Raw genomic sequence first — 102,035 nt, forward strand, 5'->3', positions numbered from 1 at the left:
TGGAAATTGAAGATGAATAGATCTTGTGTTTGTTTCTTTCTTTTAAATTCCATGATCATGACTTTATCCTTTATTCTTAACACAATGCAGGGAAAAATGAAGGTTTTTAACTCATGGAGTGAGATAATCTGTATTTTAAAGTATATCTATGACTTTATAAAACCTCCAGCAGAGTAGACACTAAACTAAAACTTTCAGACATTCTCTCCTTAGGCAGTTTCTTTCAATATCCCCATTTTGCAGATGGGAAGACTGAGGCTCAGAGATTAGGCATTTGGGCAACCAGCAAGCATCCAGCTAAGGGATACCTAGTCCAAAGTCAATTCCCCAAGGCCAACACTATGATGCCTCTCTGTATATTGCCCAGGAAGGGCATTTTGCATCAGAAATATGTATTTCCTAATACTATTTAGCTGATTATTTGTTTGTTTTGTTGGTCATGAGACTTGAACTCTAGGCCTGAGCACTGTCTGAGCTTTTTCCCGCTCAAAGCTAGTAATCTACCACTTTGAGCCACAGTGCCACTTCTAATTTCCTCGTGGTTAATTGGTGATAAGAGCCTCATGGACTTTCCTGCTCCAGCTAGTTTTGAACTGCAATCCTCAGATCTCAGGGTCCTAAGTAGCTAGGATTACAGGTATCAGCTTCTGTGATAATAATTGTGAGGTAATAAACTTTAATCGAGTTGAGTCCCCCCACAAAAGTGATTTATCAAAGGAAATAACATACACACTGTGGCGAATGGACAAATAAGTTGTGTTATCTATTACCTAAGTTTATAATATTTATCAGATCCTTTCAAGCAATTTTGCAGCATTACTATGTTCAATGCCCAGTGGCTCTGGAAAAGGAAAGAGAATGAAGAACATGTTTTAATCACTTGGCCAGATTTCCAGATGGAAACCCCAAAGCAATGAGTTTGAAAAAATTTCTCAGTAAGTCTGTAGCAGAACACATAAGAGCTTACAGATTCTTGATTTGTAAGTCCATGGTTAAAATAACAAACCATCTCCCTAGAGGCATTAATGAAGAGGGAAAGTGGCACTTTCTTTCCTATAAAAAGAAATATGCAGTCTTGCAAAACTCCTTTTTAAAAGTAAAATGTTCAAGTCATAGCATATAATTGTCAAAACATTCCTGTGGCTCATTTGTTAGAATGTGATGATGTTACTAAGGTAGAGATGTGTTGGGGACTGACTGTGGGGTCAGTGACCGTGACTGTGGGGTCAGTGACCTTGGACCCGCACAATTGAGTACACAAGGAAGTAAGCTCTTATCATGATTTTGGGCTGTGTCAATAGCTTCTCATTTAACCTGTTTGGGACTTGATAGCTTCTCATTCAACCTATTTCAGACTTGATACTGTTTGTACGAATGTAGCCCCTGGCAGTTCCCTAGTTTAAAGATGTGTATTTAAGATTGAGAACTGGAAATAAACTGGGCGACGGTCTTGGGCTACAGGCTTCTTAAGCTGTGGCTCCTGATTTGGGCTGTAGCCCTCCTGAACCCCATCTGTTTGTCTCTCTTCTATTTTTTCCTAGTCCTTGCCCCCTATTTCAGGAATCCCAATCTGCGAACCCTGGTTTGCTGCCGGTTGGCCCCGGCAGAGATGTGGACTTGGAGCCTTCTGTCTTTTCTGGATTCTTCCTGTGTTTCTTGCTACACTATAAGCAACTCTTGGGCAGGGCTGTGAATGGCGACTCTGTGATTCTCCAACGCCCATAAGAGATGCCCATATAGTGTTTCTAGAGACAGCGCTGCTGCTTGGAAAGGGACAGTATTGTAGGCTGAATCAGCAATAAGTATTAGTCATTTTGGACTATCATGGTAAAAATAAAAGTTTGCAATTCAAAGTTAAAAAAAGTAAAATGTAAATGGTCATTGTAGAAAATAGCAAAAGTTCAAAGAAATGAAATCCACCAATAAGCTTATCTCCCATAGATGTCCATGCCCCAGTGTTGGTCTATATATTTCCTTCCTGGAGTTTATGTGGTTTCCTTCTATACAGAATGATAGCCCTTTTAATTCTACTCTTCTCTGACTGCATGGATCCAAAAGATGGGACCGAAGGCCAATTGTGGGTCAGCACTCGGCCTAACTTCATGGCGTCAGAGGATCCTGTTTTCCTCTTCTGAGAAGTCATAATCAACTGAAGAGACAATGAACAGACCCTGAACATAAGGGGTGAAGATGATAGCCACACCAATGCACTGGCTGTCCACATTTGGAAGAAGAAAGTGAGTAGAGAGACGCTGAATGGTGGAGGTAAGCTGAGATCTGAGGTTACAGACAGAGGGAGAAATGCATGCTGGGAATGAGCTAGAGAAGATGGAATTAAAACAGCCTGGGCAAAGGCTTCAGGACAGTAAGCTCGGGGTCCTGAGGGTAATGGCTTGGGTTGGAGATGAGAAGATGTGAACTGAGGCCCTCACATCACAGGCTCCTCAGGCAGCCCCATTCTCTGCTCTGCCCTATTGCCATTTCCTTTCCCCAAAACCAATGCAAGAAAAGAGTAACTCACTTAGTGACTCACCAAGGTGAATACAAGTGAAGGAGAGAATGTGGAACTTTTAAGTAGGTAGGGATAGATAACGGCAGACATAGCCCAGGGCAGATTACATGTGGCCCTCCATGGCACTTCTTGTTCACATAATGCCTTGAGCTCCTGCTCAAAATGATACCTCTTCTTCCTATAATGCCCTGAGTTCCCACTCAAAATCCTAGTAGTTGAGGCAGTGCCTTGTGCATGATCGGTTATGACCAATCAGATTTAACTTCCCGTGCCCAGTGGCAGAGACCAAGAGGGAACCAAGCCTGCTGGGAGCCGAGTAAATCATCGGTATTGTGAATAACTTTCTGCTAAGAGGCAAGGCAACGGGCAAGGGGCAAGAGACAAGGCAAGGAGTGAGACTTGTTTACCATTAGTTATTGCTTTATTACTCTCTGCTGAGACCTACAGTGAGGGTAAACATGTGGACCTCCCTATCCTGCCCACCTTTATGCTGATAGGCTCGGGCACCCAATATTTAGCTGGAGGGACTTCCTCAAGGGGGAGGATTAGAGATTCTTGCCTTGACGAACCTCCCTGACGTCCTCCAGGGAAGGAGGGCTAGGTGCGAATGGTCAGTGGGCCCTGTCCTCTCCCAGCTGATCCTGGAGGGGGCTTGCTTTCCCTATCCCTCCTGATGGTCGAGAGGGACCAGGGACAAAAGACCCCAACAAAGCCCATATATGGGCCTTCACTGACTAATTGTATCCAGGAGTAAGAGGGGAATGAAGCATAAAGTCTACTTCTTAAAGGATCTTAATAGATTTTCCACTCCAGGACACCTGTCTACAGAAAGTCTACTCTGCTTTTGTGTGCCAGTACTAAGGCTTAAACTCAGGGCTAAGCATTGTCCCTTTACCTTTTTGCTCAAGGATAGCACTCTACCATCTGAGCCACAGCCCCTCTTCCAGATTTTTGGTGGTTAATGGGAAATTAGTATCTTCCAGATTTTCTTCCCCTGGCTGGCTTCAAACCTCAATCCTCAGATCACAGCTTCCTGAGTAATTAGGATTACAGGCATGAACCACTTGGCACCTGCTATAGTTGACTTTTGCTGTCAATAAACTTGCTATTTGACTCCATTTTTGTGCCTTTAGGTAAGAAAACAAGTTTATCCACCTGGAGAGTCCTCAGATGATGTCCAGAAAGTGGCAAGTCCATACACCATGTTGGAGGAAGGACCACAGAGGATATGATGGTACAGAATAATGGCATAAAGCCACACCAGGCATATGCTGCCCATATGCCAAAGCCCTAATGCTGCCACTTCAACATCCCTGAAAATGAAATAATCTTGTGGGTGGGAGGCAGTGAGGTAGCTGGGATAACTTAGAATCCCAGAATGGATCCTGACAGCCCAGCTCTGGGTGGCCTTGTGCAGTGATTTGATCATTTTGTGCTCAATGTGAATAATGATACCGGCCTCAGACTTCTGAGGTGAAGATTAAATAAGACAAAAACAAAATACAGAAGGCCTCACATGCTACCTGGCGTTAAGTCCTGGGAAAAATAGACCAAGGAAGAAATGCATTCACATCAGAAAATCAAAGCCAAGAGGGTCCCTGAGGTTCGAGTAAACTAACCAGCAGAATGTGATGTTAATGGGGCGTGAAGGCCCAGGCCACATTAAAAGGTCTCCTCTTACATGACTCCAGGTTTGCATTGGGATGTCACCACTTGATTAATGTCACTACACCATGCATAGCATCTGATGTTAAGACCCTGGGCTAAGACAGCAGAGCCAATTTCACTAAGAAGGACAGAAAGCTTCTAAAGGAGACAGTATACCAGAAGAAATGGGGCAGAGAAGGCAAAAAAAAAAAAAAAAAGTTCCGAAGATTCAGGAAATCCCTCAGTAGAGAACACATACTGACTGCCAGGGAGCCAGAAGTTAAGAACTCACCTTGACAGGAGCCAAATGCCTGGGGTAGCTCCTACAGAGTGTTTGGCTGACTGGAAGACAATCACATAGACAATAATAGCAGGTAAATTATGAATCAAGATACTTATCAAGTCCAATTGAGAATCTATTGATAACAAGACTCTTAGATTCCTATAAGATATTTCCCCACTCTCTCTGGTTTCATTCAGGCTCATATTACCTCAGGCTAGCGCAGGGGTACCTTAATTTTCTAAATATACAACTCATCAAATACCTGGTGACTCATCAAATAAAATCTAGATATATATTTTTTTCTTTATCCTGACAGCCAAAGCCCTGTAAAACAGGTGCTCCATCTTTACACAGCTCCTTTCCTGCCAGGATTCTTCCCCACAGCCGATCCTCAGCCAAGAAGCGCAAACACCCCTACATTTCCATTTTCATATCCCTTTGCTGGGGTTTCCTTGACACTCTCATGCACCCACTGTACTGTTTGCTAGAGCTACCACAGCGCATGGGTCATTTCTCCTCTCACGATTCTGGAGGCCACAAGTCTGAAAGAAAGGAGCAGAGTTGCCTCTTTCTGGATCCTCTGGAAAATATAGTCTAAGCTACACCCCAGGTTCAGGTGGCTATCGCCACTATTAGTGATCCTTGGTTTGGGGCTGACAATCTCTGCCTCTGCTTCAAGTGGCCATCTCTTTATTTTTTTATTTATTCATTTATTTATTTAGTTAGTTATTTAGTTAGTTAGTTATTTTGCCTGTCCTGGGCTTGAGCTCAGGGCCTGAGCACTGTCCTTGGGCTTTCCCAAGGCTAGAGCTCTACCACTTGAGCCTCAGCACCATTTCCAGCTTTTTTCTATGTATGTGGTACCGAGGAATCGACCCAGGTCTTCATGCACACTAGGCAAGCACTCTACCACTAAGCCAAACTCCCGGCCCTATCTCTTTATTTTATACTGTTGCAAATCTGCCTTTCTTATATAAAGCCAGCCAGGACTGGATTTAGGGCCTGTCCTAAAGTTCAGGACTTACAAGAAGCACAGCTGGAGATTTCCACCCAGTGCCCTTCTGACTAAGCACCGTGTAACTAAAGCAGAATTCCTTTTGGTTTAGAGCATCATTTACCGATTTGTCATCATGACAATTATACTTGCTTATCCACACTGGACTTCTTAGCCCTGGCAAGCTTCTGTAAAGGGAAGAGAGGGGCAGGGGAGGGGCAGGCAAAAGAGTGACTCAGTGGCCGCAGGGATCCTGGGCTTTGCTCAGGAGCTAGGTAGGTGTGCTGACTCACAGCAGCTCGCCCTACACTTACTCCTTCCCACCTCTGCACCCCATTAGAGAATGCCACGTAGCTGTCACACTCCAAAATTTATTTAGAGGGTAATAGCCCAGGTCTTTAGATAAGTTATCCCAAACTCAACATTTGCACCAGTCTTATAGAAGAAAGGAAGGCAGGGCTCGGGGCTCCAGCCTGCAGGTTCTAGGCTGGATATCAGGAAGAGTGGCGTAATATACTCTGTAACGGAGTTCTCAAAGAGCCAAGACAATTCAGCTTTTCCTTGGCAGGCTCTAAGTTGTCATCATGTTCCATCTCTTCAAAACCTTGCAGCTCCTTTCCACCTCTTGTGGAGCCCAAGAGGGCTGAGGTGTTCTCCACAGCAAGGGTCAGGGCAACTGCTGACATCTTGTCCTGGCACCAGGTGCCCTTATCTGCAAGGCACAACAGCAGCTCCCGCTGCTCCTTCCTCTTCTCGCTCTTCTCTTGGGCCAGCTGCTGACGGGCTCATCTTCCTCTGGATACAGCTCTCCCAGGGCTAACATCTGTTCTTTACAGAATGCAGTGGACTCTGCTGTTGGCTGCAGCAATGTGGGAGGTCATCCAGTTGATTCTAGCAGTCCACCTTGTTTGGCAGGTCATGGATAAAGCAGATGTTCAGCTTCTTAAACGCTTGTGTGTCTAGACATGCCATGGCTCCAGCTCTTGGGAACAAGGGCCTGATGCTCCAGCTTTATCTGGCACTGGGCTGCCAGGTTAGCCAGGCAACTGAGCAAGCCTGCTTGCTGCTCCTGCTGCTGCCATCTGCGCTTCATTTTCTTTGATTCAGCAATGGATAATGCTTGAAGGTAAAAAAAAATCGCACATGGTTTGTGAGTTGACCATGCCCCCTGAGACAGTCACATCAGAGAGAATTGCTTCCTCTCCCTTTTCTTCTTTGTTCACTCCTTCACCTTTGCCTAGGGAAAGTCACAAAACTCAGCTGGACCTACGGCTGCTCATTCTGATGTCTGGTTGCTTCTGCACTTCAGAGTGTCCTGCAAATTTTGATCTTCTGGTCCCCCCTCCCCCCCGAACACACACAACTTGCTCTGACCCTGCTCCCACTTCAGCTGCTCCAGCAGCCGGGTCTGCCTCTGCAGCTACTGCTGCAGGACCTCCTTCTCTGAGGTCAGCTGCTCACTGCAGGCTACGCGCTCTTCACATGTGGCCAGGGACTAGTCATGCAGCTCCTGAAGATTCTGAGCCATTTGGCTCTTTAACTTGGTCTTCTCTTTCCATTCTCCTAACTTCTCTTGCTGTGAGCCAGCTTCTCTTGTAGATGTGTCTTCACCTGCTGCTCTGTGTGCACGACGCTGTAAACTCCTCCTTCTCACCACTCACACTATGGAAGCCATTCTGCAGCCAAGCCAGGGGACCTTTCTGCTCTCAGTTCAGCGTGAGTGTGCGTCTCACGGTCTCATGCTCCCTCTCCATTGCCGTTCCTTGGCATGCTGAGCCCATTCCTCAGCCTTCTTCTCTAGTTTCCACCACTGCTCCTGCTGCTCCAGGTCCTGGAGAACAGGAGAAATGTTCCTCCAGGTTCTTGAGTTCCTTCTGCATCTGCTAGGCCTGAGCCTGCTGCTGCTGTTCAGTGTGTGATGGCCCTGCAGGAGGCTATGTGAGGCAGCTGTCCAACAACGCCCTCACATCTTGCTCTTTCTCTTCTCTCAGTTGCTCATCTACTCCAAGAGCTGCTGGGCCTTCCACCTGGAGCTCTCTCTATCTTCAGATCCTCTGCAAAGTCGTCTCTCTCAAACTTTAATTCAGTCACCGACCTTTTCATGCTGTTAGTTGTCTTCTGCCTGCTCCTCTAGTGCTCGTTGACATTCTGAATTTTGATCTTCAGGTAGGCCATGTCAGGAGCACGTTCAGCCTCTCTTGAAGCTCAATGTTATCATCACTTCTGGCCTTTTCCTGAAGCTGCAGCTTCATGTTATTCAGGGCTTGAATGAGCTCTAGGTTGTTCTTGTCGGTCTCATTCTGCAGGCCATGGACTACGGACAATGTCATCTCCCCATGTCTGTGACCCACTGCCGCGAAGCCTGCAGGCAGCTGGCAAGACCTTCGGGCTCTGCTTCTCTTTCACTGGCCACCTGCTGCACGTTTGCCAGGGCAGATTGTAAATCGAATTTTGCTAACATCAACATCTGTATTGATAGCTCAAGGAGCTCCAGCTCTGTTTTCAGGCTTCCTGCACACAGAGCCCCTTTTTGAGCTCATTTTGTTCCCTCAGTTGACCCTGTAGGTCTTTCTTTTTCTGCTTCAGATTTTTGATCTCACTGCAGAGCTGCTGGTTTCATGCTCTGCTGGAGTCCAGGGAAAACACCAGGTGTTCAAGCACCTTTCCAGGTCCTGGGTGTTATTAGGACATGACACCCTTGACCTTGGCAGCTCCAAGGGCAAACCTTGGTACAGTGACCAATGGAGGGAGAGGCTTAGGGTCAGCATGGTCTTTGGTCTCACCCTCAGGTGAGTTATGGTCCTCAACAGTGTTTGTCTTGAGGTTACCTCCCCAAAAAGGGGTGCTAGACCACCAGGACAATTCCTCTGCAAGTAGTCTTGCAGTATTTTCTTTCCTATAGCTAATTATCTTTCTCATCTTGTTTGCTCAGACTTACCACACTGGGAATAGGAAGATGCAGGGGCCAAATTCCCAGACTCTCTGAAACCATCTCTACTCTTAAAAAGCACCACAAACTATGTCTACTTCCTACTGTCTCTCCAAAATCACCTGGATTCTTCATCACGGTGCAACACCCCCACCTCCCTCAACTGTTGGCAGTGGGAATACTAGAATGTAGGTGTGGTTTCAGTTCTGGTATCTTATTGGTTGGAGAGAAAGATAACAAAGTAGGAGGTGTGGCCCACGCAGTGTGGGTGGGGTCAAGATGAGAGCTTCTCCTGAAGTCCCTGGCCCATCCAGTCCCACCCACATGGGGCTTAGTTAAGAACCAGCTCTAGCTGGTACTGGAGACGCTCATGATCCTGACTTTCTTCACACAATTGGAGTCACTGAGTGAGTAGTCACTCTCAGGCTACTGTCCTTTCCATTGTCTGGAGGATCTGGTCCCATGCCTCTGCCTCCTTCTCCAGTATCCACAGCTGCTTCTGGGGCCCCAGGTTATACTGCAGTCTCATGATTGCGGTTGGGCAGACTCAGACCCCAGAATTCAGGTGGAGAATGCAAGGACACTGCATCACTTCACAATCCCTTTTCCATTTCACAACTCAGCCTTCATATTTTCTTCCATATATCATAATATAACCCCACTACTGCGCTAGATGGCTGGTTCACTCTGAAGTCTTCTAGTAGATTTTTACGTAGAATTGAGGGCTGCTTCTGGGCGCCAGTGGCTCACACCTGTAATTATAGCTACTCAGGAGGCTGAGATCTGAGGCTAAGATCTCAAAACCAGCCTGAGCCAGAAAGCCCATTAGATGCTATTTCTAATCAGCCAGCAAAAAAGCCAGAAGTGGAGGTGTGATAAAATGCCACCCCTGAGCATCTAAGGTGCCAAGGCCCCGAGTTAAAGCCCCAGGATTCGCACTAAATAAACAAATACAGATGTGTTTCAAGTTCCTAGAGAATGTTTATTCAACTTCTTAGAGAATGTTTATTCAAACTAAAATTTTAACTATTGATTCTTGCAGGGAAAAGCCTGTGTTAAGAGTCTCATTCTCAACTTCTTTATAATTATACAGCATGCAAGTTTATGCATGTACAACGAATTTTTTTCCCACAGTGCTGAGAATCAAATCCAGAATGTCTCTGGGTCACTGTTCTACATTAAACAACACCTTAGGCTCCTAATGAGTGATTTTTCAGTGAGGTATGCACAAAATACAAACAGGATCTGAAATCATTTCCCATATATTCCCAAACAATCACAAAACCCAATCTGCCAGGGCAAGCAATTCTTGTCTGGGATCAGACAAGAGTGGAAGTGTCAGAAGTGGTAAAACAACTTTCTCCTACCCAGAATCCATGCTGGGTGATCTGCTTCTCTCTTCATGTAACAACTGCCAAACTCCTATGCTTATAAATAGCACTTCTCAGTTACAAGACACTTCTAAAAATTATGTATTCTTTGTTGTAGGAACTCTGGTGGCTTCCTCAAAAACAGAAAATTGAACTTGGGAAATTTTAATACTTGCCTTTAAGTTTACATGAAGTTAAAATACAGCAAGACTTCTTAGCAGCTGGGATGTAGTAACACTTGTCCTGTCTATTGGTGCTTGAAGCTCTGGCAGTATTAGGAGATGATCTGGATGCCATTATGACTCAGGATTTTCAAAAGACTGAGAGGTGTGTGCGGGGCGGGAGGGGAGGTGGGGAGGAGAATGTGAAGACTGAGCCTAGGCTCCCTCCCAGATGCTGGCATCTTTGTGCACCCCCATGTCTACCAGAAAGAGGAAGAATGAATTACTGGGAGTTGTTTTGATTTCAAGGACAAGAATTCATTGACTTTTAATCTGGAGAAAACCTCCGGTGTGCACTGCTCAAAACCACCTCGGTATTCTTGTGTTATAAAATCCCTGTCTAGAAATTGATGGCTCAGTACAGACATTAATCGCAACCAGGTCGAAGGCCAGTAAGAAAAAGAGAAGTCTGCAACGAGCAAAATTGAATCCAGATTTTTTAAATGCCCACCTCCTCCCCACTCCTCCCCCGTCTGCAGCATGGCCTGATGAAGATTGTTCCTTTTCAGTTATTTCCTAGGCACCAAGGTTTTTGCTTACATTAACATCCGTATTGGTGATGGGAGTCTTGACTGTGTCACAAGGGCTTTCAATTAAGCTCCTTTCAATTGGCTAATGCACAAATATATTTGTATTGACAGATACCGTAACTAATCCTATGTGTTTCTGGAAATACCTTTTGGACTTTCACCATGAAGAAATATACATCGTTAAAAAAAAGAAAAGCAGGGGCCGGGAGTTTGGCCTAGTGGTTAAAGTGCTTGCCTAGCACGCGTGAAGACCCGGGTTCGATTCCTCGGTACCACATACATAGAAAAAAGCCGGAAGTGGTGCTGAGGCTCAAGTGGTAGAGCACTGTCCAAGGACAGTGCTCAGGCCCTGAGCTCAAGCCCAGGACTGGCAAAAAAAAAAAAAAAGCAAAAAGGGGACCAAGATATGAGAAAGGGTATCAATGTATGTGAGGTAATGCACCGTCTGTCTGGTGACTATAATGTAACCCTTCTATTAATTACAATAAATATATATAAAAAATGAAAATCAAAAAAGTAAGCAAACAAACAAAAAAAAACCATTTAAGGTATGCAAGCACCTCTTCCCATCCTGGACCCAAGAACTGCTCCTGTATTCCATTGATGGACAGGAAAGAGCGCCCCCTGGTGGAAAAGTCCTCTCACCTAAAGAGCTCTCTCTCCATTTTTCTTTTTTTGTGGTTCTTTGTTTTATTTTTGATACCTAATTGTGTGGCTTTATTATGTACAATATAATGCTGATCTATGTATATGTTGTATTATGATCAAGTAAGGGTAATGGGCATATTTCTGTCCTCAAACATTTATTATTTCCTCCTGACAAAATAGTCAAAATCCTCTCTTCTAGGATTTTAAATAGAGGATACATTATTGTTAAATACAATGACTCTGCAGTGCCATGGAATAGTAGTTATGGCTCCCATCTGACTGTAACTTTGTACCCAATGCAGAGCCATTACCACCTTCAGAGCGGTGTTGGCACTTGAGAGGCTGAGGTCCAGGGCCCAGGACAGCCAGCCTTTTACAGCTTGAGAGCTAGGAGAAACCTCTTGGCCCCAAAATGTTTTTTTAAATTCTCAAGCAGAAATTGGTAAATTAGATTAACTGTCTACAAAGCTGATCGTCACAAGCAATCAATGCTTTATTTTATTCAAAACCATTTGATGTGAGATATGACTCATGTTATTTTCTATCATGAAGAAAGGCTTTTCTTATAAGCTAAAAGCCCATTTTCCATAGATCCAACCTCTCTGAAAGACCCATAGACATGCTACATCTGAGTCAACATTATTCACTTAAATTTGTTCATCACAATAAAAGAAAGAAAAATAAGTTACGAATACTTCACATATACATAAGTGTATGGCAAAAGTTCACAATTCACTCGTTTCATATTTACAATATTATTTTAATAAGGAATGAATAGAATATTTCTGGATGTGTTTTTATTGTTTTCCTTTTCTTCCTTCTGCCAAAGTATAAAGTATTATAAATTATTGATCAACACATGTAACAGGTAGGGGTGGGAGTGGGGGGAGGGAAATGGGGACCAAGACAGGTGGAAGGGAATCAATGTATGTGAATTAATGCACCTTCTATCTGGCAAATATCATGTAACCCTTCTATTAATTACAATAAAAAATATATGGAAAAAAGAAAAAAAAAACATGTAACAGGCACATTCTGATTCTTGTTTTCATTTTTGTTTGTTTGGTTCCAGTACTAAGGCTTAAACACAGGGCCTCGGCACCATCTTTTAGCTTTTTCCATTCAAGGCTAGGGCTCCACCACTGGAGCTACACCTCCATCTCTGGCTTTAAAAAACAAAAAAATTAAGAGTCTAAGGAAGTTTTCCTGCTTGAGTTGTCTTTGATCTGCAACCCTCAGGTATGAGCCCCCTGAGTAGCTTGGATTAATAGTGCAAAACACTGGTGCTCAGTTCATAGTCCAAGGATGAAATGGCACACTTGCCCTTGAATGAGGAACTGTGCATCGCATGTCCCAGAAGCAGATATTCTGAATAGAAGCCCCATGACCTAGGACAAGTCTTTTAATCTCTCTGAAGCTCAGCACATTCAGCCATTCAGCAAGCATATTTACTTGGGGGTGTAGCTTAGTGGAAGAATGCTTGTCTAACTGGCATAGGGACTCTAGATTCAGTCTTCAACGCTGGGGATGGAAGGAGGGAGGGAAAGTTACCTCCTAGGCTTGTCATGACAATTAAATGAAGTACTGTGTGAGAAGCACTTACCATAGTGCTTGGGACACAGTTAAAAAAAAAAAAAGCTAGCCATTGGCTATTGTTCAACCAAACCACTTAACTTTGATTACCCAGAAAAGCACAAGGTCTTTGGATCAACACTCACAAACAGAAAACACCCACAAAGAAACTTTTTGTTTGGAAAGAATTTCAAGCTTACAGTTATAAAGCTAGAAATGGTAGAAGGAGCACATGTGCCAAGCTTTTACTCAGATTTACTCATGGTTAACATTTATTCCTTTGCTTGGTTGTTTGTACCATAGATCACTGCAAATCCGTCTCTATCTATTCTTTTTCTGTTGCTGACCAACAAATTACCCCACATTTAGCAGCTTAAGGCACCACCAGTGGGTAAGCTCATGGTTGTTTAGACCCAAAGTCTGGGATAGGGTCACCAAGCTCATAGATCAGGGCTAAAAGCTAAGACTGACCTTTCTAATTGCATGAAAAATGTTCAATATCTTTAGCCATCAGATTGGGGACAGGCAATTCAAAATGACATTGAGGTTTCATCTCACCCAGTCAGAAGGCTCAAACATCAATAAAACAACAGTAAATACTGGGGAGTGTGGAGCAGAGGTGGAGCATATATACTGTTGGCAGGAATATAAATTAGTGCAGCTACTATGGAAATCAGCACACAGTGGGCCCTCCCCTACACCCCACACCCCTCCCCAGTCCCACCAAAATAACTAAAACTAGAGCTACCATATGATCCAACAAGCATAACGCTCCAGGACACATATCCAAAGGAGCCAAAAGAAGTATACATGGGTGCTGGGAATTTAGCTTAGTGGTAGAGCACATGCCTAGCATGCATAAAGCCCTGGGTTCCATTCCTCAGTACCACATAAACAAAGCTGGAAATGGTAATGTGGCTCAGATGGTAGAGGGCTAGCCTTGAACAACAGAAGCTCAAGGACAAAGCCCAGGCCCTGAGTTCAAGCCGAAGGACTGGCAAAAAAAAAAAAAAAAAGAGTATGCTTGGCTGGGAGTTTGGCCTAGTGGTAGAGTGCTTGCCTAGCATGCATGAAGACCCGGGTTCGATTCCTCGGTACCACACATACATAGAAAAAAAGCCAGGAGTGGTGGTGAGGCTCAAGTGGTAGAGCTCTAGCCTTGAGAAAGTCCAAGGATAGTGCTCAGGCTCTGAGTTCAAGCCCAGGACTGGCAAAAAAAAAATATGGATGGCTAGAGGCATGATTCCATTGGTAGACTAAGTGCCTAGCAAGTTTCAGGCTAAGAGATCAAAATCCCAGTGACTCCAGGTGCCAGAAGTTTACACCTGTAACATTAACATTAGCTACTTGGAAATACAAATTGGAAAAATTGAGAATGCTGACAGAGACAGAGAGACAGAAACAGAGACAATGGCTCTTTTTCAGTGGAAAATAACAGGCATGGCAGTACATTGCTACCAGTTTGCTTCAGCACCCTGGGAAAGTGTAAATAGAAGAATTGTGATCTAGGCAAATCTCCAAATCAGAGACAGGAGCAAAAAGGAATGGAGGAATGGCTTAAGCAGTGAAGCACCTTTCCAGCAAAAGCCTTTAGTTCAATTCCAACACCACCAACAGTTCTGATGAAACAAAAAGCAGCATACATTAGAGATGCCTACATAGCTGCATTTATTGTGGCACTATTTATGACAGGCAAGTTCGGAATCATTCTTGGTGTCCATTGAAGAGTAAATGGAAAAACAAAATATCCAATGGAGTATTATTCAGCCATAAAGAAGAATAAAATCATGCCATGTGCAGGGAAATGAACAAAACTAGAGCAAACTAAACCACATTTTCTTTATATGTGGAGTCCAGAAAAAGAGATTGATACAAGAGGGCTGGAGGTCAGCCTAGTAGTAGAGTACTTGCCTAGCATGTACAAAACCCCAGCCAGGTTCAATTCCTCAGTACCACATACATAGAAAAAGCCAGAAGTGATGCTGTGGCTCAAGTGGTAGAGCTCTAGCCTTGAGAAAATCCAAGGACAGGGCTCAGGCCCTGAGCTCTAGACAGAGAGAGAAGCAGGGGAGAGGAAGTGGGGAAGAGGGAGGGAGGGAAGGAGGGGGAGGGAGAGGGAGGGAGAGAGAGAGAGAGAGGGAGAGAGAGAGGGGGGGGAGAGGGAGAGGGAGAGGGAGGGAGAGAGAGAGGGGGGGGAAGACATTACAAAGAAGAGAAAGAAGAGCGGAGAAAAGGGTATAAGTGTGAGAATGTAGGCTAAATATGATCAGAGTATAACTTTTCATGTTTGAAAATGTCACAATAAAGCCCAGTAATTTGTATAATTTCCATGAGCTAAACAACTTCAGCAACATAAAAAATGCCCACAGATGGGCCAGGAGAGTGGCCTAGTGGTAGAGTGCTTGCCTAGTGTACACGAAGCCGTGGGCTCAATTCTTTGGTACCACATACACAAGAACAGCTGGCGGTGGTGCTGTGGTTCAAGTGGTAGAGTGCTAGCCTTGAGAAAGCTCAAGAATGTACCCAAGCTCTGAGTTTAAGCCCTATGACTGGCAAAACAAAAAAACAAATGCCCACAGATTAGTCTTTCTGAACACTCTAACAAACCTTATTTCCTTGCTAGCAGTCCCGGTGGTTCACTCCCAGAACCTAGAGGTTGCCCACATGCCCTACCAACTACCAAAGCCAGCCGTGAAACACCTTTCTCATGACAAATCGTCCTGCTTGAAATCTCCCTCCCAAAAGGCAATTCCCAGGGCTCCGAAGATTAGGTCAGGCTTCACCGGGATAATCTCTTCCTAACAACAACTGGGCCTTAATTACATCTGCAAAAAAATCACAGAAGCTCCTACATTAGTGTTAAAATCGCTGGGAGAAGATGCGTGCATAGCAGGACAGGGGATCTGTGGGCTCTCTCAGCGCCGTGCCTACCAGGCGGTGTGGCTGCCACAGGAAAATACTACATGCAGTGATTTAGAACAAAGGAAGCTTCTTCACTCACAGCTCTGGAGGCCGGATGCACAGAATCCAGATGCCAGCAGGGCTGAGCTCTCCTGAGGGCTCCCTCCGTAACGTCCCCCGTTGAGCACTCCATGTTCTCTAGTTCTGTGTATGCACAATCTCATTCATCGCCTCTTGGATGTCCAAGCCTTCTTTTCTTACAACACCAATCATGATGGGTTAGGGCTCTGATCTATGATTTCACTTCATGGCAGTCTAATAGCATCATTAAGATCCAATTGTTATTAAGCTACTAGGCACAGACGGTGCTATATCTTTTATTCACAGGATATCTTACCCTGTCTTAATAAATTGCATATCATTATATAAAATTCTAGCTTTATCAAAATATTTTTTATTCTTTTAGGAGGGAGTAGAGCAATACTGAGTTTGAACTCAGGACCTGGTGTTTTCAGCACACTTTACTACTTGAGCCATGCCCCTTTTGCTTTGGTTGTTTTTCACATAAGCTCCCCTCTTCCTCTTCCTCCTCCTCCTCCTCCCCCCTCCCTTCTCCTTCTCTTCCTCGTCCTCCTCTTCCCTCTTCTGCCTAGCCAGCCTGGACTTTAATCTTCCTATTTATGGTTTTGAATAGCTGGGAAGACAGGCCACTAACTTGCCCTGATATTTATTGGTTGAGATGAGGTCTCACATACTTTCTTGCTCGGATTGCTTTGAACCACTATCCTCCCAGTTCCTGCTTTCTAACGACCTCAGATCACAGGTGGGAGTTACAGCTTGAAGCTCCTTTCTTCTTGATTAGAAATGGGATTTCTGTGGTGATTTGATTCTTAGAGCCTGTCTCTCTACTATAGCATTTCTCCCATGTTTCCTTCTGAGGGAAATTTCACCCACCAAGTGTTACTGAGTGGACGGGCATGCAAAGACGAACAACCAGCATTTCTGCTCTTAGAAACAACAGTCAAGTAGGCAAGATAAATCTTATATGTTTGTCTCCATTCACATTCTGAAATCTCTTACACATAAAGTGTCATTTATATTTATAACACCACCAAGTTTTTACAAAAGCTGAGCCCCTGAAAGTTGGAAGAAACCCTCTCTGACAGTGTGGGTCTGGTTACCTTCTTGAGTGGCCCAAACTATAAACGTGGAGCAACCCAGTTCTTTCTGGCTGTGGCTTTAGGTAAATTTTCTATGATTAGTGAAAAACCATCTCAGGTTTGAAGGTGGAAAATAATAACATAACAAGACTACCCTGTAGGTGGTTGATGGCTCACACCTGTAATCCTAGCTATCTCGTCTGCTGAGATCTGAGGATCTAAGTGAGACCCTCGTCTGGGCAGGAAAGCGTGTGAAATGCTTACCTCCAATTAACCAACAACAACGAAAAAGTGGATCGATGGGTCCACGTGGAACAGTGAGTGTCAGCCTTGAGCAAGAAGGTGGCTAGTCCCTGAGCGGTCAGGGGCCACACACGCGCACACACACAGAGACACACAGACACACACACACACACAGAGACACACACAGAGACACACAGAGACACACACACACACACAGAGACACACACAGAGACACACAGACACACACACAGACACACACACACACAGAGACACACAGACACACACACCTCCCCTGATGAGTTCAGCGCCTCAAACTCCACAGCTTTCCTAGGAAGAAGAAAAAGAATCCTTGGTTTTGTTCTTTCTCACTGTCCAGGGCCCTCACTTTATGCCACTGGCGAGCACTGGAGAGAGCGCGCGCGCTGCGGGCCCAGGTCGGCCCAGGTCGGCGCAGGTGACCGCCCTGAGCGGGGCTGAGCTCCGGAGCCCAGGTGGGGCCCGGACGCCGCCCCTCCCTCCCACCGCCGGCACCGCTGATAAACCGGCCCCGGGCTGGCCAGTGGGCTCCGTCCCCAGGCCCCCGCAGCCGGACCTCGGCCCATGGAGGCGGAGGCGTACCTCGAGTTCTACCTGGACCGCTGCACTGCCCAGGTGAGCGGGAGCGGCTCCCGACGGCTCCCGGCGTCCCAGGCCGGTGGCCCCGAGGCTGGGGCGCAAGGCCCACCGGCTCGGCTCCCTTCCGGGGTGGGGTGGCTAATGCAGCCCCCCGGTGATTAGAGGGCTTCCAGGGGGACTCTCCAAGCTGCCGGCCCGACCTGGCAGCAGTGGAGCGCAGCCGGGCCCCTCGGGCGAGACCCACCTCCTGCCCGGGCGGTGCTCCAAGACCGGCGCAGAGCTGTCCCCGCTCTGGAGCCGCCTCTGGAGCCGCCTCTGGAGACCCTGGTTCGGGCTCGCTGCTTTGGGAGCCTGGGGGGACTGGTTTCCCGTTCCAAGCAGCCCTGCTACGTGAAGGGCTGCCGGCCTCTCTGGACCAAGCCGGGCCGGAGCAGGCCACCTGGAAGGGCGGGGCTGGGCGTCCCCAGGGATGTGGGGGGTCGTTCCTGCTGGCCACTCCGGAGGCTGAGATGGAGAGATCACAGTCCCGGCCAGCGGGGCACAAACGAGTCTAAAATCAAGGAAACCCAGAGGGCTGGGAACGCGGCTGGAGGCCCTGCGCGCCGATCTCAGGGATACCCTTGGCCCCTTTCACTTCAGTGTTGGGACTGTTTTCCTTTGGTGGCGTTTGTTGCCGAGCTGGTCTCTAACCTGGACTCCAGCCTTCTTCCTGCCTCAGCCTTCTAAACATATGGGACACCTCACGCGTTTTAAAGAACTTTTTTCCTCGTGAAACTTTTGTTTAATTTTGTTCTACAAAGGAGTTCCAATTCAACCTGTCAGCTTAGAAGTACAATCTGCCTTGATCGATATCACCTCAATTGTGGTTAAGTATTCTAGAATAGAGGGGAAAATATCTTCAAGTCAAGAAGTTTATTTTGGCGAAAAGATTAACCTTTCTTTCCCTCCTTTGTGTGGGTACCGGGGCCTGAACTCAAGGCTTCCCTTTGACTTGCCCGTACTCGAGCTAGCACTGGAGCCACATCTCCAACTCCAGCTTTCTGCTGTTTAATGGGAGATGGACTCTTCACAGGTTTGTCTGGCACAGCTGGCTCCCAAACGGCAGACACTATGTATGAGAGTATGCATGGATGGAAGAATGGATGGATTTATAGAGTACGCATGGATGGATGATGGATGGATTTATAGAGTATGCATGGATGGAAGAATGGATGGATTTATAGAGTATGCATGGATGGAAGAATGGATGGATTTATAGAGTATGCATGGATGGATGATGGATGGATTTATAGAGTACGCATGGATGGATGATGGATGGATTTATAGAGTACGCATGGATGGATGATGGATGGATTTATAGAGTATGCATGGATGGATGAATGGATGGATTTATAGAGTACGCATGGATGGATGATGGATGGATTTATAGAGTATGCATGGATGGATGATGGATGGATTTATAGAGTACGCATGGATGGATGATGGATGGATTTATAGAGTATGCATGGATGGATGAATGGATGGATTTATAGAGTATGCATGTATGGATGAATGGATGGATTTATAGAGTATGCATGGATGGATGATGGATGGATTTATAGAGTACGCATGTATGGATGAATGGATGGATTTATAGAGTATGCATGGATGGATGATGGATGGATTTATAGAGTATGCATGGATGGATGGATTTATAGAGTACGCATGGATGGATGAATGGATGGATTTATAGAGTATGCATGTATGGATGAATGGATGGATTTATAGAGTATGCATGGATGGATGATGGATGGATTTATAGAGTACGCATGGATGGATGATGGATGGATTTATAGAGTACGCATGGATGGATGATGGATGGATTTATAGAGTATGCATGGATGGATGAATGGATGGATTTATAGAGTACGCATGGATGGATGATGGATGGATTTATAGAGTATGCATGGATGGATGATGGATGGATTTATAGAGTACGCATGGATGGATGATGGATGGATTTATAGAGTATGCATGGATGGATGAATGGATGGATTTATAGAGTATGCATGTATGGATGAATGGATGGATTTATAGAGTATGCATGGATGGATGATGGATGGATTTATAGAGTACGCATGTATGGATGAATGGATGGATTTATAGAGTATGCATGGATGGATGATGGATGGATTTATAGAGTATGCATGGATGGATGGATTTATAGAGTACGCATGGATGGATGAATGGATGGATTTATAGAGTATGCATGTATGGATGAATGGATGGATTTATAGAGTATGCATGGATGGATGATGGATGGATTTATAGAGTATGCATGGATGGATGATGGATGGATTTATAGAGTATGCATGGATGGATGATGGATGGATTTATAGAGTATGCATGGATGGAAGAATGGATGGATTTATAGAGTACGCATGGATGGATGAATGGATGGATTTATAGAGTATGCATGGATGGATGATGGATGGATTTATAGAGTATGCATGGATGGATGAATGGATGGATTTATAGAGTACGCATGGATGGATGATGGATGGATTTATAGAGTATGCATGGATGGAAGAATGGATGGATTTATAGAGTACGCATGGATGGATGACGGATGGATTTGTAGAGTATGCATGGATGGATGATGGATGGATTTATAGAGTACGCATGGATGGATGATGGATGGATTTATAGAGTACGCATGGATGGATGATGGATGGATTTATAGAGTACGCATGGATGGATGAATGGATGGATTTATAGAGTACGCATGGATGGATGAATGGATGGATTTATAGAGTACGCATGGATGGATGATGGATGGATTTATAGAGTACGCATGGATGGATGATGGATGGATTTATAGAGTACGCATGGATGGATGATGGATGGATTTATAGAGTACGCATGGATGGATGAATGGATGGATTTATAGAGTACGCATGGATGGATGATGGATGGATTTATAGAGTATGCATGGATGGAAGAATGGATGGATTTATAGAGTACGCATGGATGGATGATGGATGGATTTATAGAGTACGCATGGATGGATGATGGATGGATTTATAGAGTATGCATGTATGGATGATGGATGGATTTATAGAGTATGCATGTATGGATGAATGGATGGATTTATAGAGTATGCATGTATGGATGAATGGATGGATTTATAGAGTACGCATGGATGGATGATGGATGGATTTATAGAGTATGCACGGATGGATGATGGATGGATTTATAGAGTATGCACGGATGGATGATGGATGGATTTATAGAATACGAATGGATGGATGATGGATGGATTTATAGAGTACGCATGGATGGATGAATGGATGGATTTATAGAGTACGCATGTATGGATGAATGGATGGATTTATAGAGTACGCATGTATGGATGAATGGATGGATTTATAGAGTACGCATGGATGGATGATGGATGGATTTATAGAGTACGCATGGATGGATGATGGATGGATTTATAGAGTACGCATGGATGGATGATGGATGGATTTATAGAGTACGCATGGATGGATGATGGATGGATTTATAGAGTACGCATGGATGGATGATGGATGGATTTATAGAGTATGCATGTATGGATGATGGATGGATTTATAGAGTATGCATGTATGGATGATGGATGGATTTATAGAGTATGCATGGATGGATGATGGATGGATTTTTAGAGTATGCATGGATGGATGATGGATGGATTTATAGAGTATGCATGGATGGATGAATGGATGGATTTATAGAGTACGCATGGATGGATGAATGGATGGATTTATAGAGTACGCATGGATGGATGATGGATGGATTTATAGAGTACGCATGTATGGATGATGGATGGATTTATAGAGTATGCATGTATGGATGAATGGATGGATTTATAGAGTACGCATGGATGGATGAATGGATGGATTTATAGAGTACGCATGGATGGATGAATGGATGGATTTATAGAGTATGCATGTATGGATGAATGGATGGATTTATAGAGTATGCATGTATGGATGATGGATGGATTTATAGAGTATGCATGGATGGATGATGGATGGATTTATAGAGTATGCATGGATGGATGAATGGATGGATTTATAGAGTATGCATGGATGGATGATGGATGGACTTATAGAGTATGCATGGATGGATGGATGGATTTATAGAGTATGCATGGATGGATGATGGATGGATTTATAGAGTATGCATGTATGGATGATGGATGGATTTATAGAGTATGCATGGATGGATGATGGATGGATTTATAGAGTACGCATGTATGGATGAATGGATGGATTTATAGAGTATGCATGGATGGATGATGGATGGATTTATAGAGTATGCATGGATGGATGATGGATGGATTTATAGAGTACGCATGGATGGATGATGGATGGATTTATAGAGTACGCATGGATGGATGAATGGATGGATTTATAGAGTACGCATGGATGGATGATGGATGGATTTATAGAGTACGCATGGATGGATGATGGATGGATTTATAGAGTATGCATGGATGGATGATGGATGGATTTATAGAGTATGCATGGATGGATGATGGATGGATTTATAGAGTATGCATGGATGGATGATGGATGGATTTATAGAGTATGCATGGATGGATGATGGATGGATTTATAGAGTATGCATGGATGGATGGATGGATTTATAGAGTACGCATGGATGGATGATGGATGGATTTATAGAGTACGCATGGATGGATGAATGGATGGATGGATTTATAGAGTACGCATGGATGGATGAATGGATGGATTTATAGAGTATGCATGGATGGATGGATGGATTTATAGAGTATGCATGGATGGATGGATGGATTTATAGAGTATGCATGGATGGATGATGGATGGATTTATAGAGTATGCATGGATGGATGAATGGATGGATTTATAGAGTATGCATGGATGGATGATGGATGGATTTATAGAGTACGCATGGATGGATGATGGATGGATTTATAGAGTATGCATGTATGGATGAATGGATGGATTTATAGAGTATGCATGTATGGATGAATGGATGGATTTATAGAGTACGCATGGATGGATGATGGATGGACTTATAGAGTATGCATGGATGGATGATGGATGGATTTATAGAGTATGCATGTATGGATGATGGATGGATTTATAGAGTATGCATGGATGGATGGATGGATTTATAGAGTACGCATGGATGGATGATGGATGGATTTATAGAGTATGCATGGATGGATGATGGATGGATTTATAGAGTATGCATGGATGGATGATGGATGGATTTATAGAGTATGCATGTATGGATGATGGATGGATTTATAGAGTACGCATGGATGGATGATGGATGGATTTATAGAGTATGCATGGATGGATGATGGATGGATTTATAGAGTACGCATGGATGGATGAATGGATGGATTTATAGAGTACGCATGGATGGATGATGGATGGATTTATAGAGTACGCATGGATGGATGAATGGATGGATTTATAGAGTACGCATGTATGGATGAATGGATGGATTTATAGAGTACGCATGTATGGATGAATGGATGGATTTATAGAGTACGCATGGATGGATGATGGATGGATTTATAGAGTACGCATGGATGGATGAATGGATGGATTTATAGAGTATGCATGGATGGATGATGGATGGATTTATAGAGTATGCATGGATGGATGATGGATGGATTTATAGAGTATGCATGTATGGATGATGGATGGATTTATAGAGTATGCATGTATGGATGATGGATGGATTTATAGAGTATGCATGTATGGATGATGGATGGATTTTTAGAGTATGCATGGATGGATGATGGATGGATTTTTAGAGTATGCATGGATGGATGATGGATGGATTTATAGAGTATGCATGGATGGATGAATGGATGGATTTATAGAGTATGCATGGATGGATGAATGGATGGATTTATAGAGTATGCATGGATGGATGATGGATGGATTTATAGAGTATGCATGGATGGATGATGGATGGATTTATAGAGTACGCATGTATGGATGAATGGATGGATTTATAGAGTACGCATGGATGGATGAATGGATGGATTTATAGAGTACGCATGGATGGATGAATGGATGGATTTATAGAGTATGCATGTATGGATGATGGATGGATTTATAGAGTACGCATGGATGGATGATGGATGGATTTATAGAGTATGCATGGATGGATGATGGATGGATTTATAGAGTACGCATGGATGGATGATGGATGGATTTATAGAGTACGCATGGATGGATGATGGATGGATTTATAGAGTATGCATGGATGGATGATGGATGGATTTATAGAGTATGCATGGATGGATGATGGATGGATTTATAGAGTATGCATGGATGGATGGATGGATTTATAGAGTACGCATGGATGGATGAATGGATGGATTTATAGAGTATGCATGGATGGATGGATGGATTTATAGAGTACGCATGGATGGATGAATGGATGGATTTATAGAGTATGCATGGATGGATGATGGATGGATTTATAGAGTATGCATGGATGGATGATGGATGGATTTATAGAGTATGCATGGATGGATGAATGGATGGATTTATAGAGTATGCATGGATGGATGATGGATGGATTTATAGAGTACGCATGGATGGATGATGGATGGATTTATAGAGTATGCATGTATGGATGATGGATGGATTTATAGAGTATGCATGGATGGATGGATGGATTTATAGAGTACGCATGGATGGATGATGGATGGATTTATAGAGTATGCATGGATGGATGATGGATGGATTTATAGAGTATGCATGGATGGATGATGGATGGATTTATAGAGTATGCATGGATGGATGAATGGATGGATTTATTGGCAAGAATGGGCACGGAGGTGAAAATGGTGACATTGCATGGCAGTTAACTGGGCAGTGACCCTGGTAGGGAAGGTTCTGGGAAGGAGGCACTGATCGCTTCGTAAAAGCTGGGGACAACGTCTTCAGCTGTGAAGCTGAGGAAGCCATGGAATCACTTTTATTAGGTTCTGCAGGTGACCTGAAAAAGGGGGCTGGCGAGGTTCCATGGAAACATGATTCAACATCACGCCATTGCCTTCAAGCCCTTGTTAAAGTTCAGTGCCCTTGAGTGAGTGCGTCCTCCCCTGAGAAAACGTTGTGAAGGGGGGAAGGGACGCGGGATTGTTGACATAAGTAGTGCTTCAGTGTCAGTGAGCTGATGACAGCTTCTCCAGCAAGACAAGACATTGCAAGGAGAGCTCTGTGAGGAACTGGAGCCCACTGACCCCCACCTCCCTCCCCTGACCCCTACCCTGGGCTCAGCAGAGATGAGGACTAATGATATAATTCCGAACAAAGCAAAGGTCAAAAGTCTTTATTTCAAGAGAGTAGCTTCATGTTTTCAGAGTATTTTCCTCGAACAACTGGTCACCCCTGCCGTCTACTGGATTTGAAGTAACAGAGCAGTTCCGTGAGGTTCAGCCAGACTGTGTTAGCTGACTACCACCCACAGGATGAAACAGCAGGTGTGCATGAGTGCTGACCGGTCAAAAGTGCAATCTGAGGAACTGGGTACACTGCACACAGGGCTCAACATCTGAGACCTAGGCCTGCAGCTTATGAGACGTAGGTAGTAACACAAGAACCAGGGAAATAGAATGTCATTGTAATCAAGTCCGTGAAGTGTCTTTACATCAGCTGCTTCCTTTAGGTGCATGCTAATTCACTCAGTAGCTGGGAAATAGCTGAGCAGCCTTCCTTGAATTGGAAACACACTGATTGAAACTATTTTTGGCACGTGTATCTTGTTTTTTCCGTATTGTAAATTCTTGTGACTGGAATATTGTCTTACCTCTCCTTTGATTAGAAAAAGAATGCCAGGTCTTTAATGGGTGTTGATTAGTACTTGAGACTGTATGGTAAGCTTCACATATTTCTAAAAACAGGAATTTAACAGCTACTCTGTTGACAGAAAGACCACAAGTTCAAGGTGAGCCCAAGCAAAGTTAGCAAGAAACTAGTCTTGGAAACAAAAGTAAAAAGATTGAGGGGTTAGTTAATGTAGTATTGTTTGCCTAAAAAGCCTGAATTCTTGGATTCCACACCCACTACTAAGAACAGAAATGATTTAGAATTTTAAAAAGTATTTAAGCTGGGCCCTGGTAATTCATCTCTATAATCTTAGCTACTCAGGTTGCTGAGATCTAAGGATCAGGGTTTGAAGTTAGCCTAGGCAGAAGAGTCCCAATTAACCAACACAAAGCCAGAACTGGAGGCATGGCCCAAGCAGTTAGAGCATTATCCTTGAGCCAAAAAGAAAAGTGAGAACTGAAGACCTTGGGTTGAAGCCCCAGTGCCAACCCCTAACCCCCCCCCAAAAAAAACTTAAATAAGCTCACTGAAGCTTATAACTTACTGAAATAGTGCATCAGATTCTGTACACCATTTAGTGTACACAATTTAGAGCACAGTCGTTCAATTGCTTCTAGTACCAATTTGGATTCCCAGTACCAATGTGATAAATACTTTTATTTTAAGGTATATTTTCCTGTTTTTGTTAAGTGTGCCATAACTCTTTAGTAGAGCCTTGCCGGTACTTGGTAGAAAGATGTGTGTTATTCCCACCATCCTAATGTCCTTTGGTGTAATGCAGTGCTGTGTTTTGTCTGCTTGGGTACTGCCGCAGGATCAGCTTGCCTCACCCCACGGTCCGTTGTTCGCCTCGGCCATCCCTTTCCATGTGTACGGAACCGATCCACCCAACCCAGGAAGGGAGTTTCACTCGCGTCCTGGAGAAACCAAAGAACCGCTGGGTGATTTCTCATCTGTGGATCTTAGCTTCCTACCAGATGAACTCGCTCAAGAAAATAAGGACCAGACTACGGCTGAAAGCAAATGGGAAGTTGAAGAAAACTGCAAAACTCCAAGTCCACAAAATGGGCTGCCTGGTGAGGAGGATGCTGGGCCAGGCTTAACGCAGGGCAGTCTATCGAGTGGTGCTGACTGCCTCCACCCCTCTCCAGAGAAACACAACTCGGATGGCTCACCACTGGCCTCCATAGCTCCTATGGCTCCAATGAACCCTGTTTCAGAAAGTTCTGGAATTGTACCTCAACTCCAGTGAGCATGTTTGTCTTTAAATTCAGGGATGCCTTCTGGGTACACATTTTATAGTCAGAAACATGACACTCCCAGGATAATCGCATAAAGGAAGAAAAGTCCAGAGTTCCTTGTGCATGAAAGTGAAGTCAATTTGGTCGCGTTGGCTCGGTGGTTTAACCTATTTTGAGGAATAATTTTTTTTGCTAGTTGTGGGACTTGAACTCATGGCCTGAGCACTGTCCTTGGGCTTTTCTCAAGGCTAGCACTCTGCCACTTGAGCCATAGCACCACTTCCAGCTTTTTTTTTTTTTTTTTTTTGCCAGTCCTGGGCTTGAGCTCAGGGCCTGAGCACTGTCCTTGGACTTTCTCAAGGTCAGAGCTCTACCACTTGAGCCTCAGCACCACTTCAGGCTTTTTTCTATGTATGTGGTACTGAGGAATCGAACCCAGGTCTTCATGCATGCTAGGCAAGCACTTTAACCACTAGGCCAAACTCCCGGCCCCCCAGCTTTTTTTTTTATTGTAATTAGTAAAAGGGTTACATGATATTTGCCAGATAGAAGGTGCATTAATTCACATACATTGATACCCTTTCACATGTCTTGGTACCCATTACCCTCCCCCCCCCAGCTTTTTTTTTTTCTATGTGGTACGGAGGAATCGAACCTGGGTCTTCATGCATGCTATGCAAGCATTCTTACCAGCAGGCCAACTCCCAGCCTCTGAGGCACAATTTTTTTTTTTCGCCAGTCCTGGGTTTGAGCTCAAGGCCTGAGCACTGTCCTTGGACTTTCTCAAGGCCAGGGCGCTACCACTTGAGCCTCAGCACCACTTCCAGCTTTTTTCTATGTATGTGGTACTGAGGAATCGAACCCGGGTCTTCATGCATGCTAGGCAAGCACTCTACCACTAGGCCAAACTCCCTGCTCAGTGAGGCATAATTTTTAAAGAAATTCAGAGACTTCATTTTACATAATTAAATTTTAGAAAATGCTAGTTTAGTACTTTGAGATTTTATACTTACTAGGGGCCATGTTGCTACCTATTTCACATTGCAGTGTATGGAGAATTCTAGCCCCAGGAAGTTGCTAAGGTGTAGCTTCAGCAATGAGGAAGTTTAACGTTAGTTTTTGCCATTTTATTGTTTATATCTGATGTAATGTCTAAAGTGGACTTCTCTCTTCAGAAACATAGTTTCTACTGTCAATCTGGCTTGTAAACTGGATCTGAAGAAAATAGCTTTGCATGCCAAAAATGCAGAATATAACCCTAAGGTAAGATTTCTCAGTAGTTCTCTCAATCATTACCTTCTCTTTATATGTATTTCCTTCATAATGATTCTGTGCGGAATAAAGCAGTAATTGAATAGGTCCTAAAATGAAGATTTTTTGTCCTTGTCATTCAGAAATAGGTTTCAGTCCGTCTAGTTTCTACCATTTGGTACACTAGCCTCTTGCAAGTCTATCTTATTTATGGAACTATTTCTTTGTAAACATCTCATTACACTGATACTTGTATAAGATCTAATCTTTGTGTCTTGCCGAAGGCAAGTGTCCTGTTTTATTTTGCGCCAGTTCTGGTCCTTGAACTTGTGGCCTGGGGACTGTCCTTAGGCTTTCTCAAGGCTAGAGCTCTTCCGCTTGAGCCACAGCCTCATTTCTGGATTTCTTCTATGTATGTGTTACTGAGGGATCACTCGGCCCAAGTATCCTGTTTTTGATAACTGATCTACCTAAGGGAATTGGAATTGCTAACCTCATCAACACAGAATGACGTTCCAGGGTCTGTACAAGGGAGTGCAGTGAGAAAGGCCACAGTATTAGAAAGCAGAGGCCTTCCAAGCATCAACTACTGATAGATTTAAGGATCTGTTTTTGCTGTTGTGATGTCCAGATTCCACATTACATGAATGTTACCTTGCATATTTCTAGCTATGATATGAGCAGAAAAAAGTAACAAGGTAAAATTCTTAGACTTACTGCAGTGAATGATCACATTATTAAACTTACCTCAGTACCTTACGCATAATGTTTATTCTCCATTGTCCTCTGTTCTCTCAGTTTTGTGGTAAAAAGAGAATCCAGGAATCCAGGATCTATCTAAACCTAACAACAAAAGATATACTTGGGGCTCAAGCTATCTTTTTGTGTGTGGGGGGGGGAGGTCATGGCGCTTGAACTCTTCAGCTCAAGGCTACTGCCCTGCCCAAGCCTGGATACTTTCTCTGAGCTCTTCAGCTCAAGGCTACTGCCCTACCCTTGAGCCAAACCCCACTTCCCTTTTCTAGAGGTTAATTGGAGATAAGAGTCTCTGGTCCTTTTGTGCCCTGGCTGGCTTTGAACCTTGATCCTCAGATCTCAGCTTCCTAAGTAGCTAAGATTACAGGCATGAGCCACTGTGCCAGTCCAGCTGGCTCCTGCTATCTTAAGGACTTAATAAAATGGTATACCAGATGAGAGGGCTAGCTTTTAGTAAACACCCAGAAATCACTAAGAAGACTTGTGCTGTTTTGTGTAGTGCTAGCTGAGGGCTCTGAGACTCTGAGGTCAAACAGTTAACATATGAAATTGCCTGATACCTTAGCATGGTCTATGATCTGGAGCTCTGCGTGGAACTCATTCCCAGCTGCCTAGGGAGAGGAGAGTTAGAGAAGGGTGTCTGTGTAGGAGGAGAGGGAGAAGCAGGTGACTGAAGGGTGTGTCAGTGTGGTAGACCAGCAGGTCTCCGCTCTCATGTATCAGCACTCTCTGGAAGGCAGACTCGTCCATGTGGTCTGTAGCCAACCATCCTTGCAACTTTTCCTCCATCTTTGGCATGCCTGTCTTTCCTTTTACATAGACTTTTGTTTTCAGTTGGCTGACAGGTGCCTGAGCCATGCCCTTTGTGCTTTAGTTATTTTAGACTTACATCTATACCAGGGCTGTCTGGACTCCATCTTTTATTTTTCTCATGTGGCTGTGATTGCAAGAGTGTCACAAGGTCTAACTTTTATTGAGATGGGAGAGGAACTCTCTTGAACTATTCTTTCCCCCCCCCCCTGGGCTGGCCTTGAATTTTGATGCTCCCAAGTAGCCAGAATTATTATAACTCTTAGCTCTTGGTTTTGGTTTCGTGAGGTTTTATTGTTGCTTTGTAGGTCCCAGGGCTTGACCGCTGGGGCCTGGGCATTGCACCTAAGCTCTTTTGCTCAAGGCCAGCACTCTACCGTTTTGAGCTACAACTCCACTTCTGGTTTTTTGAGAGTTAATTGGAGAGAAGAGTCTCATGGAGACTTTTCTGCCCAGGCTGGCTTTGAATCATGATCCTCAGATCTCAGTCTTCTGAGGAGGGTTACAGGTGTGAGCCACTGGCACCCGAAGATTTTGTTAATTTTAGAGAGAGAGCCTCGCTGTGTGGTCCAGGCTAGCCTCAAAATTTAAAAAAAACTTTTTTTGGTCAGTTGTGGAGCCTGAACTCGGGACCTGGGCACTGTCCCTGAGTTCTTCAGCTCAAGACTACCACCCTACCCCAAGGCCTGGGTGTTTTTCCTTAGCTCTTCAGCTCAAGGCTACCACCATACTCCTTGAGCCACAGCACCACTTTCAGTTTTCTAGTGATTAATTGGAGGTAAGAGTCTCATGGTCTTTAGTGCCGGGCTGGCTTTGAATGCAATCCTCATATCTGAGCTTCCTGAGTAACTATTATATGGACTCAAAATTTTAATCCTCAAAAAAAATTTTTAATCCTCCTTTCTCGGCCTCCCTAGAACCAGGATTACAACTCTGTGCCACCATACCACACTCATACGTATTTCTCATGATTGTTTTTTTCAAAGATTCTGGGAACAAAGGATATATGTCAATGCAAGTCTGACTAGTTGTGGCGCTTTTTTTTTTTTTTTTTTTTTTGCCAGTCCTGGGGCTTAAGCTCAGGGCCTGGGCACTGTCCTTGGGCTTTCTCAAGGCTAGAGGCACAGCACCACTTTTGGCTTTTTTCTATGTTTGTGGTACCGAGGAATTGAACCCTGGTCTTCATGCGTGCTAGACAAGCACTCTACCATTAAGCCAAACTTGGCCATGAACCTGGCTTTTAAAGTATATTTTAAGACCATGTTCTTTGGGGGAAGGGAGGGGAACACTCCCAGACATCATTTCTCCTATGCAATGTCAGTTTCTTCAAGATTAAGTCCATAGGCAGCTCATCTTTTCAGTTGGGCTGGTGTCAGCTCCTAGCAGAGGCTAATTCTCCTCTTGGCTTCTGTGTGCAGAGGTTTGCGGCTGTCATAATGAGGATCCGAGAACCCAGGACAACAGCCCTCGTATTTAGTTCTGGGAAAATGGTCTGCACTGGAGCCAAAAGGTACGAGAAACCCATGGCCCTTCCCAGCTGGGCAGCTCACTGTGCCAAGGGAGGAAGTGTAGCATTCGGGTGACCATGGCTTAATAATAGAAATAAACGTGGTTTTTTTTCTTTTAATTTTAATTTTTAGTATCTTTAGTTGTACAAAACTACTTCATTTCCGATTGTGAGTCTGAGTACAATGTGTATTGATCATATCAAAAAGCATTCTCTGCCTTGACATATACCCATATACTTTACAGACTCCCCCCTTTTTTTTTGGTCAGTTATGGGGCTTGAACTCAAGGCCTGGGTGTTGTCCCTAAGCTTATCAGCTCAAGGCTACTGCCCTACCCCATGAGTCACGGTTCCACTTTCTGGTGGCTAATTGGAGATGAGTCTCATGAACTTTATTGCCAGGGCTGGCTTTGAACCACGATCCTTAGATCTCAAACTTCTTAGTAGCTGGGATGACAGGCGTGAGCCTCTGCACCCAGCTCCACACTTTCCTTCTAAAGAAACTTAACTAACTCGTGGTTAGATCTTGTTCACCAGATGCATTTGGACTGGACTTTCTAAAAATCTTTTTACATTAAAATTTTTATTTTTGATAATATAAAGGTCATATACATAGGGGTTACAGCTATGTAACTCAGGGAAAGAGTACATTTCTTTTTTTGGATAATGTCACTCTTCTCACATTCTTCCAGTTTTTTCCTGTACCCACAAGTTGTCAAGGTGTATTTTTAAAAATGACTGGGTGTGGTGGCTCAGGCCTGTAATCCTAGCTACTCAGGAGGCCGAAATCTGAAGATCAAGGTTCAAAGCCAGCCTGGGCACTAAAATGTCTGTGAGACTCTTACCTCCAATCACCAGAAAACCAGAAGTGGTGCTGTGGCTTAAGCGGTAGGGCGGTAGTCTTGAGCTGAAGAGCTCATGGATAATGCCCATGCTAGGGGGTAGGGCAATAGCTTTGAGCTTTCTCAAAGCTAGTAACCTACCCCTTGAGTCACAGCACCACTTCAGCTTTTTCTATGTATGTGGTACCAAGGAATTGAACCCAGGGCTTCATGCCTGGGTTAGATAAGCACTCTACCAATAGGCCATACTTTAGGCCCTCAAAAAAAAAATTAGCACAAGCAAAAGAAGTGAAAGGTGACAAAGCAGGGATATAGAGCATCTTCCTGGGAAAGCCCTGAGTTCCCACATGGTATTCTGCCCCCCCCATACCACCCCCCCACAAATGACAAATCAAGGTAATTTATGAATCAGTTTAACAACTGTGCATTATACCAGACCGTTGACATGCTGGGGATTAAGGTATAGAAGGCAAGTCCTTCTCACAAAGCCTATAGTTCCGTATAAATAATGAAACTAGTAAAACAAAATTTGCAGTGTAGCAGTGTACCAGTGGTTTACACCTCAATCTCCTGCATAACTAATAATGTAGATCTTGAGGCTCACGGTTTGAAGCCACCCGGGCAGAAAGTCCATGAGACTCTATGTGCAGGTAATCAGCCTCCCTGGGGACAGTGCTCCAGTGTAGAGCACCAGTGGACTCAGCCCTGAGTTCAAATCCAGTTACGGGTACACACACACACGTGCACACACACACGTGCACACACACCCACGTACAAGAGTGTCTCGTGTGGATACAACATAAACTAGAGAGGCAGATCGTGGCTGAGACGTCTCTAATCAACTGTGCTTGCCCCTCCCCAGCGAAGAGCAGTCTCGACTCGCAGCAAGAAAATACGCTCGTGTGGTGCAGAAGCTCGGGTTCCCTGCCAGGTTTCTTGACTTCAAAATTCAGAACATGGTTGGAAGCTGCGACGTGAGATTTCCCATCAGGCTGGAGGGTTTAGTTCTGACCCATCAGCAGTTCAGCAGGTAGGGCAGCTGTCAAGATGGAATCGGGCTACTTACATAGGTGTCTTTTGGAAAAGGGATTGACGAAGGCACGGAGCCATGCTGCAGGGCGAGTCCTCCAGATTACCGCATGGGGCCAGTCTTGGGAAACAGTGGTTCAAACACTTCCATTGTCCCAGTGACCAATGGAGGACACTCGCTCCTCACTGGGCTGCATCACTTCTTGCTGCAGTCCTACAAAGGTCACAGGTGTGCCAGTTCACGTGGCAGAACACTGGATAGCAGGTGTGAGAGTGTGTAAGTTCAAGCCCCGGTACTGGCATGTGCACATGCACACACGCACACACACTCACTCAACTAAAAAGCTCACAGGTGAGGCTAGTAAGCTGGCCGGAAGCCCCCAGGTCAAGGCCCACTGACCTCTAGACTGGTCAGCACACCTGGCTCTCCTGATGGCCCTAGCAAGAAGTGATAGGATTGGGCGAGGCAAGCAGGACAGGGCTGAGGGCTATCTAGTCGTCCTGTGCTGTTCTACTGGGGAAGATCTTTCTGTGTGTGGCTGTAAACTGACATCATGATATCTTTTCAGATTCCTATTCCTAAAAGCAGACTTTACTTAAAGGGTCACTTTCCTTTTTTCTGCGTATGTGTGTGGTACCAGTACTGGGACTTGAACTCAGGGCTTATGCTTGGATTTTTTTCACTCAAGATTGACACTGAGCCACATATCCAGTTCCTAGTTTTCCTCAACAGAAGCTTAAAAGATTCCTGTGGGTTTATTTGAGGTTGGGTTTTTTTCCCCCCTTGGCTTAATTTTTTATTGGGAGATGAAAGGTTTTTACACTTACTGGGCAGGCATGCTACATCTCTTATAATACATATACATATATTTTTTTCAGATATCCTTTATTCAATTTGCTTATTGGGTGCCCATCATTTACAACAATTTTCAAAAGTCTGAGCTCATCAGGAAGTTCCTCATTTTCTCGTGTATAATAATATACTGCCTTGTTAGGTATCTTTTCCTTCCTTAGTGTAGGGTTCACTTTATTTTTCATCCATTTTCATTCATTGCTTCACAGCAAACTCATGCAGGTGTGGGTGGGAGTGACAATCCTGGGGCTTGAACTCAGGATCAGGGCTCTGTCCTTGAGCTTTTATGGTTCAAAGCTAGCACTCTACCACTTAAGCCACAGCTCCACTTCCAGGATTTTTGTTTTGCTAGTTTAGTGCAGATAAGAGTCTCATAGACTTTCCTGCCTGGCTGGCTTCACACTGAGATCCTTGAGTAGCTAGGATTACACATATGAGGAACTAACAGCCAGACAAGCCCCTCATTTTGGAGGGCATCCAAACACTCGCCACCCCTAGACTCTGAAGTCGTGGCCTCCTCTACCTCTCTTAGAACCAACTCTTAACTAAAGGGAAGGCCTCGACCTGAGTTGGAAGATGGTGTCACCAGTCCTCGTGGTCTGGGCCTGGAACTCCTCACTGTGCGGATCTCCCAGGGTACCAGCTGCCATCGCAGTGTGCCCTCCGTCGGGAAGCTGCCAGCTGTGCTGGCAAGCACAGTGGTGTTCCAGGAGCACTGGAACATGGCAGACACTCCATCTCCTTCACAGCCCCTCACTGCCAGATGCACTTTCTGGGCATCAGAGGTTCCACACCTCTTTCGAAGAGTCATACACTCACGTGTTCCTCCCTCCAGGTTCTTCCTGTCTGTTCTCCATTTGCCGTATTTGGAAAATAGCTGCATAATTTCACCAGCTTTCCTTTTACATTCTGACTCCCCACCCCCACCCCCAGTCCTGGGGCTTAAACTTGGAGCCTGGGTTGCTGTCCCTGAGCTTTTCTGCTCACACCTGTAATCCTAGCTACTCAGGAGGCTGACGTCTGAGGATCGTGGTTCAAAGCCAGCCCAAGCACTAAAGAGCTCTTCAGTTAACCACTAAAAAACTGTATGAACTATGGCTCAAGGGTAGGGCCGTAGCCTTGAGCTGAAGAGCCCAGGTCCAGAGCTCAAGCCCCATGACCCACAAAAAATAAATAAAAATAAATTCCAAAATTAATTCTGTTCTTGGTTGCTTTATGTATCTATGTCCAGGGCTGAGAGTGTAGGCTGGTAGGAAAGTACTAAGTACTTGCCTAGCATATGTAATTGTTAAGATATACAACTTTAATATAATAGATGTGCTGGGCATGGTGATAGATACCTGTAACCCTAGCATTTGGTAGGCAGAGACAGGACAATCAAGTTTGATGCATGGTTGGGTTACACATTAAGTTCAAGGCTAGTCGAAGTTACATAGTAGTGAGGCAATTCCATATAACCCAAACTATGTATTTCCAATTGCAGGGGTATTGTCCTAAGTGCGTGCACATACACACCTAGACACACACATTCTTGACTGCTTTGAGAAGGTAGATGAATAGAGCTTTGAAAACATTTTCCTTTTGTGTTTTAACAGTTATGAACCTGAACTGTTTCCTGGCCTTATTTATAGAATGGTAAAGCCACGAATTGTGTTGCTTATCTTTGTATCTGGAAAAGTTGTGCTGACAGGTAAGTTCTAAGGTTATCTGATTTTCTGATTTTCATGAAATTCAATAGCTATGTGAATACTTTGCCTTTCCTTTTAAATAGTTTTGCTGTAATTCTTGCTGTTGTGCAATCCAGGAAAAGTGAAAAGGAGAAATGAATATAACATTACCCATAAGTCCCAATGCCTAAAACGGACTTTTTTCCATTTTTTATGCTATTTTGTCATATAACTACACCTCTGTGTATATGTACATACAAACATATATGTACGTTATGTTTATAATCCTGCCTTTTTTATGGTCTGTTATAATGCATACAGCTTAACTCTGTTGCAAACTCTTCAGAGAGATTTTTTCAGGGCTACACAATGTTCTAAAGTCCTAAGCAGGGCCACAAGTTAGACTTTGTGTGCCCTTCTCTGTTGAGACCGCTGAACTGTCAGTGTGTTAGAAAAGGAGCTATGGCTGGGCGCAGTGGCTCATGCCTGTAATCCAGCTACTCAGGAGGCTGAGATCTGAGGATCATGGTTCAAAGCCGGCCTGGGCATTAAAGTCCGTGAGATTCTTCCCTCCAATGAACAACTAGAAAATTAGAAGTGGCGCTGTGGCCCAAAGGGTAGGGTGATAGCCTTGAGCTGCAGAGCTCAGGGACAGCACCCTAGCCGAGAGTTCAAACTCCACAACCGAGAAATAATAAAATAAAAGCAGTATGGACCTGACATAGAAGAATGAATATATCCTGTATATCATAGTGTCCTATATATCATATCCTATATATCATAATAATATACTTTTAAATTTCCAACCCCTCCCCCTACCAGCCAGTTAAAAATAGAAAAATCAAGCCAAACACTGGTGGCTCAGGCCTGCAATCTAGCTAGTCAGAAGGCTGAGATCTAAGGATCACAGCCTGGACAAGAAAGTCTGTGAGACTTTTATTTTCAATAAATGTATTCAGAAATGGCCTGAAGTGGCATTGTTGTTTAAGTGTTAGAGCGCTAGCCTTGAGACAAAAATAAAAATAGAAAACAACTCTGACAGCATCCAGGCTCGAGTTCAAGCCCCTTGACCAGCAAACAAACCAACAGATCATATAATAAAATACAAATAAAGATCATTATTGGATCACAGGCTATCAGCAGCAGTCTTAGGCTAGCTTTGGCCAGTTGCCCTGTATTTTCTGACCCTGGCCCAGCAACTTACCCAAACACACTTATTCTTCCATTGTCAGATGTATACATGTTTCCTTTTTTGTTTGCTACTTAAAAATAGCACAAAAATATAGCACAGCACAAACATTTGGCTATTTTTATCTCTAGAGAATGAGTGTGGGTGAGTGAAACTTTTGTTTAAGGTTGTGACTGTTTTCAAGGTTCTTAGTATAAATTGCCAAATTCGTTTAAAGAATCATATATTCCTTTTAGCAATATATCTAAATTACCTCTTACATAACCCCTAGCAGCATTAAAATTTTAACAAAAACAAAATTTTATACAAAGCGAAAATGATTTCCCTGATGTAAGCTCATTGGTAATCAGATACAGATAACAATCAGTCGCTTTACAACTATTGAATAGATAGTATGGTGCATACTATTTATAAGAGATAAAATGCTATGTACCATCTATTTAGTTTTTATTAGTTTTTTCCCCTAGAGACTTACATGAAAACACCATAATCACAATTATTTTTTGCTATATTTGTGACTTTTTCCAGTTGGCTGACTTTTTTACAATGTTTATAAAAAAGCCTTTTTTAAACCATTTTGAATGGAAATGATTGAGACTTTTCCATGTCATTCTATTAACATTTGCTATATCTATTTTGTACAATTTATTCTTTTCTACCAAGATGAAGGCTAAGTTTTTATGGCCTGAGCTCACTTGATCTCTCATCCTCCACTGGCCCAGCCGCGGTCCTCAGATCTCAGCCTCCCGAGTATCTAGGCTCACAAGTGTGAGCTACCGGTGCCTGGATTGAATGAGGGTTCTTCCAAAGAACCTTTAGAATTTCCCGCAATCTCTTCCCATCTAGAAGTACATTTTCTGACTACCTGAAGTAATTTTGAGAAAAATGGTTATCAACCGAGCACCTAGCAGAATGGAATCTGAAAAGTTATTTTATAACTGTCAGTAAGGTAGCTTGCTTATTTTCTCTATGAAATAACTGATATGTCTTCAAAATGCAAAAAGCCTGTCTGGAATGCAAGGATATTTTCAACAGAGCAAACTAACAATTTCTTCATATGTCCCCAATATACAATCCAGAGTAATTAAGACCCCCAAATGACTGACGTGACATTTATTTTTACATGTTCTGGGGGAAGGGAATAAAACCTGCAAAGCTAATAGAATAGTACAGATAGTGGGGACAGATATTACTCCATTTAAAGGAACCATGTTTTCAAGACTACTGGAAGGACACTTAGACAGAAGTGCTCTGTATTGTTACAAATCACTCTTTTTAAAGTGCAAATGGCCAAGTTCAGCCCAAGTTTGTATCATCATTTTAAGTATTCTTAGTGAAATCAGCTTTCCTACATGAAATTAAAATAACAAAGCTCTCTAGCTGGGTCCAGTGGCTCACACCTGTAATCCTTGCTACTTGAGAGGCTGAGATCTGAGGATAGTGGTTTGAAGACAGCTAGGGCAGGAAAATCAATGAAACTGGTATCCCCAGTTAACCACCCAAGTGCTAGAAGTGATTATATGGCTTGTCTCGTAGAGCAGCAGACTTATTTTGTCCTTATTTTATGGATGAGGAAACTGAAACCCAAAGGTTAGGTAATGTGCCTATTATTTCAGAGCTGGTTAGTGGTGGAGCGGCATGACAGCATCTGATTTCACAGCCAGTCTGTCCAGTGCACTGAGCTACCTCAGACACCTCAGTTAGGAAAGCTGTTTATTCCCCAAAGCGGCCATCACTCCAGCCTGCAAAGAAATGATGGCAAGCTTTGCATAAAAAGCACCAGTCATCTAATGGGAGTCTGGCACCACCACGGGAATAGTGAGGCTCCATTTCTGGCTTTTTAGGAGTTAGTTGGAGACAAGAGTCTCATGGACTTTCCTAGCCAGGCTGGATTTGAACCATGATTCTCAGATCTCACCCTTCTGAGTAGGTAGAATTATAGGCATGAGCCATTCGTGGCCGACTCAAAACTAAGTTCTTCAGAAACAAAAACTTGAGAGCTAAAACCAAAATCTGCTGAGACATGAGAGCCTTTTCCTACCCCACAGATACAGAGCTTCTCCCATCTGTCAGTATTCCCCATCTCCCAGTCCTCATCTCTTCATTTACCTCTCAAAGAGAGCAATTAAGCCTTTTAAGTACTTCATCTCAGATTCCTTAACTTAAAATTGAGGTGAAATTCACCGAACATAAAATTAACCATTTTATAAGGAACAGTTCTAGGGCATTTAGTACATTCACCATGTCACATTAGGTGGACATACTTCTATTCCTGTCTAGTTCTAAGACATTTTCATGGCTCCAAAATAAAACCATATATCATTAACCATCTTCCCATCCCGACTCCCTCCCCCCCGCCCAGCTCCCTGTAACCACATTTCAGTTAGTCACCTACTTAGGAGTAGTTCACGGGAATGGAATGCATATGACCTTTTGTGTTTGATTTGTTTCACCTAGCTTGTTTTTAAGATTCATTCACATGGTAGTATGCATCTGTATGTCACTTTTTTTTTTTTTTGCCAGTCCTGGGCTTGGGCTGAGCACTGTCCTTGGGATTTCTCCAGGCTAACACTCTACCACTTGAGCCATAGCACCACTTCTGGTTTTTTCTATGTGGTTCCAAAGAATTGAACCCTGGTCTTTGTGCATGCTAGGCAAGCACTGTACCACTAGGCCAAACTTTGCCCTGTATGTCAGTCTTTTTAATGGCTGAGTACTATTCTATTGTATGTGGCTACTACAAATGTTTCTACATTGGTGCATTAATGGACAGGTAAACTGTTCCCGAACTTTGGTTGTCCTGACTAAAGCTGCAGTGAAGGTCTGAGTACCTGTTTTTACTTTTTTGAGGTTTTACCTAGCAGAATAGTTCTGTCATGTTGTAATTCTTTAACTTTTTTTTAAGGATCTTCCCCAACTCTTTTCCACAGGAACAAAAACATTTTACATTTCTACGTCTCCGTATTCTTGCTATCATTTATTATTTTCCTCTAAGAAAAAATTGGTTTCAGCTCATACTTGACTCTGAATCCTCATTCCTAGCCATTTCATAAATCTGCAGCTCATCCTTCAGTTGCACCCCATTCATGAGTGCTGGGATTACAGCCGACAACCACTTTGCACATTTCCTGCATTTTTTAATGAGGCTTCCCTCCCCAGCTCTGTAGCTGTAAAAGAGCCTATGAATTCAGCTGTTTTCCATTTCTCATCTAGAAGGGTTTGTACTTTCATTAACCTCCTTCTTCCTTTGCTTCTTGCCCACACAAATGTCAGCTAATAGTTTCCTGGCTCTCAGAAGCTCTCTGCACTTTAGAAGTGAACAGAGATTGACTGATAATGTCTCTCACACGTTGAGTCTAACTCGTGTTTTACCCCCTGTAACCGCTATGCAATTATGTCCTAACTAAAGATCCCTTGAAACCTAAGACTCTCAAGATGACAATGACAGTTTCCCCCTCAAATTCTTTCCCATATGTTAAAAAAAAAAAAAACCCTCCAGAATAGCTCCCCTTTGTGGAAACCCTCCAGAATAGCTCCCCTTTGGGGAAACCCTCCAGAATAGCTCCCCTTTGTGGAAACCCTCCAGAATAGCTCCCCTTTGTGGAAACATTTCAACATTAAGAAAATGAGATGTTAACTAGAGATGAACCTGGTTCACATCAAAGAAAGTGATTTTTGTGGGTAGCTAAGGGGCCAGAGGTGTTGATGAGATCACTTGGGGTCATGTTTATGACACACTCTAAAATGAGCTAAAGATAACACTGTCTCATTTGTCTCATACATACTAAAAAGGCCAAGTGTGGTACCTTACCCTGGGAGGCAGAGAGATCAGGGGATCACATTTTGAGGCCATACTGGGCAAGAAAACGTGAAGGTCTCATCTCAAACAACAGGCTGTCTAATCCCAGCCATGTGGAAAACATAGGTAGAAACATAGGCTGGTCTGAGGCCAGCCTAAGGAAAAAGAACTGACCTGAAAAATAACTGAAGTTTGGGCTGAGAACATGGCACAAATGATAGAATGCCTGTCCAGTAAGTACTAGCCCTGACTTAAACTCCAGTTTAGATCCCCCTAATTGTTTTTGAATGACATGAAATTTTAGTGTTAAGAATTTTTTTTTTGGTCAGTCGTGGAGCTTGAACCCTAGGCCTGGGTGTTGTCCCTGAGCATTTCAGCTCAGGGCTACCACCTTACCCCTGGAGCCACAGAGCTACTTCCGGTTTTCTAGTGGTTAATTGGAGATAAGAGTCTTAATGGACTTTAATGCCCAGGCTGGCTTTGAACCTTGATCCTCAGATCTCAGCCTCCTGAGTAGCTAAGATTACAGGCATGAGCCATCTCTCCAGGCTGCATTGTTTTTATATTAAAATTATATAAACTTGTGTTTATTTATAGGTGCCAAAGAACGTTCTGAGATCTATGAAGCATTTGAAAACATCTACCCTATTCTAAAAGGCTTTAAAAAGGCCTGAGTAAGCCGGCCCTGGTGGCTCACGCCTGAAATCCTAGCTACTCAGGAGCCTGAGGTCTGAGGATTGCTGCCATTCAAAGCCAGCAAGGAGAAAAAAAGTCTGTGAAGCTCATTATCTCCAATCAGCCCCAGAAAACAGAAGTGGACCTGTGTGGCTCAAAGTGGTAGAGCATTAGCCTTGAGTAAAGCAGCTCATGGACAGTGCCTAGGGCCTGAGTTCAAGCCCTACAGCTAACAAAAAAATAAAAATAAATAAAATTTAAAAGGTTGGAACATGTCATTCAACAATTCATTTTACTGGTTTGAATGTGCGTGTCCCAGCTCAGAGAAGCTGGCTGTACCACATTTCACTGTAAATGGCCAAGTATCTTTTTTGACCTACTATAAGATACTTCTGTGTGAGAGCTTGCCTAAGTTGACTTGACTTACTATACAAAAAATAAAGATACTTGCCTAAGAAATAAAAATTCCTTATTCCAAGTGACTCTTGTATTTTTTTTGTGGGTTGTAGGACTTGAACTCTGGGCCTGAGGCTGTCCAGCTCAAAGTTGCTGTCCTACCCCTTGAGCCACAGCACCACTTCTATTTTTCTGGTGATTGATTGGAGATAAGTCTCACAAACTTCAGTGACTGGGCTGCTTCTGAACCGCAATCCTCAGATCTCAGCCTCCTGAGTAGCTAGGGTTGCAGGCGTGAGCCACCATGCCCAACCTCTTGTATGTCATTAAAAAAAAAAAACAACAACAAAAATTAAGTAAACTTATTTCAGAATTTGAAAGATTTTACGCCTTGTTAGGACAATATTATGGTATCAATGCTGGATTCTTGTTATAATGTAATACATTAGCATGTTCTCTGAAAATGCCCAGCAGTGCAGGAAGCCTGCCTTATTCACTCATAAGGCTTAGACCAATTTCAGTCTAAGAAAAAATTCCCAATTTTTTTCCTGATACTAGAGTTTAAACGCAGACTCTCAATGTTCACCTGGCTTGCTTGCTCACTAACTACTGTTACTTGAGCACCAGACTCTAGCCTGGATTTTTGCTGGTTATTTTGGATGGAGTCTAGCAAGACTTTTCTACCCAGGATAGTTTTGAATGATGATCCTCCAGATCTCAGCTTTCTGAGTACGTAGGATTACAGGCACCAGTAAAAACAAAGAATTTTAATTCACACTCATGTATTACATGGCTCAGTTCATGTAGAGGATATGTCATCAGTCTTGTTAACAGTTGTATTCAAATTGTGTTAATCTGCTGAAAATCTGTCTCCCCATCTCCTAAACGGAGAGCCCAAAGAAAGCAAGGTGATGAAGTGAAAATTTTTTTCCCAGTCCTGGGGCTTGAACTCAGGGCCTGGGCACTGTCCTTGGATACATTGCCACTTCCAGCTTTTTCTGAGTATTTGGTACAGAGAAAACAAACCCCTAGCTGAGCATTCTACCACTGTGCTTTACTCCCAGCTCCTAAGTGGAAATTCTTACATTTATTGAAAGGCAACATGTTGGTAGTAGAAGTTGATGGTGGTATGCAGAGAAAATGAATCAAAACATCTTCAATCCAGCACTGAACTCCATGCATCTGAAGATCAACGGGTTAAAAATCTGAAGAGCTAGGTACCAGTGGCTCATGCCTATAATCCTAATTACTCGGGAGACTGGGATATGGAAGACTGCAGTTCAAGGCCAGCCCCAGGCAGAAAAATCTGAGACTTCACTCTAAAATAACCAGCAAAAAAAAAAAAATGGGCTGAAGCCATGGCTTGAATGGTAAAACCAGCTGAGCAACAAGAGACCTTGAGTTCAGACCCAAGTACTAGAGAATAGATATTTATAAAAAAAAATATATATATATATTGGTTGGATAATTCTAATCATTAATCATCAGGCACTGTGAAGGATCCTGCAGGAATACAATTGCAATATCTGAGACCTTTGAAACAAAACCTATCCTTTAGAAAGCAGACATGGTGTCACATGCCTGTAATCCTACTCAGGAGCCTGTGAGTGGGTGATCGAACTGGAGGTCAGCCAAGGACAAACATCAAGACCCCATCCTAATAAACTAAACATGCTGGTATACACCGGAGATGCCAGCTATGAAGGAGGTGTTGGTAAAAGGTTCTCTGGATCCTATCTGGAAACAGAATTAACACCAAGAGGCTTGGAATTGTGGTTCAAGTGGCATGGCATCTACCTGGCAAGCACAAGACCATGAGTTCAAACCCTAGTACTACCACCATCACCGAACTCCCAACAAAACCCTCACAATCCCTGAGTGGGTTTTCCACCAAAGTAGATAGACTTGAGCCTTCACTTGCAGAGTGATGGTGGTGGTGAGCAAACACCACTAAGCACCTGAGGCAGCTCTGAGAGAAATCCCAGCTAGAAAACAAAACAAAACAGAACAAAAACACGTGAGCATTCATCTGGTGTCCGGTAATGCTTGAGAATCACTGACCCACAAACCCATTTCTCCCCGCGCCCCCCAGTTTATAGGTACATGCAAAACTACTCTGAGTTTTTCTCACCTACCCCTTTGACTGTCCAGAAACTTTAAGGGAAATCCTAACTGTGTACTTAGTTCAAATATTCTTAGAGTGTGGCCCAGGTTAAGGAAGTGGCACAGATTAACATTAAGTTTTAAGGGCTGTTATCTCAACACCTGGGAGCCAGAGGCAGGAGGATCTTAAACTTAAGGATTATACTTAGGGAGACCCTAAACAACAACAACAAAAACAGTTTTTGGAAAGACACGATTTTGATTTGCAGGTTTGGCCCTCACTGAGTTACTGATAAGAAATTATGTTACCATTAAACCTATTAGCAGAAGCTAGGAATGCAGCCTTGTGGTAGAGTGCCGCCTGTCATACATGAAGTCCTGGGTTCAATTCTGAGGCACCACATACTCAGAAAGAGCTAGAAGTGGTGCTGTGGCTTAAGTGGCAGAGCGCTGGCCTTAGGCAAAAAGTGTCCAAGGCCCTGAGTTCAAGCCTCAGGACTGGCAACAAATAAACAATGACCTGTTAGTATTAGATTAACTTTGTTTACTCGCTTTTGTTAGTCTGGGGCTGAATTCTAGGCAATGTCCCTGAATTCCTTTTAGCCCCAGGCTAGCTTCCTACCACTGGAGCCCCAGTGTCACCTCCCGTTTTCTGATGGTTAGTGGGGATAACAGGGTCTCAGACCTTCCTTCCTGGAGTCCTCAGCTCTCGGCCTCCCGAGGAGCGATGGTTACGGGCCTGAGCCCCAGAGCCCAGCTTCGTTTTCATGACGGTGAGGCAGGTAGTGAAAGTCACCTTCATAATCGATGTAATATAACATGAGGCGCTTGATCCAGACCACGCGGCTGGAAGTCAAACAGCAGATCACTTCCAGGATCCAGCGCCCCCCAGTGAGTGTCCCCTGGGTGCAGCCGAGCCTGAAGGCACCTCAGCGGGGGACAGTAGGCTCTCTTGCTCTGTGCTTTCGTGGTGTTGTTTCCTGGCCTGAGGGCCTCGTGCACGGCTTTGCCTGCGGGCGTTCACGGGGAGGCCGGACCTGGCAGTGAACGCTTGCCATGGCGAGCTCGCTGGACGCAGGACTCCCAGTGCAGCCAAGCGCCGCCCCCTCAGCCCCGCCCCCGCGCCTCCGCAGCCACGCCCACCCACAAGCCCCGCCCCCGCGCCTCCGCAGCCACGCCCGCTCACAAGCCCCGCCCCCGCGCCTCCGCAGCCACGCCCACCCACAAGCCCCGCCCCCCGCCTCCGCAGCCCCGCCCACCCACAAGCCCCGCCCCGAGCCCCTCCAGCCCGTCCCTTCCCGCCCAGGCCTCGCCCCCCAGCTCTCTTCCCGCCCCCTCCCGCCCTCCGCACCCAGGATGCACCTGGTTGAAAACAAAACCCCACGTGACTGGCTCGGCTCTGCAGCCATCATGGCGTCTCCCAGTGGGAAGGGATCCCGGGCGCCGGAGCCCCCCGGCCGCGGGCCCCGGCCGCTCTCCCGCGACCTGGTGGACTCCGTGGACGACGCGGAAGGGCTCTACGTGGCGGTGGAGCGGTGTCCGCTGTGCAACACCACCCGCCGGCGGCTGACCTGCGCCAAGTGCGTCCAGAGCGGCGACTTCGTGTACTTCGACGGCCGCGACCAGGAGAGGTACGGCGGCGCCGCGTCCTGCGGCTCCTCCTCCGCCTCCCCGTCCGGGCCTCGCCGCCCGCGGGGGCGGCCGCGCGGGGGCGGGGCGGCGGCCGGGCAGGCGGTGTCCCCAGCCGCCCGCCTGGGGCAGCCTGGCCTCCCGGGACGCCGGGGACAGGGCCGGGGACTCCGGGGACAGGGCCGGGGACAGGGCCGGGGCCTGCCGGGGGGAGACGGCTCCTGCTGCTCCCGAGCTGCTCCCGCTCCTCTGCCGTACCCTGTCCTGCCGTAGAGAGTGCATGCGCGGTCTCCAGAAAGGGCCTGCAGTCAAGAGGGGTTCGGCCCCGGAAGTCTGTCGCCTGCAGACAGGCCTCACCAATGTCTGATTACTAACCCCATCCACAGGTGATGTGGAGGCCCTGGTATCTCGGGGATGTGTTTCGGCTTTGTTTTAAAATTCAGATTGAGCCGCAACCCTTAGTGAAGAGGGTCGCATCTAGAAGCTTTGGGGGGCACGGTTTTGAAACCTGAACAGCATTCACCAGCCCTTAATGAACATAATTTTAGCTTGATTAACCTCAGAGTCTTCAACTTGCAAGTTTTGTTTCACTAATAGTAACATAGCTAACTTTTTTGATCAGAAAAGTTCAGGTATTATAACAATCCGGTGTGTTATTATTCTCAATTATCTTTTAGGAAATTGCACAATAAGTGCCTACATAGACAAAGAGCTCAGAATCAAAACTCATGCAGCTGAGACACATAAACACATGCATTTAACTCTCAGGCTATACACCTTACAGATTTAGAAGTTTGTGTGTGTGGGGGGGGGGTCATGGGGCTTGAACTCTAGGCCTGCGTTCTGTCCCTGAGCTCTTTAGCTCAAGGCTACCACCCTACCCCTTGAGCCACAGCACCACTTCCCGTTTTCTAATGATTAATTGGAGATAAGAGTTTCATCCTGGCTTTGAAACATGATCCTCAGATCTCAGCCTCCTGAGTAGCTAGAATTACAGCCATGAGCTACCCCACGGGCTCATGGAGTGTTTTGAGTTCCTGGTATTCTTGTGATCATGGATGGAGTTCTTTGGAGGAGATCTGTGTAGCAAAATGTTTTTAGAACCTGGCACTGGAGGCTCATGTCTGTAATCCTTGCTATTTAAGAGGCTGAGATCTGAGGATCATGGTTCAAACCCAGCTGCGGAAGACAAGTCCATGAGATTCATCTTCAGTTAATGACCCAAAAAACCAGAGGTGATGCTGTGGCTCAAAGTGGTAGAGCACTAACCTTGAACAAAAGAGCTTAGGGAAAGGCCTCAGACCCCCAACTTCAAGCTCTAGCTGTCCAAAAAAAAAAAAAAAAAAAAAAAAAAGAATTAGAAGCCAGGCACATGGCTCACGCCTGTAATCCTAGCTACACAGAAGCTGAGATCTGAGGATCTTGGCTCAAAGGTAGCTGGCACACGAAAGACTGTGAGACTCTTATCTCCAATTAATCACCAGAAAAACAGGAAGTGGCACTGTGGTTCAAGGGGTAGGGCTGTAACCTTGAGCTGAAGAACTCAGGGACAGTGCCCAGGACCAGAGTTCAAGCCCCACAACCAACAACAAAAAAAAAAAGAAAAAGAAAAGAAAGCCAGATTTAAAGAACACTGGGTAAGAGATTGAAATGTTTGAGGAAGCTTATCAAGGGTTCAATTCTGGGTCTTTTGGCCACAATTTCCTAGATATGTTCCCATAATTTGAGTGTTATAGAGAAAAATAAGACTTGTATGTCCAATCCATATCTCTCTGAACTCCAAAGAGGACTGTTTAATATCTGTTCTTGAATTTGTAATTGGTATCTCCATTTTAACATGGCTAATACAACTCATGACTTTTTTAGATTGGTTCTTCGCAGTTCATCCCAACCCAGCAAATGAAAAAAATCTAGAGGCTGGGAGCATGGCCTAGTGGTAGAGTACTCACCTAGCATGCATGAAGCCCTAGGTTCGATTCCTCAGTACTACTTACACAGAAAGTGGTGTTGGTGGCTCAAGTGGTAGAGCTCTAGCCTTGTTAAAGCCCAAGGACAGTGCCCAGATCCTGAGTTCAAGCCCCAGGCCTGCCCCCCCCCCCCAAAAAAAAAAAAAAAACCTCCACTCTCTTTGACTTCTCCCTTAAGCCACTGGCTGTATCCATTCTCATTAACAAATTTCTTCAAAATCTACCCTCTAAAGCTGAAAATCTAGCCTCTAAAGCCAAACGCAGTAGCTCATGCCTGTAATTCTAGCTACTCAGGAGGCTGAGATCAAGGTTCAAAGCCAGCCCAGGCACTAAAGGACCTGAGACTCTTATCTCCATTTAACATCTAGAAAACTAAGAAGTGGGGCTTCTGCTCAAGGTCAGGGTGGTAGACTTGAGCTGAAGAGCTCAGTGACAATGCCCAGGCCCAGGCCCAGGGTTAGGGTGGTGGCCTTGAGCTGAAGAGCTCAGTGACAATGCCCAGGCCCAGGGTTAGGGTGGTAGACTTGAGCTGAAGAGCTCAGTGACAATGCCCAGGCCCAGGGTTAGGGTGGTGGCCTTGAGCTGAAGAGCTTAGGAACAGTGCCCAGGCCCTGTTTAAGCTCAGTGACCCACAAAAATAAATAAATAAATAAATAAATAAATAGCCTCCATTGGCTCCTTTCACCATCTGATCCCATCCACCAGAAGTTCATTGTTTGGGCGTTGCTACTTCCACCTTTGCTCCTCTGTTAGTTCCCATATTGCAGACAGTAATGCCACACTTCCCTTCTTCTGTTGAGGTTTTCCAGTGGTTTTCTCTTACCCATAGTATAAAAGCCAGAATTATGCAGTATGTTCTAACTGTACCACCTTGGTTGTCTTGTCAGTACAAGAACACTTCCACCTAAAAGGTCTTTGCAGTCTTACTGATTTGAAAGAACACTTTTCTCCTAGAAACCTTAAAGACTACCTTCTCTTTTTCCCTAGGCTTCTGTGTATTCATCAGAGACTTTTACAAACTCCCCAGTTAAACTAGTAACCTCCTTCCTACTTAGCCAGCTTTATTTACCTTAACACTTCTCACCATCTGATGCTTTACTGATTTATCAAACTCCAGAGGTGGAAACTCTGAGGGCAAGACCTTTTTAACTGCTTGGTGCACTGTTAAATCCACATGTAGCAGAAACTCAATAAGCATTTAAACATGAATGAATCTGTTATTCCTTTACACACTTGGTCTAGTCTATTTTTGGATCATTCAATATCATCTATCATGATAATATCATTGGTTACCAAAGCTACAAACCTAGGGGTTTATATTCCCTCCCCCCTTATTCCATTATGCAACTCATCAGATAGTCTAATTCATTCTGACCCCAAACTATATCTTAACTCTTAAATAAATAAATGGGCTTCTTGTAATCCAGGACACTACAAACCATGAATTTCCCACCTCCCTGCCCCATATTTGGCCTTCACACGCAATACCAGTAAAGAAGCCAATCAAATAGCCTTCAGTCTTTTATTTAACTCTTTCAGTGACTTTCTACTGCATTTAAAAATCACATCTGATCTTCTGACTTGGCTATATGAAGTCCCACGAGGCTTACCTCTCTAACTTTACTGTAAGGCTGAATTTAAAATGTGAGTTTTGAGCCAGGTACTAGTGGCTCACACCTGCAGTCCTAGCTACTCAGAAGTTTGAGGTCATGGAGGAGTGAGATTTAAAGCCAGGCTGCTTAGAACAGTCTGGGAGACTGTCTTCAAAATAACCAGCAAAAAGCAGGGCTGGAGGTATAGCTAAAGTGGCAGAGCACCAACCAAACAAGCAGAATGAGGTTCTGAGTTCAAAACCCAATAGTACACCCCCAAAATAAATAAAGAAGCATGGTCTCTGGATTCATTCGAGTCATTGACTCGAACCCCAAGTTCCACAACTTGCTGATGTGATTTTCAACAGACTTCTTAAGCTCTCCTATGATTATTATTTCCTTTTGAAAATAGTGGAATATCTAACTTGAGAAGTTTCTGGTAGTGATTATGTAAGAGCACACTTCAGATGTTGTATAGGTTAAAAATAAACTGAAAACCCAAGTGCTGGTAGCTTACACCTGTAGTGCTTGCTATTCTGGAGGCTGAAATCTAAAGGACAGCAGTTCAAAGCCAGTTCTGAAAAGTCAGTGAAACTCTATCTCCAGTTAACAAGCAAGAAGTAAGCTGAACAAGAGCACCAGGTCCTGAGTTCCAGCTCCAGGTACCAGCACAGAGACATACAAAAAATACACTCGGTTGTGCTCACTCCATAATGGCAAACTGTCTTTCAAATTCTCAAATATATGAAACTTTTCTGCCACTGGACCTTTATTTTTACTTTGAACATCTTTCCTCTTGATTTAGTGTCTCTCCTCTAAACTTAAAACTTCATGTCACTTTCTTAGTGAGTGAAAGTCTCATTCATGGATTTTCCTCACCAGTGTAGGCTCTACCTCTTACCCCCAACACTAGTTTTTTTTTTTTAATGTGTATAGCACTAAACTTGATATGTAATATGTAATGTTGTTTATTTGAGGAAAATAATTTGTATTCAAGGTGTAGTTCCATGAATGCATGACTTATGCTTTTGTTCTGTCACATCAATAGCTCAGCAACAGGGTAGCAAGCACCCAGGTATTGTGTGTGTGTGTGTGTGTGTGTGTGTGTCCCTTGTTTTGTTTCAACTGGGGCTGAAACTCAGACCCTCAAGCTGTCACTTGGCTTTTTTTATTCAAGATTGGTGCTCTGCCTCTTAAGCATCTGTCACTGTACTGATTAATTGGAGATAAGACTTTCTGCCTGGGTTGACTTCTGCTTATCCTTAGAGCTGAGAGTCTCCAGAGTAGCTAGGATTACAGGTGAGAGCCGCCAGTGCTAGGCTTAGGCATGCTATTGAAGGAATACAAAGGCAATGCTGCTTGGAAAACTGAGGGCTGTAGATGGTGCTCAGTAGTAGAGCATGTACTTGAGTTTCTTCCCAGCCCTGCGGCTGACCATCCAACCGAACCTTGCATTATAAATTCTTTGCTAAATCTTAGCAGTAAGTTTGATGTTTTATGGTAGAAATAAATCCCCCTACCATTCATAATGTAGAACTCAAATTAGGCCTGGGAATCAGGCCTTTCACTGTGCTGTGCTCAGCTGTCTGTACATCACTCTCACCCTTCCCTCTTATTTGTCTGGGCCTTAAAGAAGGTTTGTTGGTTTTCCATGTTTTCAAAACATTGTTCATGATCTGATTAAAGAATCTCTTCAAACTCAGGACTATTATCTTAGTTGCCATTTTTTTTCCTTTTTCTTCTAGTAGAACTGAGAATTGAACTCAGGGTCTCCAGCTTGCCAAGTAAGCACACTACCACTTGTGCTCTGCCTCCAGCCCCTGTTGCTTTGGTTATTTTCAAGGTAGAGTTCTGTGTCTGGGAAAGCTTGAGTTGCTGTCCTCCTGCTGTGCTTCCCTGTGTTACTAGAGATGCAAGGCATGCTCTACTATACCCAGCCTCGTGCTGCCTCAGTAGCTAGTGTTATTTATTTTTTTGGTCAGTTGTGGGGCTTGAACTCGGGGCCTGGGCGTTGTCCCTAAGCTCTTCAGCACAAGGCTACTGCCCTACCTTTTGAGCCACACTGCCACTTCCAGTTTCTGGTGGTTAATTGGAAACAAGTATCTCACAAACTTTAGTGCTGGGCTGCTTTTGAATCTTGACTCTCAGATCTCAGCCTCCTGATTAGCTACGATTACAGGCATGAGCCATGGGGCTCAGCTGTAAGTCCCATGAACTTGTCTGAGCTTGCCTCCGGTCACCTGATCTCTTCCTCCCAGTTAGGGTTCCTAGATTGAGTCACCATGTCTTGGCTGAATAGCCAAACAATTTTTAATGTGTTCTCATTGAAGATCGTTGTATGCATAAAGTATTCTTACAAGTTACAGAAGAGAAAGGTAGTTTTTGCTCTCAGGGATTTACAGAGTACATGGGCCAACGGTTGATTGTGATATTTGCACTGTTCTCAATATTCATGAGAATGTCTGTATTATGTGCCTTCTTTCAAAATCTTTCCCTCTTAACAATAAGAAAAGCCCCTCTCACTGACTAGAAATTCACTTGGAAAGAAACTATGAAGTCTTTCAGCACAGTTTGAAAGTCCTAGTTTAGCCTCTGATTTTCAGTGTTTAGCTAATAATTTAGTTGTGCTTATGTGGTATGCAATGTAATAGATTAACTGAATATCACAGGATAACTGTCATATGGACTTTAATGGCTTAGCAGTTTACGGAAACCCATATACTAAAACAATTCCATAATAATTAGGTCTTTAGAAGAATCTACGTTGACTCCTAAGAAAAACCAAGTCTTTGTGTATTTTATGGATAGTATGCATGCAGCAGGTAGAGTACTTGGAAAGTATCATTACTTGGTGGTCCCTTACCCGTATCCTGCTTTCCTCAGCTATCACACGCCTGTTACCCCCAGGCAGAGCCCACCTCCTATGCTTTTCACCCACCTTTTTCTTTTGGGGGGAGGGATCGGTCATGGGGCTTAAAGTCTGGGCTTGCACGCTGTCCTTGTCTTGCTTTTCAGCTCAAGGCTATTGCCCTACCCCTTGAGCCACAGCACCACTTCCGGTTTTCTGGTGGTTAATTGGAGATGAGTCTCTTGGTCTTTAGTGCCTGGGCTGGCTTTGAGCCACAATCCTCAGATCTCAGCCTCCTAAGTAGCTAGGATGACAGGTGTGAGCCACTGCACCTGGCTTTCACCTCCTTTTTAACCTGTGGACTTGATTAAGGAATGGAGGGGAGAAATGATACCAAGTAACACCCTAATGCAGTCTTCTTTGGATCTTGGACCCTTGGACATTTAAAAATCATTTTATAAAGAATCTTCTGGATTGTAATTTTACCTAACACCAAAAATAGCCCCATTATGCAATAGGTTCAGGAAAGAGACTGGGAACATGATCTGAAAACAAAAAAGGGAAATCTAGTTTAGAAGCCTGTGATTTTCTAGAATAAATGGGAAAGAAAGGCACATTCTTTGACCATCTGAATTTAGCTTTTGGAAATATATTTTATCTGGCTTTGAGGGCTGGCTTTGAATTTCCAGTCCTCAGATCTCAGTCTCCTAAGTAGCTAGGATTACAGGTGTGAGCCACTGGCGCCTGATTTCTACTGCATACTTTCAAGTTCTGTCCATACTCCAAGAGTTTTCTTCATCTGAAATCTCCTTAAACACCTAACCCAGCTAGATGCAGTAGTTCTTGTGTGAGAGCCTGGAAATTCAAACTGAGAACCTGAGAGGATTGGGAGTTTGTAATGCTCTCTCCCAACATACTCTCAGAACTGCTGAGAGTTACCTGGAAAGGTCAGTTAGTCCTGGCTTTCTGGGAATTCGGGTTTTAATCCAGGGTGTTGGCTAACTCCTCTAAACTGCGTGGGAGCCTGAGGGTAGATTGAGGTTTATGCAAATTGTAAGCTGTTTGTTTACTCTTTAGCTCTTCTTTCCAGAATAAGGAAGTCATCTACCACTTGTATACAAAATATTGTCACAAGTTGAAGTTTGTACCTTATATCCTTGCACAAGACCAATAAAAACCTTGATAAATGGAACTTTGGGATCTGAAGCTGGCAGAAGGCTACATGTCCCCTGGTGCCCCAAACCTCTGATGGTTTGTTTGGTATTCCTGCTGCCTTGCTCCCTGGTCCTGGTGGATTAAGGAGAGCATGGAAGGTTGCAACATTCTTGTCTGTAAGCCCAGCCACTCTGCCAGAGGAACTTGATCCCAGGCTAGTCTCAGGAAAAAAAAAACAAACCACAAGATTCTTCTGGAAAAATGAAGCAAAAAAGACCCAAATGCATGGACACAGGTAAAACACCTGCCTAGTAAGTGGAAGGCGTTGAGTTCAAGTCCCAGAATCACCATCTGTGTTACCCCCCCCCAAAAAAAAATTAAATTTAAAAAAGGCCAGTAAAGGGCTGGGAGTTTGGCCTAGTGGTAGAGTCTTCCTAGCATGCATGAAGACCTGGGTTCAATTCCTCAGTACCACATACATAGAAAAGGCCAGAAGTGGTGCGGTGGCTCAGGGTAGAACACTAGCCTTGAAGAAAGTCCAAAGACGGTGCTCAGGCCCTGAGGAGCTCAAGCCCAACACTGGCAAAAAAAAAAAAAAAAGCCAGTAAACAAAACACCAAAGCTACATGGCAAGTAAAATAATGAAAAGTAACCATGGGCTTACTATGGACAGGGAAGTTACTGAACTGATATGATGATGAGCTGGACACTTGCTGTAGTCTTAGTGTGTGCTCGCATGGGTGCGTGAGGAGAGAGAGAGAGGCAGAGCAGTGCTTTCTTCAGAGCACTGGGCGTTCTTTTTGAAATTGCCAGAAAGAAGCAGGATTGCGGAAAAGGAGTTTGTGTGACATTGGACGTTTTAATGCATGTGTTTAAGGGAGGTTGATTTTCTATTCTGAGCCATGCGAAAGTTTCTAGTTCTAGTCTTTAAACAGTTTTTTCAATTGAATTTGTATTTATGTCTCAAAACTAAAAATCTGGCTTTTTAAATGGTTTTATGCATGCTCTTGAGTTCCTTGGAGGTTGACCTATCTCAAGTCAGCACTGTGATCCTGACACAGGGGTCGTTGAGTGGGTTCTCTACTTAGGGGATAGAGTCTTCAGTTCAACTACGTCTTATTAAACATTTAAAGTCGTTTCTATTTGGGGTGTTCAGTTCCAATATTTTGAAGTGGGGTGAGGTGAGGGAGGTTGTGCGTGGGTGCGAGTCCTGGGCTTGAACTCGGGACGTGGATGCTGCCCTTGAACTTTTTTTTCCCCTCAAGTCTAGCACTCTACTACTTGTGTCACAGCACCACTTCTGGCTTTTTTGTTGGTTTATTAGAGACTAAGAATTTCATGGACTTTACTGTTTGGGCTGGCTTTGAACTGTGATCCTCAGATCTCAGCCTCCTGAGTAGCTAGGATTACAGGTGTGAGCCATCAGTGCCTGGCAATATTTTGACTGTTTATACTAATGAACCCCTAAAATAGGATGCATGCTTTTTAGAAAGCTAAATCTAAATATGACCCTTGAAATTTCAAAATGTTTAGCTTAAATATTATGGAAATATAAAGAAAATCAGTAGTGACATCTTTAATATAGATGGGGGTCTAGTCTTCAATGTTTCATATTTTGTATGCCAAGATGAGACCATTTATTTTTGTGCTTATTATCTTGAAAACTGAAATTTTGGGGCCAGGAATTTGGCCTCGTGGTAGAGTGCTTGCCTAACATGCACAAAGACCTGGGTTCCTCGGTATCACATACTTAGAAAAGGCTGGAAGTGGTGCTGTGTCTCAAGTGGTAGAGCTCTAGCCTTGAGAAAGACCAAGGACAGTGCTTAGGTCCTGATGACAAGTCTTGGGACTGGCAAAAAGAAAAAAACTGAATTTTTTACTTTCATTTTTAAAAAATATTTTAATTTAGAGCAAGTTGTCTAAAATAACTTTGTAGCATACTTTTTATTCACAGAAATAGTGTTAGGACTGTTTCTCCCCAGCCTCTTCCCATGGTCCTGTATACTATGTAATAAGACACAAAACCATTCATGGAGATAAAGAGTGGCATACTTGCTTAGGTTATATGCTAATAAGCATCTGAGCTTTATTCGTTCAGATTCTTTTTAATCCCTATAGCTACAGCTTCAGGCTTATCTGACAGGGAAGCCAATAAATAATGTTAGGTTTCTATTTTCTATTAACTTGCTTTGTTTTCTTTTTGATAAAGACGTGTTTTTTCTGTGCCTGTCTTACTTGCTTATAAATATCCTCCATAGCAACTGGGCTGGGGAAAGGAGGTGGAGGCCAGGAATAAGGTAGTGGAGGGTGTAGTGTACTGTGTCCTGGGAAGGTCAGAGTTGGAAACTGAGGCTCTACCAGGACCAAAGGCCACACAGAAAGCTGTAAAGCATTTGGTCCCAAGAGTTTGGCTGGTTACTGTCTTACCTGTAGCTAGATGCAAAGACAACTGCTGTCCTTCTTCCTGGACACAGTGTGGCTGTGTGGGAACTATTACTTTGGATACTTCCTTAGGCTCACACCAGCTGCTCCAAGGCCTCATCCAGGTTGAGGCGGTTTGGCTAAAGTCTGGAAATAAGCCACATAGTGGGAGGCATGGAAGTCGAATGCTTCAGATTGGGCAGTCTCGCACTGGATCTCCAGATCTGCCATATTCCCAACCCAGTGCAACAGGAAGTCGTCATTGTGGTCCTTGACTCTGCATGAAGAGTCTTGCTGCTTGGTTGAAACTGCTGGTTGGTAACTGAACTCTCACAGGCTCTACTACTTCATGGCCCTGAACTCCACTTGGCCCACAGTATCAAGGATGGCCTGAGCTGGGATACCAGCCAAGGTGCTGGTCCTCATGTACGGTTCCAAAATGGTGGGGTCATGGTCAGACACAAAGTAGAACCAGTAGAGTAGGGAAGAAGACACTGTTACAGCAGTGGACTGACAACAATGAAGGCATGTCTCTGGATACACCTCCTGCTACCTGCTCTCCCTGCAAGCTGACCTCCCACTCTTTTCTGTTCCAATCTCTTTGGATCTTCATCCTTCCTGGCTTTCCAGGTCTTTCTTTACCTGCTTTGGGTATCTACAAATACACCCCCTCTCCCTTCCCCCCAGTCTATGTTGCTCCATTCTTTTGTATAAAATATATTTCTCAAGTCATGATTACATTCTGGCTCTGACATTAAACAAATCTACGTGAGACTCTGTGAGTCTCAATTTACTTGCTTGAAAAATGGTAAGAATAGTATTATACCCATCTAGCATTAGTGAGATTAGCAGAAATAATTGTTTAAACATTTAACATAGTGCCTGGTATAAAAATCACCTATTAGGAGTGATTTTTGCTCAGCATCTGCTTCTTTGTCTCTACCTTTCCTTTCTCCCTTACCTCCTTCCTTTCTCTTGCCCCCTCCTTCTTCCTCTTTCTCCCTCTTATTTTTTGGATTTGAATCTGAGGGACTTCAGCATGCTAGGCTAGTGCTCTGCCACTGAGCTACATCCTCAGGCTCTTCCTGTGTATTAGTATGTGTGTGGTATGTGTGGGAGGTGTTCCTGGGAATTAAACTCAGGACCTAACACTTACAGATCAACCACTGAGCCATTCCCTCCCTTTCTGGTTTTTTTTTATTATTATTATTCATTGAAAAAAAGTCAGAAAAATATGGAAGAAGTTAGGAAACAACAAAGTCAATTCAAGGGAGTAAGTTTTTAGAGAAACAAAACAAGTCATATAAGTGAGGAGAGGCCGGGCACACCTGAAATCCCAGTAGTCAGGAGGCTGAGCCAGGGTGATTATGAGTTCATGGCAAGTGTGAGTTGTATAACAAGATGCTTGAAAACAGACAGACACCTGGAGGCATAGCTCAAGTGGTGGAGTGCCAACCATGAGCAAAACAGCTGACACAGACCTTCAAGGCCCTGAGTTTAAGCCCCATCACCAACCTCTTATCTCCCTAAAGAAAATGATGAGAGGCTAGTATGATTAACAGAGACTAAAAAGAAATGTAAGATAAAATGTTCGGTATGTGGGAGACTCAGAAAGTCACCTACCCTTGGTGGCCTTATAGATTATACAAATTTTTAGAGAAAATTTAAAGATAATTGTCTAATTTACAACAGAACCATTCAGTGAAATTCTGTATCCCAGTGAGATGAGGCAGTATGGATGGAAATGCTTTATGAGACAGATCCACCCACTTCCCCCAACCTATTTTAGGCTAGAACGTGTATGGCTAAGTCTGAGGGTGGTGACTGGCTATTTATCTTTCTACTTCTTGCTGGGAGACATATTGAGAAAGCACAGGATGGCAGAATGGGTGTTGGAATGGGGAATACAGACACTGGATGACTGTCTGGAGTGAGCAAGTGACATGCTGACCCAGCCACATTCCTGTGTGTATCATCTGCTGTTGAGCTTTGTTAGCACCACCTATTTTTAATTTCCTTCATGAAGGATAACATGACTCACAAAGTATTTGATCCACCAAGAACTGTTATCTTTGGTTTATTATTTCCACTGTCATCTGCTTATTTGTTTTTAAGGGCTTTTTGTTTCTATTGTTTTTGCTAACAAAGCCTGCAAGAATCAGCTGGTACAGGAGAATCAGCTGGATAGAGTTGTTGCTCAGTCCACTTTTAGTGTGAAGTCAGATTTATAGCAGATCTGAAAAGAGAGCATTGAAGATTTTTGTTCCCCTCCTAGTCCTCTTCCTGGTTTGAGAGTCCTATGGGTTTTTCATTTCCTTTAGCTTATTAGAAGGTAGATGAATCACCATGTTGCCTTTGGGGTTGAATACTCCACTTGGGTCATTTCTGATACAGGAAGGGGAAGCAGATAACAGGTGAGATGACCAGGAATGCACCAATGCAGAATATTGTCTAATTAGGGATTCGGGATCTGTCTTGGACTTTATTAGACACATGGAAAATGCCTGATAATGAATCTCTGTGTCTGTATCTCCATTCTGGATTGATTTCTGAGTTTTCCAATACTTTTTCATGTAGTTGCCACCTTACTGGACACTGTAGTGCTGTCCAGTAGGACTGTTCTATGTTGGTAGACATATCTAGTAGCCATGCTGCCCCAGTTAGCTTCTTGTGTTGTTGAAATGTGGTTAGTGCATCTGAGGAGCTGAATTGCAATCTTAAATGTGAGTGATGTCATTAACTTCATAATTATGTCACATAATATTGTTTGGCTTGCTTTTATTTCTCTACTGATTTTTTTAAGAATTTATTAATGTTGATTTTTACATCATATTTTAAATGACAAGTTTAACAAACAAGTGTTCAAGGAGGGAATCTCTATTTACAATCACTGGGACTTAGTATTTAGAACTTAATCAAAATTAGGCTAAGGGTTTGTATGTCATAGAAATATATTAATTTATGAAATAAAACATTATGTCCATAGAGCCATAGGTTTTTATGTCTATATAGTTATGTTTATATTTCCATTACCATGTTTATAGCTTTGGGTATGCAGTTATTGAGTCCTCGCTCTTGTACTCTTTGGATTTAGGTCTTGACTTGTCTCACTCAACATGATTCGCTCTAGATTCATCCACTTCCCTGTGAATGCCATTATTTTATCTTGTCTGTTGGCTATGTAGAATTCCATTGTGTATATTTACCACATTTTCTGTATCCATTCATCTGCAGTAGGGCATCTGCATTGTTTCCATCACCTGGCTATTGTGAATAGTGCAGAGATGAACATAGCTGAGCAGGTGTCCTTGTAATATCCTGGGTCTTGATGCTCAGGATAGATGCCCAGAAGTGGTATGGCGGGATCATAGGGAAGGTCTATTTTCAGTTCTTTAAGAAACCTCCACACTGCTTTCCAGAGTGGCTGAACTAGTCTGCATTCCCACCAGCAGTGTAGTAGGGTTCCTTTTTCTCCACAACCCCGCCTCTCTGATTTTTAATACCACCTTTGTGATACATAAAATGATTGGCTTTTTGTTTAATATATACTGTACATTTTCAGTGAAGATCATTATCAGGCCAGATTGTCCCTACCATTTACAAGTAAATCTCTTGCTATGTTTCAAACATGATGGTTGTAGAAACATTGTCTTGGAGAGATTTCTTTGGCAAAATTATTTTTGCAGCTGTGTGTCTATATTTGTTTTCCTAGCATATTATTCTATGCTAGGAATTCAGAGGACACCACAAGTATATTCTTGGACACCATACTATGTTATTGTGCCCTGTGGCATTATCCTCCCCTTGAAAATAGTGAGCAACTATTTGCTCAATTCATAATCAGTTCCAGAGAGAGGGTGGGTGGGGAGACTCAGCATGGTGATTCACACCGGTAATCCTAGCATCTGAGAGGCTGAGGTACAAGGATCCTGAGTTTAGGACCTGCCTGGGGGATGTAGAAAGGAACATCTTAACTTGTGGTCGGGGAGGGGGAGAAGAAGAAGGAAACAAGCAACCTAAACTCAACAAAATATCAGGAAGACAATAAGGAGGGTGTAGAACCTTAAACTTAACCAACACAAAATTATCTGTACTGTGGTACTCCTTCCTTCTGATAACTTTTTTTTTTGCCAGTCCTGGGCTTGAGCTCAGGGCCTGAACACTGTCCTTGGACGTTTTCAAGGCTAGGGCTCTACCACTTGAGCCTCAGCACCACTTCTGGCTTTTTTCTATATGTGGTATTGAGGAATTGAACCTGGGCCTTTGTGCATGCTAGGCAGGCACTCTACGATTAGGCCAAACTGATAACTTTAAGTAATTTGTCACCTTGCAGTACCTTATGACAAAGTGAAAAAATGACACTTTAAAAATTATGACTTGACGGCCAGGAGTTTGGCCTAGTGGTAGAGTGCTTGCCTAGCATGCACGAAGACCCACGTTCGAGTCCTTGGTACCACATACTTAGAAAAAGCCAGAAGTGGTGCTGAGGCTCAAGTGGTAGAGCTCTAGCCTTGAGGAAAAAACCCAAGGACAGTGCTCAGGCCCTGAGCTCAAGCCCAGGACTGGCAAAAAAAACCCCCAAAAAACAAAAAATTATGACTTGAGAGCCAGGAGTGTGGCCTAGTAGTAGAGTGCGTGCCTAGCATTCATGAAGCCCTGGGTTCAATTCCTTGGTACCACATACACAGGAAAAAGCCAGAAGTGGGACTGTGGCTCAAGCTGTAGCACTAGCCTTGAGGAAAAAACCCAAGGACAGTGGACGAGGTCCTGAGTTCAAGCCCTAGGGCTGGCAAAAAAAAAAAAATACACACACACACACACACACTTGATTTCTTGATTTATAGGAGAGGACAGGATTCAGCAATTGAGGTTATTTATAGTAGAATCCTCAGTGTCCTTGTATTCAGATTTACTTTAGTATTCTGAGGTGCATGTTTTACAAAGTAATCTGGGTAAGGGTGCCAGGGAAGAATCTATAGAAAGAAAGGAAGGTTGACGGTTGGTAGTTAGTCTTAAAATAAGTGAGCACCAGGTGAATTCCATTGGGGGGAGGGTATGTGTTTACTTTCAGTGATATTTCCACTGAGTGCAGAAATGATCAGTTATCGAGAATTTATATGGTCTATCTGAATTCAAGAAAAGCAGTATTTAAGTAACCACGCTTTCCTCTCCCCCCCTCCCCAGGTTTATTGATAAGAAGGAACGGTTAAGCCAACTGAAAAGCAAGCAAGAAGAATTTCAGAAAGAGTGAGTTTTTTAGCCATATGGTTCAATATGCTGTTAGGTTATACAGATACGTGGATTGGTAACTTACTGAGTTTGTATAATGTCTTCTTTTTTTTTCCACACTGAAAAGATATCTATTAGTTGTACAAAAGGAGTTCATTTTTGATCCGCTGAGCCCAGGAATTTGAAATCAGCCTGTGCACATAGTCAAACTTACTTCCAAAAATAAAACAAAGGGAGTTTGGCCTCGTGGTAGAGGCACAAAAACCCAGGTTCGATTCCTCGGTACCACATACATAGAAAAAGCTGGGAGTGGTGCTGTGGCTCAAGTGGTAGAGTTCTAGCCTTCAGAAAGCCCAAAGACAGTGTCCAGGCCCCAAGTTCAAGCCCCAAGACAGCTCAAACAAACAAACAAAACCCTGCAGGACAAGGTGGCTCATGCCTGTAATCCTACCTACTCAGGAGGCTGAGATTTGAGGATCAAGGTTCAAAGCCAGCCTAGGCACAAAAGGACTTGAGACTCTTATCTCTAATTAACCTCTAGAAAACAGCGAAGTGGGGCTTGGCTCAAGGGTAGGGAGGTAGCCTTGAGCTGAAGAACTCATTGACAGTGCCCGGGCTGAATTCAAGCCCCATGACCCCCCCTCACCCCCCCCAAAAGTAATAAACACTGAAGTGTCATATAATTTTTATTAGTAAAATTATTTTCTATATCTCTTTCCTATACAGAGTATTAAAAGCTGTGGAAGGAAAACAGATAACAGATCAATTGGTGAGTTCAAAGAATTGTTAATATTCCTTAATGCTTGAAATTATGTCATTTTATGTTGACAGAGCATGAAAAATAATTTTGAGCTTAATGTGGTCTTCTCAAATATTTCATTGAAATACCAAATTAGAGTACAGGCAATTAAAATATGAAGCCATAATAAAGGATATTTAGGAAATCTGGTGTTGGCATAGCAATAAAAAAACATACTCTTTAGATTAATGATTGAATGTAAAATATAAATGCATAAAATATTACAAGAAAGAGGGGTTGGCAATTTAGCTCAGCAGAAGAGCCCTTGCCTGGCAAGTACAAGGCCCTGAGTTCCGTCCTTAGCTTTGGGGGGAATTTAAAAAAAAAAAAAAAATATATATATATATATATATATATATATATGAAGGTATTGAGGTTATTTATAGTGGAATCCTCAGTGTCTTGTATTCAGATTCACTTTAGTATTCTGAGGTGCAAGAAAGAATATTGAGCATTTTGACAGATGACATAAGAGCTTAAAATTTTATATATTAAGCTGCTAAAAATTTATAGTTAAAAATGAAAAGAAGAAAGTATAAATCTGAAAACAAAGATTTTAGGAGCACTTAACACTTATGTTCCCTGATGGGAATATCCATCAGTGCATTCTATTTGGAGACTATTTGGTAGTGGTTTTTATAGAGTTCATGTAAGGCTTGATAACTTTTTAAATATGTGGTCTACAAGGAAAGATAATAATTTTTAACAGAAAATAAAAAGGGGGCTAAGGTAAAGTAAGATTCCACTTGGGCATTTATACTGTAAAAATCAGAAAACGTACTCATCAGATTTTAATTTTAAGAGATTACTCTTGAAAGCTGATATGGGGGCTGAAGTGGTTGCAGCATGGTAGGAACATGATTGTGAGTATTCATTGTGCTCTGTGTTCCATCTCTTACCCCATGTACACGGCATGCACACACACCATTACCCTTAGAGCCAGGCAAACAGTCACATTGTCTACTTTTTTTCTCAACCACAAGAATAGATAATTTTTGTTACCTATATTTGTAATGAAAATGAATTTTGCTTGTGCTTTAGATATCCTGAGAAAAATGTGTTTTATTAAATATATGTGTATATCTACATACATATATGTGTGTGTATGTTTGTGTCTATGTCTGTGTATGTCTGTGTCTCTGTGTGTGGTTGGTCGTGGGACTAATTTCTCTTTTTTCTAAACCTATCAGACCCGCTGAGTCTGTCCTTAAATAGATCTGGTTCTAGGAGAGGTTGCTTCCCTACCATCAGTAGAGTGTCATGACATCAGACTATGAAGACATTAACTGTATTAACACTAATTGTTCAAATGTTGCTTTAGATCTCTGTCCACAGATACAGGAGTATTAAGGAATAATTGTGTTTTAAGTTAACTAGTAGGTTCATTCCTGTTCATGCTTTATTATTAATTTTAGGGATAGCTGGTTTTACCGTTCCAGTTGGGTACCTGGTTTTACCATTCCCTGATAATGTGTAAAGACAGCTTTATGATTCACATAATTTCTTAAAGTATTTCAGACAATTATGTATCAAAAAACAAAAACAAAGAATACTTTTGGGGGAGTTTGGCCTAGTGGTAGAGTGCTTGCCTAGCATGCACAAAGACCCAGTTTGCTTCCTTGGTACCACAATTATAGAAAAAGCCAAAAGTAGCACTGTGGCTTAAGTGGTAGAGCTCTAGCCTTGAGAAGATCCAAGGATAGTGTTCAGGCCCCGAGTTCAAGCCCCAGGACTGGCAAACAAACAAACAAACAAAACAAGCATACTTGTGGCTGGGTACTGGTAGCTCATACTATAATCCTAGCGACTCTAGAAAATTAAATCCAAAGATGGAAGTTTGAAGCCAGTTTTGGACAGACAAATCCATGAGACTCTTATCTCCAGTTAACCACCCAAAAGCCAGAAGAGCCATGAGCAGAAAAAGTCAAGCAAGAACACAGGGCCCCAAGACTCTGAGTTGAAGCCCCACTACTGGTTCAAAACAAAACGAAAACTTGTATAGGAATTTTATTACTGTGCAAGTAGTGTTTATTCTATGAAATGAGCTACTATAATGATTTTGAGGGTGTCCTGACTGGGAGTATTACAGATGTAGAGAGTATGAGTATAAGACTTCATGACCATCCCAAGATTCTGTATCCACATTGTCAAACTAGTCATGGATGGTGTTGACCATTTGATATTCATATGTGGTGTAAGGACCTAATTTTATGTCAAGTTAGTCATGTTTTAAATAACCTTGTATGTCTAGGATTGGACAGAGCAAATTTAGAGAATGTCCTTCACCATTTTTTCTGAGCTCATTAATCCCTGGAAGTAGCTAGGAAAGGTTTTTTGTTGTCTGTAAGAAACATAATTATCAAATCTTCCTTTGTTTTCTAAAAATAGGTCTGAAAATGAAAAATGATCTCACATAGATAATATTACTTGATTATGACCCCAACTTTATTATATTTACCGGTTACTTTTTTCAGAGATGGAAAGTAATGTCTTGCAAGATGAGGATTGAACAGCTGAAGCAAACAATATGTAAAGGAAATGAAGAAATGAAGAAGAGTAAGTAACTTGCCTCCTTCCTTCTAGCCTTGAAAAAGAGCTCCTGGGGATTTCATGGGGAGTGGGAGAGCAGGAGTGTGTGTGCCTGCCCTGGAGACTGAACCAGGGCCTGGGCCTAGTTTCTGAGCCTTTTTCACTTAAAGCTGGCTCTGCTCCTTGAGCAACAGCTCCACTTCTGGCTTTTGGATGGTTACTTGGAGATAAACGTCTCACAGCCTTTCCTACCTGGGTTGGCTTTGAACTGGGATGCTCAGATTTCAGCCTTATAATGGCTAGGATTACAAGCGTGAGCCACTGCACCCGGCTCTTGGATTCATAAAATAGAGGGACAGTGAACAACAGATGAAGGTGGAGCTACAGAGATTTGGAGAACTTTACTCCAGGTTGGAAATATAAATTACTTGTAACCAGGAGTCTTTTAGATTTGGGATTTTTAGAAACATTTAGGAATATTTGCATATATATGAGATATCAAGTCTCTTGTGTTTGAAAAGCCAACTTTATACATATAGCCTGGGGGCAGTTATAAATGCATTTTTAGCATGTTGCCTTTGAGGTTAGGTGTGGAATTTTCTACTTTGGATGGCATGTTGGAACATTTCAGGTTTCAGATTCTCTCTTCTCCCTCCCTCCCTCCCTCCCTCCCTCCCTCCCTCCCTCCCTCCCTCCCTCCCTCCCTCCCTCCCTCTCCATCCCCCTCTCCCTCCCTCTCCCCCCTCCCTCCCTCCTTCCTTCTCTCTCTCTTTCTTTTCTCTCCCTCCCCCCTCCCCCTCTCTCTCCCTTCCCCTCTCTCCCTCTTTCTCTCTTTTTTTTTTGCCAATCCTAGGGCTGTAATTCAGGGCCTGGGCATTGTCCTTGAACTTTCTCAAGGCTAGCACTCTACTGCTACAGCACCGCTTCCACCTTTTTCTGTATATGTGGTAACCAAGGAATCAAACTCGGGGCTTTGTGCATACTAGGCAGGCACTGTACCAGTAGCCTACACTCCTGGCCCCCTCAGGTTCTCTTATCAGGGATATTCAACCTGTACTTGGCTTTTCTTTTTCCTCGTATGGTAGTTGTGTAATTAATTTAAATAAACACATTTATATAGCCATCAATAACTTGCTTCCTTTTAGTTTTAACATTAGGAAGAACTGAGAGTATAGCTTAGCTTAGGACATGTGCTTTGATCCTTGACACCATGAACAAGAAAGTAAGGTATGGAAATGGCACTGTGGCTCAGGGGTAGGGCGGTAGCCTTGAGCTGAAGAGCTCAGGGATAACTCCCAGGCCCAGAGTTCAAGTCCCACGATCCACCAAAAAAGAAAAAGTGAGGTATACTTGCTCTCATTTGTTTTAGTTAACAGGAAATAGGCTCAATTGGGTGTCACTTGTAATAATCATTAGTTCATGCCAAAAGCATAGAATACTGGCTTTTTTTTCTTAGTGAATCACCTACCTATTTTAATCTATACACATTTTCTATTACCTGTAAATACTTTATACTTATCATGGAGTTGTAAAAACTTGGAATTTGACATCTTAGAAACATGTATTTCTGAAGACCATTGTTTAAGGTTACAGCGAGTCATTGTCATGCCTTGTGATTCCTTTCTTGTCTCCTGGTTGCTCTCAGAAGCAAGTACTTACTAGTGCTATGTAATGGTGGTGTAGGAGCTTCCTTCGGAATCATCCTGATGAAGTGCTCGTGTGGAGCTGCACAGGATGACAGGCTGGAGAAGGAGCTCCATAGTTGCACAGGATGAACAGGCTCCTTCAGTTGGTCAGAACCCCAGGCCTCTGGGAGCCATGGAGTTTTTGATTGTGTTCTCCCCATACTTGGCTTCAGCAGCAGCAAAGGCTTTTATTCAACCTTGGCTCCCCTCCTTCTACACCTCCCCATGAGGTTCAACCAGGGTGTGCCACCAGCATCTGTGAGCCCTCTGAACTTGAAGAATGTGCTGAGCGTGCACATTTCTCTGTCAAGCACATTTAAAGCTTTGATCTGCAGTTTTGAACAGGTCTTAAACCCTAAAACAAAAGCAGCCCAGAAAGTTTAAGAAAGAAAAAAGAAGAAAGGTCCAAAAGAGAATGGATGATGGGAAAGAGAGACAAGTCTTAAAGAGGTCGACCCTAGCTGGTCCTTGGTGGCTCATGCCTATAATTGTAGCTACCCAGGCAGCTGAGATCTGAGGATCACAGTTCAAATCCTGCCCAGGCAGGAAAGTCTATGAGACTCTTACTTCCAAATTGAGCCACCAGAAAACCAGAAGTGGAGCTGTGGCTCAATCCTAAGCAAAAGAACTGAGAGACATGCCCATTACAAACAGTTTTTAAAAAATAATAAAAACCAAGCTGGTTTCTACCCCCCGCAAATGATTGGAGTTACCAGTAATGGTCACCAGACCATCTAAATGTCTGGACAGAAAATCTTAGAGTCGTTGAATGTCACGGTTAACGTCCTATTGCATGTTGAGGAAGTTCTGGCTTACCCCGGGTTTGAACGACTCTTGTCATGAGCAGTAGCAGTGTGCAGATGGAACGGCTTCACTGCAGCCGCCCTGCTCTAGACGGTCCACCTGCCAGCTCTGTTCTTCAGAAGGATACATCTTACTCCCATCTTCCAGACTACACCCCATAGTACTGGAAACAGTTTAATTTATTTATTTTTATTTTATTTTTATTTTTGCCAGTTGTGGGGCTTGAACTCAGGGCCTGAGCACTGTCCTTGGTCTTTTCTCAAGGCTAGAGCTCTACCACTTGAGCCACAGCACCACTTCCAGCTTTTTTCTATGTATGTGGTACCAAGGAATTGAACCCTGGCCTTCATGCATGCAGGACAAGCGCTCTACCACTAGGCCAAACTCCCAGCCCCTAGAAACAGTTTTAAAGTTTCAAGCTCATGGATTATGAGTTTGCTACCCAGCAGTATTTCTTTCTTTCTTTTTTTTTTTTTTTGCCAGTCCTGGGCTTGGCCTAGAGCTCTACCACTTGAGCTGCAGCACGATTTCCAGCTTTTTTCTATGTATGTGGTACCAAGGAATCAAACCTAAGTCTTTGTGCATGCTAGGCAAGGACTTTACCACTAGGCTAAACTCCCGGCTCCCCAAGCAGTATTTTTTTTAACTGTGTTACTGAAGTATGTGTTCTAGGAAAGTACACAAATTATAAATGATAGAGCTTGATGAGTTGCTTCTCTAGAATCTTTTCATAAGGTTTTATATCAGTATAATGGAGGGTAGAAGGGTGAACAAACGCATTAGTGGTATTCACTAGACACTATGTAGAGAATGAACTATACAAGTGTTAGTGGGGATAGGAGTGAAGGGGTACAAAAAGACATTATTCTTTACTTGACTTATGTAACTGTACATCACCTTTATAATAAAACATAAAGATTGAAAAAAGATATAAGGCATAAACACAGTGAGGTAATATGTAGTTGCAGAGTTGATCTGTATGTGTAGTCCTCTTAGCTTATTCAGAGAAACAAGTATACTACAGCAAGATCATAGACTATTTTTACATTTGTGAGGAGATAACAGACAGAAGAAGACATCTCTGAGTTCCTAGTCTGCTCTGGTTGCAGATGGGATGACAGAGGATTTTCAGCCACCCTAAGAGGGATTATGGTGTCAACTTTGAAACTGTCCTTAAAAGAAAAATGCGACTTGACCTGACCGTGTTGGATTAGACAGATCTATGCAAGCCACTACAAAGAACTCAGTAGGGATCATGAAAGTTAACGAGCATTTTGGAAAATAAACTAGTGTTAGAACTGGAAGGCGGACCCTTGCTGAGATGTTTGTTTTCAGTGTCACTCAGTTTTGCAGGATGGGCATCTGTAGTACACACAAGCTGTATGCAGTTAATTGTTGGCTATCATTTGTTTGTTTATCTTAGATTCTGAAGGCCTTCTCAAAAACAAGGAAAAGAATCAGAAGCTTTACAGTCGAGCACAAAGGCACCAAGAGAAAAAGGAGAAGATTCAAAGGCACAATCGCAAACTTAGTGACCTGGTAGAAAAAAAGTCCATTGACTTAAGAAATCATTATGAACATTTGGCAGAACTTCGGCGATCCCATATATTGGAGCTCACCTCTGTCATATTTCCAATTGATGAAGTAAAGACCAGCGTGAGGTACAGTAAGCAAGTCTTCCCACTCTGAAGAATGGGTCAAGTTCCAAATGCTGTTTCTCAAGTGCGTCAGCACCTCATTTATTGGCCTCATTCTAGGGTCATTGGTTTTCCTGGTAATGAAACTTAAGTCTTATCTGCTTCAGCAAACAGTACACTCTGTGTAAAGTTGGGTTGGCAACAAGGGTGAGGGGTGGGGCCTCCTCTCCTGTGAACAAGTCTGTCACAGAGCTTCCAGATGATTGGCTGATTAACACTCCTGTTTGGGAACCATTTGCTGGGTCATGTCATATAGTACCCAGCTAGGTCACTAATTAGCTGTCTTTTGTCAGTCACAGTCTTAAATTTACAAATCTTATTTCCTTATCTGTTAAGTGGGGATTAAAAAATGTCTACTATACAGAAAGATCACGAGCTAATATGTAAGAAAACACCAAGTATTTAAGAATCTTTTAGATGTGGAGCAGGTGGTGTTGTCTTAGCTTCTTTCCAGTAATGACAGTCATCATATTCACTGCTTTTGAGATAGAGTAGTGTGATTTTAGTCTTGAACCTTCAGGAATCTGGATGGACAAGACTGGGTTTCCTCACTTTACTGTTCATCATGGTCACATTATCTCTATAATAAAATTTCTTGTTCCTTTGCGTGTGAGAGAGATAAAAGCTGACCTTAGCCAGATGCCAGTGGCTCACGGCTAATAATCCTAACTACTCAGGAAGCTGAGATTTAAGTATTGCAGTTCAAAGCCAGCCCAAGCAGGTAAGTCTGTGAGACTCTTATCTGTAATAAACCATTCAGAAAATCCAGAAGTGGTGCTATGGCTCAAAGTGCTAGAATACTAGCCATAAGCACAGAGACTCAAAGAGACTCAGGGACATCACCTACACCCTGAGTTCAAGCCCCAGGACTAACAACAATAAAATAAGCTTAGAGTTAGCCATGGTACCCCAACCATGGACATATCTGTGTGAGCTGGAGTTAGGTTGTGGTGAGGTATTGTGGCAGAAGGAAGAAAGATTGAGCAGGACAGTGCAAATTCAGAAAGCCCTCTCTGCTGCCTGCTTCTCAGTGTTTTCCTAGCACCACGTCCACTTTCTGGCTTGATCAAATCTGAATCCCTGAGTACATGTCTTGCTAATACTATGTACAAGGAGCCAGGAAGCGTGCTGTTCTGAAATATAAAGGATTTATTTTTTCATAGAAATGTGCTGTGCTGAGCCAGGCACTACTGGTTTATGCCTGTAATCCTAGCTACTCAGGAGGCTGAGATCTTAGGATCATGATGTGAAGTCAGTCTGGGCATTAAAGTCCCTGTAAGACTCATTATTTCCACAATAAATGAATGAATGAATAAATGTATGTAGCCAGTCATGGGTGGCTCATGTCTGTAACCCTAGTGACTCACAACATTGAGATGTGAGGATCATGGTTTAAAGCCAGCCCAGGCAAGGAAATACATGAGGCTTTTATTTCTAATTAAGCAATAAAAAGCGGGAAATAGAGCTATGATATAGTACCAGTCTTCAGTGAAAAAGCTCCAGTATTGGCACACACACTAAAAGAATGTGCTGTACATATTTGCACAGACCATTACTTATCAGTCCTTTTTTATTTTTTATTGTATTTTATTTTCAGGGTGATATATAGAGGGCTTATAATTACATTCATCAGATAGTGGATACATTACTTCTTTTTTTTTTTTTTATTTTGCCAGTCCTGGGGCTTGAACTCAGGACCTGAGCACTGTCCTTGGGCATTCCTCAAGGCTAGCTCTCTACCACTTGAACCACAGCACCACTTCTGGCTTTTTCTGTATATGTGGTACTGAGGAATCAAACCCGGATCGTTGGACATGCTTGGCCAACACTCTCGGTCCTACATTAATTCCTGTACGTTGATACCCCTTACCCACGTTTTTTCTCCCAGTTTTTTCTCCCAGTTTCCCTCCCCCACCCCCTCCCTCAGGACCTTTGTCTCAAATCTATGTTGTAAACATGAACCTTTATTTTATTAAACAAAAGGTTATTTGTGAAAAAAAAAAAAGACTCATTATTTCCAATTAACTACTCAGAAACTTGGAAGTGGAGCTATGGTTTATAGTGCTAAAGCTGTAGCCTTGAGAACTCAGAGACAGAGCCCAAGCTCTGAGTTCAAGTCCCATAACTGACAAAAAAGAAAAAAGAAAGAAATTTGCCTTGTTCAGGTACAGTGGCTCACACCTGAGAGGATTATAGTTCAAGGTCAGCCTGGGAAAAAGTTCACAAATGCTGTAAAAAATAAAAGTGTTATATGGACATGTGATGGCTTATTATTTTAAACCATATGGTTTTCCCAGTTTAAAAAATTTTAGAGGCCAGGAGTTTGGCCTAGTGGTAGAGTGCTTGCCTGGCATGCACAAAGACTCAGGGTTCAATTCCTCGGTACCACATACATAGAAAAAGCCGGAAGTGGTGCTGAGGCTCAACTGATAGCGCTCTAGCTTTGAGACAGTCCAAGGACAGTGCTTAGGCCCTGAGTTCAAGCCCAGGACTGGCAAAATAAAATAAAAAATAAAAAAGTTTAAAGAATAATTGGTATTTATTGCTTAGCTTATTCCTGGAAATGGAGAGCAGTCATCTTCAGGTATGCAGCATGACTATTACCTAGCATAGGCCAGTCTCATTGGCAGTTTAAATTGTTTGTTTGTTTGTGGGCATGGGGCGCTGTCCCTGAGCTCTTCAGCTGAAGGTTACTGTTCTACCTTTGAGCCAGGCCCCGTTTCCCATTTTCTAGAGGTTAATTGGAGATCAGGTCCTTTTGTGCCTGGGCTGGCTTTGAACCTTGACCCTCAGATCTCAGCTTCCTGAGTAGCTAGGATTACAGGCGTGAGCCACCGTGCCCAGCTGGCAGTTTAAATTTCTGATGATTAAAAATTGTCAGTAACATTTGTTTTGGGTGGGCACTGGCGAAGAGGCTTAGTCTCAGGGCCTGGGATTGTCCTTTTCTTTTTTGCTCAAGGCTAGAGTTCTGCCACTTGAGCTGTAGCTCCCACATACAGTCAATTTTTTTTTTTTTTGGTGTGGGTAATTGGAGATAAGCATGGCATAAGCCCCTGGTGGCCTGGTACTTTGTAATCCTAGCTACTCAGAATGCTGAGATCTGAGGATCGTGGTTCAAAGCCAGCCAGGGCAAAAAGGCCACAAGGCCGCTCGTCTCCAATAAACTATTCAGAAAAGGCCAGAAGGGGTGCTGTAGTTCTGAGCCAAAGAAGCCCAGGGACATTACCCAGGTCCCGAGTTCAAGCCCAGGACCTGCACACAGGAAAGGGAAAGTGTCTTCAGACTTCCCTGCCTCGCCTAGCTTTGAAGTGCCTCAGACCACAGCCTCCTAGAAGTTAGGGTCACAGCTGGGAGCCACAAGCATCCTGCTGAGGGCGTGGTTTTGTTTTTTTTTTTTTGCCAGTTCTGGGGCTTGAACTTAGGACATGGGCACTGTCCTTGCATACTTTTTGCTCAAGGGTAGTGCCCTGCCCCTTGAGCCACAGCACCACTTCTGGCTTTTTCTGTGCATGTGGTACTGAGGAATTGAACCCAGGGCTTCACGCATGCTAGGTGAGCACTCTGACACTAGGCCAAACTCTGGTTCAGAGCATGGATTTTTAACCATGTGAACAGATGTCCACAGCCCTGTAACCTGAGAACCTGGCTCTGGGTGCCATCTTCCCATGCTGTGTAACAGACTTGATAATCATCCGGGATAGTACCCACATGTCTGTATATTCCAGTCAGTTCTTTTACCCATGGGCAACTTTCCAGTGTTCTCACCTGTCTGACCCATCCTGTCTCTTGAAATCTCTGTGTGTCTGGGTTTTTAGAGATCCTGCAGATATATCTTCAGAGAGTGATAACGCCATGACCTCTAGCACTGTGAGCCAGCTTGCTGAAGCACGGAGGACCACTTACCATTCTGGCCGGTGGGTCTGTGATGACCACAACGGCGACACCAGCATTAGCATAGCAGGGCCGTGGATTAGTCTCCCTAACAACGGGGACTACGCTGCCTACTACAACTGGGTAGAAGAGAAGAAAGCAACCCAAGGGCCTGGTGAGAGCAAATTATTCCTAGAGAACTTTGTGTGTGTGTGTGTGTGTGTGTGTCATGCACATTTTTTTCCAAGGTAAAACTGAACAGTTCAGGCGGTGAGTGTGCTGTAGTGGCAGAGTGCTTGCTTGGCACGCACAAAGCCCTGGGCTCGATTCCTTGGTACCAAATACACGGAAAAAGCCAGAAGTGGTGCTGTGGCTTAAGTGGTAGAGTGCTAGCTAGCCTTGAGAAAAGACGTTGCCCAGGTCCTGAGTTCAAGTCCCAGGTCTGGCCAAAGAAACAATATTGAACAGTTCAGTGCCACTTAGTACATCCTCACAGCCACATGGCTCTAAAGAACATCCCTTCAATCTTAGCTTGGCCCATGCCAGGCAGCCATCTCTAAAACCTCTTGTGGAAACAGAAACGATCATGGAGTGAGTGGCCTTCTTTGCTAGGTTCACCTTTTGGCACAGGAATTTGTAGGGGGTTTTGTTGTTAGGGTATTTCAGTGTCCACCTAGAACTGCTAAAATAAACACAGCACAAAAATGTTACCTGTTATTTCTTTTCTTTCTTTCTTTCTTTCTTTCTTTCTTTCTTTCTTTCTTTCTTTCTTTCTTTCTTTCTTTCTTTCTTTCTTTCTTTTTTTCCCCTGAATAGCGATGTAAGCTCAAGCTTGAGCCACACATGCCCATTTCTCTGTGCTTCATGTAACCTTTCAGATAGTGTTGCCTTTGCTTGGAGTTGGTCTTAGATCATCACCCCCTTATAGCTGGGGGTGCAGGCATGGCTACTTTGTTTTATTGAGATAAAATCTGACTTTCTTTTTGCCTGGACTGGACGAGAGTTGCAGTTGACCCCGTTTTTACCTTCTGAATAGCTGAGATTATCAGTGTGAGTCACTGTGTACAGTCTCTATTGCTTTTTGTGGTTGACTAACATTCCATTGTATGTGTACCCATTCATCACTTTGGCTCACGCCTATAATCCTCTAGCTACTCAGGAGGTTGAGATCTGAGGATTAAGGTTCAAAGCCAGCCTAGGCACTAAAGTCCACCAGACTCTTATCTCCAAGTGGTGCTGTGGCTCAAGGGGTAAGGCAGTAAGCCTTGAGCTGAAGAGCTCGGGGACAGTGCTCAGGCCCAGAGTCTAAGCCCTACAATCGAGGGGGGAAGAAATATCTCTTTTTTTTGTGGTGCTGAAGTGTTAAGTACTTGTAATTACTAGATAGGTGCTCTGCCAGTTGAGGGACAAACATAGTATTATTTAAAGAAATTGTTCGTCTTCTTGTATTCTCTCATTAGTTGGTAATTTTCAACTGTGTTTTCGCAATCCAAGATGAACATTAAGATACCATAGTAGTTAACCCATAAGCTCCCTTCAGTTTCTTAGCAAAGAATTGTTAATTTAGTCATTGAACACATGCTTTCCCATTGAGGAGTCAGAAAGGCCTCCCTGGGAGAATTTACTTACATATTTGAATTTTTCTCTATGGCACTGGTGATAGAACCCAGGCTTTACCATGTTATAAGCACTCTGTCTGCACAGAGCTGTGCCCCCTTTTGGTGTTTGTGAAGATCTTGCTGTGAGGCCCAAGCTGCCCGAGAACTCGATCGTCTCCTCTCCACCTCCCAATTGCTGGTATTATTGGTGCTTGTCACTGCAGTGGACGTGGGTTGGTCATTATCTGTTTTGACAGTGTGTTAGCAGGTCCAGCTGGGTCTGATTTGGTAGGTTTAACTTGTTTATAGTAATTTGTTTATATTACATTCTGCTCAGCAAAAAGCAATGGACCACTTACACCTGGCCAAGGAGAAATGAATACATTTTACCATCAGTAATGAAATGATAAAAGCAGAAATGAAAATATAAATCATGGTTCACCTTAATCTTGTTGAAGGCAGAGGCACTTCACATACGATGGTTGTTTTCCTTTTCAGACATGGAGAATAGTAACCCGGCCTACACAATCAGTGCTGCCCTGTGCTATGCCACTCAGCTCACCAACATTCTGTCCCACATTCTCGATGTCAACCTCCCCAGAAAATTGTGCAACAGGCAAGTCATGCGGTGTGACATTATGTCTTCAAGTACAACATATATTCTTCTTGATTCTAGTCAATAAGAACCAAGAATTTTAACTTTCAAGTCAAAAGAGGTGTAACAAAAAGATTTGTTTCAAAAGATGAATTTTGATTTATTATCTTGAAGTTGCATGTGAAACCTAAAACCACGGAGAATTCATCCGTAGGGGGTTTAAAAAAAAAACAATCTAGGCCAGAAGTTTGGCCTAGTGGTGGAATGCTTGCCTAGCATTCATGAAGACCCAGGTTTGATTCCTCGGTACCACATACATAGAAAAAAGCTTGAAGTGGTGCTGAAGATCAAGTGATAGAATGCTAAGCCTTGAGAAAGTCCAAGGACAGTGCTCAGGCCCTGAGCCCAAGCCCAGGACTGGCAAAAAAAAATATTTAAATTCAAAACAAAAGTTAGAGATGCATCCACCCAGTTCCGTTCCTCCCCCAGTCTGTCTTTGTACTTCAAACATACATAAACTTCTTTTGCTGCATTTTCCTCTGCATATATCACGGGGTGGAAGTAATTTTACCTGTCCCTTCTTAATGCTTCACCGAGTGGTCTTACATCTTTGTCAGTTCTTTATTGTGTAAAGATGTCTGTAGAAGAAATTCTATGAGTGGTATTACGTAGGAGGTACAAATACTTATAATTTTAAACTTAACATTTCAGCAGTATGCAGGTAGAATTCAGCCTCAGAGCCTATAGCTGGTAGAAGCATGCCTGTAATCCCAGCACTTGGGAGACTGAGGCAAGAATATTGTGAGTTCAAGACTAGCTAAGTGCATAGCAAGGCTGTCTTAGATACTGCCTTCTTCAAAAATATGAACGTTTGGCCGGGAGTTCGGCCTAGTGGTTAAAGTGCTTGCCTAGCATGCATGAAGACCGGGGTTCGATTCCTCGGTACCACATACATAGAAAAAAGCCGGAAGTGGTGCTGAGGCTCAAGTGGTAGAGCTCTGGCCTTGAGAAAGCCCAAGGACAGTGCTCAGGCCCTGAGCTCAAGCCCAGGACTGGCAAAAAAAAAAAAAAAAAAAAAAAAATGAACGTTTTAACATAGAATTTCTAAAATAAGTAAATAAATAAAACTTTACAAATCATGTGTTTTACAGTGAATTTTGTGGAGAAAATCTCAGCAAACAGAAATTTACTCGAGCAGTGAAGAAATTGAATACAAATATCCTTTACCTTTGTTTTTCTCAGGTATGGAAAAATATGATGTGAACTAATATTTAACGTTACATATTTGAAAGTATTCATCAAATCTTTGCTTTTTCTAGCATGTCAACTTAGATCAATTGCAACCACTGCATACTCTCAGGAATTTAATGTATCTGGTCAGTTCGAGCTCTGAACATCTAGGCAGGTAAGCCAGGGGTCACCTGCTTTCTCCTATATGTTGTTTTATTATGGCTGCCTTTATGGAGTATTGTGTTTTCCCAAAGAGGCTCCTTTATTACTGCCTCAAATTTTCTACAAATGACAACAGTTGTACAGTTCTGTGCTGAAGGAAACAGTGGCTAATCATATTTGAACAGATCCTTTCATAATTTATACCTGAAAGAAAATTAATCTCAAGCATATCTAGGACCTGGAAGTTTGGCCTAGTGGTAGAATGCTTGCCTAGCATTTCCAAAGACCGGGGTTCAATTCCTCCGTACCATATACATAGAAAAAAAGCTGGTAAGTGGTACTGTGGCTCAAGTGGTAGAGCTGTAGCCTTGAGAAGCCTAAGGACAGTGCTCAGGCCCTGAGTTCAAGGCCCAGGACTGCCCCTCCCCCCCCCAAAAAAAACATATCTAACACCTAAAATGCTGTGGAATGATCCCAGGGTCCAGCTGTCTATTGCTCTCCCTGAACATGAAAGGCCATTTCATTTTTTTTTTTTCTTTTTTTTTTTTGCCAGTCCTGGGGCTTGACCTCAGGGCCTGGACACTGTCCTTGAACACTTTTTGCTCAAGTCTAGTGCCCTGCCGCTGAGCCACAATGCCATTTCCAGCTTTTTTTGTATATGTGGTACCTAGGAATCAAATTCAGGGCTTCGCACATGCTAGGCACGCACTCTACCACTAGGCCCCCAAAGGCCATTTCAGGTATATTACCTATTTTTTCCAACTAAATATATTAGTTTTATGATAATGAAAGATGTCTTGACCCTGTTCGTAGTATAGTTAATTTTAACAAGGCTGAGGCAAAGATTGTTGGAGGCCAGCTTGGGCAACATTAGAAACCCTGTCTCAACAACAGCAGCAGAAAAATTAGACAATACAAGATACTTTATTTAAGAGCTATAAAGTAAGAGAAGTGTTCTAGAACTATAGGATAGGAGAGAATTTCCAAATAGGCCACAAAACCCAGAAACCACGAAGTCAAGGAATTGCTCATTTTACTGCGTAAAAACTGTCTCCGGTAACAGGTGCCACATCCTTGACATGAAGTTTTTTTAAAAAACAAAAAACAGGTTTTATAACTTATAAGAGCCATGACAGAATGACAAACTGCCTACAAAACTAGACCAAGAACTCAAAGGCTCACCTAGAAGTGATGACAGTTGTGGGTTCCATTGTTCTAAGAGGAGCTTGAGGAAAGTGGGAGCGTGGGTGATAGCGGGCCTGGGGACACTGGAGCTAGTCTTTGTGAGGGTGAAGTGACCTTGAGCTCTTGGGTTCTTGGTCAGCTCTGCTGGATGGAGGCCACCCAGGGCTGGCTGGGGCTCACGTCTGGGTTGCTGGTATAAGCTGCAGATCAGGAAGTAGAGCTTCAAAACTCTTGTCACAGTTACCTCAGTCCAAACCAAGGCACTGGGGCCTGAGGGGAACCTGTGGGGACCTCGAGTTCCTATTCAGAGCAGCAGAATTGAAAATACCCCGGCCACGAGTTTGCTAGTGGATCAAGTGCCCTGCACTTGAGCCACGCCTCTAGTTCTTTCAACTTGTTTTTTTTTTTGTGTGTGGGTCATGAAGCTTGAACTCTGGGCCTAGGCGCTATCCTTAAGCTTGTCTACTCAACGTTACCACCCTACCCCAAGGCCTGGCCGCTGTCCCTGAGCTCTTCAACTCAAGGCTACTTCCCTACCCCTGGAACCACAGCCCCACTTCCAGTTTTCTAGTGATTAATTGGAGATAAGAATCTCACATTCCTTAGTGCCCCCACTTGGCTTGGCTTTGAACTGCGGTCCTCAGATCTCAGCCCCCTGAGTAGCTAGGATCACAGGCCTGAGTGACCGTGACTAGCTCAGCTTTATTTTTTTTTAAGATCGGATTCCACACAAACTTTGCCTGGGCTAACTTCCAACCATGATCCTCCTGCTTCTGTGTCTCAGGCTGGGACGTGCCATCCCATCTGGGGAGAATCTCATAAACTGTGATATTTAAACTTTCTACCCACATTTGCAGTTGTCAGCAGACCTCATTTTGGCCTGTTTTTCTAGTTATGTTTTTATTTTAGTTACACTAGTGGGGATTTCATTGTGACTTTCCATGCACACGTGCAGTATATTCCAGTCAGTCTCTCCCTATGTCCATGTTTCCTTTTAACTTAAAATGCATTCCCACTCCCTCACCTTAGTGGTAGTAGGGCTAGTACCCATGAACTACCCTCCCAACCCTTTTGGAGAAGCAATGGGAATGGAAAGAGGTTATTTGGGAGCATGAGGAGTGGGAGTGAGTTAGGTGAGTTAGCCATCCTCAGCCTGAGATGGATGGGTAGGAGCCTTTTGGGGAGAGGAGCTAGCAGTAGCTTTGCAGCCAACCAGGGAAAAAGAGAACAACCTGATAGAAACAGGCGTCTACAAAGCTGATGTGGGCAGCAGTGTCCTTTAGTTTGGCAGAAAGCTTGAAGGGGAGAGCCCTGCCCCTCCAGATCTATCCCAGTAGAGCCATGGCCTGTGGGAAAGCTAAGGCCTAGAAAAGGTGGGAGTCCTGCTCCAAGGGCTCTTCGGAAATGTAAGCTGCTCACTGCAGATCCAGAAGTAAACCTGGGTACGTCTTCCTGTTTACTTAATAGTGGCTGAAAAACAGCACGTAGATGTGGATTGGATTTTTGCTGTTCTTGCAGAGACTGGGGGTTGGGGGGGGGGGGGGTCCTAGAGTGGTTCACAAGTTGCACATCTGTGAGATACACTTGGGACCTTATTTTCTAAAGGACAAAGAGAACATGGGATCACAAGTGAATGTATGACAGGATATTTCTCATTTCTGTCCGTTGTTTTCCCCCAAACTTTATCAGTGAGGCTTGAAATGAACCAGGGCTAGACACACTTATCTTGGGGACTGCAGTGAGGAGATAGGGGTTGCTGCAGGGACTTGGTCCCACAGTTTAGCCAAATCTATGGCTGTCCCTGTAGGGTAAGTACATGGGGTGGCTGCCTGGTCTCCCAGAACCAGAGCTGATAGGCCTTTGAAAGGGGACAAGGAAAAGACTGAGCTAGACAGTGGAACATACCTGTAATCCCTGCACACAGGCTAAGGCAGAAGGATGGGGAGTTGGAGGCCAGCCAGGACTACCTAGCACTGCTTGTATGGGTCTGTTGTGTGGTCCCACACTGGTGCTGAGGGATTGGCATAGGGTGAGACCTGAGAAAAGGTTGGACTTAACCAGGAGAGGCCTTGGGAAATAACAAGTTCTCCTAAAATATAGTGCAAAAATGTGCATTGCTGCAGATGAATACATTGTGACTAGTCCTAGCTCATTCTGTGCACCAAACGTACCCCTAAAACCTACGGATCGAAGCCAGGTAGGAGCTGGTGGATCATACCTGTAAGAGTAGTTACTCAGGAGCCTACTGAGGACTGCAGTTCAAAAGCCTGTGAGACTCGTCTCCAGTTAACCACCCAAACGCTGTAAGTGGAGCTGTGGCTCACATGGAAGAGCACGAGCTTTGAACCGAAAACATCAGGGACGGGGCCCAGGCCTTGATAGATGTGTGTACACTCAGACACACACACGATTACAAGTTGGTGTTTTCAGATGTGTAGGAGCTGCCATTGACAGCCGTCCAAAGAAGCCCTGTGATATGCGTGGTCATCTATCCTGTTGGGTCTTAAGAGTTTATAATCTAGAGCTTCTCTGGGAAAAGCAAAGAACATCTGCTTTCTTTGGATATCATTTATCACATGCTACACTAAATAGTATATCGTAGTATATACATCATGGAGCTATTTTCATCACAGTTGTCACTGGAATGCTGCTTGATAGTGCCTGCGTACCACACTCACTTAAAACAGGAGGTCCCTCTTGGACCACCAGCATAGACTGGATGGATTTTATGTCAGTCTTCACAAAGGTAGACTTGGGGCAAAAGTATTGTATTGGGATGGCAGGTGTTATTTAAAGAAAACTCACCTCTAGATCAGTGAGTACGACACCTCTTGGTGCCTTGGTTCCTTTGAGTAGAGGAGGTCGTGGGACGACAGCACCTGACCTTTGGTAGGGGATGCCCAGTGATCCTCCTAATGTGTCCGTATCTGTGCACACAGGTCAGGACCCTTTGAGGTGCAAGCGGACCTTGAGGAATCCATGGAGTTTGTGGATCCTGGAGTGGCCGGAGAGTCGGATGAGAGTGGAGACGAGCATATAAGTGATGAAGAGACGGACCTGGGCACAGACTGGGAGAACCTACCAAGTCCTCGCTTTTGTGACATCCCATCCCAGCCTGTGGAAGTCTCCCAAAGCCAGAGCTCGCAGGCATCCCCACCCATCTCGAGCAGCAGTGCAGGTGGAATGATCTCCTCAGCCGCAGCCTCAGTGACCTCCTGGTTCAAAGCTTACACTGGTCACCGCTCATAAGTACGGCTCGAAATGGCCAGGTTTGCATCACGTCAGCTCTGCTGCTGTTGGTAACCTCATCCATGTAGTCAGCGGTAGTGCCTGGAACACAGAGGTTACCCACGGTCAGTTGTGAGCAGGGAGATGAGCCTTTCTGCTTGTCAGGAATATGGCCTGTGATGGATGACAGGACAGAGGTACAGACAGGCAGGAGGAGGACCTGTGCCTGTGTATTAGAGAAACCCTCCTGGGCCCTGCACCAGGCTCCACAGACCTGCCTGTGTTGTCCTGTGATGCTGTCTTCTTCCTGATACTAAGTTAGCTCTTCAGATTGGTTGAGCCACTAGGAAGTGATTCATGATGATGATGATGATAGTGATGATGATGATGATGATGATGATGATGATGATAGTGATATGATGATAACGACAACTTGAAAATCAAAAACTAGGTTTATTTTTCTGCCATTGTGTTTTGTACAGAGAGCCAGCAGCAATTTGAAATATTTGATTTCTTTATAATTTGGTCATCTTAGGATTTTAGAACCAAGATCTGGGTCTCATTGCAGAGGTGGTCTTTTTTTGAGAGGGGGAGTTTAAAACATTTCATTTGTGCCGCTCTGTCGTAGCTCATCACATTCCTGTTTTCTACCCCCGATGCACCAAAGAAACCAATGCCTTTGTTTTTCTGTAGAACCCACACCCATAAATGAAGAAACTCGAGCTGCAATAGTATATATCTTGTGTTCTGAGGAGAAACAAAATCAAGGTCATTCTTGCCTGCACCATTGAGTTTTTGCCATCCACAAGTTGTGCATTTTGAACAGGAACTTATTTCTGTGAGTGGGTATTCCCTTGTGTGAGCTAAATGGCACCTGGACTTGAGTTAAAGCTATGTGTCTTAAGTGGCCTGCTCCATTCTTGCCGTATCGTTTCTCCCTGCGGGATTCAGTAGGTGGCAGGTGTTTGCAGGGAAGCCCTTCCTGCTGTTTGTTTGCTACCAGCTGCTCCTGCTCTGCATACCTGGGGCAGAATGCAGAGCATCTTTACAGCCGGGCCTACTCCACCCCGTCTTGGGGAACTTTCCCTCGCCAAGAGGTTATTTTTAACCACCATGTCTTGTCATTCTCTTAGTGACAATCTCAAAGAAGGCATTACTATGAGAGGCATTATGTATAAAATATGTAAGTACTTTTTTATGTTTAATACCTGCAAAGAAATCCTGTGTAACTCCAAAAAAAAAAAACCTATACAGAAGACTCCCAGCATTGCCTATCTTAGTGTGACTAGCATGATTGTACCTCATCCACCATTCAGAGGTTTCCCATGCCCTAGCTGCTCCTTATTGTAATTATTTTAGTTGGTACCTTGCCTCCAAGTCTGACATGCTCTATGGCCTTGCCTTGGAAATTTTGGTCTCTGTCGTTGTGGATGGAGTTGCACAGGCAATTCTTTCTCTGCAGGAATCCCCTGGTCCTTCCTTGAGGGTCCTTAGGGAGAGAGGCTTCCCCTGTGGGGAACCCAGTGTTCCCCTAAGTGCTCAGCCTTATGGCTATTGGCTAGAATTTATAGAATGGATAAAGGAGAATGAACAAACACCACCAAATGAATGTAGAAACCATCCATGTGAGATGAAGCTGAAGAAGATCCAGAGATCACAGACTGGTGTCTAGAGTAACAAGACAAGGATGCAGGATGTTTAGGGATTGCTGGGAAGGTACATGTTGGCGTTGATGGCATATAGAGGCACTTTATGTCTGGTTAAGCAATCAAAGTCTTTAGTGGTTTTGAATATAAGCCAATATTTTGGGTTTCATCATTTTGCACTGGATCCAACCTGTAAATACTCTTGAGTGTATATTTCAACCAGTGTTTTTTATTTTTTTTCCTCCCTACTCTGCTGCTCATTAAAATCTCATTTAGGTGCCAGAACCATATGTAAACAGCTTTCTAAAAAATGAGACTGGGTTTGCTTTTCTTTAAGGGGAAAAAAAAAAAGAAAAAGCCATAGAACTTGGTCGTGTTTTCCATTTTAAATGATTCAAACAAGGGAGTACTAAAAAGATCCCACAGGCACCAAACAGGCTGCTTTAAATGTCCTACATTTTTATGTAATGGAATAAAAGAAAAGTTTTGCACACCTGTAACTAACTTAAAGGAGAAAATAGTATGTCACCTCTGGGTCTGGTGGGCAGGGTTGGAATACTTCAGGAAAGGCATTTGCTGTTCTAGAGAGGGTGTGTGTGTGTGTGTGTGTGTGTGTGTGTGTGTGTGTGTGTGTGTGTGTTTGTCACATTGAAGGAATTCCTCTTGTCTTGTCACTTTCAAACCAGTTTGAGTCATACAAACATTTTCTAAACTTTTAATTGTTTTATTGCAATAAATCTTTTAACAGTATTTTGCTAATATGTATGTCATTTTTGGTGCTTGTACTGGGGCTTGAACTTGGGGTCTAGGCACTGTCCCTTCAAATTTTTTTTATTTTTTCAATTTTTAGTATTTTAATTTTATTTATTTATATTTTAATTTTATTTATTTATTTATTTATTTATTTATTTATTTTGCCAGTCCTGGGCTTGAGCCCAGGGCCTGAGCACTGTCCTTGGATTTTCTCAAGGCTAGAGCTCTACCACTTGAGCCTCAGCACCACTTCTGGCTTTTTCTATGTATGTGGTACCGAGGAATTGAACCCGGGTCTTCATGCATGCTAGGCAAGCACTTTAACCACTAGGCCAAACTCCCGGCCCCCTATTTTTATTTATTTTTACTTTTGCCAGTCCTGGGGCTTTCTCAAGGCTAGCGCTCTACCACTGAGTCTCGGCACCACCTGAAGAACAGAGCACTAGGGCTCCTGGCTCCCAGCAATTCAGGAGTCCAAGATCTGAAGATCAACAAAGTTCATGAAACTCTTATCTCCAACTAACCACCAAAAAGCAGAAATGGAGCTGTAGCTCAAGTGGTAAAGCACCAGCCTTGAGGGAAAAAGCTCAACCCATAGGACTCCCCTAGAAAAAGGTTTTACTTAGAGTGGAATAGTTACTTACCTGAAACCACCAATGGAATAACTCTCAAAAAAGAAAAGGGCCAGGAGTGTGGCCTAGTGGTAGTGTGCTCGCCTAGCGTGCACCAGGCCCTGGGTTTGATTCCCAGGAACCACATACACAGAAAAAACCGGAAGTGGCATTGTGGCTCAAGTGGCAGTGTGCTAGGCTTGAGCAAAAAGTGTCCAAAGACAGTGCCTAGGCCCTGAGTTCAAGCAGGACTGGCAAAAAAAAAAAAAATGGGTGGGGTGGTGGCTCACTCCTGTAATCCCACTCAGAAGGCTGAGATCTAAGGATCAAGCCAGCCTAGCACAAAATTCCATGGGACTCTCATCTCCAACTAACCCCCAGAAAAGTGCAAGTGTTGTGTTGCTGTGGCTTAAGTGGTAGAGTGCTAGCCTTGAGCGTAAGAGCTAAGGGACAGCGCCCAGGCCCAGAGTTCAAGCTCCAAGACAAAAAAAAAAAAAAAAAAAAAAAAAAAAAACAAAAAATGTAAAAGATAGAATGACAGTCACACTGCTGTGCCTTTCATTATAGGAACAAGTGGAAGATACAGTGCTATAGAGATAGGGCTGATGGGAGACTGACTCCCTGAGAAAGTGAAATTTGAGCAGAGTGATGGTGGCTCACACCCTTGAAGCACACCCTGGTGAGAAAGGTCCCTAGACTCCATCTTGAATAGGAAAAACAAGCAAAACACCAGGCTGGAGAGACAGCTCAAGTAGTAGATCACTAAGTAAACAAGCCAAGCAGGCATGCAGCTCTGAGTTCAAACACTGGTTTCTACCCATACCTACAAGAAACATGAGAAATTGGCAGGGCAATTAAGGACACTAGGTAAAGTTGATAGGAGGCTAGACCCATTTGAGTGACAAATCCTCGGGTATAATAAAAGGTCCTACAGCTAGGAAATGAACACCTCTAGGTCCAGTTCCCCTTATGCTTTTCATCTTTGTGTGTGGTCTATGACTTAAGTCATTTTGCTGCCATCTTTCCTAGCAACTTATTTTCCTAATTTTGAGGAAAACATTGCTGAAACTTAACTATGTGGCTCTCAATTTGGGTTCGCGTAAGTTTTTAAAAGTAATAGATGTGGACATACATCAGTATAAGGCTGAAAATGACAAGTTTGGCATAGTGGTAGAGTGCTAGCCCAGTGGTAGAGTGGTAGACCTGGGTTCGATTCCTCAGTACCTCATACATAGAAAAGCCAGAAGAGCTGGCCACAGTGGCTCACACCTGTAATCCTAGCTACTCAGGAGGCTGAGATCTGAGGATCATGGTTCAAAGGCAGCCAGGGCACTAAAGAATGTGAGACCTTTATCTCTAATTAACCACTAGAAAACTGGACATGGGGCTGAGGCTCAAGGGGTAGGTGTGGGTAACCTTGAGGTGAAGAGCTCAGGGACAATGCTCAGGCCCAGAGTTCAAGGCCCATGACGCCCCCTCCCCCCAAAAAAGCTGGAAGTGGTGCTTTTGCTCAAGTGGTAGAGTGCTAGCTTTGAAAAAACCCAAGGACAGTGATCAGGTTCTGAGTGCAAGCCCCAGGATTGGCCAAAACAACAAAACAAAAAACCAGGATCTTGGTGCCACCCCAGATTCATAGATCATGGTGTCTTTTCAACAATTCACCTGTGCATGGGTGCATGGATATTTCAAGAACATGGATGTAGATTGCACTGCCAACCAGCCCTCAAGTATAAGGTTAAAAGGTGAAATGTATAATTTTAATTCAATATATGCCAAAGTATTTCAGCGTTTTTCTACATTGGGGCAGGGTGGGGGGGGAAAGGTTGACTAGTATGTAATTTACAGCCTATCCAACTTTAAGTGCTTTGATAGTTTTCTGAAGCTTGAGGCGTGTTGGGCTGCACAACTCCCAGCTGCACCCTCCCAAGAATCAAGATCCTTCCCAGGCAGAGTGGAAGAAACCTTGGTGGCAGCCCTTGGGGAACTACAAAGACAGAAGCCAGAATCAATACAGAAATCCCCATTCCTGCTTGACCTTTGCTGGAGAGGCTTTCCTGTGGTGCCTTTCAAGTCGGCTCTCTCATACAGCCTCACTGCCAGGGCCACTGCGGGTGGGCTCAGCAACACGGTATCCTTCTCTTTCTGGTTTTCCCCAGCAACAGCCTGGCACCACTCAGCCTGGAAGCTTGTGCCTCCCAAGCTTGCTTGTACCTTCGAGCTAGATGACTCATTTTACCAGTGGAATAACAGCTCTGTGCTGACTTCGACTTTTATCTTCCTATTAGGAGAGCCCTTAAGCTTGAGGTGTGCTGGAAACTGGTATAACACGCAGCAGGTGCCTTGGGTACTGCAAATTGACCCTTAGAACGACCATTCCTTGAATATGCTATAGTGAATACTTTCCTACTTAGTGCCTGCTCACAGCAGAGTTGAATCTGAAGCTGACTAACCAAGGAAAAGGTAACATTCCCGAGGTCTCGCTTCCCGAGGTCTCGCTTAGGCACTGAGCCAATCACACTGTAGTGTCTGCTTAGTAAATACAGGCTCATGCCTGTAATCCCAGCACTTGGGAAGTACGGTGTGACAGAACTGAGTTCAGTCATCCTGGGCCACACAGCGTCACTGTGGTTCAGGGTCAAGCATCACCCCCCTCCCCCCAACTGAAAGGTGAGCTAGTGTCATGAAATGAATTTATTCCAAGGCATGTGTTCTGCCAACTCAAGAAAGGAAGGTTTTGCTTTTAAGAAGGTGGGGTGGGCCAGGAGTTTGGTCTAGTGGTAGAGTGCTTGCCTAGCATGCACGAAGACCCGGGTTTGATTCCTTGGTACCACATACATAGCAAAAAGCCAGAAGTGGTGCTGAGGCTCAAGTGGTAGAGCTCTAGCCTTGAGAAAGTCCAAGGACAGTGCTCAGGCCCTGAGCTCAAGCCCAGGACTGGCAAAAAAAAAAAAAAAAAAAAAAAAAAAAGGTGGGGTGGCCCTCTTAATGGTTGTTACAGCATAAAGGATACCATCTCAATTCCTGTCTCTGTTCTTTCTCCCTCCCCACCTCCAATGGCTCTGCTCCCTTCAAATAATTCGAACAAGCTAGCCACCCAGGATAGCAGGACTGCCTCTGGTTCTGCTTCAACCAGTTTGGCACAAGTACACTTGACATCACCCAAGAGTGCATAACCACAATGTTTGCTCTTCCCATGAGTCTGGGCACAAAGACCTGGGAGTGGGGTGCATACCAGTAGGAGGGACTGACATTTCCCAGAGGTACTTCAGCTTACAAGAGATTGTAACATTTACAATCTCTGTAACACTTACAGGTAAAACAAACTCTTACTGGTTGCAGCCAGTGGTGGTATAAAAAGGGTTTGGTGCCAAATGACTCTATGATTGGGAAGCAGGCTGTGGAGGAAGGAAAAAAAACAGAGCTGTGGCTCAAGGGGTAGGGAGGTAGCCTTGGCCTAGAGTCCAAGCCCCATACAAAAGAATGACAGCAATTAAAACCATGAAAAATACCCACATAAAGATTTAAGACCAGTTCAAAGAAGTTGTGAGGAGCTGACCAGTCCCAGTCATTGAGTTATTAGACAAAGCCTAGGAAGAGAACCCTTCCTAGCGCTATGCCAAGATCCTCATTAGTCTTCTGTCAGGATCCGCTGGCAACAACAGGGCCTGAATTATACCAAATACACAATGACAGATACAGAGCAAGTCCCTGTGACAGTGGGATCTCTGCTGTATAGAGCATTCCATGGGACCACCTGTGGCCAGAGGGAAAAAACCTTAACGTTTCTCTTCCCAGCTAAGCAACTCTTATGTTCCACAGCAGTCCTAGCTGGCCAGCACTCTTCACACTGACAGTGCACTAGGTTTTAATCCACCCTCCTGCCTCAGCCAGAGATAGGTACATAGTCTGACTCCATTTTAATCTTGGCCTTAAGTTCCTTTCCAATCCACACCCTCCTTGGTTCTCTGGTCTGTCTTATCTGAAGGGCCAGGGAAGTTAAAACTGCCCTAGAAACAAAAACAGATGATTCTTAGTTTCTCCAGTTCTTTCAAATAAATGAGAACTTAGAAGTGAGAGGGAGGAGAAAGAACAAACAGCCAGCTCTATCAGCCTGTGAGTAAAAGTTGAAGAGGGAAGTTTTGTTTCTTTGGCTGAGATGGACAGGCACTCCTTTCCATCTTTGCACTCCTTGTTGCTGCCTATAAATTGGATCCACAGCAACTCAGGGAAGTAACAGCACAGTAGCAAGAAGAATTCTATTCACGAACTTAGCATAAGGTGATACTGGTCTTCCTCCAAGGCAAGCAGCAACACTCTTACCTAGATAAGAAACACAGCCAAGGGGTACCCGCTCATGCCCATAACTGCAAAGCTTCTTTTCCTTTTGCCAGTCCTGGGACTTGAGCCGAGGGCCTGAGCCCTGTCCCTGAGCCCTTTTTTGATCAAGGCTAGCACTCTACTACTTGAACTACAGCATTACTTTTGACCTTTTCTGTTTCAGGTAGTGCAGAGAAATGTAACTCAGGGATTCGTGCATGCTAGTACTCTTACCACTAGGCCACATTCCCAGACTGCCCCTGAAAGCTCTCAATTCATGCAACCGTACTGGAAACCAGTACTTGGCCGAATGGATTATTGGTGGCTTCTGAAGACTCCCAAGTACAGAATGCCAAGTGGGACTGGACATACATACTGTGCCCTGTGCCCTTGTCAGGAAGCCATACTATCTCACCCAGTGACAGTTTTGGCCACCCAAGATAACAGGATCAGGGGTGGCTGATTCATGAAAACTAGCTAAGTTGTTTACCTTGACCATCCACACTGTACACATGGAGAATGAGAGCCACGGCAACAATGACAGAAAACGTTTCTGGAATGCTTTAGGTGCCCAGCTGAACTCCTTCATATGTGTCATGCCTCTTTTAATCCCAAATTATGAATCGGGACAAGTTCATCAAAGTATATAGTTGTTGGCCTCTTGTCTATCTATGTAACAATTAAACCTCATGAGTCTAACAGGATCAGAATGGCAAAGCATGGTAGGAGCCTGTTTCTGGAAGCCGTGGTCAGCAGCAGTTCTAATAGCTCCTTTTTGAGGAGGGAGCAAATATTAAGCTACGCACAGAGAAAGCAAGATAAACAAGACAGATTCCAATTTGGAAATGGCACCACCTGCCATCTGCCTCCACCACAAGTCAGTCTGAATCCACCTAAATCTGGCCCTGTCCAACTTACCCTTTGGGACCATCAAGGCCTTCACCGATATACTTACTCTGCACTCACCATCTGTCCTTCACAGCCTGCAGCTTACAAAGCAAACATGCTTACATGGTTTTTTGGCAGACACTTGATCTCCAGCCAACCCAGTTGTTAGGATGCCCCTTTCACAGCAGCTTTCAGCACCACCAAACATATCACCACTGGCCTAAAGAAATGCTTAATGAGTTCTAGATGATTAATCCCTAATGACTCCTTAAATGATTATCTTACATATCATCTTACCAAACAGAAAATAGGACAGGTATTGCCATACCTCAAACTCAAGTGTCACAGAGTAACAAAGTTTAATAGCTTGTAATGTAGCGATTATCTCTTCTGTGGCAGTAGAAAACTTTTTACTCCAATTCCTCTCAACTCAAAAAAATTCTCATTAACTCAATCCACAGAATTTTTTTTCAACATTACATTAAAAAAAAAACTTCACAAAACTCAGGTCCCATTTAAGATGCATATTTTTATTGAAGTTAAAAAAAAAAACTTTTTGTGACCAGACAGAAAGGATAAAAGTAGATAAGGGTGTTATAATCTGACTATATAATATTCTCTCATTCTTGATGGATCATTAAAATATAACAAAGGACTGTTCTCTATGTTGATTTTAAGATTGTTCAATTACACCATTATTTGGTATCCTTTGAACAGGTTAACCTCTTAACTATTTAGAGCTTCTCAGAAACATTCATATATTATACAGGAAACATTCATAGTTTATTTGGGAAACATTCATAGTTTATATATGATATATAAATTTTGAGGCCAGACAATAAAAAACACAATTATAGCCGCAACACTATCCTAGCTGCATTGTGGTGATTATGTTTAGTCAGTTGTCCATCATATACAAGTGGATTTTAATTGCGTTTATTTACAGAGGGGCCAAAGCGCTGAACTAAAGGTAAAGGCGCTCAGGTTTAATGTGCACTTTCATAGCCCTAGGAAAACACAACCATTATATACACTGTAAACACCACAGGGCATGAAATCCATCTCCAACCACAAACACCCATCTCACAGGATCAAGCATACAAGGTCTAAGGTAAGGTGCCTGGCTTTCACTTCTTAGGCATACTTTGCATCCAAGGGTCTTGATTTCCTTTTCACTTACTTCAAATAAGGTACCAGTGCTAAAAACATTTCTGGAGTCCCAGCTTAAGAGACTGCCTGCAGTGAGCTCCTCAGAACATCCTTCACAATGGCAAGTCTTCAACCTTTGAGGATGGATTTGATGGGAAGAACAGGCATAACTTATTCACAGCTGAGTGAGCCAAGCTACTGGAATCCCACCCTGGATCAAGTGTGAGGCTCTATCTACTGTAAAACTATGAGACCAATTTTCTTGTACAGCTAGTAAGAGTTTGGCAGTTCTGATGAAGTGCAAATTCCCCTCAACTGGGGACTGAGAAACAGCACTCACTTGAATGGTTTAAGTATTTAGCATTTGTTGAATTGGCTTTTCCACTGCCTCTTACATAGACTTCAGTATTCCTCTTCTGTTTCACACCCTCTTGCTTTCTTATGGATTGCCCGATTAAAGCTGTGGCAGGCAGGGACCCAGTGATTGTCGTGAAGTCCTAGCTTGCAGCCGGGAAAGCCCTTCTGAGACCGATGGCAGCACATCCAGTACCCGGGCCCATAGGGCAATGCCTGGCAATAGGGTTTGGGATGCCACCGGCACAGAGACACATCCCCTTTCACATATTTTTTCTTGCACTGCTTGCAGGGATCCTCTCTATAGCGTGGATCTCGAACCCAGCGAGAATCAGCCGGTCTGATGTTGTAGTATTCAATGATGAACTTGAAATAGCAGCAAGTACACTTAAGAGCCACTAAACTCCTGGTGGGAAGTAACCTGAAGATTTTTACCATAATGTGGTGGGGTAGACATGCCATGTACTGCTGAGGCTCCAGAAGCTGCTGGATTTTAAACCTAGTCTCCAGAAAGTCATGAGACACCTGCTTCTTCCAACTGGATGCCTCAAGCACCTGTTCCACACTTTCCCCCGCCGATGCTGGAGACACAAAAGGCTCCACCGGTTCACCTTCTGGATCAGATTCCCCGGCACCATTGGCAGCATCTTCAAGTTGCTGGGTCTCTGAAGATTCCCGTGCTATGCTTTCCTTCACCTGGGAACAGTCTAACTGGTGCTGACCAGGTAGCAAAAAAAACAACATCCCTGGAGGTGGCTCTTCACAGGTGCTGAAAAGAGAGGGCTGGTCTTTCTCCACCTTGGACACAGTGATGCTAATGCACAAAGATTCTTTTGTTCTCTGGTCAAGATTTTGGCTAGTAAGCGGCACAAGCTCTCTACTTGTACAATCGATAGAATCTGTGGGCAATTCAGTGGCTTGGAGACAGGTGTGAGAAGAAAAGGGCAATCCATCAAGTTCATCTGTCATTTCCACATCACACCTGTTGCCAGTTTTCATTGCAGTTTGCTGAGCTGGCTCTAATCCTGCAGTGTCTGGGTTGAAATTCATACCTGCTGGCAATGTGGGACAGTCCTGGAGTGAACCATCCCAGGCTGGCTCTCCAATAAGAGAATGGGCAGATCTTGAGGATCCACAGCCCATAGACTGCACAGAATTCACCTGAGTGGCAGGTACCTCCAAGGTGCCTTGCTTGATTTTCCCATCTTCAGCCTGAGTGCCATTTGCAAGCAACACTCTGCCTACATTTCGACGGAAGCTGTTATTACGAGACAGGCTCCCAGGCTCACGTGGGCTCTGCCGCTTCAAGCACTCAGACTCTAGCCTGGCTACCATGTCAAGAACACGGACTGGCTCACTCTGGGGCTCAATAACCTCAGGATTTCCTCTTTCTGTGGGTTCTTCACAAGCTCCTGGGGAAGAGAAGGGCTCAGGGGGTGGGGGCACACCTCTGGATTGGCCAGAAAACCTCACAATGGCAGAACTGTTGCAGTTTTTTGCACAGCTAGCTAGTAGGGCACTGGCTCTTTGCTCAAGGAAGGCAACCATCTGTATAACAGACAGAGGCCGCCCTGTATAGATGCCATCCCCACTGTCACCCACGTAATGCACAGAACAGTGCTCAATGCCACAGGCAAATGGCTCCGGCTGGTAGCATTTGCTGTTGACATCCTTCATCCTTTCCAACTGTGTTTTGGCTTTTTTAAGATCTCCTGATTTTTTCCTTCTTTTGGTAGCTCTCCCATCAATATCCCAGGAGCTTTTTATTTTCATAGATCCTGTCCTATTGCTATACTGGTGGGCTGCAAAGAAGGCAATTTTCTCCTTCGTGTTTCCAGGTTTCACAACAGCCCAGATGTCAAGTGGCCCTTCCCCTCCTTCTCCGTGGTGGATTGTTGAAGACGGTGCATTCTTTCTGGCTTTAACATTCAGGCTGTTCTCTGCAGGCCTCTTCCCACTCATGCTGCACAGAACATTTAGAGAAAGCACCCCAAATGGTGTTCGAGATGATGTTTTGCCAAGAGAAGCTGAAGGAAAGACACCTGACTTCATGTAGCAAGCTTTGTCTTTTTCATCATTGGCAGCCTTTTGGTGGCCCAAAGAAGTTCTCAGAGTGTCCCTGCTGACTTCCAAAGGACAATCTTTCTTCTGGAGCTTCCAATGTGGCTTTAGGTGCATAACAGAGACCCTATGGGAAAGAAATACATTGTTTGATTGAAAAGTGTTGCTTTCTTTTAACGCCAAGTTTAAGTTACCAGTTTTCTAGGCAAAGAAATATATTATTTGACTGAAAAGTGTTGGTTTTTTTCCCTTAAAGACAAGTTTAAGTTATGAGTTTTGAAGACTCCTCCTACCTAAATCAGCAACACTCTCACTTAGCTAGCTTGTCCTAAGGGCTTGACTCAGGGCCTGGGCACTGTCCTTGGACACTTTTTACTCAAAGCTAGCTCTCTGCCACTTGAGCCACATTACCACTTCCAGCTTTTTCTTTTTATGTGGTACTGAGGAACTGAACCCAAGGCTTCCTGCATGCTAGCTAAGAACTCTTACCACTAGGCTACCCTCCTGGTCCTCACTTTTTCCCTGGGTCTGAGCTGAAATGTTAACTGGGATGCTGAAAGACAGATGATGCAGGGCTGGGAGCGTAACCTAGTGCAAGAGTGCTCACCTCGTATGCACAAAGCCCTGGATTCAATTCCTCGGTATACACATACATAGAAAAAGCTGGAAGTGATGTGGCTCAAGTGGTAGAGCACTAGCCTTGAGCAAAAAGTGACTAAGGACAGTGCCCTGAGTTCAAGCTCCACGACTGGCAAAAAAAAAAAAAAAAAGAAGAAGGAGAAGAAGAAGGAAGAAGAGGAAGAGGAAGAGAAAAAAGAAGGGGAGGAGGGGGAGAAGGGGGAGAAGGGGGAGAAGGGGGAGGAGGGGAGGAGAGGAGGAGGGGGAGGAGGGGGAGGAGGGGGAGGAGGGGGAGGAGGGGAAGAGGGGAGGAGGAGGAGGAGGAGGAGCAGGAAGAGGAGGAGGAGAAGAGATCACATCAAACCCACTACCATCAAAATGTTCTGGATTAAGAAGAGTATTTTTGAGAAATGCCTGGGTTCCTGCAAAATAAACCTACCACCCTAAATAAAGATCTGAAGTCAGATGGGTGCCAGTAGGAGGGAGGAGAGAAAACAGGGTAAATATGTTTCAAATACGTGTGTGTGTGTGTGTGTGTGTGTGTGTGTGTGTGTGTGTGTGTGTGTGTAAAAGTATATACTACATGTATGCAAATGAAACCTGGAAACCTACTGAATTTTTTTTAAAGGGGAGAGGGGAGAGGAAGAGAAGACATTGATGAAAGTGAACTATGTAATTTGTGGGTGGAGATGGGAAGGAGGGAATGGGAGAGAATGCAGAAACAGATGTGACACTAAGAAAGGACATATGTAATGCCTCTGTATATCACCTCTAAAATAACAGGATTTTTTTTTTTTTGCCAGCCCTGGAGTTTGAACTGAGGGCCTAGGCACTGTCGCTGGGCTTTCTCAAGGCTAGAGCTCTACCACTTGAGCCACAGCACCACTTCTGGCTTTTTGCTATGTATTTAGTATGGAGGAATTGAACCCAGGTCTTCATGCATGCTAGGCAAGCACTCTACCACTAGGCCACACTCCCAACCCAAAAAGTAATTTCTTTTTAAAGAAAAGAAAAACAGGGAAAAAAAAATCCCTGCTAGAATTGTTGTTTTTTATAGATTCTTTTTTTTCTTCTTTTTGCCAGTCCTGGGGCTGAGCAAAAGAAGGTCAAGGCTAGCACTCTACCACCTGAGCCACAGTGCCAGTTCTAGCTTTTACTATTTATGTGGTACCAAGGAAATGAACCCAGGGCTTCATGCATGATAGACAAGCACTCTATTACTAGGACATGCTCCTGACCTCTGGTGGCTCACACCTATAATCCTAACTACTCAAAAGACTGAGATCTGAGGATCATGGTTCAAAGCCAACCCTGGCACAAAAGTCCATGAGACTCTTATCTCCAATTAACCACCAGAAAACAGGAAGTGGCATTGTGGCTCAAGTAGTGGAGCCCTAGCCTTGAATCGAAGAGCTCAGAGACAGTGCCCAGGCCCAGAGTTCAAAGCTCATGACCAACCCCCCTACCCCCCCCCAAAAAAAAGGAGAAAGGTGAGAGGAAGACAAGAGAATGGTAAGTGGGGTAAAGTTAAGCAGGGAACACAATGTGCAGCATGGAATATCACAATAACACCATCTGGCATACTGTGTGTGCTCTACATTTTTTTTAATGTAAAACAAGATGAAGCCCATAGCTGATGTCTGTGGGACAGAACCCACCACCCTAAGTTGAAGTCTCAGGACTGGTCCCAAATAATTTTTTTTTTTTTGCCAGTCCTGGGTTTGAGCTCAGGGCCTGAGCCCTGTCCTTGGACTTTCTCAAGATTAGAGCTCTACCACTTGAGCCTCAGCACCACTTCCGGCTTTTTTCTATGTATGTGGTACCGAGGAATCGACCCAGGTCTTCATGCATGCGAGGCAAGCACTTTAACCACTGGGCCAAACTCCCGGCCCTGGTCCCAAATAATTTTAAAAACAAAAAACAAGGATGAAGTCACAGGTTAAAAGGATGAGGAACGGGAGCTGAAGGGGTTAATAAGCATGGTAAGTTTCACTACCCTGGCTCACTGAGACACTGACACAGCATTCCCTCCCCAATGCTCCCCTACTGCCTATATAACTGCCTGCAGGTATCACGTTGATTGTCAAGTATGAAAGCAATTGTTTAGTTCAAGCTTACCCTTCATTTCAAGAATTGAGAGTTCAGTTTCAGCTAAGAAAAGAAATGCTGATACAGTTATATGGAAGGGAAGCTCAATCCTACATTTAGGGAATATGAAATGTCATTTAGAAGACAGCCCCTGAAGTAGATATTAGGATCTTTCTGACCTTTGGCAATTTATACCCTAACCATTTGTAGAGATCTTCCCCTTTCTCTGTAGCAGCATTTTTAATAGTTTTCTATATTGTGTAATTTAGTCTTCCAAAAGAACCACCCAGAAGTCTTCCATATGACATATAAATGAACAAAAGAGGAACTCTGACTCACTATCTCTTTGTGCCAACTATTTTCTGACTTTTTATATTCTTTTAATACCTCTACAAGTGAAATGGAAGAAATGGATGTTGAAAACAAAATTTTCATATAATTATCTCATCAGAGTGTGAATAAATTAAATTTAAACTAGCAATATGTGTGCTTTGCACAATATGTTCTCTTTGCCTTCACCCCCACACACACATTATTTTAGGTTTTGTTATTGACAAAGACATCAAGCAGCAGCTAATGTCACAGGAAAGGCTTTTGTTTGCATTTAACCTGTAAAGTTAGCTAGACTGTAACAGTTTACTGTATACAACATTCTAGCTAGATGAATCAGGGAATGATCCCAGGAAAGAGAGTGAGGAAAGCAAAGGTATAGCAGAGGGAAAAGCTGGTAAGGACACATAATTGGAGAGATGAACTATGAAGGAGGTGCCATATCGGAGTAGGGAGGACTTCTCTCTCCCTTGGTTGGCATGAAGGCCTTAAGGCAGAAACAGGTGTTAGTGAAGTATAGAGAAACTGGAAAAATCTGAGCGTTGGTTGAAACCAACCAAAGTTGAGAGGTAGGATGTAGGGCAATAAAGGGATTTGCTGCAAAATTCTATAAAATAAAAATTTAAGCGTCTCCAACAGATGGTATTTGCATCCCTATTCGCTAGAAAGCCAAAGTGGAAAAATCCAGCTATGTTTCCATGGTTGCCAACCTTTTATAAGATACACAAAAGTTTGAAATCAGTGCTTGCTTGACTTGCTCTGGTGGTGCTCTACCACTTGAGCCACATTTTCAGCTCCTTTTTTTTTTGCTAGTTATTCCAGAGACAGAGCCAGATTTTTCTGCAGGGGCTTGTTTCGGACTCCAGCCTCCTGAGTAGCTATAGGATTAAACACAAGCCCCCTGAGCCCCGCTAAGTTGACAGTCTCTTCATCGTGCTTTTTTGTTTACTTGGGGTTTTTGTCTTATTTTTTGCTGTTTTGTTTTGGGGATTTTTTTTTTGGCAGTCCTGGGCCTTAATCTCAGGGCCTGAGCACTGTCCCTTGGGCTTTCTCAAGGCTAGAGCTCTACCACTTGAGCCTCAGCACCACTTCCAGCTTTTTTTTTTTCCTACGTATGTGGTACCGAGGAATCGAACCTGGGTCTTCGTGCATGCTAGGCAAGCACTCTACTACTAGGCCAAACTCCTGACCCTGTTTTTTTGTTTGCTTTTGTTTGTTTCTGCAAAACTTGGGCCTTACTGTGCTAGGCAAATGATCTACCACTGAGCTGTACCCCCAGCATTTATAATCATACTCTAACAGTTCACTCTAATCACTCCCAGCATAGTTAGTTAAGTCTATGGCCTTTTTGTTGACAGAGTGCCTCTTTACCTCAAACTCCCAATGTGAGACTGTGATCTTCCTGTAATGACAGGAATGTGCCACCATGCCTAGCGTCTCATTTATTGACATACAGGAAATCTCAAAGCATCTTGCCTGGCTAGCCTTGAATTACAAAGTAAACCATCATGCCTGTCTTTTCATTTTATGTATTTTTTTTTTTTTTGAGGTAAGAGTCTGGCTATGTAGTCCAACCTGGCCTCAAACTCATAATCCTCCTGGCCTCATCCTCCTGAGGGTTCCAGATAGGTGCCATGACAGTTGGCATTTTTAGGCTCTATTTCTAAGTAATCACATTTTTAGTACTCACTCATACTAATAACACCCTATCCCACATTTCCGGTGGCACACTCTTCCAAACTTCATAGCCTTAAATGTAGTAGACATACATAAATGGATGTCAGTAGGAATCTCAACACCAACTCAATAAATTGATAACCACTTGTAGGTAAGTACCTAATCCACCAAACCAAAAACTGAATCACTGAAGTTCCTCCTCCCTGACCTCTATATCCAGTCACCACGTCACTAAAATGTCCCCTCCTTTCCATCCGCAGCGTGACTATCATCATTTCCACTACACGGTAATAAGCTACAGGAAAGCCTGCTCCCTCTACATTGCAAGGCCAAGTTCTGGAATCTACCCAGCCGGTCTTCCAACTTTATCCCGTTTGTCTACCACATTTCTCACTTCAGAAGGTTGTTCATAGAATGATTTCAATAGGACTGAATGAGAAAAGGCCATAGTCTTAAAGAGATAAATGCCACATTTTTTCACAACTTCGCTCTACAAATGTCCATTTCCTTCCTCCCCACTTACCAGAAGTTTACTAACCAAGCCAGACACCCAACTCAGGAGACTGAGATCTGATGACTAAAGTTTAAAATTCTTGTGTGGGCAGAAAAGTCAGTAAGACTCTTAATAGCCAATTAACCAGCAAGAAGGTAGAACTGGAGAAGTGATTCAAGAATAGGCACCAGCCTTGAATAAAAAGTAAGGTACAGGGGCTGGGAGTTAGGCCTAGTGGTAGAGTGCTTGCCTAGCATGCATGAAGACTCGGGTTCAATTCCTCAGTACTATGTACATAGAAAAAAAAGCCAGAAGTGGTGCAGTGGCTCAAGTGGTAGAGTGCTAACCTCGAGAAAGCCCAAGGACAGTGCTCAGGCCCTGAGTCCAAGCCTCAGGACTAGAAAAAAAGAAAAAAGGGAAAGGAAAAGGAAAAAAAAAGTAAGGTACAGTACTAAGACCTGAGCTCAAGCCCCAGTAAAACACCAACAAACGCACATGCACATGTGTACACACACACACATACACGCACACACACAATAAACTTACTAATTTGGGCTAGATACTTCTGCAGTTATAATCGGTGCTACTAGAGTCCATGAGAAAAGAAAGGAAAAAATGTACATGTAGGGAGTAAGGGAGTCACCAGCAGCTAACTCAGGTTATGTTTTTATTTTGTCTGACATGAGGCTTGAACGCAGGGCCTGGACACTGTCCCTGAGCTATTTTGTTCTAGCACTCTACCAAATCACTCTAGTTTTCAGGTGGTTATTGGAAGTAAGAGTCTCACAGATTTTCCTGCCTCGGCTGGCTTGGAATCATGATTCTCAAATCTCAACCTCCTGAGTAGCTAGGGTTATAGGCACCCAAGCATAGCTCAACTTTGAGGGCATAGGAGCAGGTCTTAGAAGTTCTGATCTCCTAAGCACTGAAAGAAGACATAATAAAATTCTAGGGGGAAATGTAAGTGAGAGAGAAATAGTATGAGTTTATAGTGCTGAATTTATAGAGATGATAGACAGCAAGGCTTCTTACTATTCATTAAACTTGGAAGGACAGGGCAGGCACCAGTACTAATCCTTGCAATCCTAACTAATCAGGAAACAGATCTGAGGATCATGGTTCAAAGCCAGTCTGGGCAAGAAACTCTGAGACTCTTCAATCAATTAAGCACCAAAAAGGTTGGAAGTGGAGCTGTGGCTTAAGTGATGGAACACTAGCCTTGAGGAAAAAAGCTCAGAACAGCATCCTGAGTTCAAGCCTCAGGAGAGGCACAAAAACAGAACATAAAATAGGAAAGAAGAAGCCCCAAGCAAGGATGGATGCTCGGGTGCTCATCTTATTAGCTTCAGCAACTGTATAAGAAATGATTCCTCCCAGTAGACAGCAATAAGGTAAAGAGGAAGCAGAGGTGAAGTTCAATTTCACAAAAATGTGGGGACTTGAGGGCTTCCTGCAGAACAGATATAACAATAAAAACAGGAGGAAGACAGGCATCACAAATGTTTAAATAAAGAAAAGTCTAGACAGAGGAAGTTTTCTAATTTGAACAGGTATGGCTTTGATAACCAGAAAATGTACATAAAAGATGGGCTCACTCAATGGACAAGTCTTCAGCAAGTCTAATGAAGAATAGTGGTGGGCAGTAGTGGAGATCCCTGGTGACCTACACCGTGACTGTGAGGGAAAGTCTCCACACATATCTATCACCTTGAATCCTTTCCAGGAATATGTATGTGTGATTAACAATGAACCTATTAAAACCTGAACAATATTATTCCACTGACAGTCAAATCTTGCTTTCACTAATTATAACATCCTTTCTAGGTATGACTAATTGTAGCTCAAAAACTCTCACCTAAAGAGATTATAGAATCCACAAATAGAATCATAGATGGAGGTCCAGGTACATGTCCAGATAGAAAGCAAGATCCTCCCTCAAAAATAACTAGTGCACAAAGGAACAGTAGAATGCCTGCCTCACAATAATACCCTAAGTTCAAACATCAGTACTTCAAAAAAAAAAAAAAAAAAGGTAAGGACTTTCTGGTAGAAAAAATTCCAACACCCTTTCATACCCTAATATCCTTCTTAGGCTTAGAATCTAAGTTCTGCAAGAAGCTATCCAACTTCCATTATTAAACAAACAGTAAACAACCCTGTGGTGAGCTTTTACTCAAACTGAGTTTCAAATTAGTACCAGAGGGGCTGGGAATGTGGCTTAGTGATAGAGTGCTTGCCGACCATGCATGAAGCCCTGGGTTCAATTCCTCAGTACCTAATACAAAGAAAAGGCCAGAAGTGGCACTGCAGCTCAAGTGGTAGAATACTAGCTTTGAGCACAGAAAGGCCCAAGGCAGAGCCCAGGCCCTGAGTTCAAGCCCTAGAATATCACAGGATTGAAATTTTCAGACAGTACAGTCATCTCCTTTCTTTTTTCTTTGTCTTTCTTAAGAGACTACGTTGCCAGACTGTCCTTGAACTTCTGGGCTCAAGGAATTCTCTTGAGTCAGCCACCCTCTAGTCTATGTTACCACTCAAAGCTTTAAAAGAATATTCTCACTAGATACAGGTAGTCTATAATCCTAGCTAGGGGGCTGAGATTTGAGGATCATGGTTTAAAACCATGTGAGAAAACTGCCTGTGAGACTCCAATTAACAACTCAAAATCTGGAAATGAAGCTGTGGCTCAAAGTGCAAGAGTACTAGCCTTGAGAAAAGAAGTACAGGGACAGTGCCCAGAGCCTGAGTTCAAGCCCCAGGAGTTTGGCCGAGTGGTAAGAGTGCTTAATATGCACCAGGAATGTGTTGAGGAAAACCCAAGGATAGTGCTCAGTCCCTGAGTTCAGTTCCCAAGGCTGGCAAAAAAAAGAATCTAGGCTTTTTTTTTTTTTTTTTTTTTTTTTGTGCCAGTCCTGGGCTTGAGCTCAGGGCCTGAGCACTGTCCTTGGACTTTCTCAGGGCTAGAGCTCTACCACTTGAGCCTCAGCACCACTTCTGGCTTTTTTCTATGTATGTGGTATTGAGGAATCGAACCCGGGTCTTCGTGCATGCTAGGCAAGCACTTTAACCACTAGGCCCAACTCCCGGCCCCTTTTGTTGTTTTTTATTTATTTATTTTAAAATCAGAAACTATTAGGAAATACAATTTAAAGTATTTGATGGCTTTTACTGTATTTTGTTTTAATTAATATTCTCTGTGGCATTGGTAACAGTGATTAAAATAGTAAATGATTCAGTGTTGAGATTTTTGCAGAAACTCAGTTGCAAGAAACAGAGAAGCCACCACTTAAAAGGTCAAGTTAGGAGTCTTTATTGAGGAGCTGGAGGGCTGCTGGTGGAGTCTAAAAGACTAGCAGCCTGGAATGCAGCTAGCACAACACTTATATAGGCCAAAACCACACAAGATCTGTGGAATCAAACCCACCAGAAGTGTCATAACATGAACAAAGCAAACCAGATGAGAACACTTAAATCTAACAGAAAAGCAAATCATCAAGAGAAACAATCAGAAGCCCAATTTATCTAGGGGAGGTATGCATAGACCTAGCCTCTTCACTTCAGACTCCACAGTTTATCTACAGAGGAAGTTGTTTGAAATTACTTATTCTTCATTATTTCCAGCTAGAAATAATAATTCAGGTTTAGCTTTTATTCAAGTATATTCTATATATTCTCCCCCTTGGTTAATACTAAAAATAGCTGCATTAAATAGCCTTACTTAAAGTTGTCTCCCCTCCCCTCCCCTCCCCTCCCCTTGTCTTCCCATCTCATCCCATCCCATCTTATCCCTTCCTCAGTGCTGAGGATTAAACCCAGGGTCTCTCATACCTACTAGCCAGGTACTCTACCACTTGAGCCATCCCTCTAGCCGTTTTCTCTTTTTACTTTTTTCTGCCTTTTAAATTGCACTGAAGATAACAATGTTCAATTCCATCCACGTCCTTTTTTGCATTAGTTCCCCCCACCCACATCCCCCATCAAGGGAGGGTCCTTTTGCCTAGGTTCTCACAGCGTGATCCTCATATAGATGATATGACAAGTGCTCATCACCACACCTGCCTTTGTGATACTTCTCAATAGGGTTTTTGCTCAGGCTGGCTTTGAATTGCATAATCTTCCTGATCTCTGCCCTCCAAATGAAGTACAAGCACGAGCCATGATGTGCAATGTAATCACAGATTTTCTTATGCGTTTCATTGAGTTTATGAACCATTAGGCCTTGACTACCCTCTGGTTCACCATCTTAAGCTGGGTGCCTAAATAAAATACTTAAGGAGGTGACAGGTTAAAAACATACTCTTTAGAAACAAAAGTATCCTCATATAAACATTACTAGAAAACTATGGAGAAGGTCTTAAAAGATATCAAATTGAAAATAATGCAGCAATTATAAAGTAAAACTTCATGAACTAGAAAACTAATACTAAACTGGAAAACTAAAGAATACTATAAGCCAGGCATGGTGGCTCATGCCTGTAATCCTAGCTACTCAGGAGGCTGAGATCTGAGGCTCATGGTTCAAAGCCAGCCTAGGCACAAAAGGATCTGAGACTCTTATCTCCAATTAACCTCTAGAAAACGGGAAAGTTGAAGAGCTCAGGGAAAACACCCAGGCCCAGGAGTAGGGCAGTAGCCTTGAGCTGAAGAGCTCACAGACAGCGCCCAGGCCAAATTCAAGCACCATGACCCACAAAAAAAAAAAAGAAAGAAAGAAAGAAAGAAAGAAGGAAAGAAAAGAAAGAAGGAAAGAAAAAAAGAAAAAGAAGACTATATTCCAAGTTTCCCTTCTATAACAAACTTTGGATAGAGCTGGTCCAGTTTATAAAATGACGCCTTTAGTAAGTAGTACCAAAGCTATCTGGAAGCCTATAGCTATAGGAAATGATCCATGCAGTTTCCTATGTAAAATAGTGACATTCTGTCCATTTTTCTCAGTTGTCTGAACATTACTATATGCTTTCTATTTTTCCAGGCAACTTCAATTTCAGATGTTTGTTCCATCTTTCAACATACTTCATTTTTTAATTTTGATGATAAGTAGTCTTTGTCAGTACTTAATAACACAAATCCATGGACCCTTATGAGCTTTACAGGCTGGTTATGATTAGTATTATGATTTTTTTTGAAACAATGTCAGACTTTGTAGATAAATTCTTGCATAATTGCTGGGTTTCAAAAAAGGAGAAAAAATACAGAAGTATTTAGAAAACACTAGATGA

General features: G+C 43.5%; 3 protein-coding genes across 4 annotated transcripts in view; 2 read left to right on the forward strand and 1 right to left on the reverse strand.

The window, feature by feature from the left end:
- Positions 1-17,610: 17,610 nt before the first annotated feature.
- On the forward strand, positions 17,611-41,108 carry Tbpl2 (TATA-box binding protein like 2). The gene is made up of 7 exons (XM_090345442.1): positions 17,611-17,661; positions 26,305-26,738; positions 27,907-27,994; positions 30,967-31,058; positions 32,760-32,927; positions 35,375-35,469; positions 41,032-41,108. The coding sequence occupies exons 1-7, from the start codon at positions 17,611-17,613 to the stop codon at positions 41,106-41,108; spliced, it is 1,005 nt and encodes a 334-aa protein (XP_090201568.1).
- Positions 41,109-45,006: 3,898 nt separating this feature from the next.
- Positions 45,007-80,068, forward strand: Atg14 (autophagy related 14). Its single transcript, XM_090345000.1, has 10 exons — positions 45,007-45,239; positions 60,405-60,467; positions 61,176-61,218; positions 63,723-63,804; positions 67,690-67,927; positions 71,779-72,008; positions 73,930-74,047; positions 75,178-75,268; positions 75,346-75,431; positions 79,543-80,068. Exons 1-10 carry the CDS (start codon positions 45,019-45,021, stop codon positions 79,850-79,852), a joined length of 1,482 nt encoding a protein of 493 aa, XP_090201126.1. The 5' UTR covers positions 45,007-45,018; the 3' UTR covers positions 79,853-80,068.
- Positions 80,069-88,555: 8,487 nt separating this feature from the next.
- The window catches only part of Fbxo34 (F-box protein 34), an 85,189-nt gene continuing 71,709 nt past the window's right edge, over positions 88,556-102,035 (reverse strand). For both annotated transcript variants that reach the window (XM_090345001.1, XM_090345002.1), the window contains exon 2: positions 88,556-91,737. In XM_090345001.1, coding sequence (XP_090201127.1) covers positions 89,598-91,727 — 2,130 coding nt within the window. In that variant the 5' untranslated portion in view covers positions 91,728-91,737 and the 3' untranslated portion in view covers positions 88,556-89,597. The remainder of the gene's footprint in view (positions 91,738-102,035) is intronic.

The sequence above is a fragment of the Megascapheus bottae genome, chromosome 14, assembly GCF_031878675.1.
Source record: "Megascapheus bottae isolate mThoBot1 chromosome 14, mThoBot2.hap1, whole genome shotgun sequence".
Lineage (NCBI taxonomy): Eukaryota > Metazoa > Chordata > Mammalia > Rodentia > Geomyidae > Megascapheus > Megascapheus bottae.

Excerpts from the sequence above, each read along its gene's own strand:
- Tbpl2 (XM_090345442.1), top strand. The coding sequence starts at position 17,611 with ATGGAGGCGGAGGCGTACCTCGAGTTCTACCTGGACCGCTGCACTGCC. Across the intron at positions 17,662-26,304 it reads TGGACCGCTGCACTGCCCAG|GATCAGCTTGCCTCACCCCA; the intron begins GTGAGCGGGAGC and ends GTACTGCCGCAG. Across the intron at positions 31,059-32,759 it reads GTCTGCACTGGAGCCAAAAG|CGAAGAGCAGTCTCGACTCG; the intron begins GTACGAGAAACC and ends GCCCCTCCCCAG.
- Atg14 (XM_090345000.1), top strand. The coding sequence starts at position 45,019 with ATGGCGTCTCCCAGTGGGAAGGGATCCCGGGCGCCGGAGCCCCCCGGC. Across the intron at positions 45,240-60,404 it reads GACGGCCGCGACCAGGAGAG|GTTTATTGATAAGAAGGAAC; the intron begins GTACGGCGGCGC and ends CCCCCTCCCCAG. Across the intron at positions 72,009-73,929 it reads GAAAGCAACCCAAGGGCCTG|ACATGGAGAATAGTAACCCG; the intron begins GTGAGAGCAAAT and ends TTTCCTTTTCAG.